This window comes from Triticum aestivum, chromosome 5B (assembly GCF_018294505.1).
Source record: "Triticum aestivum cultivar Chinese Spring chromosome 5B, IWGSC CS RefSeq v2.1, whole genome shotgun sequence".
NCBI lineage: Eukaryota > Viridiplantae > Streptophyta > Magnoliopsida > Poales > Poaceae > Triticum > Triticum aestivum.
The window spans coordinates 653,130,116-653,274,294 of record NC_057807.1 but is presented as its reverse complement, the minus strand read 5'-3'; the positions used below and the strand labels follow the sequence as shown (position 1 = coordinate 653,274,294).

At 44.9% G+C, this 144,179-nt stretch overlaps 4 protein-coding genes and 1 pseudogene across 6 annotated transcripts in view; 2 read left to right on the top strand and 3 right to left on the bottom strand.

Moving 5' to 3' along the window:
• The window catches only part of LOC123113923 (ankyrin repeat domain-containing protein 65), a 5,747-nt gene extending 3,390 nt beyond the window's left edge, over positions 1-2,357 (top strand). Inside the window, exons 7-12 of the mRNA XM_044535250.1 lie at positions 95-208; positions 495-647; positions 1,135-1,236; positions 1,520-1,690; positions 1,780-1,859; positions 1,966-2,357. Of these exons, the coding sequence (XP_044391185.1) occupies positions 95-208; positions 495-647; positions 1,135-1,236; positions 1,520-1,690; positions 1,780-1,859; positions 1,966-1,993 (648 nt within the window). The 3' untranslated portion in view covers positions 1,994-2,357. The remainder of the gene's footprint in view (positions 1-94; positions 209-494; positions 648-1,134; positions 1,237-1,519; positions 1,691-1,779; positions 1,860-1,965) is intronic.
• Positions 2,358-51,698: 49,341 nt separating this feature from the next.
• On the bottom strand, positions 51,699-54,419 carry LOC123113922 (uncharacterized). Its single transcript, XM_044535249.1, has 5 exons — positions 53,556-54,419; positions 53,098-53,266; positions 52,583-52,666; positions 52,212-52,477; positions 51,699-52,094 (listed from the first exon to the last, which is right to left on the bottom strand). The coding sequence occupies exons 1-5, from the start codon at positions 53,726-53,728 to the stop codon at positions 51,929-51,931; spliced, it is 858 nt and encodes a 285-aa protein (XP_044391184.1). The 5' UTR covers positions 53,729-54,419; the 3' UTR covers positions 51,699-51,928.
• A 70-nt stretch (positions 54,420-54,489) lies between these two features.
• LOC123113920 (YTH domain-containing protein 1-like) lies at positions 54,490-58,536 on the bottom strand. Its single transcript, XM_044535244.1, has 7 exons — positions 58,501-58,536; positions 58,253-58,332; positions 57,953-58,142; positions 57,071-57,676; positions 56,825-56,962; positions 56,344-56,448; positions 54,490-56,240 (listed from the first exon to the last, which is right to left on the bottom strand). The coding sequence occupies exons 4-7, from the start codon at positions 57,080-57,082 to the stop codon at positions 54,855-54,857; spliced, it is 1,641 nt and encodes a 546-aa protein (XP_044391179.1). The 5' UTR covers positions 57,083-57,676; positions 57,953-58,142; positions 58,253-58,332; positions 58,501-58,536; the 3' UTR covers positions 54,490-54,854.
• LOC123113921 (ankyrin repeat and SOCS box protein 14-like) lies at positions 58,353-75,893 on the bottom strand. 3 transcript variants are annotated; one of them, XM_044535246.1, is made up of 10 exons: positions 75,745-75,893; positions 75,585-75,656; positions 75,074-75,241; positions 74,846-74,980; positions 74,095-74,234; positions 73,353-73,436; positions 73,096-73,221; positions 72,524-72,676; positions 71,453-71,662; positions 71,336-71,368 (listed from the first exon to the last, which is right to left on the bottom strand). In XM_044535246.1, the coding sequence occupies exons 1-9, from the start codon at positions 75,797-75,799 to the stop codon at positions 71,453-71,455; spliced, it is 1,143 nt and encodes a 380-aa protein (XP_044391181.1). In that variant the 5' UTR covers positions 75,800-75,893; the 3' UTR covers positions 71,336-71,368. The 3 variants fall into 3 exon arrangements, with proteins under 3 accessions (XP_044391183.1, XP_044391181.1, XP_044391182.1); XM_044535248.1 differs by lacking the exons at positions 71,336-71,368; positions 71,453-71,662 and adding an exon at positions 58,353-58,575; XM_044535247.1 differs by having other exon boundaries at positions 71,342-71,662.
• A 6,632-nt stretch (positions 75,894-82,525) lies between these two features.
• Positions 82,526-127,588, top strand: LOC123117416 (isoleucine--tRNA ligase, cytoplasmic-like; annotated as a pseudogene).
• Positions 127,589-144,179: the final 16,591 nt, after the last annotated feature.

Sequence of the window (144,179 nt, the reverse complement as noted above, 5' to 3'; positions counted from 1 at the left end):
AGGATATCTATAAACTTATGTCTGATCTAGTTATCTCTGTATTAGCAACTAGACAACGGTATGATGGGCTTGCCTTCTATATTTGATCTGATAGGGTGGAGCTAATGTGAGCGGTGATAATCATTTGGCAAAGGCTGCGGAGAAGGGCTTAACTGAAGCTATTAAGTGCTTGTTGGAAGCTGGTGCAAACCCAAATGTTGTTGACAGGGTCCTTTTGTCACATATTCTCTTGTCTTGCTTGGCTATATAGTTTCAGTATATACGTCTTATACTGATGTGCAACAACCATACGAGTTATGATGTAAGTACAGCTACATCATGCTATCTGCAAAATAACAATAGAGATTGTGCTAAGTTACCTTTTTTTTTGCATAACTTGTTGCTGTTTCGCCTTTTCCCCTTGGTGTCGTGTCTTTGTTAATTTGGTCAGGTGAATAATATGGTTTGCATTAATCGTGCCTGGAACATTGCTTATTTCCCTTTTTCCTCAACAGTTTGGTAGATTGCCAATAGAGTTGGCTGTTGAGTATGGTACACGGGAAGATGTCGAGATTCTCTTTCCTTTCACCTCTCCCATTTCAACTGTGGCCAATTGGAGCGTTGATGGAATCATTAGTCATGTGCAGATGGAAATCAAGCAACTTGAGGTATGTCAGCGTAGCAATTTTCTTGCACACCCACGGCGATTTTGATTCCATGTTAATTCTCTGAGAAGTTTCCTCATCCTGCTAGTCAAATGCACATGTATTTTCTTGCATATGCATAGCTGTTAAAGCTCTGTTCTGAAAACTCTTTTTTATTTTACTTATTTTGCTCAAATGATAATTCGCAAAGTCGTTTTATTTGAATGACGCTTTATTAAATAACATTTGTTTGAATTATAGTTCATTTAATCTGATTCTGTTAAAAATAACAAGGAGACAAATTCATTTTTTAAATAGCGATCTCCTTCTAAAGTCTGAGTAGCAAGTGAAAACTGGATTTTCAGACCTTGCATTGATTAGAACATTTGTTTCTTGTATTCATTCACTTCACCTTAACATCTTGCTAGAGTACACTGATTTTTCCCTCACACGCATCTGACCTCTTAAGTTATGTATATATATCTGACTCATGTTATTGCGAGTTGCCCAGGATGATAATTTTGTGGAGAAGAGGATCTCTGACCTAAAGCAACAAGCAGCTGAAGCATTTAAGAAGCAGGATTACCTAAATGCATCAGTGTTCTACACACAGGTACGCTGCTGAAGTATTTTTTGTTTCTAGACCGGAGGCACAGCCATGAAACATGCTCCTCCATTACGATTTAGTTGATTTATTATTAAAACTGATTGGCCTTAACCATGTGTGAAAAATGACCAGTCACCTTGTAATGCTATCACATGTACTTGTTGAAAGACTAGTCACTAGTGTGTGCTTCCTGTCGCACACACTAGTGTCTAGTCTGGAATGTCTAAACTGATCAGTGCTTCTGGAATGTGGCAGCAACAACAATTTTCCTCTGTTTCGTCTGTTGCAGGCACTGAAGATGGATAACTTTGACGCAAAGTTGTTATCAAACAGGAGCCTCTGCTGGCTTCGAATGGGTGATGGAGAAAGGTCTTATGATGATGCAACTGAATGCAAAAAGCTGCAGCCAAACTGGGCAAAGGCGTACTATCGGCAAGGAGCAGCTCAAATTTTAATGGAGGTGCAGTGGGATGGTTCAAACTGACAATTTCATTGCTCCTTTCACATGTGTCGTGTCATTTGATTCCACTGTGCACTTGTGTTCTGTAGGATTATGATGATGCTTATCACTCACTCTTGCGTGCTTTGGAGTTGGATCCGGAAAGTCAAGAGATTGCGAAATTACTCTTGTAAGAGATTCATCTTTCATCTTGTTTTTTCTTGACCGATAACATTGTTAGGTGCTTCAGATTCTTAACCGGTATTTTACATGTTTTGATCAACTGATTCTTGCAGGGAGACTATTGAGGTGGAACTGGTCTGATCAACCCCGCATGCCAACTGCGGAGAGAAGTTCTTTTTTTGTGGGCATGTGTTCTTAGATTAAAACCCTGAACCTCAAATTATTGTGCCTTTCTGTACGTGGTCTCTGGATCGTAGCAGCAGCTTAGAGCAGAACATGTTACTGATACCTATTTTGAGTTCTCTGAAACTCGCATCCTGTTATAGTACGGAAGCTATTTTGAGGTCTCTGAAACTCGCATCCTGTTATAGCACGGAAGCTATTTTGAGTTCTCTGAAACTCGCATCCTGTTAGAACGGAAGTGTGGCAGTGGATGAAATGGCTAACTATGCTAGAGACAGAAAGATCAATACATTTCACATTGCCAGTTGGCATTATATATTTAGATTGCCAGTTGACATTATATAATGGCCTTATACTCCCTCCGTTCCTAAATTTTTGTCTTTCTAGAGATTTCAACAAGTGACTACATACGGATGCATATAGACATATTTTAGAGTGTAGATTCACTTATTTTGCTTTGTATGTAGTCATTTGTTGATATCTCTAGAAAGACAAATATTTAGGAACGGAGGGAGTATAATTTATATGTGCAAGGGACACACATATCCGCTCTCTACTTATTGCATGGAGCTGAAGGTTCTACAACAAATGCTAGTTGTACCTTGTGCGGGATAAATTAGAACAAAAAACATAATTGGTACTCCCTCCGTCTGAAAATACTTGTCATTGAAATGGATGTATCTAGATGTATTTTAGTTCTAGATACATTCATTTTCATCCATTTTGATGACAAGTAATTCCGGACGGAGGGAGTAGTATACTATTTCTAGGGCATCCTAAATGCTGTCATCATTCATGCCAAACTATTGCCATCTATCCGTCCATAGATTTCAAAACATTGTGTTTGGCCGTGGGCATGCTAGGCGCGTCCACGAACCACCTTGGTAGGATAGGATATGAAGGTTCGCCCTTGAGATTTGACAAGCTTTTGGTACAGATGAAGATGCCATCGTTGGATTTGAACCATGAAGATTGAAGACTGGAGGGAGGAATGTCATGCGATGGGTGGTGGCGGGAGGAGGGAGCAGGAAAGTAGGATGATTCTAGCAAATCTTTATAAGTAGGAAAGAGTAATAAAGAGGTGAGCAGAGAGGCCAGAGGAAGCCACCGCGACAAATGGGTTTGGGCGGATGGTGTGCGAGAAGAGACTAGAGAGGCGCCATGATGAAGCCACGTGCACCCCCCTCGAAGCTCCCAAATACGGCGCGGCCGAAGAAGGGCAAGACATCTGCGAAGAAGAACAAGGCGGCAGACGGCTCCGGCACCTCGAAGGCGCTGAGGAAGAAGCTTGCAGGATGTGTGACGAGCACGGCGGCTACCGAAGCGCCGGCGAGCTCACTTGTTGAGCCGGCGGCTGACGCGCACCATGTGTTCGACGATATGCCCCAAAGGCAAAACAATTCCCGAATTTTTTTTCCTTCTTTATTTTTTGAATGCATACATATAGATAGCTTATTGCATTGTTCTATATACTTTGTAGTGTGAACGATGATGCATACATGTCAACTATGGGTGTTGGCTCGAACAATTCGCATTGGTCTCAAACCAATGACATGCATTTTGAAGACCATGAGTTCGAGGTGGACGAGGATGGGGAGGGCATTGTCGACGCACCGAAAGGAAGAGGAGGCGACTACACCAACGACGAAGACGTTGTGCTATGCAAAACTTTGTTGGACGTGTCGAGGGATCCATCCATTGGAGGTGATCAAAGTAGAGATGCTTATTGGCTCCGGATGAAAGAACACTTTGATCTTCGCAACATGAGTGGAATTGACCGCTCCGCACGATCGCTTCGCTCCCGGTGGTCGACCATCAATAGGGATTGTCAACAATGGGCGGCCGCACAAAAAGCGGTTGACAAGTTGAACCCAAGTGGCACCAATGATGATGATAGGGTAAGTGTCATTTCATCATTCCTCATGTTCACATCATGCTTGTTGTTGGTGTTTCTTGTGCTAACTTGTTTTGTTTTCATGTAGTTAAATATTGCACAAAACTTGTTCAAAGGAGAGGAGAAGAGGACCAAGAAGGGGAAGATCAAGAAAGGAAGGCCATTTACATTGCCTCGTTGCTATGAAGTATTGAAGGATGATGAGAAATGAAAGAAGCGTGAGGATATTGATGATTTGGATTTGAGCAAAAAACGCAAGCGAACAATTGATTTGGAAGATGATGAGGAGGAGGATGCATCAAGTGAAGATGGCAAGAGAAGCCCCACCCCAAACTCGGTTTCATACTCGAAGCCAAAACGACCGGATGGCACGAAGAAAGACGCAAAAGAAAAGAAGAAGAGGAAAGGAGATGATGAGATCAAAAATGCTATGGAAGCAATTGTCAACGCAAGAAGAGAAGTCAACGAGATGAGGAAAATGGCAAGGAACCAAGATGCCGCGGCCGAGGAGAGGAGGTTGGCGGCCGAGGAGAGGAGGGTGTCCGCCGAGGAGAGGAAAGTGGCATTGGATGAGAGGAAGGTGGGCATGGAGGAGCGAGCTAAGTTGTTGGAATGGGAGAAGCACTTGTTCTTCTTGGACACATCTTTGTTCAATGATGCGCAAAAGGAGTATGTCAACCTTGCCCGTGGAGAAGTCTTGATCCAAAAAAGAGCCATGATTCGCACAATGGGTGGCGGTGGCCTTGGCGGCATGGGTGGCGGTGGCCTTGGTGGCATGGGTGGTGGTGGACTTGGTGCCATTGGTGGCTTTGGAGCTACCATGGAGACCATGGGAGGCATGAGTGGCTTTGGAGCACCTCCGGACGGCTTGGACGGCATGGGTGGCATGGATGTCATGAGTTTTGCGTCTCTCATTGGGGGCATGGGTGCACCTCCGGGCGCCGGTGTGCCACCTTCGCATGAAGATGCCGTTGAAGGTCTTGGCAACACCTTCCAAGCTTCACGTGATGAGGATACGGCGCGCAACAATGAAGAGGAGGAGGAAGAATCGTTTTCGGAGGAGTCAGATGAATCGGAGGAAGATGAGGATGAAGACGAAGACGAGGACGAGGCTTGATTTTTGTGCCTTTCATTTGTGTCATCATAACTCAGTTTGCATTTTGAACTTGGTTGAATTATGTTGTGGGCATGAATTTGAACTTGTGGGCATGAACTTGTGGGCACAAACTTGATTGGAATGATGTTTGTGATTCAATATATGCCATGCGTTTTGTGTTGAAGTGTGAAATTTGTGCCCAAAACGAGAACAAATGTGTGCGCCGGCTGCTCCCGCGTGCTGCATTTTAGTGATACTGCTGGAGCAAGTGCTGCGCGACGCGCCAAACCTAGCGATGGGCGCGCCGCAAACCAGATTTTAGCGCGCCGTGCGTTGGGCGCTTGTTGGAGATGCTCTTATAATATTTGTAATTTACCCTACAAAACAAGCTATGCAAACTAGCATCTGCCAAAAAACTTCGGATCGTCACAATAGGTCAAAGGGAGGATCCGTACGTTCCTTGCACATATTATGTAAATGGGAACCAGCAATGTAAAATATATATTGATCTTCTGCCAAACATTTCACTCTAGCTTAACAAATTCATCATCCACTGCCACACTCGCATATATAATATAAAGAACTCAAAATAGCAGTCCATGAATAAGGTATGAAAAGGCACCATGATTTGTACTGTAGTTCAGAGTTTTCGTCTGAGAACACACGAAAAAAGAGCTTCCCATGCATTCTGCCTGAGCCTCTCTCTGCAGTGGGCATGCAGGGCTTGATCACTTCAGTTCCGCTGCCTCCCTTTTGATTCAGTTGGTTAGAAAGAAGGTAGATCGGGATTAAAAATACCACCAAGAATCTGCGGCATCTTGCAATGCTATTAACCTAGTATAACTCAAGAAAAAAAAAACAAGATGAGAGATGAATCTTTTACAAGAATAGTTTCTTGATCTCTTCACTTTCCGGGTCCAATTCTAAAGCACGCGTGAGTGAGCGATAAGCACCGGCATACTCGTGTGCAAGGCAAGCGCAAAGTGGAATCAAATGACATGATACACGTGAAAGGAGAAATGAAATTGCCGGTTTCAACTCTCCCACCGCACCTTTGTGAACATAAGAGCTGCTCCTTCCCGATAGTGCGCCTTTGCCCACTTCGGGCGCAGCTTTTTGCATGCAGCCGCATCCTCATAAGCCCTCTTTCCATCATCCTCATAAGAGGCTCCTGTTTGATAACAACTTTGCATCGAAGAAGTTATCCGCATGCATGCCCCTAAGTATGGTTGATGTTGCACGTCGATGCCGCTGTTTTGTTCATCTAGTCTGCTAGAGCTATGCATAGCAATTACTTTTTTTGTCATGAATTTTTTACTGAAACTAATCATGAGTTTTCAGACACCGAGTTCCCTCCTCGGTGAGACACTTCAAAGGTCAACGGTCGACTCTCGGGCTGATCCAGCCAGCTAGCTAGCTCCTCATCACTTGTTTTTGTTCATGCGTTACTCGCTTGCGTATAATATTGATGGAGCCAGGTAATAATATTGATGGGTCAACACAACACATACGCGTGCAACATGCTGCAGATAGATTAGGTCATTAGGAACCATTGGTCCTGCCTATAAATAGCTATTTGATGGTATAGCTTAGGCACCGCTTGCTCTTCGTCTTCCTCTAGCCGGCCCTTGCTCCACAGTACCGGTCCCTCCAACTATACAATGGCTTCCGCCGCCGGGGCCGGTCTCCTTGCCGTCGTGCTGATCACCATGCACATGAACGCGGCGCAGGCGCAGGGGCCGACCCCGGCGGAATGCGGCGAGTGCAACAAGCGTTGTCTTGAGAGTTGCACCGGCATCGTGCCACAGGTCTGCAGCGCCGGCTGTTACTTCGAAGCGTGCCAGCAGGAGAGAGGATGCCCCGTCGGCCTGACCTCGCGGTGCAACGCCTGCGGAGTCGCGTGCACCACGGAGTGCGGTGATGCCGCTGCAGTTTGCACCACGGCCTGCGGTGATGTCGGTGCAGTTTGCACCGCCGCCTGCTTCACCCGCGACTGCGTCCTAGGCTCCCTCTGCCCTGCCCCGCTGGCGTCGCCGTCGCCGTGAAGGAAGCATGCATGTCCCGCTCGCATGGTCAACGTTCCCCTCATGGTTTTACTATACTGGAGTAGTGTTTCGCTAGCTACTTCCAGCAAGCTAGCCATCGTCAAGTTGTTTATTTATTTATTACTCCACATTAATTGCAAGTAATCCCCAAAGTCCATCGGTCGCACCCTGTGTTTTCTTGTGAGTTCTTGCACCCAAACCTAACAATTAAGCCTGACAATGTCCTCTCCCGGATCCAAATAAACTCACACATCAGGTAACAGGTACACATTCAACAATCAAGTCAATATGCATGCTAAATTGCTGATATATCACCATCGATCTAGTAGCCACGGAGAGTTCTATGGATCCAGAACCAGTAAGGTCTAAAAAACTAAACAGAACTAACATAGTTGCTGTACTGATCAACACATCCTTGTCTGGCACGATGAACCCCTTCTCCTCTGCATCAGTGGTGATGTCGCACCATATCCTGCACAAGGACCAACCCAACACCAGCATTTTACTCAAACTACATACAGAGCTGCATATAAATGTCGTATATGAGAAATCTGAAGCTTTGCGAGACATCGTTGTCATTTGTTCGGTTTACAAGTAATCTAGACAACCTAGTTTGTCTGGTTTTTTGTAAAATTTGAAAACCTAGTTGAGCTGTCAGCATACTGCATCTAGACAATTAACAGTGACAATAAAATGTATAAGAACGCAGAGAGTGAGAAAATTTCAATCCTTAGACTAATTTTACATTAGTGAACACACAAAGCAACCAACTTGTTGCTGATGCTAGTTAGTACAAGACTTGTACTTCAAATACAGTTGCTGCTACAACAAGTGCACCACAAAGCAACAGCAAGAAAAACAGAATCTGGACTGCTATGTAGTGCACCACAAACAACAGCAAGAAAATTAGGATCTGGGCAGTAGCTAGAAATCACCATGGCAGGATGGCCATGGACATGCAGAGCATGAGAGAGAGAGAGAGAGCAGAGGAGGGGAACCCGTGGCTTACCACCAGCTACGCCGGAGTGGAAGAGGAGTCGGGACCACCGGAGGGGCAGGGCGGGAGGCTTCGGAGTGGAAGAAGAATCACCGCACGGCGGCTCTGTCGTGCAGCTGCGTGCATGAGGAAACCACATCAGGGGACCAAGCCTAACAAATCCAAACAAAGTACATATTGCATCGGAGAAAAAAATGACATGTTAATCAAGGATAAAAGAATGTATAGCTGTGATAGAAAGTTAAAATATCTTGCCTTTAACGTAGGCAAGACAACAAAGGGCTACAACAATAAAAACCTAACCTAAAGGCTACAACAACAAAAAACAGAAATCACGCAATGATGGACATGAGAGGCACTAAGAAGCTTAATTTTTTCCTAGCAACAAAGTCAGTACCGCTTGTCCTGCAACAGATCTCAAGAGGCAAAAGATGTAATTGAGCGTACAAAGCCGCTAGCTTGCTACAAAAACGTAAGAAGATAAAAAGGGGCTTGTTTTTGCCTTGCAACAATATATGATTTTTATCCAGTAGCAGCAGAGGGACCAATTTAAACGACAAGATGGTGGCCAGAAGACCACCAAAAACAACAAGACCACTAAATCATTGTCTGAATGTCCTGACCATCTCAGGTTTACAGGCAGTGAGATAGGGAATACCAGGGACTCACCAGAACCAAGAAACTGCCATGGTTGCAGCCAAACCGCTTTCATCGAAGCTGAGGTAGTCACCCATGGAGGAGGTAGTATGCTGAGCCGTAAGTAACCAGACTTGGAGGTTACAATGCAGGCACCACCGTCCCCTTTTGCCCTGCACATACAAATGCTCATAGGTAACACTGGATAGGTAAGAGTAAAAAAATCCTTACTGTCGGTGTCAAAACCGGCGGATCTCGGGTAGGGGGTCCCAAACTGTGCGTCTAGGCGGATGGTAACAGGAGACAAGGGACACGATGTTTTTACCCAGGTTCGGGCCCTCTCGGTGGAGGTAAAATCCTACTCCTGCTTGATTAATATTGATGGTATGAGTATTACAAGAGTTGATCTACCGCGAGATCGGAGAGGCTAAACCCTAGAAGCTAGCCTATGGTATGATTGTTGTTCGTCCTATGGACTAAAACTCTCCGGTTTATATAGACACCGGAGAGGGCTAGGGTTACACAGAGTCGGTTACAATGGGAGGAGATCTTCATATCGTATCGCCAAGCTTGCCTTCCACGCCAAGGAAAGTCCCTATCCGAACACGGGACGAAGTCTTCAATCTTGTATCTTCATAGTCCGGGAGTCCGGCCAAAGGTCATAGTCCGGCCATCCAGACACTCCCTAATCCAGGACTCCCTCAGTAGCCCCCGAACCAGGCTTCAATGACGACGAGTCCGGTGCGCAAATTGTCTTCGGTGTTGCAAGGCGGGTTCTTCTCCAGCTCCATATACTTGTAGAACAGTGTCCGGCTTCTGATAAATGTTGCGCTCCTTGGCTTCCACGCCCAATAAAGGCCATTTTCCACATGTCGAACGAATGCGAAAAGCCAGGGTATTTTTACATTTCCCCCCCTAGCTGCGCAAATGAGCTGCCTATAAAAAGAGACGAGGATCTAGATCCGAATCATACCATCCTCCTTCCGCGAGTATTCATCGGAGCGCCTCTGACAAAGATCCATTCCATCATGGACAGTCGACGCGGCTCCTCCTCTCGCGCTCTCAGCCCTCAGCCTGGAGATTGGGAGGGATGCTCAGTCCCGCACAGCGAGCTAGTGGCGCTCCAAACCAAGGGATTTCTTCCCCCAGCCTTCATGGTTCCGGTTCGAGATGGACTCGCCACCTACAAGGGCGGAAAACATGCGGAGAGCGTCCCCAATCCCTCCAAAGGAGAGCGAATATGTTTTGTCCCTTATCTAATAAGAGGACTCGGATTTCCAATACATCCGTTTCTCCGGGGGCTCCTGGAATTCTACGGCCTCCAGCTGCACCACCTTACGCCTGCCTCCATTCTGCACATCGCGGGCTTCGTGGCCCTTTGCGAGCTGTTCTTGGGCGCCGAGGCTCATTTTGCGCTGTGGAAAAGATTATTCTGCATCGTACCCCGTTCTCATGAGGGGTCAATATATCAAGTGGACGGAGCCGAACTGTGGCGCATCGCCGGAACCGGATATCTATCCGGAACCCCGAAGAAGGCGTCCGAAGACTGGCCTTCGGAATGGTTTTATATAGAAGACGCCCCGCTACCGGATCCAGTTCGAATCGGCCTCCCGGAGTTCAGTAATGCTCCCCTAAAGAAACGCCTAAGTTGGCGTCCGCGGAAGCCTCAACGGGAGAGCGACAGGGACGTCCTGTACCTGATGGGCCGAATAAGATTATTGGCTCATTCCGGATTGACCATGATTGGGGTCATGGCCACATACATTATGCGGGGGGTGCAGCCGCTCCAATATAGGGGCCACCCCATGTGGGATTTCAACGGGGAGGATGATGCCACCCGTCATGGCCGTAAGGGGCCGGGATCGGTCGCTGATCTGGTGGAGATCTTGTCCGGCTTGTACAAAGGGGAAAAGGAGGATTTTCTCCGTGTTAGTCCATTGAACGGATTTTCCATGAACAATCCTCGAAGCTGGGTAAGCGAACAACTCTACTCATCTATCCACTTTCGAAATTTCCATGATTGAGTATTCAGTCTGGTGATATTAACGCAGGAGTTGCGCCAGACGGTGAAGGAGATCAACAGCCCCCCTCCCCGCAGCCCGAGGACCCGGAACGGTCCCTCGATCCAGATTCCCAAGAGGATCCGGACTTATGTGTGGAGTTAATTGATGGGGTGTTTCATCAATTGAGTAAGGACAACACCTTAGTGGCCATTACGACTGATTATCCCGGATTACTTCCAGCCTCAAAGGTAGCCGAGACCGAAGTCCTGGTACTTTGAAGGAGATCCATCCATGCCTTATTTTGAATGCTGTAGACCAATAGCGTTTCGTTTTGCAGGGGAAATCCTTGAGGCGGAGTGCCGGGCCCGCGGTGGGCAGCCAACAAGGGCCGCTAAAGCCCGGCGGGCAAAAAAGAAGTGCGGACCAGATCGAGACTCCGATGCAACGGTATGGCGTGCGAATTTCACGCCTTGGGTCTATGCCCTTAAGTCATTCTAACGCCCATGTTTTTCTTAGGAAGAAGAGAGCCCGCCGGACTATATCCACCGGCCAAACTTCAAGGCCGGGTCCGGAAACGGAGGCGTACACGGGACGCGCGTCGGGTGTTCCCCCGACATAGGATGCAGACGGGCTATCTGCCACCAATTCAGAGGTGGAGAGCGCCATGAACCACCGACAGCGCCGGACTGTTCTTCAGGATGCATGTTTTTCCCCGGAGGCGTTGAACGCCTTTAATACAGGAGATGCGTACCTCCGTGCCGCTCGAAATGGTCTAGCCAGGGCCACGGAGCAGTATGTAAAAGACATACGGGTGAGTAAATCTGATAGTTATATATGTCAGTAGCCCCAGAGACTTGAAATAGTTAAGATAACTGTTTTAAGGATCATGTGTTATGCAGGGTCTTACAGAGAAGAACACACAACTATCTCAGGAGTGGCGGAGTGCAAGGCCCAACTCGAGGCCGCACTGACCGCTTCAGCAATTGGAAAGGAGACCCCCTCAGGTAATGTATGTTCCCAAAATTAATTCCATTGCGAAGTGCGGCATGCGTGTAATGCTGACGATAATAATGCAGATGAAGCCGGAGTAAATCCGGACAAGCAACAACTCCTACGCCAGCTAAAGGCTGGCGAGAGCGTGCTGACCAGGGTGAGGCAAGAGAAGAACAAACTTCAAGACGCCAATACCCAGCTGGGCGAGGAACTAAAGGATGTTCGTATCCAGCTGTCTTCTTCCGTAAAGGAGAATCAGCGACTTCGACGCGGCATTTTTAGTAAGTCCTTGAACGAATTCTCGAAAAAAAATTCGGCGAGGAAGTCGATTGACAGAGCTATGTCTATAGGTCTGCTGACAGGTCATCCTGCGGAAGAAATGCCCGGTTCAACGGGGGACCTTCTTCCCGAGCTGTTGCAACTGCACGAACGAGTTCGGCGGGCAATGCAGGGCGTCGTCCAGGCTATGTGGCCATCCCTCTCCGTGCCCGAAGGCCTTGGGGAGCTTGCCAAGAAGCTTGAGGGAGTGCGGCAGTGCTTCCAGTTGTGGAAGATATCGGCCTGTCGTCAAGGTGCCAGGGAGGCTTGGGCCATGGTGAAGACTCGGTACACGAAGGCGGACCCGAACCACATGGCCGAGGTCGGCCCTATGGGTCCGGACGGAAAGGAGATCCCTGTCAGTTTAGTATATGACCAGGTAGAGCTGGCTGCAAAGTATTCTCAACAGGACTGTAAATTAGACCGCCTGTTGGATGGTATTGAAGAAGAATATACCGAGTCGGATTGACTCTGTAATTTAAAATGACATGAAAAATGCCTTCTAGCCGGATTGTAGATCATTTGTCATTGCAGACCTTTTCGCTTCGACCTCTGGACCTTATAGTCCGGAGTGTGTCCGAATACCCTCTCGATTATGTAAGAACCGGGGTATGCATGGAGACAAGGCGTAGGGGTCATAATTTCTTTAGTAGACAAGTGCCCAACTAGTTATGTTATATTACATGGTTAGTAAGAAACATCTTCCAGGGAGAATAGTTCCGTTAAGGGTTCCTTTCCCTGGGAGGCATGCCCTAAAGTGCATGTCTGAGCTGCTAAAAAGAGCAGAAAAGCGTCTAGGGGCAGATAAATAAACAAGAAAAATCATCTTTTAGTTCACCGACCGAATATTCCCTTAAGAACGCTAGCTTTCGGCTTCACCCAGTCTGAGGTACACATCCGGCTGACTCGGCAGTAACAATCGCAGAGGTGCTCCCTTTACCACCTAGCCGAACGAACGGGAACATAGGGGTAAGCACAGGAGCCAGGCAACCCAGCTTGGACAAAACTTAAGTCATATGATGCATATAATGGTGTGTAAAAGGTTCATGCGGAAGTATAACACATGTTTTGGGCACGAGGCCCGTTTATATGAACTTCTGATAAAGAAGCCCCCAGGTATGATGAGCGCGGGTGGCGCGTCATGTTGGGGAACGTTGCAGAAAATTAAAATTTTTCCTACGGTTTCACCAAGATCCATCTATGAGTTCATCTAGCAACGAGTCATGGGAGAGTGATTGCATCTACATACCACTTGTAGATCGCGTGCGGAAGCGTTCAATGGAACGGGGTTGATGGAGTCGTACTCGCCGTGATTCAGATCACCGATGACCTAGTGCCGAACGGACAGCACCTCCGCGTTCAACACACGTACGGAGCGAATGACGTCTCCTCCTTCTTGATCCAGCAAGGGGGAAGGAGAGGTTGATGAAGATCCAGCAGCACGACGGCGTGGTGGTGGATGCAGCAGAACTTCGACAGGGCTTCGCTAAGCAACTACGGGAGGAGGAGGAGGTGTTGCAGGGAGGAGGGAGGCGCCAGGGCTTATGGGTGCGGCCACCCCTCCCTCCCCTCCCTTTATATAGGCGCAAGAGAGGGGGGAGGGTGCAGCCTTGCCCCTTCCTCCAAGGAAGGGGTGCGGCCAAGAGGGGGGAGGAGTCCATCCTCCCCAAGGCACCTCGGAGGTGCCTTCCCCTCTTTGGACTCTTCCCTCTCCAAGTATTCTTGGCACATGGGCCTCTTGGGGCTGGTGCCCTTGGCCCATATAGGCCAAGGCGCACCCCCTACAGCCCATGTGCCCCCCCCGGGGCAGGTGGACCCCCCCGGTGGACCCCCCCGGTGGACCCCCGAACCCCTTTCGGCACTCCCGGTACAATACCGATAAAGTGCGAAACTTTTCCGGCGACCAAAATAAGACTTCCTATATATAAATCTTTACCTCCGGACCATTACGGAACTCCTCGTGACGTTCGGGATCTCATCCGGGACTCCGAACAACATTCGGTATGCTGCATACTCATATTCATACAACCCTAGCGTCACCGAACCTTAAGTGTGTAGACCCTACGTGTTCGGGAGACACGTAGACATGACCGAGACGGCTCTCGGGCAATAACCAACAGCGGGATCTCGATACCCATGTTGGCTTCCACATGCTCCTCGATGATCTCATCGGATGAACCACGATGTCAAGGATTCAAAGAACCCCGTATACAATTCCCTTTGTCAATCGGTACGTTACATGCCCGAGACTCGATCGTCGATATCCCAATACCTCATTCAGTCTTGTTACCGGCAAGTCACTTTACTCGTATCGTAATGCATGATCCCGTGACCAAACACTTGGTCACTTTGAGCTCATTATGATGATGCATTACCGAGTGGGCCCAGAGATACCTCTCCGTCATACGGAGTGACAAATCCCAGTCTCGATCCATGTCAACCCAACAGACACTTTCGGAGATACCTGTAGTGCACCTTTATAGTCACCCAGTTACGTTGTGACGTTTGGTACACCCAAAGCACTCTTACGGTATCCGGGAGTTACACGATCTCATGGTCTAAGGAAGAGATACTTGACATTGAAAAAGCTCTAGCAAAACGAACTACACGATCTTGTGCTATGCTTAAGATTGGGTCTTGTCCATCACATCATTCTCCTAATGATGTGATCCCGTTGTCAATGACATCTAATGTCCATAGTTAGGAAACCATGACTATCTGTTGACCAACGAGCTAGTCAACTAGAGGCTCACTAGAGACATGTTATGGTCTATGTATTCACACGTGTATTACGATTTCCGGATAATACAATTATAGCATGAATAAAAGACAATTATCATGAACAAGGAAATATAATAATAATGCTTTTATTATTGCCTCTAGGGCATATTTCCAACAGTCTCCCACTTGCACTAGAGTCAATAATCTAGTTACATTGTGATGAATCGAACACCCATAGAGTTCTGGTGTTGATCATGTTTTGCTCGCGAGAGAGGTTTAGTCAATGGATCTGCGACATTCAGATCCGTATGTACTTTGCAAATATCTATGTCTCCATCTTGAACATTTTCACGGATGGAGTTGAAACGATGCTTGATGTGCCTGGTCTTCTTGTGAAACCTGGGCTCCTTGGCAAGGGCAATAGCTCCAGTGTTGTCACAGAAGAGTTTGATCGGCCCCGACGCATTGGGTATGACTCCTAGGTCGGTGATGAACTCCTTCACCCAAATTGCTTCATGCGCTGCCTCCGAGGCTGCCATGTACTCCACTTCACATGTAGATCCCGCCACGACGCTCTGCTTGCAGCTGCACTAGCTTACTGCTCCACCATTCTGTTGGGGAACGTAGTAATTTCAAAAAAATTCCTACGCACACGCAAGATCATGGTGATGATATAGCAACGAGGGGAGAGTGTCGTCTACGTACCCTCGTAGACCGAAGCGGAAGCGTTGACGCAACGTAGAGGAAGTAGTCATACGCCCTCCGGTTCAACCGATCCAAGTACCATTACTCCGGCACCTCTGAGTTCTTGACACGCGTACAGCTCGATGACGCACCCTCGATCTCCGATCCAGCAGAGGCGCCGAGGGGGAGTTCCGTCAGCACGACGGCGTGGTGACGATCTTGATGTTGTCCTGTTGCAGGGCTTCGCCTAAGCACCGCTACAATATGACCGAGGTGTAATATCGTGGAGGGGGGCACCGCACACGGCTAAGGAACGATCAATGATCAACTTGTGTGTTCTAGGGTGCCCCCTACCCCCGTATATAAAGGAGGGAGGGAGGAGGTGGCCGGCCCTAGGGGGGGCGCGCCATGAGGAGGGGGAAACCTACTCCAAGTAGGTTTCCCTCTCTTTTCCTTATCTTATTTGGAGGGGGAAGGAAAGAGTACTAGTATTAGGAAGTAGTACTAGTAGTAGTAATAGGAAGAGGGGGAAGGAGAAAGGAAAGGGGGGGCCGGCCCCCCTCCCCAATTCGGATTGGGCTTGGGGGGGCGCGCCCCCTTCCCTTGCTCCTTCTCTCTTCCTCCTACATGGGCCCAATAAGGCCCATATACCTCCCGGGGGGTTCCGGTAACCTCCCGGGGCTCCAAACTTCTCCGGAACCTTTCCGGTGTCCAAATATATCCGTCCAATATATCAATCTTTATGTCTCGACCATTTCGAGACTCCTCGTCATGTCCGTAATCATATCCGGGACTCCGAACAACCTTCGGTACATCAAAATACATAAACTCATAATATAACTGTCATCGAAACCTTAAGCGTGCGGACCCTACGGTTCGAGAACGATGTAGACATGACTGAGACACATCTCTGGTCAATAACCAATAGCGGGACCTGGATGCCCATATTGGTTCCTACATATTCTACGAAGATCTTTATCGGTCAAACCGCATAACAACATACGTTGTTCCCTTTGTCATCGGTATGTTACTTGTCCGAGATTCGATCGTCGGTATCCAATACCTAGTTCAATCTCGTTATCGACAAGTCTCTTTACTCGTTCTGTAATACTTCATCTTATAACTAACTCATTAGTTACATGCTTGCAAGGCTTAGGTGATGAGCATTGCCGAGAGGGCCCAGAGATACCTCTCCGACAATCGGAGTGACAAAACCTAATCTCGAATTATGCTAACTCAACATGTACCTTCGGAGACACCTGTAGTACTCCTTTATAATCACCCAGTTACGTTGTGACGTTTGGTAGTACCCAAAGTGTTCCTCCGGTAAACGGGAGTTACACAATTCTCATAGTTACAGGAACATGTATAAGTCATGAAGGAAGCAATAGCAGAATACTAAACGATCAAGTGCTAAGCTAACGGGATGGGTCATGTCAATCACCTCATTCTCCTAATGATGTGATCCCATTAATCAAATGACAACACATGTCAATGGTTAGGAAACATAACCATCTTTGATTAATGAGCTAGTCAAGTAGAGGCATACTAGTGACTATATGTTTGTCTATGTATTCACACATGTATCATGTTTCCGGTTAATACAATTCTAGCATGAATAATAAACATTTATCATGATATGAGGAAATAAATAATAACTTTATTATTGCCTCTAGGGCATATTTCCTTCAGTCTCCCACTTGCACTAGAGTCAATAATCTAGATTACATAGTAATGATTCTAACACCCATGGAGTCTTGGTGCTGATCATGTTTTGCTCGTGAGAGAGGCTTAGTCAACGGGTCTGCAACATTCAGATCCGTATGTATCTTGCAAATCTCTATGTCTCCCACTTGGACTTGGTCCCGAATGGAATTGAAGCGTCTCTTGATGTGCTTGGTCCTCTTGTGAAATCTGGATTCCTTTGCCAAGGCAATTGCACCAGTATTGTCACAGAAGATCTTCATTGGTCCCGATGCACTAGGTATGACACCTAGATCGGAAATGAACTCCTTCATCCAGACTCCTTCATTTGCTGCTTCAGAAGCAGCTATGTACTCCGCTTCACATGTAGATCCGCCACGACGCTTTGTTTAGAACTGCACCAACTTACAGCTCCACCGTTTAATAAAAACACGTATCCGGTCTGCGATTTAGAATCGTCCGGATCAGTGTCAAAGCTTGCATCGACGTAACCATTTACGACTAGCTCTTTGTCACCTCCATATACGAGAAACATATCCTTAGTCCTTTTCAGGTATTTCAGGATGTTCTTGACCGCTGTCCAGTGATCCACTCCTGGATTACTTTGGTACCTACCTGCCAAGCTTATTGCTAAGCATACGTCAGGTCTGGTACACAGCATTGCATACATGATAGAGCCTATGGCTGAAGCATAGGGAACATCTTTCATTTTCTCTCTATCTTCTGCTGTGGTCGGGCATTGAGTTTGACTCAACTTCACACCTTGTAGCACAGGCAAGAATCCTTTCTTTGCCTGATCCATTTTGAACTTTTTCAAAATTTTGTCAAGGTATGTACTTTGTGAAAGTCCTATTAAGCGTCTTGATCTATCTCTATAGATCTTGATGCCCAATATGTAAGCAGCTTCACCGAGGTCTTTCATAGAAAAACTTTTATTCAAGTATCCCTTTATGCTATCCAGAAATTCTATATCATTTCCAATTAATAATATGTCATCAACATATAAAACTAGAAATGCTACAGAGCTCCCACTCACTTTCTTGTAAATACAGGCTTCTCCAAAAGTCTGTATAAAACCATATGCTTTGATCACACTATCAAAACGTTTATTCCAACTCCGAGATGCTTGCACCAGTCCATAAATGGAACGTTGGAGCTTGCACACTTTGTCAGCACCTTTTGGATCAACAAAACCTTCAGGTTGCATCATATACAACTCTTCTTCTAGAAATCCATTCAAGAATGCAGTCTTGACATCCATTTGCCAAATTTCATAATCATGAAATGCAGCAATAGCCAACATGATTCGGACAGACTTAAGCATCGCTACGGGTGAGAAAGTCTCATCGTAGTCAACCCCTTGAACTTGTCGAAAACCTTTTGCAACAAGTCGAGCTTTGTAGACAGTAACATTACCATCAGCGTCAGTCTTCTTCTTAAAGATCCATTTATTCTCAATGGCTTGCCGATCATCGGGCAAGTCAACCAAAGTCCATACTTTGTTTTCATACATGGATCCTATCTCAGATTTCATGGCCTCTAGCCATTTTGCGGAATCTGGGCTCATCATCGCTTCCTCATAGTTCGTAGGTTCATCATGGTCTAGTAACATGACTTCCAGAATAGGATTTCCGTACCACTCTGGTGCGGATCTTACTCTGGTAGACCTACGAGGTTCAGTAGAAACTTGATCTGAAGTTTCATGATCAATATCATTAGCTTCCTCACTAATTGGTGTAGTTGTCACAGGAACCGGTTCTTGTGATGAACTACTTTCCAATAAGGGAGTAGATACAGTTATCTCATCAAGTTCTACTTTCCTCCCACTCACTTCTTTCGAGAGAAACTCCTTCTCTAGAAAGGATCCGATTTTAGCAACGAAAATCTTGCCTTCAGATCTGTGATAGAAGGTGTACCCAATTGTCTCCTTTGGGTATCCTATGAAGACACATTTCTCCGATTTGGGTTCGAGCTTATCTGGTTGAAGTTTCTTCACATAAGCATCGCAGCCCCAAACTTTGAGAAACGACAACTTTGGTTTCTTGCCAAACCACAGTTCATAAGGCGTCGTCTCAACGGATTTTGATGGTGCCCTATTTAACGTGAATGCGGCCGTCTCTAAAGCATAACCCCAAAACGATAGCGGTAAATCGGTAAGAGACATCATAGATCGCACCATATCAAGTAAAGTACGATTACGACGTTCGGACACACCATTTCGCTGTGGTGTTCCAGGTGGCGTGAGTTGCGAAACTATTCCACATTGTTTCAAATGTAAACCAAACTCGTAACTCAAATATTCTCCTCCACGATCAGATCGTAGAAACTTTATTTTCTTGTTACGATGATTTTCTACTTCACTCTGAAATTCTTTGAACTTTTCAAATGTTTCAGACTTGTGCTTCATCAAGTAGATATACCCATATCTGCTCAAATCATCTGTGAAGGTGAGGAAATAACGATATCCGCCACGAGCCTCAACATTCATCGGACCACATACATCTGTATGTATGATTTCCAACAAATCTGTTGCTCTCTCCATAGATCCGGAGAACGGTGTTTTGGTCATCTTGCCCATGAGGCACGGTTCGCAAGTACCAAGTGATTCATAATCAAGTGATTCCAGAAGTCCATCAGTATGGAGTTTCTTCATGCGTTTTACACCGATATGACCTAAACGGCAGTGCCACAAATATGTTGCACTATCATTATCAACTCTGCATCTTTTGGCTTCAACATTATGAATATGTGTATCACTACTATCGAGATTTAATAAAAATAGACCACTCTTCAAGGGTGCATGACCATAAAAGATATTACTCATATAAATAGAACAACCATTATTCTCTGATTTAAATGAATAACCGTCTCGCATCAAACAAGATCCAGATATAATGTTCATGCTCAACGCAGGCACCAAATAACAATTATTCAGGTCTAAAACTAATCCCGATGGTAGATGTAGAGGTAGCGTGCCGACCGCGATCACATCGACTTTGGAACCATTTCCCACGCGCATCGTCACCTCGTCCTTAGCTAATCTTCGCTTAATCCGTAGTCCCTGTTTCGAGTTGCAAATGTTAGCAACAGAACCAGTATCAAATACCCAGGTGCTACTGCGAGCATTAGTAAGGTACACATCAATAACATGTATATCACATATACCTTTGTTCACTTTGCCATCCTTCTTATCCGCCAAATACTTGGGGCAGTTCCGCTTCCAGTGTCCAGTCTGCTTGCAGTAGAAGCACTCAGTTTCAGGCTTAGGTCCAGACTTGGGTTTCTTCACTTGAGCAGCAACTTGTTTGCCGTTCCTTTTGAAGTTCCCCTTCTTCTTCCCTTTGCCCCTTTTCTTGAAACCAGTGGTCTTGTTGACCATCAACACTTGATGCTCCTTTTTGATTTCTACCTCCGCGGCTTTCAGCATCGCGAAGAGCTCGGGAATAGTCTTGTTCATCCCTTGCATATTATAGTTCATCACAAAGCTCTTGTAGCTTGGTGGCAGTGATTGGAGAATTCTGTCAATGACGCTATCATCCGGAAGATTAACTCCCAGTTGAATCAAGTGATTATTATACCCAGACATTTTGAGTATATGCTCACTGACAGAACTGTTCTCCTCCATCTTGCAGCTGTAGAACTTATTGGAGACTTCATATCTCTCAATCCGGGCATTTGCTTGAAATATTAACTTCAACTCCTGGAACATCTCATATGCCCCATGACGTTCAAAACGTCGTTGAAGACCCGGTTCTAAGCCGTAAAGCATGGCACACTGAACTATAGAGTAGTCATCAGCTTTGCTCTGCCAGACGTTCTTAACGTCGTCAGTTGCATCAGCAGCAGGCCTGGCACCCAGCGGTGCTTCCAGGACGTAACTCTTCTGTGCAGCAATGAGGATAATCCTCAGGTTACGGACCCAGTCCGTGTAATTGCTACCATCATCTTTCAACTTTGCTTTCTCAAGGAACGCATTAAAATTCAACGGAACAACAGCACGAGCCATCTATCTACAAACAAACATAGACAAGCAAAATACTATCAGGTACTAAGTTCATGATAAATTTAAGTTCAATTAATCATATTACTAAAGAACTCCCACTTAGACAGACATCTCTCTAGTCATCTAAGTGATTACGTGATCCAAATCAACTAAACCATGTCCGATCATCACGTGAGATGGAGTAGTTTCAATGGTGAACATCTCTATGTTGATCATATCTACTATATGATTCACGCTCGACCTTTCGGTCCCCGTGTTCCGAGGCCATATCTGTATATGCTAGGCTCGTCAAGTATAACCTGAGTATTCCGCGTGTGCAACTGTTTTGCACCCGTTGTATTTGAACGTAGAGCCTATCACACCCGATCATCACGTGGTGTCTCAGCACGAAGAACTTTCGCAACGGTGCATACTCAGGGAGAACACTTCTTGATAATTAGTGAGAGATCATCTTAAAATGCTACCGTCAATCAAAGCAAGATAAGATGCATAAAGGATAAACATCACATGCAATCAATATAAGTGATATGATATGGCCATCATCATCTTGTGCTTGTGATCTCCATCTTCGAAGCACCGTCGTGATCACCATCGTCACCGGCGCGACACCTTGATCTCCATCGTAGCATCGTTGTCGTTACGCCATCTATTGCTTCTACGACTATCGCTACCGCTTAGTGATAAAGTAAAGCAATTACAGGGCGTTTGCATTTCATACAATAAAGCGACAACCATATGGCTCCTGCCAGTTGCCGATAACTTCGGTTACAAAACATGATCATCTCATACAATAAAATATAGCATCATGTCTTGGCCATATCACATCACAACATGCCCTGCAAAAACAAGTTAGACGTCCTCTACTTTGTTGTTGCAAATTTTACGTGGCTGCTACGGGCTTAAGCAAGAACCAATCTCACCTACGCATCAAAACCACAACGATAGTTTGTCAAATAGACTCCGTTTTAACCTTCACAAGGACCGGGCGTAGCCACACTCGGTTCAACTAAAGTGAGAGAGACAGACACCCGCCAGCCACCTTTAAGCACGAGTGCTCGTAACGGTGAAACCAGTCTCGCGTAAGCGTACGCGTAATGTCGGTCCGGGCCGCTTCATCTCACAATACCGCTGAACCAAAGTATGACATGCTGGTAGGCAGTATGACTTATATCGTCCACAACTCACTTGTGTTCTACTCGTGCATATAACATCAACGCATAAAACCTAGGCTCGGATGCCACTGTTGGGGAACGTAGTAATTTCAAAAAATTTCCTACGCACACGCAAGATCATGGTGATGATATAGCAACGAGGGGAGAGTGTTGTCTACGTACCCTCGTAGACCGAAGCGGAAGCGTTGACGCAACGTAGAGGAAGTAGTCGTACGTCCTCCGGTTCAACCGATCCAAGTACCGTTACTCCGGCACCTCCGAGTTCTTGACACGCGTACAGCTCGATGACGCACCCTCGATCTCCGATCCAGCAGAGGCGCCGAGGGGGAGTTCCGTCAGCACGACGGCGTGGTGACGATCTTGATGTTCTCCTGTTGCAGGGCTTCGCCTAAGCACCGCTACAATATGACCGAGGTGTAATATCGTGGAGGGGGGCACCGCACACGGCTAAGGAACGATCAATGATCAACTTGTGTGTTCTAGGGTGCCCCCCTACCCCCGTATATAAAGGAGGGAGGGAGGAGGTGGCCGGCCCTAGGGGGGGCGCGCCATGAGGAGGGGGAAACCTACTCCAAGTAGGTTTCCCTCTCTTTTCCTTATCTTATTTGGAGGGGGAAGGAAAGAGTACTAGTATTAGGAAGTAGTACTAGTAGTAGTAATAGGAAGAGGGGGAAGGAGAAAGGAAAGGGGGGGCCGGCCCCCCTCCCCAATTCGGATTGGGCTTGGGGGGGCGCGCCCCCTTCCCTTGCTCCTTCTCTCTTCCTCCTACATGGGCCCAATAAGGCCCATATACCTCCCGGGGGGTTCCGGTAACCTCCCGGGGCTCCAAACTTCTCCGGAACCTTTCCGGTGTCCAAATATATCCGTCCAATATATCAATCTTTATGTCTCGACCATTTCGAGACTCCTCGTCATGTCCGTAATCATATCCGGGACTCCGAACAACCTTCGGTACATCAAAATACATAAACTCATAATATAACTGTCATCGAAACCTTAAGCGTGCGGACCCTACGGTTCGAGAACGATGTAGACATGACTGAGACACATCTCTGGTCAATAACCAATAGCGGGACCTGGATGCCCATATTGGTTCCTACATATTCTACGAAGATCTTTATCGGTCAAACCGCATAACAACATACGTTGTTCCCTTTGTCATCGGTATGTTACTTGTCCGAGATTCGATCGTCGGTATCCAATACCTAGTTCAATCTCGTTATCGACAAGTCTCTTTACTCGTTCTGTAATACTTCATCTTATAACTAACTCATTAGTTACATGCTTGCAAGGCTTAGGTGATGAGCATTGCCGAGAGGGCCCAGAGATACCTCTCCGACAATCGGAGTGACAAAACCTAATCTCGAATTATGCTAACTCAACATGTACCTTCGGAGACACCTGTAGTACTCCTTTATAATCACCCAGTTACGTTGTGACGTTTGGTAGTACCCAAAGTGTTCCTCCGGTAAACGGGAGTTACACAATTCTCATAGTTACAGGAACATGTATAAGTCATGAAGGAAGCAATAGCAGAATACTAAACGATCAAGTGCTAAGCTAACGGGATGGGTCATGTCAATCACCTCATTCTCCTAATGATGTGATCCCATTAATCAAATGACAACACATGTCAATGGTTAGGAAACATAACCATCTTTGATTTAATGAGCTAGTCAAGTAGAGGCATACTAGTGACTATATGTTTGTCTATGTATTCACACATGTATCATGTTTCCGGTTAATACAATTCTAGCATGAATAATAAACATTTATCATGATATGAGGAAATAAATAATAACTTTATTATTGCCTCTAGGGCATATTTCCTTCACATTCAACATATACACGTATCCGGTTTGTGACTTAGAGTCATCCAGATCTGTGTCGAAGCTAGCATCGATGTAACCCTTTACGACGAGCTCTTCGTCACCTCCATAAACGAGAAACATGTCCTTCGTCCTTTTCAGGTACTTTAGGATATTCTTGACCGCTGTCCAGTGTTCCTTGCCGGGATTACTTTGGTACCTTCCTACCAAACTTACAACAAGGTTTACATCAGGTCTGGTACATAGCATGACATACATAATAGATTCTATGGCTGAGGCATACGGGATGACGCTCATCTCTTCTTTATCTTTTGCCGTGGTCAGGCATTGAGCCGAGCTCAATCTCACACCTTGCAATACAGGCAAGAACCCCTTCTTGGACTGATCCATTTTGAACTTCTTCAAAATCTTATCAAGGAATGTGCTTTGTGAAAGACCTATGAGGCGTCTCGATCTATCTCTATAGATCTTGATGCCTAATATATAAGCAGCTTCTCCAAGGTCCTTCATTGAAAAACACTTATTCAAGTAGGCCTTAATGATGTCCAAGAATTCTATATCATTTCCCATCAAAAGTATGTCATCTACATATAATATGAGAAATGCTACAGAGCTCCCACTCACTTTCTTGTAAACGCAGGCTTCTTCCATAAGTCTGCATAAACCCAAACGCTTTGATCATTTCATCAAAGCGAATGTTCCAACTCCGAGATGCTTGCACCAGCCCATAAATGGATCGCTGGAGCTTGCATACTTTGTTAGCATTCTCAGGATCGACAAAACCCTCCGGCTGCATCATATACAGTTCTTCCTTAAGATGCCCGTTAAGGAATGCCGTTTTGACGTCCATCTGCCATATCTCATAATCATAGTATGCGGCAATTGCTAACATGATTCGGACGGACTTAAGCTTCACTACGGGAGAGAAAGTCTCATCGTAGTCAATCCCTTGAACTTGCCGATAACCCTTAGCGACAAGTCGAGCTTTATAGATGGTGACATTACCATCTGCGTCCGTCTTCTTCTTAAAGATCCATTTGTTTTCTATCGCTCGCCGATCATCGGGCAAGTCAGTCAAAGTCCATACTTTGTTTTCATACATGGATTCTATCTCGGATTTCATGGCTTCTAGCCATTTGTTGGAATCTGGGCCCGCCATCGCTTCTTCATAGTTCGAAGGTTCACCATTGTCTAACAACATGATTTCCAGGACAGGGTTGCCATACCACTCTGGTGCAGAACGTGTCCTTGTGGACCTACGGAGTTCAGTAGCAACTTGATCCGAAGTACCTTGATCATCATCATTATTTTCCTCTTCAGTTGGTGTAGGCATCACAGGAACATTTTCCTGAGCTGCACTACTTTCCCGTTCAAGAGGTAGTACTTCATCGAGTTCTACTTTCCTCCCACTTACTTCTTTCGAGAGAAACTCTTTTTCCAGAAAGGATCCGTTCTTGGCAACAAAGATCTTGCCCTCGGATCTTAAGTAGAAGGTATACCCAATGGTTTCTTTGGGGTATCCTATGAAGACGCATTTTTCCGACTTGGGTTCGAGCTTTTCAGGTTGAAGTTTCTTGACATAAGCATCGCATCCCCAAACTTTTAGAAACGACAGCTTAGGTTTCTTCCCAAACCATAATTCATACGGTGTCGTCTCAACGGATTTAGATGGTGCCCTATTTAAAGTGAATGTAGCTGTCTCTAGAGCGTATCCCCAAAATGATAGCGGTAAATCGGTAAGAGACATCACAGATCGCTCCATATCCAATAGAGTGCGATTACAACGTTCGGACACACCGTTACGCTGAGGTGTTCCAGGCGGCGTGAGTTGTGAAACGATTCCACATTTTCTTAAGTGTGTACCAAATTCGTGACTTAAATATTCTCCTCCACGATCCGATCGTAAGAATTTTATCTTTCGGTCACGTTGATTCTCTACCTCATTCTGAAATTCCTTGAACTTTTCAAAGGTCTCAGACTTGTGTTTCATCAAGTAGACATACCCATATCTACTCAAGTCATCTGTGAGAGTGAGAACATAATGATATCCTCCGAGCCTCAACACTCATTGGACCGCACACATCGGTATGTATGATTTCCAACAAGTTGGTTGCTCGCTCCATTGTTCCGGAGAACGGAGTCTTGGTCATTTTGCCCATGAGGCATGGTTCGCATGTGTCAAATGATTCATAATCGAGAGACTCTAAAAGTCCATCAGCATGGAGCTTCTTCATGCGCTTGACACCAATGTGACCAAGGCGGCAGTGCCACAAGTATGTGGGACTATCGTTATCAACTTTACATCTTTTGGTATTCACGCTATGAATATGTGTAACACTACGTTCGAGATTCATTAAGAATAAACCATTGACCATCGGGGCATGACCATAAAACATATCTCTCATATAAATAGAACAACCATTATTCTCGGATTTAAATGAGTAGCCATCTCGTATTAAACGAGATCCAGATACAATGTTCATGCTCAAACTTGGCACCAAATAACAATTATTAAGGTTCAAAACTAATCCTGTAGGTAAATGTAGAGGTAGCGTGCCGACGGCGATCACATCGACCCCGGAACCATTCCCGACGCGCATCGTCACCTCGTCCTTCGCCAGTCTCTGCTTATTCCGCAGCTCCTGCTTTAGTGTTGCCGACCTTCTTATCCGCTAAGTATTTGGGGCAGTTCCGCTTCCAGTGACCCTTCCCCTTGCAATAAAAGCACTCAGTCTCAGGATTGGGTCCATTCTTTGACTTCTTCCCGGTAACTGGCTTACCAGGCGCGGCAACCTCCTTGCCGTCCTTCTTGAAGTTCTTCTTACCCTTGCCCTTCTTGAACTTAGTGGTCTTATTGACCATCAACACTTGATGTTCTTTCTTGATTTCAACCTCTGCTGACTTCAGCATAGAAAATACTTCAGGAATGGTCTTTACCATCCCCTGCATATTGTAGTTCATTACAAAGCTCTTGTAGCTTGGTGGGAGCGACTGAAGGATTCTGTCAATGACCGCCTCATCAGGGAGGTTAATATTCAGCTGGGTCATACTGTTGTGCAACCCAGACATCTTGAGTATGTGCTCACTAAAAGAACTATTTTCCTCCATCTTACAACTATAGAACTTGTCGGAGATGTCATATCTCTCGACCCGGGCGTGAGCTTGGAAAACTAGTTTCAGCTCCTCGAACATCTCATATGCTCCATGATGCTCAAAACGCTTTTGGAGCCCCGGTTCTAAGCTGTAAAGCATGCCGCACTGAATGAGGGAGTAATCATCAGCACGTGTCTGCCAAACATTCAAATCATCGTGCAGTGCTGGGAGAGCAGGTGGGTGCTTCAAGGACATATGCTTTCTTGGCAGCTATGAGGATGATCCTAAGGTTCCGGACCCAGTCTGTATAGTTGCTGCCATCATCTTTCAGCTTGGTTTTCTCCAGGAACGCGTTGAAGTTCATGTTGACATGAGCGTTGGCCATTTGATCTACAAGACATATTTTGCAAAGATTTTAGACTAAGTTCATGATAATTAAGTTCATCTAATCAAATTATTTAATGAACTCCCACTCAGATTTGACATCCCCTTAGTCATCTAAGTGTTACACGATCCGAGTCGACTAGGCCGTGTCCGATCATCACGTGAGACGGACTAGTCATCGTCGGTGAACATTCTCATGTTGATCGTATCTTCCATACGACTCGTGTTCGACCTTTCGGTCTCCGTGTTCTGAGGCCATGTCTGTACATGCTAGGCTCGTCAAGTTAACCCTAAGTGTTTTGCATGTGTAAAACTGTCTTACACCCGTTGTATGTGACTGTAAGGATCTATCTGTTGGAAATATGCCCTAGAGGCAATAATAAATTGATTATTATTATATTTCTTTGTTCATGATAATTGTCTTTTATTCATGCTATAACTGTATTATCCGGAAATCGTAATACACGTGTGAATACATAGACCACAATATGTCCCTAGTGAGCCTCTAGTTGACTAGCTCGTTGTGATCAACAGATAGTCATGGTTTCCTGGCTATGGACATTGGATGTCGTTGATAACGGGATCACATCATTAGGAGAATGATGTGATGGACAAGACCCAATCCTAAGACTAGCACAAAAGATCGTGTAGTTCATTTGCTAGAGATTTGCCAATGTCAAGTATCTCTTCCTTCGACCATGAGAGCGTGTAACTCCTGGATACCGTAGGAGTGCTTTGGGTGTATCAAACGTCACAACGTAACTGGGTGACTATAAAGGTGCACTACAGGTATCTCCGAAAGTATCTATTGTTTTATGCGGATCGAGACTGGGATTTGTCACTCCATGTAAACGGAGAGGTATCTCTGGGCCCACTCGGTAGGACATCATCATATGCGCAATGTGACCAAGGAGTTGATCACGGGATGATGTGTTACGGAACGAGTAAAGTGACTTGCCGGTAACGAGATTGAACAAGGTATTGGATACCGACGATCGAATCTCGGGCAAGTAACATACCGATAGACAAAGGGAATTGAATACGGGATTGATTAAGTCCTTGACATCGTGGTTCATCCGATGAGATCATCGTGGAACATGTGGGATCCATCATGGGTATCCAGATCCCGCTGTTGGTTATTGACCGGAGAACGTCTCGGTCATGTCTACATGTCTCCCGAACCCGTAGGGTCTACACACTTAAGGTTCGATGACGCTAGGGTTATAAAGGAAGTTTGTATGTGGTTACCGAATGTTGCTCGGAGTCTTGGATGAGATCCCGGACGTCACGAGGAGTTCCGGAATGGTCCGGAGGTAAAGATTTATATATGGGAAGTCCTATTTTGGCCACCAGAAAATGTTCGGGATTTTTCGGTATTGTATCGGGAAGGTTCTAGAAGGTTCCGGAGTGGGGCCCACCTGCATGGGGGGACCCACATGGACGTGGGTAGTGGGGGCAAGGCCCCACACCCCTGGTCAAGGCGCACCAAGATCCCCCCTTAGAAGGAATAAGATCATATCCCGAAGGGATAAGATCAAGATCCCTAAAAAGGGGGGATAACAATCGGTGGGGAAGGAAATAATGAGATTTCTTTCCTCCCACCTTGGCCAACGCCCCAATGGACTTGGAGGGCAAGAAACCAGCCCCTCCACCCCTATATATAGTGGGGAGGCGCATGGGAGCTATACACGAAGTTCTGGCGCAGCCCTTCCCCTCTCCCAAGTCCTCCTCCTCTCCCGCGGTGCTTGGCGAAGCCCTGCGGGATTGCCACGCTCCTCCACCACCACCACGCCGTTGTGCTGCTGCTGGATGGAGTCTTCCTCAACCTCTCCCTCTCTCCTTGCTGGATCAAGGCGTGGGAGACGTCACCGGGCTGTACGTGTGTTGAACGCGGAGGTGCCGTGCGTTCGGCACTTGATCATCGGTGATTTGAATCACGACGAGAACGACTCCTTCAACCCCGTTCACTTGAACGCTTCCGCTTAGCGATCTACAAGGGTATGTAGATGCACTCTCCTTCTACTCGTAGCTGGTCTCTCCATAGATAGATCTTGGTGACACGTAGGAAAATTTTGAATTTCTGCTACGTTCCCCAACAGTGGCATCATGAGCTAGGTCTATTGCGTAGATTCTTTGCACGAGTAGAACACAAAGTAGTTGTGGTCGTTGATGTTGTTCAATATGCTTACCGTTACTAGTCCAATCTTGTTTCGACGGTATTGTGGGATGAAGCGGCCCGGACCGACCTTACACGTACTCTTACGTGAGATAGGTTCCACCGATTGACATGCACTTGGTGCATAAGGTGGCTAGCGGGTGCCAGTCTCTCCCACTTTAGTCGGAACGGATTCGATGAAAAGGGTCCTTATGAAGGGTAAATAGAAATTGGCATATCACGTCGTGGTTTTGCGTAGGTAAGAAACGTTCTTGCTAGAAACCCATAGCAGCCACATAAAACATGCAAACAACAATTAGAGGACGTCTAACTTGTTTTTGCAGGGTATGCTATGTGATGTGATATGGCCAAAAGGATGTGATGAATGATATATGTGATGTATGATATTGATCATGTTCTTGTAATAGGATTCACGACTTGCATGTCGATGAGTATGACAACCGGCAGGAGCCATAGGAGTTGTCTTTATTTATTGTATGACCTGCGTGTCATTGAAGAACGCCATGTAAACTACTTTACTTTATTGCTAAACGCGTTAGTCATAGAAGTAGAAGTAGTCGTTGGCGTGACAACTTCATGAAGACACGATGATGGAGATCATGATGATGGAGATCATGGTGTCATGCCGGTGACAAGATGATCATGGAGCCCCGAAGATGAAGATCAAAGGAGCTATATGATATTGGCCATATCATGTCACTACTCTATTTGATTGCATGTGATGTTTATCATGTTTATGCATCTTGTTTGCTTAGAACGACGGTAGTAAATAAGATGATCCCTTACAACAATTTCAAGAAGTGTTCTCCCCTAACTGTGCACCGTTGCTACAGTTCGTCGCTTCTAAGCACCACGTGATGATCGGGTGTGATGGATTCTTACGTTCACATACAACGGGTGTAAGACAGTTTTACACAGCGAAAACACTTAGGGTTAACTTGACGAGCCTAGCATGTACAGACATGGCCTCGGAACACGAAGACCGAAAGGTCGAGCATGAGTCGTATAGTAGATACGATCAACATGAAGATGTTCACCGATGATGACTAGTCCGTCTCACGTGATGATCGGACACGGCCTAGTTGACTCGGATCATGTAATCACTTAGATGACCAGAGGGATGTCTATCTGAGTGGGAGTTCATAAGATGAACTTAATTATCCTGAACATAGTCAAAAGACCTTTTGCAAATTATGTCGTAGCTCGCGCTTTAGTTCTACTGTTTTAGATATGTTCCTAGAGAAAATATAGTTGAAAGTTGATAGTAGCGATTATGCGAACAGTAGAAAGCTTATGTCCTTAATGCACTGCTCAGTGTGCTGAACCCCAAACGTCGTTTGTGGATGTTTCGAACATCGAACATACACGTTTTGATAACTACGTGATAGTTCAGTTAAATGGTTTAAGTAGAGGCACCAAAGACGTTTTCGAAACATCGCGGAACATATGAGATGTTTCGAGGGCTGAAATTGGGATTTCATGCTCGTGCGCACGTCAAGAGGTATAAGACCTCCGACGATTCTCTTAGCCTGCAAACTAAGGGAGAAAATCTCAATCGTTGAGCTTGTGCTCAGATTGTCTGAGTGCAACAATCACTTGAATTGAGTGGGAGTTGATCTTCCAAATGAGATAGTGATGTTTCTCCAAAGTCATTGCCACCGAGCTGCTAGAGCTTCGTGATGAACTATAACATATCAGGGATAAATAAGATGATCCTTGAGGTATTCACGATGTTTGACACCGCGAAAGTAGAAGGAGCATCAATTGTTGATGGTTGGTGAAACCACTAGTTTCAAGAAGGGCAAGGGCAAGAAGGGATACTTCATGAAACGGCAAATCAGCTGCTGCTCCAGTGAAGAAACCCAAGGTTGAACCCAAACCCGAGACTAAGTGCTTCTGTAATAAGGGGAAAAGTCACTAGAGCAGAATTACCCTAGATACTTGGTAGATGAGAAGGCTGGCAAGGTCGATAGAAGTATATTGGATATACATTATGTTAATGTGTACTTTACTAGTACTCCTAGTAGCACCAGGGTATAAGATACCGGTTCAGTTGCTAAGTGTTAGTAACTCGAAAAAAGCTACGGCATAAACGGAGACTAGCTAAAGGTGAGCTGACGATATGTGTTGGAAGTGTTTCCAATGTTGATATGATCAAGCATCGCACGCTCCCTCTACCATCGAGATTTGGTGTTTGCGTTGAGCATAGACATGATTGGATTATGTCTATCGCAATACGGTTATTCATTTAAAGAGAATAATGATTACTCTATTTATTTGAATAATACCTTCAATGGTCTTGCACCTAAAATGAATGGTTCATTGAAATCTCGATCGTAGTGATACACATGTTCATGCCAAAAGATAGTAATGATAGTACCACCTATTTGTGGCACTGCCACGTAAGTCATATCGGTATAAAATGCATGAAGAAGCTCCATGTTGATGGATCTTTGGACTCACTCATTTTTGAAAAGTTTGAGACATGCGAACCATGTCTATTGGTATATATGCATGACGAAACTCCATGCAAATGGACCGTTTGAACTCACTTGATTTTGAATCACTTGAGATATGCAAATCATACCACATGGGCAAGATGACTGAAAAGCCTCGGTTTCAGTAAGATGGAACAAGATAGCAACTTGTTGGAAGTAACACATTTTGATGTGTGTAGTCCAATGAGTGCTGAGGCATGCAGTGAATATCATTATGTTCTTACTTCACAGATGATTCGAGTAGATGTTGAATATATTTACTTGATGAAACACAAGTCTGAATTATTGAATGGTTCAAGTAATTTCAGAGTAAAGTTGAAGATCATCGTGACAAGAGGATAAAATGTCTATGATAAGATCATAGAGATGAGTATCTGAGTTACGAGTTTTGGCACACAATTAAGACATTGTGGAAATTGTTTCGCAATTAATACCGCCTGGAACACCATAGTGTGATGGTGTGTCCGAACATCATAACTGCACCCTATTGGATATGATGCATACCATGATGCCTCTTATCGAATTACCACTATCGTTCATGGGTTAGGCATTAGAGACAACCACATTCACTTTAAATAGGGCACCACATAATTCCGTTGAGATGACACCGTATGAATTATGGTTTAGAGAAACCTAAGTTGTCGTTTCTTAAAAGTTTGGGGCTACGACGCTTATGTGAAAAAGTTTCAGGCTGATAAGCTAGAACCCAAAGCGGATAAATGCATCTTCATAGGACACCCAAAACAGTTGGGTATACCTCCTGTCTCAGATCCAAAAGCAATAAAGGATTGTTTCTTGAATCAGGTCCTTTCTCGAGGAAAGGTTTCTCTCGAAAGAATTGAGTGGGAGGATGGTGGAGACTTGATGAGGTTATTGAACCATCACTTCAACCAGTGTGTAGCAGGGCACAGGAAGTTGTTCTCGTGGCACCTACACCAATTGAAGTGGAAGCTTATGATAGTGATCATGAAACTTCAGATCAAGTCACTCCCAAACCTCGTAGGATGACAAGGATGCGTACTACTTGAGAGTGGTACGTAATCCTGTCTTGGAAGTCATGTTGCTAGACAACAATGAGCCTACGAGCTATGGAGAAGCGATGGTGGGCCCGGATTCCGATAAATGGCTTGAGGCCATAAAATCCGAGAGAGGATCCATGTATGAAAACAAAGTGAAGACTTTGGCAGAACGGCTCGATGGTCGTAAGGCAAATGAGTATGGATGGATTTCAAAAGGAAGACGGACAATGATGGTAAATGTCACCATTAAGAATGCTCGACTTATCGTTAAGATGTTTTTCGACAAGTTCAAGGAGTTGACTATGATGAGATTTTCTCACTCGTAGCGATGCTAAGAGTCTGTTGGAATTATATTAGCGATTACTGCATTATTTATGAAATCTTGCAGATAGGATGTCAAAACATTGTTTCCTCGACGATTTTCTTGAGGAAAGGTTGTATGTGATACAACCGGAAGGTTTTGTCAATCCCGAAAGATGCTAATAAGTATGCAAAGCTCCAGCAATCCTTCTAAGGACTGGAGTGAGCATCTCGGAGTTGGAATGTATGCTTTGATGATGATCAAAGATTTTGGGTTTGTACAAAGTTTATGAGAAACTTGTATTTCCAAAGAAGTGAGTGGGAGCACTATAGAATTTCTGATAAGTATATGTTGTTGACATATTGTTATGGATCAGAAATGACGTAGAATTTCTAGAAAGCATACATGGTTATTTGGAAAGTGTTTTTCAATAGAAAACCTGGATTAAGCTACTTGAACATTGAGCATCATGATCTATAAGGATAGATCAAAATGCTTAATAATACTTTCAAATGAGCACATACCTTGACATGATCTTGAAGGTGTTCAAGATGGATCAGTCAAAGAAGAAGTTCTTGCCTGAGTTGTAAGGTACGAAGTTAAGACTTAAAGCTCGACCATGGCAGAATAGAGAGAAAGGACGAAGGTCGTCTCCTATGCTTAAGACATAGGCTCTACAGTATGCTATGCTGTGTACCGCACCTAAAGTGTGCCTTGCCATGAGTTAGTCAAGGGGTACAAGAGTGATCCAAGAATGGATCATAGACAATGGTCAAAGTTATCCTTAGTAACTAGTGGACTAAGGAATTTTCTCGATTATGGAGGTGGTAAAAGAGTTCGTCGTAAAGGTTACGTCGATGCAAGCTTAACACCTATCCGGATAGCTCTAAGTAGAGATACCGGATACGTACAATGGGGCAACAATTTGGAATAGCTCCAAGTGGAACAGTTATTTGGAATGGCTCCAAATAGAACGTGGTAGCTACATCTAGGAGATGACATAGAGATTTTTAAAGCACACACGGATCTGAAAGGTTGAGACCCGTTAACTAAAACCTCTCTCACAAGCAACATGATCAAACCCAAAACTCTTTGGATGTTGGTCACATGGTGATGTGACCTGTCAGTGTTAATCACATGGTGATGTGAACTAGATTATTGACTCTAGTGCAAGTGGGAGACTGTTGGAAATATGCCCTAGAGGCAATAATAAATTGATTATTATTATATTTCTTTGTTCATGATAATTGTCTTTTATTCATGCTATAACTGTATTATCCGGAAATCGTAATACACGTGTGAATACATAGACCACAATATGTCCCTAGTGAGCCTCTAGTTGACTAGCTCGTTGTGATCAACAGATAGTCATGGTTTCCTGGCTATGGACATTGGATGTCGTTGATAACGGGATCACATCATTAGGAGAATGATGTGATGGACAAGACCCAATCCTAAGACTAGCACAAAAGATCGTGTAGTTCATTTGCTAGAGCTTTGCCAATGTCAAGTATCTCTTCCTTCGACCATGAGAGCGTGTAACTCCTGGATACCGTAGGAGTGCTTTGGGTGTATCAAACGTCACAACGTAACTGGGTGACTATAAAGGTGCACTACAGGTATCTCCGAAAGTATCTATTGTTTTATGCGGATTGAGACTGGGATTTGTCACTCCATGTAAACGGAGAGGTATCTCTGGGCCCACTCGGTAGGACATCATCATATGCGCAATGTGACCAAGGAGTTGATCACGGGATGATGTGTTATCGAACGAGTAAAGTGACTTGCCGGTAACGAGATTGAACAAGGTATTGGATACCGACGATCGAATCTCGGGCAAGTAACATACCGATAGACAAAGGGAATTGAATACGGGATTGATTAAGTCCTTGACATCGTGGTTCATCCGATGAGATCATCGTGGAACATGTGGGATCCATCATGGGTATCCAGATCCCGCTGTTGGTTATTGACCGGAGAACGTCTCGGTCATGTCTACATGTCTCCCGAACCCGTAGGGTCTACACACTTAAGGTTCGATGACGCTAGGGTTATAAAGGAAGTTTATATGTGGTTACCGAATGTTGCTCGGAGTCCCGAATGAGATCCCGGACGTCACGAGGAGTTCCGGAATGGTCCGGAGGTAAAGATTTATATATGGGAAGTCCTATTTTGGCCACCGGAAAATGTTCGGGATTTTTCGGTATTGTACCGGGAAGGTTCTAGAAGGTTCCGGAGTGGGGCCCACCTGCATGGGGGGACCCACATGGACGTGGTTAGTGGGGGCAAGGCCCCACACCCCTGGTCAAGGCGCACCAAGATCCCCCCTTAGAAGGAATAAGATCATATCCCGAAGGGATAAGATCAAGATCCCTAAAAAGGGGGGATAACAATCGGTGGGGAAGGAAATAATGAGATTTCTTTCCTCCCACCTTGGCCAACGCCCAATGGACTTGGAGGGCAAGAAACCAGCCCCTCCACCCCTATATATAGTGGGGAGGCGCATGGGAGCTATACACGAAGTTCTGGCGCAGCCCTTCCCCTCTCCCAAGTCCTCCTCCTCTCCCGCGGTGCTTGGCGAAGCCCTGCGGGATTGCCACGCTCCTCCACCACCACCACGCCGTTGTGCTGCTGCTGGATGGAGTCTTCCTCAACCTCTCCCTCTCTCCTTGCTGGATCAAGGCGTGGGAGACGTCACCGGGCTGTACGTGTGTTGAACGCGGAGGTGCCGTGCGTTCGGCACTTGATCATCGGTGATTTGAATCACGACGAGAACGACTCCTTCAACCCCGTTCACTTGAACGCTTCCGCTTAGCGATCTACAAGGGTATGTAGATGCACTCTCCTTCTACTCGTAGCTGGTCTCTCCATAGATAGATCTTGGTGACACGTAGGAAAATTTTGAATTTCTGCTACGTTCCCCAACACTATCACACCCGATCATCACGTGGTGCTTCGAAACGACGAACTTTAGCAACGGTGCACAGTTAGGGGAGAACACTTCTTGAAATTGTTGTAAGGGATCATCTTATTTACTACCGTCGTTCTAAGTAAACAAGATGCATAAAACATAATAAACATCACATGCAATTACATAAAGTAGTGACATGATATGGCCAATATCATATAGCTCCTTTGATCTTCATCTTCGGGGCTCCATGATCATCTTGTCACCGGCATGACACCATGATCTCCATCATCATGATCTCCATCATCGTGTCTTCATGAAGTTGTCACGCCAACGACTACTTCTACTTATATGACTAACACGTTTAGCAATAAAGTAAAGTAGTTTACATGGCGTTCTTCAATGACACGCAGGTCATACAAAAAATAAAGACAACTCCTATGGCTCCTGCCGATTGTCATACTCATCTACATGCAAGTCGTGATTCCTATTACAAGAACATGATCTCATACATCACAATATATCATTCATCATTCATCACAACTTCTGGCCATATCACATCACATGACAATTGCTGCAAAAACAAGTTAGACGTCCTCTAATTGTTGTTGCATCTTTTACGTGGCTGCAATTGGGTTCTAGCAAGAACGTTTTCTTACCTACGAATAACCACAACGTGATTTTGTCAACTTCTATTTACCCTTCATAAGGACCCTTTTCATCGAATCCGCTCCAACTAAAGTGGGAGAGACAGACACCCGCCAGCCACCATATGCAGGTAGTGCATGTCAGTCGGTGGAACCGGTCTCACGTAAGCGTACGTGTAAGGTTGGTCCGGGCCGCTTCATCCCACAATACCGCTGAAGCAAGATAAGACTAGTAGCGGCAACCAAGTTGACAAGATCTACGCCCACAACAAAATTGTGTTCTACTCGTGCAATAGAGAACTACGCATAGACCTAGCTCATGATGCCACTGTTGGGGAACGTTGCAGAAAATTAAAATTTTTCCTACGGTTTCACCAAGATCCATCTATGAGTTCATCTAGCAGCGAGTCATGGGAGAGTGATTGCATCTACATACCACTTGTAGATCGCGTGCGGAAGCGTTCAATGGAACGGGGTTGATGGAGTCGTACTCGCCGTGATTCAGATCACCGATGACCTAGTGCCGAACGGACAGCACCTCCGCGTTCAACACACGTACGGAGCGGATGACGTCTCCTCCTTCTTGATCCAGCAAGGGGGAAGGAGAGGTTGATGAAGATCCAGAAGCACGACGGCGTGGTGGTGGATGCAGCAGAACTTCGGCAGGGCTTCGCTAAGCAACTACGGGAGGAGGAGGAGGTGTTGCAGGGAGGAGGGAGGCGCCAGGGCTTATGGGTGCGGCCACCCCTCCCTCCCCTCCCTTTATATAGGCGCAAGAGAGGGGGGAGGGTGCAGCCTTGCCCCTTCCTCCAAGGAAGGGGTGCGGCCAAGAGGGGGGGAGGAGTCCATCCTCCCCAAGGCACCTCGGAGGTGCCTTCCCCTCTTTGGACTCTTCCCTCTCCAAGTCTTCTTGGCGCATGGGCCTCTTGGGGCTGGTGCCCTTGGCCCATATAGGCCAAGGCGCACCCCCTACAGCCCATGTGGCCCCCCAGGGTAGGTGGACCCCCCCGGTGGACCCCCGGACCCCTTTCGGCACTCCCGGTACAATACCGATAAAGTGCGAAACTTTTCCGACGACCAAAATAAGACTTCCTATATATAAATCTTTACCTCCGGACCATTCCGGAACTCCTCGTGACGTCCGGGATCTCATCCGAGACTCCGAACAACATTCGGTATGCTGAATACTCATATTCATACAACCCTAGCGTCACCGAACCTTAAGTGTGTAGACCCTACGGGTTCGGGAGACACGTAGACATGACCGAGACGGCTCTCGGGCAATAACCAACAGCGGGATCTGGATACCCATGTTGGCTCCCACATGCTCCTCGATGATCTCATCGGATGAACCACGATGTCGAGGATTCAAACAACCCCGTATATAATTCCCTTTGTCAATCGGTATGTTACATGCCCAAGACTCGATCGTCGGTATCCCAATACCTCGTTCAGCCTTGTTACCGGCAAGTCACTTTACTCATACCGTAATGCATGATCCCCTGACCAAACACTTGGTCACTTTGAGCCATTATGATGATGCATTACCGAGTGGGCCCAGAGATACCTCTCCGTCATACGGAGTGACAAATCCTAGTCTCGATCCGTGTCAACCCAACAGACACTTATGGAGATACCTGTAGTGCACCTTTATAGTCACCCAGTTACGTTGTGACGTTTGGTACACCCAAAGCACTCTTACGGTATCCGGGAGTTACACGATCTCATGGTCTAAGGAAGAGATACTTGACATTGAAAAAGCTCTAGCAAAACGAACTACACGATCTTGTGCTATGCTTAAGATTGGGTCTTGTCCATCACATCATTCTCCTAATGATGTGATCCCGTTGTCAATGACATCTAATGTCCATAGTTAGGAAACCATGACTATCTGTTGACCAACGAGATAGTCAACTAGAGGCTCACTAGGGACATTTTATGGTCTATGTATTCACACGTGTATTACGATTTCCGGATAATACAATTATAGCATGAATAAAAGACAATTATCATGAACAAGGAAATATAATAATAATGCTTTTATTATTGCCTCTAGGGCATATTTCCAACACGTCAAGTATGTGCGGACGATGCGCAAGCAAGCCCCTAAGGGCTTGGAAGAAGAAAAAAGGAAAATGGAGGAAGAAGGAGAGAAATGCCAGACAGCTTAATGTGAAAAAATAAAAAAGGGGGACATAGGAAGGAGACGAACGCGGAGTCCGGCGCTAGGCGTAGAATCTCCGTAGACGTGCTGCGTTCCATGGGTTCGGCTCGAGTCGGTTGTCCGATGTGTTTCGCAGACGGTACGCTCCGCCAGTTAGTATTTGGTCGATTATGAAGGGACCCTCCCATTTGGGCTTTAGTTTGTCCATTTTCTTGTCCGGCAAGCGTAGAACTAGTTTGCCAACGTTGTAAGTTTTGGCTTGTACTTCTCTGCTTTGATATCTTCGAGCCTGTTGTTGATAGAATGTGAAACGAGCTTTTGCCACGTCGCGCTCCTCCTCCAATGTGTCCAAGCTGCCCTGCCAATCGAGCTCGGCTTCTCTTTCTTTGTACATGCGCACTCGAGGTGAGTCATGTATTATGTCGCAGGGCAGAACTGCCTCTGCACCGTATACCATAAAGAATGGTGTGAATCCGGTAGTGCGATTCGGCGTAGTCCGCAGCCCCCAGAGTACGGAGTCAAGCTCCTCTACCCAGTGCGTGTTTGATTCCTTGAGGGATCGCACTAGTCTGGGTTTGATGCCGCTCATAATAAGATCGTTGGCTCGTTCGACTTGACCGTTAGTTTGTGGGTGATAGACTGAAGCGTAGTCGAGCTTGATGCCCATGTTTTTGCACCAGAGTTTAACTTCGTCGGCCGTAAAGTTTGTGCCGTTGTCAGTTATGATGCTGTGGGGGATGCCGTAACGGTGTACAACCCCGGATATGAAGTCTATCACCGGTCCGGATTCGGCCGTCTTTACAGGCTTGGCCTCTATCCATTTGGTGAATTTGTCTACCATAACCGGTAGGTATCTTTTCTTGTGGGTTCCTCCTTTAAGGGGTCCAACCATGTCAAGCCCCCAGACCACAAAAGGCCAGGCAATGGGGATGGTTTGTAGGGCGATAGGTGGCATGTGGCTTTGATTAGCGAATAATTGGCAACCGACGCATCACTGCACTAAGTCCTGAGTGTCTGTCCGGGCCGTCGGCCAATAAAATCCGGTACGGAAGGCCTTGCTTACAAGGGCTCGGGCTGCGGCGTGGTGCCCACCTAGTCCGGCATGAATTTCAGCCAGAAGATTTCGCCCTTCTTCTTCGGAGATACATCTTTGAAGGACTCCGGTTGTGCTTTTCTTATAAAGCTCTCCCTCGTGGACTTTGTAGGCTTTAGACCGCCGCACTATGCAACGGGCTTCGTTTTGGTCCTCGGGAAGTTCCTGCCTAGTTAGGTAGGCTAGGAATAGTTCTGTCCACGGGGCAATGACTGCCATTATTGTGTGGGCTGACGGTGTTGTTTCGGTGGTGGAGCCACCAACTGTGTCAGAGTGTTCGGTGAGAGGCAGCGCGGTTGTGTCCGGGCTGTTGTTTCCGGACTCTCCCTCCCATGATACTGACGGCTTGAACAGCCTCTCAAGGAAGATATGAGGAGGGACGGCATCGCGCTTGGCGCCGATGCGTGCCAACACGTCTGCTGCCTGGTTGTTCTCCCGGGATATGTGATGAAATTCGAGCCCCTCAAACCGGGCTGACATTTTTAGGACGACATTGCGATAAGCTGCCATTTTTGGATCCTTGGCGTCAAAGTCTCCATTTATTTGGGATACCGCGAGGTTTGAATCCCCGCGGACCTCTAGGCGCTGAATGCCCATGGAGACTGCCATCCGGAGACCATGCAGGAGGGCCTCGTATTTGGCTACGTTGTTGGAATCCGTGTACATTATCTGAAGTACGTATTGTACTGTATCTCTGGTTGGGGACGTCAGAACGACGCCAGCCCCCAAGCCAGCCAACATTTTGGAGCCGTCGAAGTGCATGATCCAATTGGAGTATGCGCCGTACTCTTTAGGGAGCTCGGCTTCGGTCCATTCGGCGATGAAGTCGGCCAAAACCTGCGACTTAATAGCTCGCCTTGGCTTGTAAGTTATGTCGAACGGTAGGAGCTTGATGGCCCATTTGGCAATCCGGCCTGTTGCGTCGTGGTTGTTTATAATATCATTAAGGGGTACTCCGGATGCCACTGTTATTGAACACTCTTGAAAATAGTGTCGCAGCTTCCAGGATGCCATGAACACCGCGTATGCTATCTTCTGATAATGCGGGTACCGTGACTTGCATGGAGTTAGGACAGTGGAAACGTAGTAAACTGGTTTTTGGAGACGGAACTTGTGTCCATCCGTTTCTCGTTCGACGACGAGCACCGCGCTTACAACTTGATGGGTTGTCGCGATGTATAATAGCATTGGTTCGCCCATGTTTGGCGTGGCCAGGACCGGATTTGTTGCCAGTATGGCTTTGATTTCTTCGAGTCCGGCCGTGGCGGCATCCGTCCACTCGAAGTGTTCGGTGCGCCGCAGGAGGCGATACAGGGGTAATGCCTTTTCTCCTAAGCGGGAGACAAAGCGGCTTAGAGCCACCACGCATCCGGTCAATTTTTGTATTTGCTTGAGGTCTTTTGGGATATCCAATTGCGACAGAGCTCGGATTTTGGCCGGGTTTGCTTCAATTCCTCTATCGGATACAATGAAGCCCAAGAGCTTTCCGGCTGGCACGCCGAAAACGCATTTTTCTGGGTTAAGCTTAATGTCGTATGCACGGAGATAGTCGAACATGAGCCTCAAGTCATCTACTAAAGTTTCAACATGTTTGGATTTGATGACCACATCATCTACATATGCTTCAACTGTTTTGCCGATCTGGTTGGTCAGACATGTCTGAATCATGCACTGATATGTTGCGCCGACATTTTTGAGCCCGAAGGGCATCGTGTTGAAGCAGAATGGGCCGTACGGGGTGATGAATGCCGTTGCGGCTTGGTCTGACTCTGCCATCTTGATTTGGTGGTAGCCAGAGTATGCGTCGAGGAAACACCATGAATCGTGTCCTATAGTGGCGTCGATGATTTGATCAATTCGGGGGAGGGGGAAGGGATCCTTCGGGCAGGCTTTATTTAGGTCTTTGAAATCGACACATAGGCGCCATGATTTGTCTTTCTTTGGTACCATTACCAGGTTTGCTAGCCAATCCGGATGTTTTATATCTCTGATGAATCCGGCTTCCAGTAGTTTTGCTAGCTCCTCTCCCATGGCTTGTCTCTTGGGTTCGGAGAAACGCCGCAGAGTCTGCTTAACGGGTTTAAACCCCTTTAGGATGTTCAGGCTGTGCTCAGTCAGCCTGCGTGGGATGTCTGTCATGTCTGAAGGGTGCCAGGCGAAAATGTCCCAATTTTCTCGCAGGAATTCTCTGAGTGCGGCATCTACATCGGGTTTTAGTTGTGCCCCAATGGATGCCGTTTTTGTGGGGTCCGTTGAATGGACTTGGAATTTTACTATTTCGTCCGCTGGTTTGAAGGAGGTGGACTTGGATCTCTTATCTAGTATCACATCGTCCCTGTCCACCATGGAGCGCAACGCGGTTAGTTCCTCGGCCGCTAGGGCTTCGGATAATGCCTCCAGGGCCAGTGCGATTGTCTTGTTTTCGGCGCGGAGCGCTGTGTCCGGGTCACTTGCAAGAGTGATGATTCCGTTGGGTCTGGGTATTTTGAGCTTCATGTACCCATAATGGGGTATGGCTTGGAAAATTGTGAATGCTTCTCGCCCTAGCAGAGCGTGGTATCCGCTGCTGAATGGGGCCGCTTGAAATGTGACCTCCTCGGATCTATAATTATCCGGCGTACCGAACACCACATCCAGTGTGATTTTTCCTGAACAGCACGCTTCCCGGCTTGGTATTATTCCTCTGAAGGTTGTGTTGCTTCGCTCAATGCGACTCCAGTCTATTTCCATTTTTCGCAGAGTTTCCTCATAGATGAGGTTAAGTCCGCTACCGCCGTCCATAAGTACCTTTGTAAGTCGGAAGCCGTCCACTATCGGACTGAGGACCAATGCGGCTGGTGCTCGGGCTGTCCGGAATTTAGGTTCGTCACTGGCATTAAAAGTAATAGCTGTGTCAGTCCATGGGTTTATTATTGCTACTTGATAGACTTCGGCAAGGTTGCGGAGGGTTCGTTTCCTCGCGTTGTTTGATGCGAAGGTCTCGAAGACTGTCGACACCGTACTGGCGTTTCTGGGGTGGTGTTCTTCGGATTCTGGAGTTAGAAGCTCCTCGCCACTTCTGGCCACCTACCGGAGTATCCAACATGCTCTAAGGCTGTGAGTTGGTGTGACTTCCCCTGAACTATGAATTTTATAGGGTCCATTGAGCCATCCCTCCAGTACGGTCCCATACCCTATAGAGGGTTTTTGTTTTTTAATGTTTTGCTCAGGTGCCTGGCGATAATGCGCCCTTTTGTTTCGGACTCATGTTGAATTCAGGGCCGGATTGTCCCAGAATTTGTTTTCGGTTTTCCGAACACTTTCTGTCGCACAGTACTTTCGTACTATGGATGTAAAGTCGGTGAAGCGTGTAATTTCGCGGCGACTTATGGCGTTGAGGATTCCGATGTCCGTGCAGTTGTTACAGGAGAATGAAACTGCTTCTTCCTCACGGCAGTCCCTTATCCTGTTCATAACCAGGAGGAATCTGGCCCAATAGTGGTGTACTGTTTTCCTGGGCGCTTGCCATATTTGGGACAAATCCCTTATAGTTGGGTGGGCGGGTGGATTTAAATCCGGTACCCTGCCCGATAAAAGATTCAGGGCCCAAGAGGTTTCCGAATTCGGAGGCTTGCCTTCTTGGACGTTATTCAATGAATCAGGCCTGCTGCTTGACTTTAAGTTCAGGACTTGGGCAACATCCTCCCCTCCGCGGGTATCCGGCTTGGAGGGGTCGGGATCTGGACACATCTGGTCCTTAGAGCGGGCGAAGATGCGCCGCATTGTTCTTCCACCACTTCAACATGGTGGGTGACCTAGGGAGAGTCGATCTCTCTTTGGTCGGGTTTAAGCCTGATCCGGCCGTAATCTGTAGCGACTCCCAAGGCGGCAATGCGATCCAGGAGCTCGTTCAAGGAAGAGAGCTTCATCGGATCTAACTGCTCGGCGAGTTCCGAGCTGATGTGAAGATTGCTTTCGATGGCCTGAGAGGTCATCGTCGGCGCGGCGGCCGAACAGGCGGTCATCAAGAACCTGCCTAGCCGAAGAGTTTGACCGACAGCCAAAGCTCCTTTAGCGACCACGCCGTCTTTAAAGACGGGGTGCGGCATCCTTCCTGACGGTGACGGCACAGAGGAATTCTCAATGAAAGCACCAATATCGGTGTCAAAACCGGCGGATCTCGGGTAGGGGGTCCCGAACTGTGCGTCTAGGCGGATGGTAACAGGAGACAAGGGACACGATGTTTTTACCCAGGTTCGGGCCCTCTCGGTGGAGGTAAAACCCTACTCCTGCTTGATTAATGTTGATGGTATGGGTATTACAAGAGTTGATCTACCGCGAGATCGGAGAGGCTAAACCCTAGAAGCTAGCCTATGGTATGATTGTTGTTCGTCCTATGGACTAAAACTCTCCGGTTTATATAGACACCGGAGAGGGTTAGGGTTACACAGAGTCGGTTACAATGTGAGGAGATCTTCATATCGTATCGCCAAGCTTGCCTTCCACGCCAAGGAAAGTCCCCATCCGGACACGGGACAAAGTCTTCAATCTTGTATCTTCATAGTCCGGGAGTCCGACCAAAGGTCATAGTCCGGTCATCTGGACACCCCCTAATCCAGGACTCCCTCACTTACACTAAAAGCACATAACATAAATAAGATTTATTCTGAGAAAATGACAGCACTTGTTCTATCAAAATGCTACGAAAGAATAGCCTATAGTACTAAACGGCCATAGTCCGCCATGGCTAAATGGCCAGCACAATAATACAAGAAAAGTTGACAGCTTTTTTATTGTTTCGACACTTGGTCATTACTCATTAATTAAAAGAGGCAAGCTTATTCATATATCATTGAGGTACATAAATTGTGTCACTGTGCTAGTAAATAAATTGTGGAAAAAGAAGCCTAGGAGGAATCAAATAAATTGTGTCACTGTGCTAGTAGATAAAATGAAGGCCAAATTATCAGTTGAGGGCAAAATCCAACCAATAAATTGGTTACGATACTTAGAAACAGAGAAGCAAATGCTAGAAATGTTAATTTGCTTCAGCAGCACAGACCAAAACAAACAAACACTTGAAATCGATCGATCGAGAGAGCATGATAGCGAAGGAGAGGAACCTCCACCTATGTGTGCCGTCAGAGTGAGGGCTGGAGCAGCTAGGAAGAGCCAAACTTGCATGTGTCTCGGTGCTGGGGTACGACCAACAACAACCAACCATGTTGTGCGCCGGTGGCTAGGGTTGACGGGTGGTGATCGACCGTCAGGCTAGCATGCACCTACTCGGGGAACGAAACCAGCCAAGCCAACCAAGAGCGCATCCGAGAAGGGAAGGGAAGAAGAGCAAGTGGAAGATAGGCGAGAGAGTAGCTATGTACCTTGAGGAGGAGGAGAAGGTGATGCTGCTGCTGCACTAGGGTAGTGTCGGAGGAAGCTCCATGGTGTCACACGTCATGCTTCTTGTTGCCATTAGGGAAGGAGACGGAGTTTAACAGCTAGAGACGATTCTTGCTGCTTTCCAGCTCAAGACAATGTTGTCCAGAATTGCTTGTTGCATTAAAATATGTATTTATTAGACCTAACCAATGATAAACATTGCCTAGCATGTGCAAACAAAAGCACCAACATGGACAAAAAGGGATGTATCTAAAACTAAAATACATCTAGATATATCCCCTTTTATTTATTTTGATGACAAGTATTTTCGAACGGAGGGAGTATTGTACGTATGTGACACGCAGCAGCACGCGCTCAGTAGTAGTCGGTAGTATGCTTGGTGGTTGGATGGATCCGTTCTGAAATTAAGTGCGTTTGGTTTCGGTTGGCGGGGAAAACCATGGTTTGGACAGCGCCGCGGATCGATAAAGGACCACCCGCATTGGATGGCTTTCACGGTTCGGTCCGGACGTATGCGGACGGTTTGAGGGTCGGCGTGAAAGATGCCCTAATAATAATAATGGAAGATCGAGATGCATTTTATTATTGTTGGTTAGTAAATAAGGTAGCTAGGCAGCATTGTTTTTGGTTATTTCAACAAGCGTGTAGGTAGGTAGTCATGCTTGTACGCATGTGCGATTGAATGAAGGAGCAGCCAAAAAAAATCCTTTTTTTCTTTTCAACAGGTCGAAGTCGATGTACTAGTACGTACTGTATGAGTTTGGAAGGCGGGCACCCATGCATGCATGCAATGTATAGGACGTTGAGGGATTTGATTTTCCAAGAGACGCGTCTAGGCAGCAACTGATTGCTGGGTAAGGATCCATGACAACCTGCCAGATTTGGAAGGTTCTGGTCCACCCCAGCAAAAAAGGAAACGCCTGGTCCCCCCCACGCGCGATCCCACCCGCGATGGGAGGACGAGACTGGTGGCCACCATCTCTCCTCCAACCTGCCCCTCCCATCGCAATCACGTGGTTCCCCTCCCTCTCTGCCCCATCCTTTTCCCCCGAGGAACCATTCTCTCCACCTTCTTCCCCAAATCTCCCCTTCTTCTACCCCAAGGAAACCTCCTGATTACACATCGCCATGGATCTGAAACACTAGAGCTTTGAAAAAGATCAACTGAAAAAGAGGTGCGTTTTACCCTTCTCCCTGTTATTTCTTCATGGTGGATCTCCCACAACCTCCACCCCCAACCCCCTGCCACTCCCCTACCCCTACCGTATGTCCAAGATGATTCTTCTCTGTGCTCTGTTGTTCTTCTGTACAGAAGGAGAAAGATGATAAAAAAGTAAGCAACGAGATCTATGACGAGTAGGCAAATGTATTGCAAAGCACGAGCAAACAAGTTCAACATAATTAGGGCAAACACAAATCTGGCGCACATTGTATGCAACAAACGCAGAAAGTACAAAAACTAGGATAGTTGTCTAATTCTTGAAGGCAAAGTAGACGTCATAGATGTATTTCTTAGGATTTTTTGAGCAAGAGTATGCATCAATGGTAGGCAATTGTTGTTTAAAATGTAAGCAACTAGGAAAAAAATATTCGGACTATCGTTTCTGTTTCAAGCAAAAAAACAACATGGGGGCAGCATGTCAGGTTGGTGGGCAAATGTTGTTAAAAATGCAAGCAACTAGGTTCATGTTCTTGCTAGCATCTTTGTTTAAAAGCAATTGTTTGTCAGGTGAGCAGGCAACTGTTGCCAACAATGCAAGCAACTAAAGAAAAATGTGTCAGTATGAGCAAGATCGGGACTGTCCAGGCATGCCACCTGTTGCCACATTACTCATGGCAAGTATGCATGTGCTTAGAGAAAAGTAATGTGCATGGTGAGCAAAGTGTTAGTTGTTTGTGCCCTTGTGCTTGTGCTTGTGCTGCCCAACTATGATGGAAAAATGCTATGTTCAAAGATTGTGATAACAGTACCTTGAGCTTGTTGTTGGTGCCACCTTCTGCTGCTCCAGCTCACGACCCCCCTATTAGCCTGCAAGTGTGTAAGAAGTGGAAAAAAATGAGACAAAAACTGTGGGACGGTTGCTCATGACATTGAAACACATGGGGTGAAGAACCCCAATTAAAAAAGCAGAACTGGTCATAATTTGAGGAAAAGAAAAACACAAAACAAGTCATTAAGTAGTTATGCTACTAGAAATATATCAACACTTTCCAATACATTTGCAAACTACAGATTCGCTGGGATTGTCATCTTATATTCTTCTGATAATACTCCCACTCAACATTCATCTGCACCTCTTTCCCCCCTGACCCTGATTTCTCCACCTAAAAAAAAGAAAAACGTTTATTTGTCATCTCTGATTCTGTTCTATTGATTGGTGCATGCAAAAAATATGAAATAAGACATTGTTGCCTAGACATTCCAATGCACTCAGTTGGTGCCTAGGCACTTGATTTTGTTGCCTGAAGTTGATGTATTATTCCTACTTATTTCGTCAGTAGTTGATTCCATCTTCTAAATTGTGTGTTTGTTATTTGCCAATTATGCAGGAGATGATTGACCTTAACGAATTGCCGGATGACCTTAGTTGGGACTTGCCAGCCAATGTTGGAGTGGACAACATTGAGCCCATGTACTGCACACAACCTTCTACGCAAAAGGCACCCCCACTGAACAATGTCCATGAGTTCATGTCTGACTCTCCAAACCCTCCAACCACGCAGAATGTTGCTGACCCTGCCATGCAAGCAATGCACACAGAAGAGCACACACTTGATGACACAAATACTTTGGGTGCAACAGGTGGGACTGCTGGGCATGAGGGTGCAGGGGGAGACGCTGACAACAATAATGAAGTGTGGTCCCAGCCAAAGGAACCTTCATTAGGTACAAGGTTTAACACTTTGCAAGGTGCAAGAGAACACTATAATGCTTATGCTCAGCATGTGGGTTTTTCAATCAAGATGAACACTTCCAGACGGTCTACTGTTACTGGCGAAATAGACAAGTACCAGTTTGTTTGCAACAAGTTTCGCAAACCCAAAAACGATGACCACGGTACTGTGACCGCACCTAGCGTTGAAATGCTGGAAGACAATGATGATGCTGATGGTGGGAATGATGATGATGGAGAAGACAATGTAATTGTGTTTGCTGATGATGCTGCTGACAAAAAGAAGAAGAGGAAGAAACGGAAAAGAGAAAAGATAATACAGACTGGGTGCAAAGCAAAGATGATAGTCAAATTGATTGATGGCCGTTGGGAGGTCACTTATTTTATTGCTGAGCATAACCATCCATTGATTAAGAAACCTTCATTGACTAAATATTTGCGATCGCACCAGGGCATACCACCAGAAGAGAAGTTGTTCCTAAAAAACCTTCATAATTGCAACTTAACTACAGGTGAGTGGGTGCCACTAGAAAAAAGTTGCTTGGATTCAGTGTTTTACTGCTTTGCATATGGTAGGCGATAGCAATATGGAATATTAGTGCAACGAAAACTGGTTACACAAGTTTCTGATTATTAAGTCAGACTATTTGTGGATGGTAGACAAATTATTGGTTGGTTCTTGATGCTCTGTCTTTTTCAAGATTTCTAGCGAACTGTTGTAAGAAAATGCAAGCAACTAGATTTGGTTGAAAAAGTAGATATATTTCTTACTGATGTTTCTGTTTTTCTGTTTTGAGCATGAGTATGAGCATGAGTAGGTAACTGTTGTCACAAATGCAAGCAACTAAAAAAATCCAGTGTTTTATATCATGCCATGTTGGCTGTTAAAAAAACAAAATTGAACTAAAGATGCCTGAAAAAAGACTAGTGGTCTCCATTTCAGCGAGTCTTGTGCCCCTAGGGTTTTTATTTGCATATCATTTTCCTATTGGGAAGGTTTTAAATCGCCCAACCTTGTTTTTCTTTTTTGAGCAGGCCGAATGATGCACATCATGTCGGATTACTATGGCACAGAGTTGATTGTTCCTTATACTGACAAGCACATCACGAACCTGAAGTCAAGCTTGAACAGGGATGCAACTAAAGAAGGCGATATGATTGAGACAGTTGCCTATTTCAAAGATATACAGAAGACAGATCCAGAATTCTTCTACAAGGTCAAGTATGATGCAGAAGACAAGGTTGAGAATATATTCTGGGTTGATGGACCAGCACGAAAAGCCTACAAAGAAGCCTATCATGATTACATATTCTTTGACACGACATACATGACTAACATGTATAACATGTCGTTTGCTCCATTCATTGGGATAAATCGTCATGGGCAGACATTCATGTTGGGGTGTGGCTTTGTTAGGCAGGAGTTAGAGACAAGTTTTGATTGGTTATTTGGTACATTTCTTGAAGCAATGGATGGTCTAGCACCAGACAACATAATCACTGACCAAGATTGGGCGATGGCACAATCCATTGAAAACATTTTCCCTACTTCTGTGCATCGTCGATGTTGGTGGCACATAATGAAGAAAGCTCAGGAAAAACTTGGTGGCTTAGTTGGAAGGAACCCAGGATTGTCAAAAGATTTCAATGATATAGTTGACTTTAGCTTCACTCCAGGAGAATTTGAGACAAAATGGACAAGCTTCAAGGATAAGTGGCCTTTTATTGCTGGAACCCACTTTGATAAGTTGTATGAGTACCGGGCAACATGGGTGCCTTGTTACTTCAAACACCGGTTTTTCCCCTTCTTGCAGTCTACCCAGAGAAGCGAAGGTTTTAATGCAGTTCTTAAGCGTTATGTGAACCCGCACAACTCTGTGTTGAACTTTGTTAAGCAGTATGAGAAAATACAGACACATGTGCTTGTCCATGAGGGCGGAAATGACTATAGGACAGACCACTTGGAGGTTGAGTTGTGGTCTGATTTCCCAATCGAGAAACAAGCCTATCAAGCCTACACTAGGGACATTTACCTCAAGTTCCGAACCGAGTTTGCACTAATTGGGAAATACAATGTTCGTCCGCATGGTGCTAGTTTGTTTGAGCTTTACCCAAACAGAGAAGGATGGGTTGGTAATTATGGTTCTATAAGCTATTATGTGACAGCAGAAGTCGAATCTGGTGACTACAAATGTGACTGTTGCAAGATGACCAAAGATGGAATGTTGTGTTGCCATATTTTGAAAAAATTTACACACATTGGTGTCGATGCAATTCCTGCCCAATACATACTAAGAAGGTGGACACAGCAAGCAATACCAGGTGCTGCACCTTCTATTGAGGCAGAGCCGGATGAGATGCCACCGCAATCGAAGAAGCTAGTTCTCAAGCAAACTTGTCAATGGATTTTGCTAGTCTAGCTTGAGTTGCTTCTGGGTCAGATGCTGGTGCGGCAATTTTGAGGAAGCACATGAGGGCGGCACGTACAGAGCTTAATCATTTCAACAAGACCAAGAAAAAAAAACAAAAAGTGACTGCTCTGCCCATGGCTGGTCCTGCACCACCTCAGAGTCGTAGTACGGCGCACCCTGGTCACATACCACCAACTACCACTGGTCCTATGGCAGCCAATTCAGCTGCTATAACAACACCAGGCTCAGGGTGGTCTACGCCAATTGCAGGGGTTCTTAAGGATCCACCTAAATCAACAACTAAAGGCCGTGCGAAAAGTAAACGGTTGCAGTCAGCACTGGAGTTGCATCCGAAGAGGAAGAACAAATGCTCCTTCTGCGATTCATCTGAACACAATGCAGCAAATTGCCCTGGTCGTTTGGTTTGAAGAAGGAAAAAATAGATGACAGCAACTAGATTCCTGTCTTGGAGTTTGGGGCAAACTCTTCCTAAATCAAGAACTAGAATTCATGTCTTCTTCTGCGATTACCATAGATCATAACCCCCACCACACCCAACCACCCCCCACCCCATGTTAGGCAACCATATATGGGTGTTAGACAATTTAAGCTTGGATGTCAGGCAACTCTTGTGCCGTATGAGATGTAATATTTAATTTTTGTGACCTTTGTACTAATTCCTGTCTTGGTGTTTGGGTCTTTGATTCCTTCTTTTTTCAAGACAATAAGTTGGACAATAACTTGACAGTGTAATTTTTTTAAAAAGGTACTACAAGCTATCTTATTAATGCTAAAGAAATATATGGTGCTGTGTGACAAACCTGTACCAAGTCAAAGCTTCAAAATAGCCTGCCATGGTGCTTTCTTGGCAACTGTGTTAATTAAAGAACTCGTGATGTTCTTCCTGATGTTGGGGATGTCTTTCGGACCGAAGTTTGGCAAGTTCCTTGCTTTCCACACACTCGCTATTGTCGAAGTGAAAATGCCGCAATCATAACTTGCAAAAACATAAAAAAAACATGGGTGTGAACTTCTGGACATTTTATGAAAAAGCATATATAGAAGCACGAAGAAGACATGTTTCTGTGATGGAGAATCAATGAAAGGAACTCACTCATTATCTTGTTTTGGAACATCAATTTCCTTCAAGCGAAAATCATCCAAGCTTACGCGTGATTCATGGTAGTGTTGGTCCCACAATGAACGCACTGTTACAGCAATCAATCTAGCGTTGTCGTCAAGAGTTTTGCTCTGTGCCAGGCTCCTCCATGAATCGAACACCTCGAACCTGCGGTCCCTAATATTGACATTGAAAAGCCAGTAGTGGTTCGCTGATACAAGATTTGCTCTGTCTAAGTTCTCTAGAATAGGGAACATGATCTGCATGACGAGTGTGTGATCAAAGAAAAAAGAGCAATTCAGGAAACATTTTGCTATATATATGCCAAATGTAAACAAGACAACAACATTGTACTTGGTACTGACCATATCCTTCCGATCCAAGTGATTTGATTTGTTGAATCTGGCATTTATCTCTTGAGTGTTCCAAATCATTTGCTGCAGCCTTATCTGCCATAATTATGAAGAATAAGAATAAAACAAAAATGCAAATGCACATCGTAAGAGGGAAACTTTTTTGTTAAGGTTCTAGCAAAATGGAGCTACCAGTCAGTTTTTGTTGAGCTTGTTGGTGTTGTGGGCAACTTGTTAGAAAAAGTCTAGCAAAAAATGAGAGGGAGTCGTGTTTTTCAATTTGAGGGGTTTTTGGATATCCTAAGAAAATTGGCTGGTGTATGTAAAGATAATAAGAAAGGGGATATAGCAATTCTTACAAAAGAAAAGGGTTGTATCAATTTTTGTTACCTTCTAGAAATTCTTACAAAATGCAAAAAAAAGAAAGGGTTATAGCAATTTATAATGAAAAAGGGTTGGTTTAAATGGAAAAATGCTGCTCAAACTGCTTAAGAGCAAAAAGTAAAGAAGAGAAAAAGGCTATGTACCAAAAATCTGACGGGCATGATTATCTTCTTGGAATTTGCAGGCAAGTCCCGCATTATAGCGTCGATAATTAGTTCGAACACGTGCGACTTGACATGACCGGTCTTTTTCATTGAGCCAGCGAGTTCTCTGAGTGAAACATGGTAACCGCCGTAATCAACAATAGTAGGGCTGCATGAAAAAAAGCAACTCATATAAGTCATATAGAGTATGGGTAATTAGGTGTAAGTAAAGAACAAGAACTACATTAGAATTGTGATTTCACTATCCCTTTTAGCTGCCTTTGTTTCATTCATATATGGTGTGCATAAAAGTTGCCTGCAGTCATCACATCGCTTGCCTGCAGTTTACACATCACTTGCCTAGGGATTTGGTTGGTGTTTGCCTGCAACATATATTTGTTTTGTTTGCCTTCCCGTAAAATAAAAAGGGATAGTGAGTGTAAGACAGGCAGTGATACCTCATGTCTTCAGGTCCAGACTCCTCCTCACTCAATCTTGCGTGTAGAAGGACTGCAGCATACAACCTGTTTACTGCTGGGGTGCAGTTAGAAAGCCTATTCTCGTTGTAATCCACAAAAGGTGACCTCTTGCATGCTGGTGGCTTGATGATGCGTCTCTCAAATTTGTTCATGATTTCTCCTGAGCTGCTACTGGAACCAACTTATCCATCCTTCCCACATGTTTTCTCTGGCGTTTGGAAGTTGGTAGGTGATAAGTTCTCCGTGCTATACTGTGTCCTTCTGCCTTGAGCCCTTTTCTCTGCTTCTTCACACGCTAAGTCAATTTCTTCTAAGTCCCAAAGCAAATCATCATCAGGGATTTCGATGACCATGGATGTTTTTTCCTTTGCTTCCAGGTACATGTGAACAATGCTTCTGCTTGCACTATTGATTTGTTGTGACAGTTGAACTTCCAACACACCTTCATCAGGGATTTCGATGACCGCGGGTGTTTTCCCCTTTGCTTCAGGACACATGTCAAGATTGCCACTGCTTGCCCCGATGATTTGCTTTGACAGTTCAACTCCCAACACGCCTTCATCGATGCTTGTTCCCGGAATATCAACAGACTGCAACTCATAACCATTTTGTTGGCAACAGTCATCAAACATCCCTGCAGGCCTTGCCAAATCTTCAACCATGCTTGGTCCAAAAATTTCATCAAGCCCTATATTGAAAGGAGGTGCAGGGCAATATTCATCCCCCATGGCTATGGTACTGCCCAGCTGACCTTGATCCAACTTGCTGCTTGTAACAATGCACTTTGCAAGGATATCATCGATTTTTGCTGCTTCACTCAATTCTAGCCTAGGCATTTCTGGTGGCTGGTTTTCCTTGTTTGCTGTTGTTCTTGTAATACTCTTTTCCTTCTTCTTGATGGCCACAACCATTGATATCCCCAAGTGTTTCCCTCTTTCATACCATTGCTGGGTGATGCTTAGTGCTTGGTGACTTCTTCAAAATAGTAATTTGGGCAGATGCAGGTTGTTTCAATGTAGCCTTTGGTTGAATGTGCCCCTCACTGGCCTCATTATTGCCCTTACTTGCCAAAACTGGAAGGAGTGTTTCATTTGCAGTTTGCTCCACTTTATGTGTGTGAAATTTCCTTAAGTGTTCCTTTCCTCCATCATAAGGTTTGTTTTGAACCCCGTTTGTTGTAACAAGTGGGCCAGCTGACTTCCCTGGCAGACTTGCCTGTATATGGCAATGAGTTGCACTACTCTTGTTCTACGTTGCCCAGTCTGCACTGTTACTTGCCTACAACTGCTTTACATATGATTCCTTTGCATCAACGGACAATTTCCTTGCATCTGGTGCTGAGTTTCTTGAATGGGCAACTGGGTCCTCCCTTGGCATGCTTGGTTTGCTTGAATGATCAAACCCAGGGGTTGTCTTGCTGTTGGTCATGGTTGCTTGTATTTCAAAGGTGGGTGCCTGATTCTCTACTGTAGTTGCCTTCTGAGTTATACCCACCTGCCTGGTTCCTGGCATTTGGATGCTTTGACCTCTTGCTTCATTCCTGCTCATGTACTCAGCTCCCAGCTGATCCAAAACATCACATGTTACAACGGTTGGTTGATCTATGAAGGTCACCTTCCTTTGTTTCTTCGGTGGCTTTGGTGGACGGCCTTTTGCTGCTGCTACGGCGACTTGATGCATAGGTCCGGCTGCTGTGGCCATGTGACTTAAATCACAAACTTGTTGCATCAGTTCGATTCGTGTCTTCCGGGGGCAGATATCTTCCAGTCTGAATTCAAATGTTTTCTTAAATTCCAGACTGTCAATCAGCTCTTTAAAAATCCGTTTCATTTCCCAACGAACAGATAAACCATCTGACACATAGGCGACTTCCAGCATCGGGAAGTCGGGAGGGGTGCCCTCCTTTCTGACATCTAGCTTCACAAGATCCAACAACGAAAATTGTTCTGGGCTTTCAATCTCTTGACTGTTTTGTTTCCTCTTAATCCAATACTGCATAGATGCACCCTCTTTGCTTTCGGAGTCGTTTTCAGCTGGCTCATGACTCCCATCCTTGGCCCGATCTTCATTAGTGCCACCACTATGACCTCTGCCAGTAGTCTGGTCACCAGACCCCCCATTTCCGCCACCACCATCGCTGCCATCGTCGCCCTCCTTGTCCTCCTCATGTTTGTTCACGTCATCCTCCTCATCTTCTTCTTCTTCCCCATCTTCATCCTCCTTCTCATCTTCCGTCTCAATGTCTCCAACATCTACCTCTACTTCCTCCCGTCGTGTTTCTTCTTCCTCATCCTCCTGGTCCTGGGCATTGTCGCCGCCACTGTTGGTCTCTCCATGCATGTTCCCATCACCATCATCATCATTGCTGTCGGAGTCACCTTCAGCACCGTCTAATTCTTCACTCTCGTCTTCTTGGCCATCGTCTGTGTCACTCCCTGACTGGTAAGATTCTTCATCACTGGGAAGTGTGTGGGGGTCATTTCCACCGGCGTCACGCCTTTCCCTTGAACGTGAACTACTTGGACGAGCAACATTGTCAGCTGCTGGCGCACTAGTTGTGCCGCCATTGTCGTCAAGTTTCCCAATTCCCTGTACAAGCTTGCCCATTGAGTGTGATATTTCAGAACATATTTCATGCACCATCCCGACAAGCTTCTTTTGTTTCTGCGCACACCAGAAGAGAGAGAGAGAGAAGACATTGGGGTCACGTATATTAGAACAAGTACAAAAAAGGCAAGCAAAAAGAGGAATGTATAAGCCAACTCACGTTTGAGTCATATGAGTTGGGGAGCCTTGCTGCCACGAACTTTGTGACGTGATCAAGACTGCCAAATAAGCTTTCATCGGCAAAGCGAGCGAACTCGGTCTTGAGCTATAATTTGAAGTGTGAGAAAAATGCAAACAAAAATAGAAGTCCAGAAAAAAGGGAAAGAACCCTGGTGAGTATGCAACTTTCTCTATTCGAGCTATTTGTGAGTTGCCAAGCATTAAATGTATGGTTGCCTGAAATTATAAGTCTGTATTGCCTATGATTGGTTTAACAAAATAACAACACATGTTTTGCCTGGGGATAACACAGATCTGGTGAGTTGCTTAGGAAAAAAATGTGGTTGCCTAGTTAATGATAGTGTGTTGCCTGATAATTGCTTAGCAAGTTGCCTGACTTCTATATGACCTCCTTACAAAACTGAAAGAAAATTAAAGTGACTGAATGATCATGTGCTTCACAAACATAAGAGGAAACTTACCTGCAACTTGCCAAACTCCCCCCGGCCCTTTTTTTCCTTCTTAATGACCTTGGAAATAAGATCAGAATCCCAAACCGACACTCTTGGAACCGTGCTTGCGATCGGTTCGTCCACATCCAATGAGTCCAGATATAACAGCTACATGAGGCAAAATCAAACACAAAACGGAAAGAATGAGTAGATGAACAACAAGAGCAGGAAGATGAAAAACTATGGAAAAAAGGACAAAGAGCAAGATAGACTTACAACTAAATGCATGACGCAGCAGCAAACTGCATTTTTATCACCTGCTCCCACGAATGCCAATTTTAATTGATCTACTACAAACTAGCATACATTCGTCTCCGTTATTGCATCCACATGCATCACAACAGGAAAACACCGTGGGGATATGTTTAAACTTATGGTAGAAGCAAGGAAACAGGAGAATGCAACTGCCAACCAAGCACGCGGGAAATTGTTATCTGCTGCCCCAGCCATATCCTTGATCATTTTGCACCAAGATGTTAGTGTTGGTGAGCCTTTCGTACTGATCTTCAAGATTTTGTACATTTTGGATGTGTAATCTGCTCTATTCTCGTAGCAAACCTTCCTTCCCCTGTTTGGCAGACCCCATATCCTGTGAACACTTGCTGCATCTACTGGAATCTTGCCCCTCTCTGGGATAACAAGTTGGGAAATTTCGGGGTCGTAATGCTTCATAACCCACTGACTTAAGTCTCCTGGCATGCTACATGTTGCAATCTGCAACAGACCTCCAAACTCAATTCGAATTACCTCGTCCTTCTGAAATTGCACTAAGTCTTTGTTTAGTTTGAACAACCTTGCTGGTGATGCCCTGTTCCTGCGACCCTACAAGTGTGTAAAAATGAGCTAAGTTAAACTTTGTGTGACAGAAATTAGCAAGTATCAATATTGTTTCCATGATGATGCAATGTTTCTCCTATACATAATACCATCATTTTTTCTTACAACTTCAACATGCTCAAAACTGCTAGTGGCCTTGCTTACGCACGATTTAACAGCCAAAAAACATACCTAGAATTGGTAAAAAATGACACATTCATCTCGCAACTTCTAAAAAGAACGCACAAAATCCATACTGCTTTGACTGTGATGAATGAATACCTCATTTCCGGATGTTTTTCGGCGTTTTGGCTGTGATTCACCCTCCTCTATGACCTCCTTGCCTTCTGAGTCATCATCTTGTGCACTGGCATTGCTGTCTATGTCTGACGGGCGCTTCCCACGACAAATTATTCCTTTGGTGCGCATACGCGCCAATTATATTTGGGTTTTGTTGCTGTAGTGAGTGTGCCTGCATTGGGGGGAAAATTTGATCGTCTGTTTCGCATTGCAAAAAGGTCACGAAACTCGAACATGGCAAACATGACAGACACTCCACCGTGCCACGCTCAGAAGTCTTACCTCTGCTCCTCGTACACCCTCTTGGTTTGCTTGTAAACCCTGACCATCACTTTCCTTCATTGCCTCGGACATTTTGGACACTGCAAAACACATAATACAGTATTTTCTGGTTGCTGATAAAAAAAGGACTTCACTACTTGTAACACTGTAGGTTGCTTATAAAAACATGAAAAAATACATTTCCTAGAGCTCGCTGATGAACCATTAAAGCAACACAAACTTGGTTTAGACAACAAAAACAAACTTACGCAGGTGCTGATTAGGCAACTTTGGTTCGAGCTAACGGACAACTTCTATGCTGTTTCGAACGCTGCCACAACAATCTGTAAAATTCAGCAAACTACACCATCATTAATAAGACATCTTATGTATTAAAAGAAAAGTTTGGGCATCTTAAAACTTGTAATCCTCTTATACAATTGGCAATTTTGCAATTTTGAAAAAAATGTGATGGAAATATACAACACAGTAAATAGATGTCCATAACAGATACATGTAGAAAACAACAAACAAAAACACTTGTCAAAGCACAGCTATGAATTATTATCATGAGTATAACAGGGAGACACGGTCCAGGTAGCACCATGTGTGGTGCCAAACACAAGGCTAAACAAAAAGCAAGTATTTCGTGAAGTGGTCAGTTGTAGTCTGATACTTTAGCATATGTGTTGCAAATGGCGACCGCTTATCGAAGCTATTCAATGAAAACTAAACTACACAAACACCTTTTAAAGTTTCGACAACTCATAAAGCCACAATCAGGCAACTCATGCACAAAAGTCGAAGCAATTCGGTTAACAGCCCCAGTAAAGGTAGTTCAGACAGCTCTAACAAAGTTTTGGCAACTTAATCAACGCTGAACAGGCAACTTGTATACAATGTCACATCAACTTAGTGAACGCCCCAACGCCTGGTAGTTCAAACAGCTCTAAATTTGCCAACTCATAAAGCCAAAATCAGGCAACTCATGCACAAAATCGAAGCAACTCCGTAAGCTGTTCGAGGCAACTCTTCAGAGAGTTCTATTTCGCCACCTCAAAATAGCCTCAATCAGGCAACTCTAGTGCAAAAATCGAAGCAACTCCATAAGCTGTTCGAGGCAACTCTTCAGAGAGTTCTATTTCGCCACCTCAAAATAGCCTCAATCAGGCAACTCTAGCGCAAAAATCTAAGCAACTACTGAAAAAAACCTAAACGAAGTTCACCAAACATCTGCCAGAAGCAAATGCCCATCTCAGACCAAACAGATCTGCACGAGGACTGACAGCACGCCACCAAATCCCTCACGGCATGACCCCGAGATTCCCCACCACGAAGGCACCACGATTCATCCCTAACTGAAGCAAAAACCACTACAACCTATGGGCGCGTGATTAAATCCACCTCCATGTTCGCATGAATCACCGCTAAATCCAAACCCTCTGCAACGGAGCACACGAAGAAAACCAGAGAGAACGGCGGCGATGGGTGCATACCTTAGGAATCCAGAATCATCCAGAACGCTAGGACACCGGACACGCAGCGCCGTCTGCGACCTTCAGCACGCACCCTTTTTGACCCTGTGCGCGACGAGATTGGACCCGTTCCGCCGTATTCTCCGAGGGCCGCGCGCACCTATGCACACTCGCGGGGCTTTGTCGCTCAATCACTGCCGCCGCGCACGCCCTCCGCTCTCCGGCAGCCGTCGGCGGCGTCGGGCAGTTTGGGGGCCGCGGTTGAACAGCGGCTTGGGGGATTGGCGTCGAGGGGGGAGGGAGAGAAGGGGAGAGAATGGGGCGGATTGGGAGGATTGGGTGGTGGCAGTTTCGAACAGTGAGGCAACGGACGGGGCGCGTGGGTAGTGGTGGGCCTCCAGGTGAATACGTGTCAACAGGGGGAGGACGAACCGATCGTCCCGACCAGGAATACCTGGGTTCGATCGCGCCGATCGGACGGTGCTAAAAGGTGAGTGCTGAAACGTGACAACCAGCACTCAGTTGCTTTTTAGCATTTAGGGAGATTTTTTGGGGGGGAGGCTTCCAAGATTGAGATGCATTAATATAACAATAATTAACGCAGCCACCGATGTGGGCTGGCCGACTCCTCGTCGTCGTCGGAGGAATTGAATCATCCTCGTGTCGTGTCCACCCAGCAGCCCACTCACGCATGTTACAGCCGTTGTAAGCAGCTTCCCGGCGTCCATTGTGCCACTCACCCTTCTCCTGCTACTCATCATTCGACTAGCATGGGTGAGGACCACAATGCCTCGTTATCAACAAGATCCGTGAGACGGCCACCAGAGGCACGGCGGTGGACATGAGCGAGCTCCTGTCCGGCTACACCAACGACATCGTGTGCCGTGCGGTCCTCGGAGAATCCCACCGCAAGGCAGGCCGGAACAGGCTTTTCGGCGAGCTCACGGAGATCAACGTCTCCCTTCTCGGCGGGTTCAGCCTCGAGAACTACATCCCCCCAAACATGGTAATGGCCGATGTGCTCTTGAGGCTGGTTTCCGTCAAGGCTCGACGACTCAACAAGAGGTGGGACGACTTGTTCAACGAGATCATTGAGGAACACCCGCACCCCAGCAAACCATCATCCGGCGAGCAGCAAGCAGCAGATTTCATAGATCTTCTGCTCTCTCTCAAGGAAGAGTACGGTCTCACTACGGATAACATCAAGGCCATCTTGGTGGTAATAATTACATTCACTTGTACTTTTCCCGTTGCAAATAATTGTCCGTGTCTTCCTATACTGTTGTCATACTACTACAGTATAATATTTCGAGCTGGAGGGAGTATATAAGTAGTATATTAAGAGTTCATTCACAATTATATATATATATATATATAGTACTTATGTGGTGATATGATCAACAGACACACACGCTAAGTTGGATCGTTTGATCTTAACAGGACATGTTTGAGGTAGGCATAGAAACATCTTATCTGACATTGGAGTACGGCCACTGGTAGAAAAAGAGGCTTCCGTCCAGCCCCATTAGTCGCGAAACTGTAGGAACCGCGACTAATGAAGTCTTTAGTCGCGGTTCGGCAGACGAACCGCGACCAAAGGCTTGGGCCAGGGCGCTCGGTGGCCAGCTGGTGCACGTGAGGGGCTTTAGCCGCGGTTGGCCAGGCCAACCGCGACTAAAGGTGCCCAAAGGCCTTTAGTCGCGGTTGGCCTGGCCAACCGCGACTAAAGCTCCTCCCCTATATATACCAGTTCAGCGCACTCACTTAGCCATTTGGTGCCACTTCTCTTCACAAGGGGGTGTAGGTTTGCTTTTGGTTCCTCTTATGCACACAAGGTGTTTGATGAAATGCCCAACAGCGTGAAACAAACATGATATGAAGTGTTGGAGCCACACTTGAGGTTCCTCCTCGATCGCGGTTAGCAACTTGAACCTTTCATGCATGTGTGTCATTGATAAAATATGCATGTGTGTTGTTCATTGTTTAATTTCTATTGTTTATAGCTAGTTACTTTAACAAATGCATGATGGTTAATTATATATTTTATATTATAATAATGCAGATGAATCGGCAATGGATGTACGGTAACCGACTCTCCCGCGAGTTCACTACGGGTTTGAAAGATTTCCTCGTAGTGGCTAATGCGAACAAGCAGAAGGGTTTTGTTATCTGTCCATGTGTTGACTGTAAGAATCAGAAGGGTTACTCTTCCTCAAGAGAAGTTCACCTGCACCTGCTTCGGCACGGTTTCATGCCAAGCTATAATTGTTGGACCAAGCATGGAGAAAGAGGGGTTATAATGGAAGAAGATGAAGAAGGGGATGATTTCATCGATGAAAGCTATCTTGCTCATTTCGGTGATACTTTCATGGAGGATGCTAAAGGTGAAGGGGAAGGTGAAGGGGCAGGTGAAGGGGAAGGTGAAGGGGAAGGTGAAGGTGAAGGTGAAGAAGAGGCACGTGATGAGACCGTTGATGATCTTGGTCGGACCATTGCTGATGCACGGAGATGCTGCGAAACTGAAAAGGAGAGGGAGAATTTGGATCGCATGTTAGAGGATCACAGAAAGTCGTTGTACCCTGGATGCGATGATGGTCTGAAAAAGCTGGGTTGCACACTGGATTTGCTGAAATGGAAGGCACAGGCAGGTGTAGCTGGCTCGGCATTTGAAAACTTGCTGAAAATGTTGAAGAATATGTTTCCAAAGAATAACGAGTTGCCCGCCAGTACGTACGAAGCAAAGAAGGTTGTCTGCCCTCTAGGTTTAGAGGTTCTGAAGATACATGCATGCATCAACGACTGCATCCTCTACCGCGGTGAATACGAGAATTTGAATGAATGCCCGGTATGCACTGCATTGCGTTATAAGATCAGAGGCGATGACCCTGGTGACGATGTTGAGGGCGGGAAACCCAGGAAGAGGGTTCCCGCCAAGGTGATGTGGTATGCTCCTATAATACCACGGTTGAAACGTCTGTTCAGGAACAAAGAGCATGCCAAGTTGTTGCGATGGCACAAAGAGGACCGTAAGTCGGACGGGGAGTTGAGACACACCGCAGATGGAACGCAATGGAGAAAGATCGACAGAGAGTTCAAAGATTTTGCAGCTGACGCAAGGAACATAAGATTTGGTCTAAGTACAGATGGCATGAATCCTTTTGGCGAGCAGAGCTCCAGCCATAGCACCTGGCCCGTGACTCTATGCATCTACAACCTTCCTCCTTGGTTGTGCATGAAGCAGAAGTTCATGATGATGCCAGTGCTCATCCAAGGTCCGAAGCAACCCGGCAACGACATCGATGTGTACCTAAGGCCATTAGTTGATGAACTTTTACAGCTGTGGGGCAGACCTGGTGTCCGTGTGTGGGATGAGCACAAAAAAGAGGAATTTAACCTACGAGCGTTGCTTTTCGTAACCATCAATGATTGGCCTGCTCTTAGTAACCTTTCGGGACTGTCAAATAAGGGATACAATGCATGCACGCACTGCTTACATGAGACTGAAAGTGTACATTTGCCAAATTGTAAGAAGAACGTGTACCTTGGGCATCGTTGGTTTCTTCCGAAAATTCATCCAGTAAGAAAGAAAGGCAAGCATTACAACGGCAAGGCAGATCACCGGCCGAAGCCTGCGGAACGCACTGGTGCTGAGGTATTTGATATGGTCAAGGATTTGAAAGTCATCTTTGGAAAGGGTCCTGGCGGACAATCAGTTCCGAAGGGAGCTGACGGGCACGCAGCCATGTGGAAGAAGAAATCTATATTCTGGGAGCTAGAATATTGGAAAGTCCTAGAAGTCCGCTCTGCAATCGACGTGATGCACGTTACGAAGAATATTTGCGTGAACCTCCTAAGCTTCTTGGGCGTGTATGGGAAGACAAATGATACAAAGGAAGCACGGCAGGACCAGCAACGTTTGAAAGACCCTGATGACCGGCATCCGGAATGGTTTCAAGGTCGTGCCGGCTACGCTCTGACCAAAGAAGAGAAGGTCATCTTTTTTGAATACCTGAGCAGTATGAAGGTCCCGTCTGGATTCTCGTCCAATATAAAGGGAATAATAAACATGGCGGAGAAAAAGTTCCAAAACCTGAAGTCTCACGACTGCCACGTGATTATGACGCAATTGCTTCCGATTGCTTTGAGGGGGCTCCTGCCGGAAAATGTTCGAGTAGCCATTGTGAAGCTATGTGCATTCCTCAATGCAATCTCTCAGAAGGTAATCAATCCAGAAGATCTACCACGGTTACAGAACGATGTGATCCAATGTCTTGTCAGTTTCGAGTTGGTGTTCCCGCCATCCTTCTTCAATATTATGACGCACCTCTTGGTTCACCTAGTCGAAGAGATTTTCATTCTCGGTCCTGTATTTCTACACAATATGTTCCCCTTCAAGAGGTTCATGGGAGTATTAAAGAAATATGTTCGTAACCGTGCTAGGCCAGAAGGAAGCATCGCCAAGGGCTATGGAAATGAGGAGGTAATTGAGTTTTGTGTTGACTTTGTTCCTGACCTTAAGCCGATTGGTCTTCCTCGATCGCGGCACGAGGGGAGACTAAGTGGAAAAGGCACGATCGGAAGGAAATCAACGACATGTATGGACGGCCATTCTCTGACTGAAGCACACCACACTGTACTGACCAATTCCAGCTTGGTGGCTCCGTACTTTGAGAAACACAAGAATATTTTACGCTCGGACAACCCGGGGAAGCCTGAGTCCTGGATTAGGAAGGCCCACATGGAGACTTTCGGCAGTTGGTTGAGAAAACATTTAATGAATGACAATGATGTTGTAGATCAGCTGTACATGTTGGCCAAGACACCATCTTCGACTATAACGACTTTCCAAGGGTACGAGATAAATGGGAATACATTTTACACGATCGCCCAAGATAAAAAGAGCACCAACCAAAACAGTGGTGTCCGCTTTGATGCAGCAACCGAGAATGGGCAAAAGGTCACATATTATGGTTACATAGAGGAGATATGGGAACTTGACTATGGACCCTCCTTTAAGGTCCCTTTGTTCCGGTGCAAATGGTTCAAGCTAACAGGAGGTGGGGTAAAGGTGGACCAGCAATACGGAATGACAATGGTGGATTTCAACAATCTTGGTTACCTTGACGAACCATTCGTCCTAGCGAAAGATGTCGCTCAGGTTTTCTATGTGAAGGACATGAATAGCAAACCGAGGAAACGGAAAGATAAGAAAACGATCAGTACATCATGCGATGATCCAAAGCGCCACATTGTTCTTTCAGGGAAAAGAAACATCGTGGGAGTGGAGGACAAGACAGACATGTCAGAAGATTATAATATGTTTGCTGAAATTTCGCCCTTCAAAGTGAACACCGACCCAAGCATTAAGTTAAATGATGAGGATGCTCCATGGATACGGCACAATCGTAAGCAAGCAGGGACACAAGGGAAGAAATGATGTGTAATAATTTATTGTACCGAACTTTGTTGAATGGATCATGTGAATTATATTACCCGTGATGTGTTTGGTGTCCATTTTCGAATGATTCGAGATACCACTGATAATTTATTGTACCAAACTTAGTTTTATTTTTCTTAATTTTTTGATATATTATTTGTATTTTTAGAATTTTGAATTGAATTAGTTTTATTTTTCTGAATTTTTTGATATAATATTTGTGTTTTTAACATATTGAATTGAATTAGTTTTATTTTTCTGAATTTTTTGATATATTATTTGTGTTTTTAACATATTGAATTGAATTAGTTTTATTTTTCCGAATTTTTTGATATATTATTTGTATTTTTAACATTTTGAATTGAATTAGTTTTATTTTTCTGAATTTTTTGATATAATATTTGTGTTTTTAACATATTGAATTGAATTAGTTTTATTTTTCTGAATTTTTTGATATATTATTTGTGTTTTTAACATATTGAATTGAATTAGTTTTATTTTTCTGAATTTTTTGATATATTATTTGTATTTTTAACATTTTGAATTGAATTAGTTTTATTTTTCTGAATTTTTTGATATATTATTTGTGTTTTTAACATTTTGAATTGAACTAGTTTTACTTTTTTGAATTTTTTGATATATTATTTGTGTTTTTAACATATTGAATTGAATTAGTTTTATTTTTCTGAATTTTTTGATATATTATTTGTGTTTTTAACATTTTGAATTGAATTAGTTTTATTTTTCTGAATTTTTTGATATATTATTTGTGTTTTTAACATATTGAATTGAATTAGTTTTATTTTTCTGAATTTTTCGATATATTATTTGTATTCTTAACATTTTGAAAAAGAAAAAGTATTTTAAGAATACCTTTAGTCGCGGTTGGCCTGCCCAACCGCGACTAAAGGTCGTTGCGCGCGGGAACAAAAACCCGCCGAAAAAGCCCTTTAGTCGCGGGTCGCCTCACCAACCGCGACTAAAGGTTACCCTTTAGTCGCGGGTCGCCTCTCCAACCGCGACTAAAGGTACCCTTTAGTCGCGGGTCGCCTCCCCAACCGCGACTAAAGGTTACCCTTTAGTCGCGGGTCTCCTCTCCAACCGCGACTAAAGGTACCCTTTAGTCGCGGGTCGCCTCCCCAACCGCGACTATAGGGGGGGCTATAAATACGAGGGCCCCGAACCCCTTCTCGTCTTCTCCGAATCAACACCGCCGCCGTCGCCCTCGCCCTCGACGCCGCCCGCCGTCGCCCTCGCCCTCGACGCCGCCCGCCGTCGCCCGCCGCCCCCTCTCGCCCACGTACGGCGCCCGCCGGCCTCCCTCGCCCACCGCGCCGCCTCTCGCCCGCCCTCAACACCGCCGGCCGGCCTCGCTGCCCTCAACGCCGCCGGCCGGCCTCGCCGCCCTCAACGCCGCCCCCAATCCACCTCGGGCCGCCGGCCTCGCCGCCCTCAACGCTGCTCTACAGAGAGCGATGATCGAGAGAGAGAGAGAGAGAGAGAGAGAGAGAGAGAGAGAAAGAGAGAATTTTTTTTGTTCTTTTTAATTTTAACTAGTTAATTAGTTTAACAAAAACGGTAAAATAACTTAAAACTTGATAATTAACAAAAAAAACCGTAAAATTTGATAATTAACAAAAAAACGTATATACGGGGAGGGGGCGGCGAGGGGGGCGGCGATGCGCGCGGTTATAAATGTGTGTTGTCCTCGCCTCCCTCTCCGTGACGCCGTCGTCTGCCGCCCCGTCTCGCGCTCTACCGCGACACCCTCTCCCACCCCTTCCTCGCCCCCTCCTTTTGCCACCGCCCTTTCGCCACCGCCACCGCCACCGCCCCCCTTCTTCACTTAATTAATTTGTTTTTACTACATGTTTTCAGGACTGACATAATGGCGGACGATAGAGCTGACCCGATTATGGACAACTATGATCCGGACGGTGAAGCACATATGTTCGGCATCATAAACGGCGATATTCTATATGTGCCGACCGGACAAGAAGAAGATGATATCTCTTCTTATCTGAACCTTGACGGTGAAGATGAAGGGCGCCGTCAGCAAGATGATGCCGAACAAACGTCGATAAACGACGATCTTCAAATGGAAGTAGCAACCACCTCCGGCGCTGAGGTATATATATATATACATTGAGCCTCTGGTGATACAAACTAACTGATTTGAATAAATATGTGTGGACTAACGCGCGCGACTCTCTTTCTTATTTTAGCCCTCGGCCGGATCGTCGAAACAATCGAGTACGTCGTCAAAGTGTGGCGCAACCAAGACGATGAAACAAGGAGAAACATGCACCATCGAGGTTGTCGACAGTGCAACCGGCAGGCCGCTGGAGCCCCGCAAGAACGCCACCAAGTTTGTCAACCAATGCGGAGCCATTGTTAGAGACAACGTCTCGATCACCGTCCAGGAGTGGAATAAGCCAAAGAAGGCACGAATTGCTGGTTTCACTTTTGTCGATAAGAGAACAAAAAAAGATTGCTTCAAAAAGCTTATGGAACATTTCGTTCTACCTCCGGAATACAAAAAATTCGATGAGGAGGGTAACAAGATTGAGGAAAACAAGGAGAGGAGGAGGCTAGTCAAACAGTTCGCTCTTCATAAGATGGCCGACGCATTCCGGAAATTCAAGCAAAATCTAGCCCATGACTTTGTCAAGCAGAACAAGACTCCGGATTTCAAAGGAAAATATGAGAAACTGAAACATGATTGGCCAGAATTTGTGAAGCAAAAGAAATCGGAGCAGTTCATTCAAATATCGAAAAAAATAAGGAAAATGCGGCTAAGAAGGAGTACAATCATATTATGGGGCCAGGAGGGTATCGCCTTTGGGAGCCTAGGTGGGAGAAGATGGAGAACGAGCTGAGGGCGCGAGGAATCCGTCCAGGTACGGAGGGATGGGACCCAAGGGCCAAAAGCAGGTGGTACGGGCATGGGGGAACGCTGAACCCGGAGACAGGGGACTGTGTTTACCGGGGCAAAATAATTAAACCCACCCAAGCCCTTATTGACGCAATGAGGGATGCTCAAGAGGGGAAGATCAAGTTCAACAGAGAGAACGACGCGCTGACAAAAGCCCTCGGGAATCCTGAACACGGAGGACGTGTACGAGGCATGGGGCACATTCCGTGGAAAATAGGGTTCCCCCAGAACGATGACCCGTACGGTTACAGAAGCCGGAAGAGAAAGATGGATCGGGAAGCAGATGTTGTGGCGCGGTTGGCATCGGAAATGGATGTGATGAAGAAAACCGTGAGTGTACTAGTAGCCGAACGAGATGCAGCTCGGGCGCAGCATGAAGATCATCCAGCGGATCTCAGAAGCCAGCAGCGGAGAAGCAGTGTGGCTTCCACGGAGGCCCCACCGGCTGGTGCAGATGCACCAACGATCGAAATTACTGCACCGGAGCCTCTGGTGGTCGAAATTACTGCACCGGAGCCTCTGGTGGTCGAAATTACTGCACCGGAGCCTCCTCGCTACCCCGTGGACGATATAAAGGAGATGAAAGAATGTCATCTGTATTATCCTATCGGGAACATGTCCGTGAAGGTAGCCATCGGCAGTGCTTTACCATGTTTACCTAGAGCACTCCACCACAACACCCCCATTCAAGATGGCTATGCTCGTGTCACGGTGGAGGACATAGTCCAAGGGTTTGAGGACCTGGAGATTGACATTGCTACACCTGAAGGGGAGAAAAGACTTGGAGATGTCAAGCGCCATTTCATTCTATGGCAAAAGAAGTTTATCAAGTTTCCAGGCGAGGCGCCAAGGACAACAAGTCCACCCCCCTACGGTGGTGGCGGTTCACCTACACCTCCGTCACGTCAGCCGACGCCCCCCAGTCCACAACGTCCGGCGGGTGATCAGACGCCGCCCCCCCAGTCCTCGTCCGGCGGGTGATCAGACGCCGCCCCCCAATCCACCTCCGGCAAAGAAGCAGAAGCAGTCCTGGATTATTAACCCGGACCCTTATGTACCTAAGACCACAAAGGTACCAGAGCCATCATTGAAGCCTCTCCCCACAAGGCCTTGGGAACATAGTGCCGAGGAAACTGCCGCGGCCGCGGCTGCTGATCATGAGAAATGGAAGGCGGACTGCAAGAAGAAAAGAGAGCCCGAGCCCAAGCCAGTATTTTCTGATGAGCAAAAGAAGTGGGCTAAGTCATTTTTGAGCACACCGTCCCAAGCCGCGAAGAATCTGCCTGACGACTATGCACGTGAACTTCGTAGGCAGGCACTCATGTTGAAGGAGAAGAAAGAGCGGGCGGAGAACCAGGAGAACAAAGCCTTGGAGGAGGCCGAGAAAACGGAATTAGAAAGTAAAAAAAGCGGGAAACGAGTTGCCCAGCTCGGGGAACAAAGTAAACAATCGATTGCCCCGCTTATAGTGAAAGCCGCTGGTCCGGATGACCCCGATATCATAGCAGCTGCGGCAGCACATGGATTGACTGTAACGAGTGCCAGAGAACAAGCGGCCAACTTAGGTATTACTCTTCGTGAAATGTTAGGCCTTGATGAGGCGCCAGTGAAGGAGGTAGTAATTACATATGTGAAGAATGGGCCTCTCGTCGAGCCTGCGCCGGAACAGGATCTACCTCCACAAATGAAAGGTCTGCTGAAATGGTACAAGGGTTACATAAAAAATAAAAACGCCAAAGAATATATTTATGCGGAAGTTAGATATGAGCATCACTTCAAACATTACTATGTACAAATTCATCTGAGTGAATTGTTCCAGCTTTTCAATCTGCGCGAGCTCGACAAATCTATCATCAGTTGCTATGTTCTGTAAGTGATTTATTTCTACCCCATCTCGTTCATATTGCCTGCACTATATATATGTCCTAACTATATTGTTGTGTCCGCTATTATACATGCAGAATGAAGATTAAGGAATGCAGAGTAAGGAACATCCATGATGTTGGGTTCATTGACCCACACATCGTTAATGGATATGTGTTGGAGCATCACCCCGCCGACATGGAGGCAGACCTGTGGCAGTTTCTTACAAAGCAGGAACTCAAAAGTGATATTCTATTTCCTTACCATTTTGGGTGAGTGTTTCTGTCTTGAGCACATTCTCTTTTGTTTACTCCATGCATGGTATGTGGCCGGCTAATCGATGAGTTATGCATGACGTACTGTGCATGTATCGTGTCCGCAGGTTCCACTGGATTCTGCTAGTAATTAAAGTTGACACCTCAGAATGTCTCGTCCACGACTCTCTGAATAAGGATCCAAAGCTTTGGGTCGACATGAGAAGAATGCTGCAGAAGTAATTATTTTCATTCATTTGCGCTCTATATCGATCGGCCTATTTCGTTCATTTCCTAATATCAAGTAACTAATAACTCTCTTGTTCATTTAATTTTCTTTGCCTCGTAGGGTTTGGAGACGGTTCGTAGATACAAAGGTCGGTGAATTCAAAAAAGAGCTAGAATTCAAAAGGGCAAAGGCTAAGAATGGTGAGGATATTCAGCCAGCGGGGACCAATCTATGTGCATACTATGTCTGTGAGATGATCCGGAGATACACCTCTGAGCGGGTTCCGAGTGATACCAATGCTCAGAGGAATAACCTCCGGATGATGCTTAGTCCAGAAGCTCGCTTCCGACCACTTCAAGAGGAACTAGCTGGATGGTTCAGGAGGGAAGTCCTCCATCCTAAAGGAGAACACCATTACGAGGACGTAGAACTTTATATGCATTAAATTATGTATGGAAACTTGTTCAAAATTGTATATGGTCATCCGATGATATTGAATATATATTGTATATTCCTCTTGAATTCTTTTTGGTTCTAATTTCAAATTTGTTTGAAATTGTACATTCATATGCATGTATGTAGTACCGTAGAATATGTGAAACTCCTTCAAAATTAAAATAAAGCACAAAAGAAATAAAACAATACAAATTAAACAGAAAACATGTTTAAGGGGGGGGGCTAAAACCCTAAACCTGCGGCGGCCTTTAGTCGCGGTTGGCCAGAAGAACCGCGACTAAAGGTCCTCCGCCCCGACGGCCACCTGGCGCCCACGTGGACGGGCCTTTAGTCGCGGTTCTTAAGCAACCGCGACTAAAGGGTGGGGCCTTTAGTCGCGCCCGTTCGGTCGCGGTTGCGCAACCGCGACTAATGGCAGTTGCGAACCGCGACCAAAGGCCCTTTTTCCACCAGTGGGCATGGCTGAGCTCATGAACAACAGACACATTCTGAAAAAATTACAGGAGGAGGTAAGATCCCAAGGAAAAAAGTTAGACATGATAACAGAGGAGGACCTTAGCAGCATGGCCTACCTAAGGGCAACCATCAAGGAGACGCTGCGCATGCACCCACCAGCGCCCTTCCTCCTCCCGCACTTCTCCATCGCTGACTACTGCAAGATCGACGGATATTGATACCCTCCAACACACCCGTCCTTGTGAATGCCTGGGCCCTAGGGAGGGATCCATCGTCTTGGGAGAGACCAGAAGATTTCTGGCCTGAGAGGTTTCTGCAGGATCAAGCTGGCGATGTGGACACCCAGATGAGGGGCAAAGATCTTAGGTTCCTGCCATTTGGGTTCGGGCGAAGGATTTGTCCAGGGATGAATTTCGGGTTCGCCACCATGGAGGTTATGTTAGCAAATCTCATGTACCATTTTGATTGAGATGTTCCGAATAAGATGGCTACCAGCGCAGGGGTTGATATGGCTGAGTCGTTTGGGTTAACGCTTCGCCGAAAGGAGAAGCTTCAACTTGTTGCTCAGATTCCCTAAACCTACTATGTATAAGTTTATTTCGACATGAGCACGAGAATAAAGGCAAGGAATAAAATGACTAATGTAGTACTGTTTATCAGTCATTATTACTTCCTCTGTTACTAAATATAAGTCTTTTTAGAGATTCCAATAAGAGACTACATACGGAGCAAAATGAGTGAATCTACACCGTTAGCCATAGTAGTAGAAGTAATAGTTAGTGAGACAACTTCATGAAGACACGATGATGGAGATCATGATGATGGAAATCATGATGTCATGCCGGTGAGGATGATGATCATGGCGGCCCGAAGATGGAGATCAAAAGAAGCAAAATCCAGTTCTCAGTTGCTAGGCCAACAGGAATAAAGACATCTACTAAAAATGAATTGGCTACATGTTATTTTTAACATCCTTCAGATAAAATGATTTTCAGGAACAGAGCTTAGGTGGCAAAGCAGGAGCAAGGAAACACATGCACATTTGACGAGTCTGGAATAGGAGGCTAACTATGGTAGTTCCTGATCTACGAGTGTTAGTTAAACATGGACTTAACGGCAACACATTCAAGAGAGTTAAAGTGCACCAAAATTGCCCCGGGTGTGCAAGAAAATTTGCAGTGGTATACCTCTAGTTGCTTGATTTCCATCTTCACATGACTAATGATTCCATCAACGCTCCAATTTTCCACAGTTGAAATGGGTGAGGTGAACGGAAAGAGAATCTCAACATCTTCCCGTGTACCATACTCAACAGCCAACTCTATTGGCAGTCTACCAAACTGTTGAGGAACAACGAAAGCTTTAGAAAGGCAATACTGAACATGAAGAAATAAGAAATATTCTAGACATGATATGCAAACCATATGTCCATATTGATTCACTACCATCATATAATAGGTCGACGTGGTGCTAGTGTGGCACATCTATGTATATCTGACTAAATTAAAGACATGGCACGAAGGGGACAAGGCAAAACAATAGCAAGCGTATGCAAAAAAAATCAAAAAAGGTAACTTAGCACAGCCTTTTATTTTAATTTTACAGATAGCATCTCATCTAGTTTTTTTAGAAAAGGAGCATCATCTAGTTGTACTGACATCATAACTCATACGGTTGTAGCATATCTGTATAGGACAAGTCTACTGAAATTACAAAGCCAAGAAAGACACAAGAATGTGACAAAAAAGAGCATTCTTACTGTGTTAGGAACATTTGGGTTTGCGCTAGCTTCCAACAAGCACTTGATAGCTTCAGTTAAGCCCTTCTCTGCAGCCTTCACCAAAAGATTATCCCGAGGACTATCACTACTGACATTAGCTCCACCCTATCAGATCCAAGTATAGAGGACAAGCCAATCATATGGTTTTCAAGTAGGTAATACAAAGATAGCTAAATCAAACATCAGTCTATAGAAATCCAGCATTCCTGCTGTATTATAAGCAGAGGATACTATACCTGAATCAATAGCTTCACACAGGCTACGGAAGATTTTTGTAATGCCATGCTTAAAGGTCCAAACTGACATCTAGTGTCGTTGGGCTGGAAAAAAAAGAACTTCACTTTGGTGCCAAAATATGACAGTTCCAACAAAAAGATGGGATTTGTTTGGGGAAAAAGCGCTGAGAGGATACTTCTTTCGTAAGAATATACTCCGTCCGTCCCATAATATAAGATTTTATTACAACCGATATACTCACATATTTGTTGTAATAAAATCTTATATTATGGGACGGATGGAGTAGAATATAGCTATATAGTCTTATGTCCGCTTGCTACCATTAATTTTTTAGACTAGTCCCACCATGCCTACTCTAGCTCACACATTAACAGCTACAGCAGGGCCTGTTTGGTTGGTTTATGAAGGTTGATGATATTTGCCACAACATTTTGCAAAACATGTCTAAGATTAGATGATAAAATGAGTGGCATACTTTGCCAAGCCTAAGTGAATCCTACCACACCTTTTTTAGTCAGTGACACATGGAACCCAACTTGTAGAAAAGGAATCTTGGCACAAGTGTGGCTGTGAACTGAACGGGTAACCAGCTTGCCTAACTTTTGGCATGGCATAGTTAGTCACCAACCAAAAAAAAGCCATCAGCTACAGGTGGGAACAATTGGAGAAAGTAGCAAAAACCCAGCAAAAGGGGGAATTGGAGTTAAAAGACAGCATATCAACAAATAATTTGAATAGTACATCTGCATTGTGCTCCAAAAGGGTCTTGACAATACTAGGATATCCTCTAATGGCAGCATCCGCGAGTGCTGTCCCAAGATCTGATAATGCATCGACGTCAGCTCCCCTCACAAGAAGAAACTTAACTATTTCAGAGTACCCTGAAGAAAAGAAGAAAAGGGTCATAATACTATTACCAATAAATGACATGAACAAAACATTTTTGCTCGGCAAAGTTCAAATTACTAGTGGGGGAAGGATTTTTGTTGTTTCACATTTCTCTAAATAGGCATACAGAAAGAATGACCATAATCAGTCAACATAAGAAGGAGGTAAAGTAGACGAACATTTCTCAGGAAACTAGTTCCAATGGATAGACTAACAAGATTGGTAGCAATACGATGACACGTGGAATCTTTACATATCTGAGAGCGGGGAATTAGGAATCAGCCAATAACTAGAAGTTGTCTCTCATTGAAGCGCTTTAGAGTCCCTAGAAGCTGCACTTCTTATTTCTCCAACCTAGAGCACTCTTATTTCAATACATATGAAGAAACTCATAAGATTGATCACTATTCAGACCCCAATGAACATGAGAAGCAAATAAGATCAGGCTACTTTTAATGTATGGGAACAGGAAAAAAAATTCTATTAGGCTAGCTTAGTCTAGCTCCTGGTAAAGTAAATCCATTTTTATCACCATGGTAGGTCCAGCACAAAACAAGCGATGCTAAAGTAAGTACTAAAATTCAAGTGAAGTTCCTTTTCATACCATGAACTGCAGCTACATGAAGAAGGGTGATGTTTCCCTCTGCACGTTGCTGATGCAGATCAGCGCCATGATCAATGAGGTACTTGACGGCAGGAAGGTTGCCATTGGTGACGGCATGCGCCACGGGTGTAAACTCTATCATTAAGACGCTCACAGCTCACCTGAAGTTGATGATAAAGTCATAAAACAAAATGTGCTTATATCAGGATCAAAAATGCCTGAACGTATGCTGAGCGGGCAAGTCGACATCCATCTTGACCTCCTCCACGAGATACTGGAAGACAGAGAAGCTGCCGCAGCCGGCGGCGGCATGGAGGGCGTTCATGCCCATGTAGGTGGTGCTGGCCACCGTCACCGGGATCCCACGCCCCTGCACGTCCATCTCCTTTGCAATCTCTGCAGTTCAGACCAAAAAAGGGGGCACTTTTAGTCAGGAATCATGGCAAGGACGTAGCATCTATGTACTGTAATCTGAATCAGAAAGAAATCGCCCCTGATTCTTAGGAAGGGGGGCAAGAATCTGGTCTGAAACCCCCGATTTGCCCCCAAACCAGAGCACTGAAACCTAAATCACGACCGAAATTGGCATCCCGGAGCCGCAATCCGCGGCCAGATCAAGAACGGAGCACACACGGCAGCTAAACCCTAGGCCCCTGGCCAGATCTAGCGAGCTCAGTGACGCGGGACGTCATGGAGGGAGAGGGAGGGGCGTGGGGATTTGGTGAAAGGCGGCACTTACTCTTGATCTTGCCGATGTCGCCGTTGTGGGCGGCTTCGATGAACCTGGCCTCCGGCGACCAACGGTCGCGCTCTGCACAAAAAGCGAGTGAAATGATGAGACGACCAGAGGGGGAGCCGTACAACCGGCGGCGGTCGGACAGGTTAGGGTGCGAGGTCACCTTTGCCGAGGAGGAACTCGTACAGGCGAGGCAGCGGTATATGTCCGGTTCCCATCCTCCCCCCCTCGCCCTCCTCCTCTTCGCCGGTGGCGGCGGCGGCGGTGCGTGGCAAGGAGCAAGGAGTCGAAGGAAGCTTCTGGAGCCGGGGAGAGGAGGTGGGGAATAAAAAGGGCGGGAAAAGGGAGGGGAGTGGGGCAAAATAATCCTGTACGACCGGGTCGTACGTGCGACCCGGCCGCATGGGGAGGCTGATAGGTGGGCCACCCTCCGACATGCTCTCTCACAAGCGGGTCGTACAAGATTCGCCTCTAGGAGTGGGTGCACTTGCACTATACCCCGCCATGGGCAGCCCGGCCCGTACGGCCCGACCTTTTCCCATGGGCCGGGCCTGGGCCTATATATTTAGCCCGATGGTTGGGCCGGGCCAGGCTCAGGATCGACATATTCATAGTTTAAGGAAGAGGCCCGGCATGAGGCCTCACGGGCTTTTCGCATGATGGGTCAGGCTTGGGCCTGATTTTTACGACCGACAATTGGGCCGGGCTGGGCTTGGGCCTAGGTTTTCCGCGTCAGGCTTTGGTAGGCCCGGCTCGAAGCCCGGCTCAGCCCGACAAATGGCCAGGTATAGCTCGCACAATGGGATGCCCACCCATGGTGTGATCTGAGTGACACTGATGACAGAAGCCAGGACCACAACCTCCCTTTTCTTTGCTTTTGGATTCAGGTTTTGAATTTTAAATTTGAACTTGCTTTGAGAAACATGAAAAGATGCAGATGGTCATATACACACATATACACTCATCTTTGTGAACACATGTTTGCACACCCTACTTTTGTGAGTACCTCCGAAAGACTGAATCAGTAGATCTTGAGATTGTCGAAAACACCTAAGGCATCTCGCTATCAACGAAAACATCGCCTCCCGTTGAAAAAAAATACTCGGCCTTTAATGAGTCACGGCCACATCACCTGTGGTCGTCGGTTGAGGTCGACCCGTATGCGCATGCCCTTGCGCGATTGCACGACATAACCCCCGGCCCTCGCCTCTAAACGAATCATGATACAAACTGTTGTATGATACCACTTGCTAAATAGTTGTTGGATCTTTCGAGCACGTCACATGAAGCACATAATGATGAGACGTCTCGAAGTTCGGACGAAGCCCACGAGCATGTTTGGATGTTTGTACCAACCATGAAAATGCCCACTAGATGCAGTTAGGGGTTTCAACACCCTCCCCCACCCAACCTGCCCCAAACCCCGTCTAGAATCGCACCCTTCTTAAGCACCCTCCTTACTCTAGCTCTAGGGGGGCCTTGAACCAGTCATTCCTTCCAGGTTAGCCTTACCCACCTGTCGGATTCGCTGTTTTCTGGGCTAAAACGAAGAATCAGTGCTCCGCGTTACAGATTAGCCTCATGATACGATGTTGTTGTTCCAACCCGATGAACACAGCATTGCATCTATCAAGTTGCTCCTTTTAGCATTTGAAATGTTATCGGGGCTCAAGATTAATTTCCTCAAGAGTGAAGTTTTTATCATGGGAATGGAGCAACATGACCAAGTGAGGATAGGTAACCTCCTTAATTGTAAACTAGGGAGTTTTCCAATTAAGTACCTTGGGCTGCCGATCCCGCATAAAAAGCTTGCCATCTCGGAATGGGAGCCATTGTATGGTAAAGTTGCCAATAGGGTTAGTCCGTGGCGAGGGCGTTTCATGTCTTCTGCGGATAGATTGATTCTTACCAACTCTAGTTTGTCCTCCCTCCCTCTGTTTACGATGGGTATGTTCTTGTTGGAAGATGGGGTGCATGGGAAGTTTGATACCCCGCGCTCCAAATTCTTTTAGGAGGGAGCTGGGCTTAAAAAGAAATACCATATGTTGAAATGGGCGACGGTGTGCCGCCCTAAGAAATATGGTGGGTTAGGGATTACTAATTCCAAACTTATGAATGTGGCCTTGCTTACCATATGGTGGTGGAAAATAGCTACTAACGAAGCGGGTCTATGGGTGGACCTGCTTCGGGCAAAATACTTCCCGGACGGGAATGTGTTTAATGCCAAGGCCTCGGGCTTGCCGTTTTGGAATGGGATCTAGGCGGTTAGGCCGTCTTTCTCGCTAGGAGCGAGATTTGAGGTGAATAGCGGTAGGTCTACTAGGTTCTGGTTGGATAGGTGGTTGGGCGACAAGCCGCTATGGTAGGAGTTCCCGTTGTTGTACCAACTAGCCGCGGACCCGCTTATTATGGTGGGAGAGGCTTTGCGCTCGACGCCGCCAGCAATTCACTTTCTGCGACAGCTGAACGCGGCAGAACTAGCAAGTTGGGACTTGCTTCAGGCGCAAGTGGGCCAACCTGCCATGAATCTGGCTGATGATGTAGTTTCCTGGGACCTGTCGACGGCTCGTAAATTCTCGGTGAAGTTCATGTACAATAGGCTGACGGAGGGTCCCACGTTAGATATTGCTAGGAGCCTTTGGAAGGCTAGGGTGCCGCTAAAGATAAAGATTTTTCTTTGGCAAATGTTCCGCAATAGGCTTCCGACAACTGACAACGTAGCTAAACGCAACGGGCCCTCGGATGGGACTTGCGTGGTATGTGAATCGCTGGAGGATGCGAACCATGCTCTGTTCCAATGCGCACTGGCTCGCTTTGCCTGGAGCGCGGTGCGTCAGGTTTTCCAACAGAATTGGAACCCAAGAACCGGAAACGAGTTGTTAGCAGTGTTACAGGCGCAGAGTGGTGCCAAAGCCAGGGTTCTGTGGATTTGCGTGGGTGCGTTGCTTTGGTCCCTATGGACAATGCGTAACAAAATGACTATGGAGCATAAATTCCCGACTAATCCGACTGATGTTGTTTTCAAATGCCATCTTTTTCTACAGAGTTGGGCACCGCTGGGGAAACAATGTGATGCTGACCTTATGAGGAGCACAATGGAGCAGATCGCAACAAGTATCCCAAGACTTCGTCAAGCGAATTGAAGCGCCTTCTGTTCTTTCCTTCATTTTGGGGTCTAGCTTTTGAGTTAGATTTGGTTGGGACCTACCTTGCGAACTATTTGATGTGTTGTGCGTGGCCGATGTGGCCTATTGAGACTGTTATGTGATTTGTGTGATGTGCAAACTTGGATGCTGTCTTCCTGGCTTTATTAATTTAAAGTCAGACGCGTCTAGCCAGGAGGTGGCTGCATATAGACCACTTCTCGCATCTCACCATTCAAGAAGGCATTCTTGACATCTAATTGAGAGATGGACCACTTCCGAACAGCAGCAACAACCAAAAGAGTGCGAACAGTGGTCATGTGAGAAATAGGGTCAAAAGTCTCATCATAGTCACGACAATACTCCTGCTGGAAGCCACACGCAACAAGACGAACTTTGTAGCGCATGAGAGAACCATCTGAATGTGTCTTAACCTTGTAGACCCATTTGCAAGTGATGGGTCTAGTGCCTGTAGGCAGGGGTACAAGGTCCCAAGTGCCTGTGTGCTCAAGAGCATGAATTTCCTCTGCCATAGCATGCTGCCATTCAGAATGAGCAGCAGCCTCACGATACGTAGACGACTCAACAAGAGTGGTAGCAGCAGCAACATAGTACGCATGAGGTTGGAGAGTGTGGCGATCACGCAGATTATACCGAGGAGCAGGAGGGGTAGGTGGTTCTGAAGGAATGGGACCCAACAGGGAAGGAGTGGAAGTGGAAGTGGGCGCATCCGAGGGAGAAGGGTGCCGAGCACGACGGGAGTAGACAAAAGGAAGCGGAGAGAGAGGGGAAGTGGAAGGTGGCCCATCAGAGGGAGAAGGGTGTTGAGCACGACGGGAGTAGGTAAAAGGAAAAGGAGAGAGAGTGGATGGCTCAACCCGAGTAGGAGAGTCAGGAATAGAAACCTCATCCTGTGTAAGCTGAAGCTCATGAGTAGACACATGTGAAAGGCTAGAAGTGGACCTACCAGGTGACGATAAAGGTGAAGAATCAGGTAGAGTCAAAAAAGAGAGAGGCTCGACTAACGACTCGGTTGTGGCAGTAGAAGAATGACGAGGGTAGAAGGAGCGAGACTCATCAAAAGTGACATCTTTGGAGATTCTCAGTCTTCGAGCAATAGGGTCCCAACAACGGTAACCTTTGTGCTCCAAACTGTAGCCAAGGAAAACACATTCAACAGATTGAGCAGTCAATTTGGTGCGTTCATGAGGGTGGAGAAGAACAAAATAGGCACAACCAAACAGGCGTAGACCACTATAATCAGCTGGACCATCACCTAGATGATCAACTGGTATCCCTCCCTGAAGAGCAACAGAAGGCTGAATATTAATGAGATAAATAGCGGTAGAGACAGCCTCAGCCCAAAAGTGCGGGGGAACAGCAGAAGATAAAAGAAGAGCCCGAGCAGTGTCAAGGACGTGACGATGTTTGCGTTCAGCCACCCCATTTTGAGCATGTGCACCAGGACAGGAATACTGAGGAAGGGTACCCTGTTTAGCAAGGAAACCACGAAGCGCACAGATAGGTACTCGCCAGCCGAATCAGCAAGAAAAACTCGAACAGAGGAATCATACTGAGTGCGAACCATGGTAGCAAACGACTTGTAAATTTGAAGCACTTGACTACGAGATGACATAAAGTAGATCCAAGTGTGGCGAGAAAAATCATCAATGAAAATTATATAATATTTGTGACCCCCTTTCGAAACAATGGGGGCAGGACCCCATACATCAGAGTGAACAAGTTCAAAAGGTCGTTGAGAAATAGAATTACTAGAGGGATATGGAAGTTGTATCTGCTTGCCAAGCTTACAACCCATACAAGTTAGTGAACTATTACCAGATACAGACCCTAGAACACCACTCCTAACCAAAGAAGACAAGCGGGAGCCACAAATGTGACCCGATCGATGATGCCACTGAGCGAAGGATGTGGTGGAGGTGGCAGCTGAAGCAAAAGGGGTGGTGATATCCGACTGGCTAGAGGACGCAGCGAAAGGAAGGCGCAGCCAATCGAGCTCCCAAAGGCGCTGAGAGTCATGGCGCCGAGGACCGATCCCAACCAGAGTCCCCGTACGACGATCCTGAACACAACAAGAGTCAGAATCCAGAATAACACGACAACCCAAGTCAGTAAGTTGACCAGCAGATAGAAGTTGCATAGTCAGTTTAGGAACATGAGAAACGGCAGGGACATGAAAAGAAGACATGGAAAGAGTCCCTCTTGCGGCAACTGAAAGAGAAGTGCCATCTGTAGTCTGAACTGTAAGAGGAGAAGGCACGGAATTGACAGCACAAAGATGATCTCTGTGTGGTGTCATGTGGAAGGAGGCCCCAGAATCAAGAATCCAGGGCAAAGATGTACCTGACGAAGAGTGCGGTAGTGGACCAGACGTCTGACCAGCAGAACCAGCAGAACCTGAGGATGGTGCAGAAGCAGTAAGGCGGCGCAGCAAGGTGAGCATCTCCTGGTGAACCTTCTCAAGGGAGCCCTCACGAGAATTAGAGGAGCCTCCCGAGTCCTTTTGAGGACGGCCACCACGGCGACCCTGTTTCCTCCTCTTGGTGCACTCCGTGATCATGTGACCATCCTGCTTGCAGTAGTTGCAGAAAGCACTAGTGGAGGTTGCTGCCACCTGTGTAGAAGAGGGCACACCAGGCAGCGGTGGTGGAACGCGGGCAGCCAGGACTGCTGAAGAGGATGGCAATAAGCCCGTGCTCTGTAGGCGCACCTCCTCAGATCGCACCTCAGCAAGGGCCTCCAGAGTAGAGAGCCGAGGATGGCGTGCCAATAGCTGAGCACGACTCTGCTCGAACTCCGGCCGGAGGCGAGTGAGGAAGTCGTAGAGGCGACGAACCTCCAGCTTAGCTTGTTGCTGCACACAACACTGACATCTGCGACAAACATCAGCTCCCAGAGAGTCCAATTGGCGGCACACCGCCGACATCTCCTTGTAGAAATCATCCACAGTAGCATCTCCCTGTTGTAGTTGTTGCTCTTGACGAACAACAGAGAGATACATGGCATCCCCTGTAGACTCATAGCGATGGCGAAGGTGCTCCCACATCTGATATGCAGTGGTAAGGGCCACCACATCCATGGTGAGATCAACATCCATGCTGTTCACCAAGATAGAAGAGGCTCGAGCATCATCATTTGTCTATTGCTTGTATAAGTGGAGTTGATTCTGATACTCTTCAGTGGCCTCTTTAAAAGCATCTAGCATCTCATGTTGCTTGGTTTCATCGGCATCAACAGGGAAGGCCAACTCAGCTGGAGGAGTGGGCAGCAGGGGACAAGGAAGAGCACCAGAGAGGTGCTCCCAGACCAGCTGGCCCCTCATGTGCAGCTTCATGTGCTGCACCCAGTCCCTATAGTTCTGTCCGTTGAAGATAACAAGACATCGTGGGACTTGGACAACACTGGTGGTGGTGGAGGGCGCCATTGCAGCAGAGCAGCAACAACAGCTCGTTGAAGACCAGCAGCAGCAGGAGGCACAACTTGATGGCAGCAGCAGACCAGGAGGAGAAGAGCAGCAGCAGCAGCTCGTTGAAGAAGAGCAGCAGCAGCAACAGAGAAGAGGAGCAGCAGTAGCAGCTCGTTGAAGAGCAGCAATAGCACGTTGAGGCGGCGGCGCCGGCCGGGAAGGACGTCGACAGAGCGGCCTGGAACAACGGTGGCCTGGACCAGCAGGCGGCAGCAGCTACCAGGAAGAAGAGGGGAGAGGCTTGATGAAGAGAGGAGCGGCGGCCGGCGGCGGTTGCGGCAGCGGCGGCGACGACCAAAGGCGGCGGTGGCGACTGGGGAACTAAACCTAGCTCTGATACCATGTTATGAAGTGAGCCTATATTCCATCGGGCCAACAGGCCAGCACATATACATGAAGGGAAATAAGCAAAGAAACCCCTATACAATATGATAACTACACACACAGCACAACCTTGTTCTAACATCCTGAAAGAGTTTTCCTATAGGTTCATTAAGGTTGAAAAGATAAGGGATCAGTTGCTGGAGTGCAACAAGGAGACCTACCGGGTTCCAGATTATGTCAAGGTTTGTATCCCTGATATAATGCTTTCAGGAAAAAAACTTTTAAGGGGAGATAACTCATATGGAGATGCCACTTCTAGCCACCCGATTCTTTTTCAAGGTCCGTGATATCATGATCGGGCAGCTATGAGGGGCATCTTCACGAGGGTACCGCCCCATTGAATTGTTTTTGGCCCTTCCAATTACCTAATAACAACTTAATAAATCTAATGAATGGACTGGTAACTAGAACAACCATAAGACTTTTGTTATATCAGCTTGGCTTGGCTTTGCCATGAAGGACATATTATTTTGTTATCTCCATTCTGGTTCCCATCTCCTGTTTCCTAATCGACTTTAATGAAACTTCTTGGATAGTCTAAAGGGAAGACACCAATATGCAGATGAAGGATGACGTTGTAACGTATATTTTACCTATTCCTTTGTTGACAATCAATTCATGCAGGAAAAGAGATTCCATAACTGGCTAGAAGGTGCCAGGGACTGGGCTGTTAGTAGAAGTAGATTCTGGGGTACTCCACTTCCAATATGGATCAGCCAAGATGGTGAAGAAATTGTAGTTATGGATTCCATTGAAAAACTTGAAAAATTATCTGGTGTCAAGGTTAATATCCTCTGTGCAATATATATTCCATTATTTTAATGATGTGCGAGTTTGATGCATGCATATTTTTGTGATTCTGTGGTATTTTTGTTGAAAAACAGTAGAAATCTTTATATGTTTGTGTTACTAACTGTTGCTTGGGTATTCATTTGTTTTCTGTCTTTTTGGTACACAATGCATATCCATATTAGTGGAAGCTTATTATCGTTAGACATCCTGGTACCAAACCCCCAAACTTGGGGTTATATCTTTTAATTTTTCAAAATTTCTATGATCAGGTTAGCGATCTTCACCGACATTATGTTGATGATATTACGATTCCGTCTAGAAGAGGACCAGAGTATGGGGTGCTCAAACGGGTTGAAGATGTAAGTTGCTTTTAGACCCACCATTAGGGATTACATTTCTTGTATCTTATGTAAATTCATGTGGATGTCCCAAGCACATTTTTCAATAACTTCGACTGCATACCTTTCCATCGTGTTTTAATCTATAGCTTCTAATAGAAAATTTTGTTGTGCTCCTTGCTTATGTATAATCAAGAGGTGTAGGAGAACAGAGGATTAGGAATAAGTATCGATGGTGTTCTGTAGGGAATATGTCTGAGGTCATCTATGGAACGTAGATTAATCACTGTGTTGTCTGTAATATGAGTGTAATCCTGCAATTTCAGTCTTAGCAATATATCTGGATTGTGTTTTGAAACAAAATCAATCTATATCAACCAAATCTTTGAGTTACCTTTTAAGGATTGGTGAAGTAATCTCCTTTAAATGTCTGTGAATGACCCTTATGCAGCCCATTTGGTATTATTGTTGCCTAAATTATCATGGCAATATATCACCTTCCTTTTGCTCAAGTGATTGTTACTTGCTAGTAGTACAATTTCCTTTGAGGATTTAATATCGGTAGAAAGTAGGGTGCTACAGATGGCTAAATGCCCTACCAAATTGCCTCATGTTGTAAGCCCTACTTCTGACTGTATAGTTCCGGTCTTATCCGTGTTAAGATTATGTTTGTGAACATCTGACTTGTGAACCGTCATGGAGGTGAATATTTGTAGTGTTCTCTTCATCTTACAATCTGTTCTCACTCAGCAATTATTGTGGTGTCTTCAGGTTTTCGACTGCTGGTTTGAGAGCGGCTCCATGCCATATGCCTACATTCATTATCCATTTGAGAACCGTGAACTATTCGAGAATAATTTTCCTGGAGACTTCGTGGCAGAGGGCTTGGACCAAACACGTGGATGGTTCGTTATACTTTCTTCAGCATCTTACAGAATTTTTAACAGTGATATTGTTTCTCATTTCTTAAATATGCTCGTACATTCTCATCATCATATTTTAGGTTGTATTGAGCAAAAAATGTACGTAGTTCTGGCTACTTATGATGGTAGCTCCTCATTTAAATTGCCAATGTCATGGTCTTAAAAAACAGTTTGTAGAGCCTTCCTTACCACTTCACCCTTCTTTGTTGCTTCATGTGTCCCCTTTCGCAACGCTATAGGCAGTTCAACTGTGACAAATAAGCTTGCATCACTGCCTTGTTACATCCCTGCACTTGTGGCTACCGTTGTGAGTACACGCCGATCCTGAACAGGAACCTGGAGAGTACAATCTGAATAGTACCTACTATTGGCTGGACCTGAGGTTCACATCATCATCGGTGAGAGTACCAACCGGAATTATACCCAATGTTGGCTGGACCTGAACCTGCACATCATCATCAGTGAGGGTACCAACCTGAATCACCCGCTATTGGCTAGACCTGAGCCTACACATCATCATCAGTGTTCGTGCCCATAGGACCACCCTGAGTATGAGACACAACCTTCTCCCCCTCTTCACCATTTTCCATAGTGTAGGTGGTCAAGCTCTGCAAACAACAGACTTAGATCTATGACTCAGACTCCCTGAAGGTGACATCCATACTGACCTGTGTTTCTCAGAAGAACACCAACATTTATACCCCTGCTGACTAGAAGAATAGCCTAGAAAAATTACACTTCATTGCCCATGGATCTAGCTTCCCAAAAGATGGTCGGTGATCTTGAACAAAATAGGTACTGCCTAACAACTTTGGGGGAACAACTAACTTAGTTTCTCCAAACAACAACTCGCACGGAGATTTCATGCCTAGTATCCTTGAAGGTGTCCGTTTGATCAGGTATGTGGCTGCTTCACTCCACAAGAACTTGGGCACATTCATTGTATACATCAATGACCAAGCAACCTCAAAAATATGTCGGTTCTTCCTTTCTGCCACTCCATCTCGAGGGAGGGTGTCTAGACTTGAAGTTTGGTGAAGAATACCTTGGTCAGACAAGAAGGCTCCAAAGGTGTTGTTCGCATACTCAATGCCATTGCCAGTCCTGATCACCTGCACCTGCACTTGAAACTAATACTTCACAAAGGCATGGAAATTTTGAAAACAGCTAAACAACTCATCCATGTGACGCATCAAATAAATCCATGTCATACGAGAATAGCAGTCGATAAAGGTAACTAAACACTTCATTTCATTCACTGACACCATTGGACAAGTCCATACATCTGAATGAATAAGCATAAAAGGAGATATGCTCATAAGACCATTACTCACATATGAGGCTCTTGTGTGTTTAGCATATTCGCAAGTATTCACATATTAACTTGCCCTTGCCTATTGCACACATAACATCCAGAAATATTCTACATGCATGCACTATCCTACAATGATGGCTCATCGCTTGCTTCCCCTTGTCCTCCATGGTCGCAACACACACCAAGTTCAGCTACACCCTCTTGTCCACATACCAGAGTCCCCTAGGCCTGGTGCCATCCCCAACCGTCTGCCTCATCTGTCACTCCTGAATCAAGCAGCCAAACTTGTCAAGAGTCACACGACAGTCTATTTGATCAATTAGAGCACTCAAAGAGACCAAATTGACAGGAAAAGCTAACACATGTAAAACCGAGGATAGAGAGATGGTTGAATTGCAACCCCTACGATAGACTGTTTTGTACCATCAGCAGATTGTATAGAGCCCACTAGTAGAAAAGGGGGCAATGGTCCAGGCTGGGTAAGCCCATTAGTCCCGGTTCAATCCAGAACCGGGACCAATGGGGGCATTGGACCCGGTTCGTGAGCCCCGGGGGCCGGCCGGGCCACGTGGGCCATTGGTCCCGGTTCGACTGGACCTATTGGTCCCGGTTGGTGGGACGAACCGGGACCAATGGGCCTCGCTCTTGGCCCACCACCATTGGTCCCGGTTGGTGGCGTGAACCGGGACCAAAGGCTGCCCTTTAGTCCCGGTTCATGGCACGAACCGGGACCAATTAGTTGCCTATATATACCCCTCGCCCGCGAGCAGAGCACTCCCAGTGCTCTATTTTTCGTGGCCGGCGAGGGGAGAGCTTTGTGGTGCTCTAGCTCACCTCCTATGCACACGAGGTGTTCGATGGAATGCCCGAGCCACACTACTTAAGCTTTCTCCTCTCCAAGCTCGACCTCCAAGCTCCATTTTTCTCAATATTTGTCTAGGTTTAGCGGTCCGCCACGTCCCGTCCCCGTCTTCACCGCCGTCGATCGCCCGCGCCGATCCCGTCGCCGGCACCACCGTGGTGAGCCTCTTGTTCTTATCTTCTTTTTGAAAGGAAAAAAAATATTCTTACTTGTATGTTTATATAGATACTTGTATAATTTTCTTACTTTTATTATTGCATCTTATATAGTGCGATGGTTTTGGTATCCGCCCCCGTCGGCCCTCGTCCTGTCTATGATTCGGATGTGGTATATATTATCTTTTCATAACTATTGGTTCATTTATTGTTTATGACAATTATGCCGACCAACGTGACAGATTTTATTTATCTAGGAGGTTGTTGAACCGGAAATTCCAACCGACCCTATTGTCGAGAGGTTAAATTTAGTTGAAGAAGAAAACAATTTGTTGAAGGAAAAAATTAGAAAAATTGAGGAGGAGGAGATGATATTGGAGTTGCATGTTGCGGATGCCGTCGATGATCACAAGATCAAGATGGATGCAATGCGCTTGAAGATTAGAAAGATTAAAAAATATGCCATTCATACCGAGGCTTGGTATCATTATGCCGTTGGATCAGTTGTTACATTGGTTGCGATTATGATCGCATTTGTTTTCGCATTGAAATGTTTCATATAGTTTCAATGTATGGTTTAATTAATTTAGATGCTCTGCAGAGCTTTATGTTGTTAGATGAGAACTATGTATGTACTTTGGTTTTAATGTGATGATGAACTTCTATTAATTTGGTCACTTAATTATCTATTCATGATGTTCTGTAATGATTTTTGACACACTTAATTATATATAATGCACGCAGATGAATCGGCAATAGATGTACAGTTCAAGACACACCTCCGAGTACATTAAGGGCGTGCATGATTTTCTCGAAGTGGCTGAGGCAAACAAGCAAAATGATTTTATGTGTTGTCCATGCCTTATATGTGGGAATACGAAGTCTTACTCTGACCAGAAAAATCCTCCACACCCACCTGCTTTACAAGGGTTTCATGCCACACTATAATGTTTGGACGAGGCACGGAGAAATAGGGGTTATGATGGAAGACGGCGAAGAAGAGTACGATGACAACTATGTGCCCCCTGAATACGGTGATGCTACTGAACATCAAGAGGAACCAGACGATGTGCACGATGATGCTGCAACGGGCGAAGCTGCTAAAGATCAAGAGGAACCAGACGATGTGCCCGATGATGATGATCTTCGCCGGGTCATTGTACCCTAATTGCGAAGATGGCAACACAAAGCTCGGTACCGTACTGGAATTGCTGCAGTGGAAGGCAGAGAATGCTGTGCCTGACAAAGGATTTGAGAAGCTACTGAAAATATTGAAGAAGAAGCTTCCAAAGGATAACGAATTGCTTGACAGTACATACGCAACAAAGAAGGTCGTATGCCCTCTAGGATTGGAGGTGCAGAAGATACATGCATGCCCTAATGATTGCATCCTCTTCCGCGGTGCGTACAAGGATCTGAACGCATGCCCGATATGCGGTGCATTACGGTATAAGATCAAACGAGATGACCCTGGTGATGTTGACGGCGAGCCCCCCAGGAAGAGGGTTCCTGCGAAGGTGATGTGGTATGCTCCTATAATACCACGGTTGAAACGTCTGTTCAGAAACGGAGAGCATGCCAAGTTGATGCGATGGCACAGTGAGGACCGTAAGAAAGACGGGAAGTTGAGAGCACCCGCCGACGGATCACAGTGGAGAAAAATCGAGAAAAAGTACTGGGATGAGTTTGCAAGTGAGCCAAGGAACGTATGGTTTGCTTTAAGCGCGTATGGCATTAATCCTTTCAGGGAGCAGAGCAGCAATCATAGCACCTGGCCCGTGACTCTATGTATGTATAATCTTCCTCCTTGGATGTGCATGAAGCGGAAGTTCATTATGATGCCAGTTCTCATCCAAGGCCCTAAGCAACCCGGCAACGACATTGATGTGTACCTAAGGCCATTAGTTGAAATACTTTTACAGCTGTGGAATGGAAACGGTGTACGTACGTGGGATGAGCACAAACAGAAGGAATTTAACCTAAAGGCGTTGATGTTCGTGACCATCAACGATTGGCCCGCTCTTAGTAACCTTTCAGGTCAGACAAACAAGGGATACCACGCATGCACGCACTGTTTACTTGACACCGATAGTATATACCTGGCAAGCTGCAGGAAGAATGTGTACCTGGGCCATCGTCGATTTCTTCCGACCAACCATCAATGTCGAAAGAAAGGCAAGCATTTCAAAGGCGAGGCAGATCACCGGAAGAAGCCCGCCATGCGTACCGGTGATCACGTACTTGCTATGGTCAATGATTTACACGTAATCTTTGGAAAGGGTCCCGGCGGACTAGCTGTTCCGAGTGACGCTGGGGGACACGCACCCATGTGGAAAAAGAAATCTATATTTTGGGACCTACCCTACTGGAAAGACCTAGAGGTCCGCTCTTCGATCGACGTGATGCACGTGACGAAGAACCTTTGCGTGAACCTGCTAGGCTTCTTGGGCGTGTATGGGAAGACAAAAGATACAGCTGAGGCATGGGAGGACCTACAACGTTTGCACGAAAAAGACGGCATGCCTCCAAAGCAGTATGAAGGTCCTGCCAGCTATGCTCTTACCAAAGAAGAGAAGGAAATCTTCTTTGAATGCCTGCTTAGTATGAAGGTCCCGACTGGCTTCTCGTCGAATATAAAAGGAATAATAAATATGACAGAGAAAAAGTTTCAGAACCTAAAGTCTCATGACTGCCACGTGATTATGACGCAACTGCTTCTGGTTGCATTGAGGGGGCTTCTACCGGAAAACGTCCGATTAGCCATTGTGAAGCTATGTGCATTCCTCAATGCAATCTCTTAGAAGGTGATCGATCCAGAAATCATACCAAGGCTAAGGAGTGATGTGGTGCAATGTCTTGTCAGTTTCGAGTTGGTGTTTCCACCATCCTTCTTCAATATCATGACGCACGTCCTAGTTCATCTAGTTGACGAGATTGTCATTCTGGGCCTCGTATTTTTACATAATATGTACCCCTTTGAGAGGTTCATGGGAGTCCTAAAGAAATATGTCTGTAATCACGCTAGGCCAGAAGGAAGCATCTCCATGGGCCATCAAACAGAGGATGTCATCGAGTTTTGTGTTGACTTCATTCCTGGCCTTAAGAAGATAGGTCTCCCTAAATCGCGGTACGAGGGGAGACTAACTGGAAAAGGCACGCTTGGAAGGGACTCAATAATATGCAGGGACGGATATTCTTGGTCTCAAGCACACTACACAGTTCTACATCACTCTACTTGGTGACCCTGTATGTTGATGAACACAATAATAGTCTGCGCTCCAAACACCCGGAGCAGTGCGACGACTGGATTACATGTGAACACATCAGGACTTTCAGCAGTTGGTTGGAAGCACGTATCAGAGGTGACAACACTGTTTGTGATGAGCTGTACTTGTTGTCCAGGGGACCATATCTTTGACTGTATTGATTTGTAAAGGATATGAGATAAACGGGAATACATTTTACACGATTGACCAAGATCAAAAGAGCACCAACCAAAACAACGGTGTCCGCTTTGATACAACAACCGAGAGGGGAAAGGACACATATTATGGTTACATAGTGGACATATGGGAACTTGACTACGGACATGATTTTAAGGTCCCTTTGTTTAAGTGCAAATGGGTAATTCTGTCAGGAGGCGGGGTACAGGTAAACACACAGTACGGAATGACAACAGTGGATCTGAAAAATCTTGGGTACACTGGCAAACCGTTCGTCCTAGCCAATGATGTGGCACAGGTTATCTATGTGAAGGACATGTCTACCAGACTGAGAAAGAGAAAAGATAAGGAAGCGAATACATCATACGATGAGCCAAAGCACCACATAGTTCTTTCAGGAAAAAGGGACATCGTGGGAGTGGAGGACAAGACAGACATGTCTAAAGATTATGAAAAGTTTCATAAAAGTCAAGGCTGACCCCAGCATCCTGATAAACGATGAAGATTATCCATGGTTACGGCGCAATAAGCAAATGACAAAAGCGAAGAAAAAGTGAAGACTTTCTCCCGCAACTATTATGATGATACCATGCCAACTTTGTAACTCACGAGTATGATACCATTGTCCGTTTTGTACATGCACATTCTATGTGGGTCAATTTATGATACCATGCCAACTTTCAACTTTTTCAGAGTTCATTTGAAATGCTTTAATGTCTTATAGTTCGGCCCTCGTAATAATTAAAAATAGCAACAGTAAGTATTTTGTTGTAAGTAGAAACAAAATTATAAAATAAAGCAAAAAACAAAAGAAAATAAATAATGCAGAAAACAAAACAAAAATACAAAAATAAGTATTTTGTTGTAAGTAGAAACAAAATAAAATAAATAAAGCAAGAAAGAAAACAAAAAACAAAAAAAGTGTTTTCAAATTTGAAATCTAATGGCACTAACAGAAAGTTGATAATTTTCCTAAAACTAAAAGCAAAAAGAATTGAAAAATAAAGCAAAAAACAAAAGAAAATAACTAATCCAGAAAACAAAACAAAAAAACTCGAAAAAATAAAAATAGCAACAATAAGTAAAGAAAACAAAAAAAAAACAAAAAAATGCCTCCTACTGGGCCCCCACGGCCTGAATACGACATGAAACCCTACTATGGGCCAGGATTCAGGCCCGCAATAGGCCCAGAAGGCCCATCAGACAAAGCAATAGCAAGTAGGCCTGAAAGCCTGCGGTGGAGAGGAGCTCGAGAGGGGGAGGCATTGGTCCCGGTTGGTGGCACCAACCGGTACCAAAGGCGCCGGTTCCCGCCCTTTGGGCTGCCGAAAAAGAGGCCTTTGGTCCCGGTTGGTGGCACCAACCGGGACTAAAGGGTGCATTAGTCCCGGTTGGTGCCACCAACCGGGACTAAAGGGTTTGCTATATAAGCAACACTTAGCAGTTTCCGGCCAAATTGTCCACTTCTCCCCCGACGCCCCCTGCTCCTCCTCGTCGCCGTCGCCGCCCGACGCCCCTGCTCCACCTTGCCGTCGCCGCCACCACCGCCGCCGTCAGGCTGCTCGCCTGAGCCGTCGCCGCCGCCCCCTGTGAGCACAGCCTGCTCCCGCGCCCCTCTCGTCCCGCGCCCCTGCGCGCCGCCCTTGTCCCTGCGCGGCCGCCGCGCCGCCGCCCCTGCCCTGCGCGGCCGGCGCGTGCCGTGCCTGCCCTGTGCGGCCGCCGCGCGCCGCCCCGCCGCCCCTGCAATTTCCATAGCATTTTTTTGCATTTTTTTGTGCATATGTGTTTGTATGTGTATATATATATATGTGTGTACATGTTCATAGTATTTTTTTTCATAAGTGTATTTCTTTTGTTCATTGCATTTTTTCATATATATAATGTATATATGTATGTGGTAGCTATATATATGATGAATGGATGTGGCTATATATGTATGTATGAATATAATGTTCATAGCATTTTTTTGTTTATATATGTTTTTTCATATATGTATTAATTTTTTATTTAGGTTGTTAGTAGATATTGATTTTAGGTTAGTGCATTTTAGGTTAGTGTAGAGGAGAAAGTATAATAAGGAAAAGGAAGAAAAGAGGAAGAAGGAAGAAGGAAGAAGAAGAAGAAAAAGAATGAGAGGAAAAAGGAAAATAAGAAGAGGAAGAAGAGGAGAGGAAGAAGAGGAGAAATAAATAAGAAGAGGAAAAAAGAAGAAAAAGAAGAGGAGAAGAAGAAAGGAATATAATTTTTTCTTCTTCTCCTCTATTCCATTCTTCTCCTCTTTTTTTCTTCTTCTTCTTCTTCCTTCTTCCTTCTTCCTCTTTTCTTCCTTTTCCTTAATTATTTTCCTTTCTCGTCGTTGTCGCGTTTCAAATGATCTGTTGTGTGTTCCATTTGATGAGTTCTTCGCGTTCTTCAATCAAAAGGCCATCGATAAATTAATGGTCTTTTGCTACTGCCTGTAAGTACTATTTCTGTCATTAAGTCTCTATATATAGCTCGGCTTTTTCATTGCATGTATTTATAATTAATTATCCTCAATATATTATGCAGATTGAAGATCGTCGAGTGCAAAAAACAAGAAATTTATAATATTGGATTCATTAACACAAATATCATAGATGTATTTCTGGTTGAAAAGAACGTCAAAGAGGCCGAGGACAACTTGCTACGATGGTTGATCAAAAATCAAAATAAAGATACCATACTCTTTCCTTAAAACGGCAAGTGAGTGTTACTGTCGTGTGCATATTCGGTTTCCCTTATTACTCGAGCGAGGTTATAGTAATGTAATTGATGAGTTATGCATGCGTGCGCAGGTACCACTATATTGTTCTGGAGATTAAGTTTGAGCGGGGACTAGTAACCGTCTTAGACTCGAGACGGAAAAATCCCGAAACCTATGCGGACACGACTGAAATGCTTAGCAAGTAAGTTCAATCAATTATTATCGCACCATATCGGCAACTTTTTGTTCATTTCCTAATATCTCAAGTAATAATAATTATTTTCTTTGTCTTGCAGGGTTTGAAAACAGTTCACCACAGTAGCTCCGGGACTGCCGAAGGAGCTGCGATATACATACCCGAAAGTAAGTACTACTGGGCTAGCTAGTTGCGCGCATCTCCCGTTGATTCTATAGCTATACTTTCATCAATGCCATTTATAATGCTTCATTATCAGTTTGATTGACCTTTATTTCTCGTAAAATGCTTGTGGCAGGAGGAAGGGAATGATTTCTGTGGATACTACGTGTGCAAGTTCATCCACACCACGACTTTGAAAAACAAGCGGGGCTACTCTAAAAGACAATATGAAGTGCGTAAGCAATAATATTCACAATTTCATTTTATTACACCATCATTTCTGTTGAGTTTTATTCATATATATGTATTAATTAACCCCCTTCTTCAAATTAGACGTGGCAAATGCGGAATGAACTCCTAGAACCAGATCGCATGAAAGCAATTCAAGAGGAATTGGCGGGATTCTTTCTTGACCACGTCATCAGTAAAGCCGGAGAATACCATGTGGAAATTGATTTCAAATGCTAGGGGTTTGTAATTAAGAGATCTTATACATATTGTACATGTATGTAGCCAGTAGCGTCGGATACATGATACGAAAACTTGTTGTTCGACCAATCTCTCGGAGAAGGAGAGGTCGATCGATCACTTCTCTCGGTATGCATGACGAACTTCTGTACTCAATGGTTCTCTCGATCACTTATGTATATATAGTACGTAGCGTCGACCAAGCACGGACATAAGAGAGGGCACTTCTCTCTATTAATTAGCTAGGTAACACAATATATGAAACACCTAAATTAACCCCCCAAAACCCCCAACCCCCCCTCCTTTCAAAAAAAAACCCTAGCCACTGGAATGCTGATGTGTGGATGCCTTTTGGTCCCGGTTGGAGCCACCAATCGGGACCAAAGGCCCCCTGACTGGGCTCGGCGCACAGGGCCACGTGGAGGAACATTGGTCCCGGTTCGTGTTTGAACCGGGACTAATGGGTGGAGGTATTAGTAATGACCCATTAGTCCCGGTTCATGAACCGAGACTAAAGGCCCTTACGAACCGGGACTATTAGGTGTTTTTCTACTAGTGGCCCTTGTGAGACTCAAACACACAAGATCTATCCGCAACATGCTTAGAAGCTCTAGAGTCTAGAACCCATTTTGGAGCATTCTCATTAGTAGCAAGAGATGCCTTTTTAGGATTACCTTCATTAGTGGAGATCCAATGATAAAAGTCTCCATAGGCAGCATCATCTACTTGTCCGCTCTTTGACGTCCCACTGCCCCCTTCAACTGCCATGTGTTCCGTCGAACCCCCTACTAAGTTCCCTGCGTGTCTACCTCTACCTCTAGGAGTCCTGCCACTTCCTCCGCTGTTATATCCCCTGCCTCTACCATGATTTGGACAGTTCCACTTCAGGTGATCTTTCTCCCCACAAGTAAAACAGTCCCTGGTCTCTCTCCACTCCCTGTGTTCAGTATCGGCAAAAGTCAAAGTCGGCACAGCCTTTACGTCTGCCTTCTCAAGAGATAGCCACACCTCCTCTTGAGTTATGGCTGCAATAGCCTCATCAATAGCAAGCAGGAAAGTTTGTTGCAGCAAGGATGCCTTCCTGGCATCAAAACAACCTTTGAGCCCCTCCAAAAGTTTCAGCACACACCTGCGTGCGATTCACTTTTGACCTAACTCGATGCAAGCTGCATCATAGAGTTCTAGAGGATCACAGTAATCCTGGTCTGCCCATAGTGCCTGCAGCTCTGTCATATATGCCATCACTGACATGTCACCTTGGCACAGCTGACTAATCTTCCAATCAATCTGAGCAATGCGCATGACATTGCCCTTACTGGAGTATTGGGTGGACAGAGTCTTCCATATCTCAGCAGATGTGGATAGGCCCTCGACAGGGCGTCCAATGGAGGGCACCACCGAGTTCAACAACCACCCAATAAGCAAAGAGTTGATGACCTTCCACCTCTTTCCATCTGCACTAGTTTTGTCTCTTGGTTCTTCAACAATACCCAACAAGTACCCATCAAGCTCCTTCTGCTCCACAGCCCGCATTGCCCTCCGAGACCAACTCAGATAGTTGGTAACCCCCTCTAGTTTGCCAGCATTGCTCTCTGAGACCAACTCAGATACCTGGTAACCCCCTCTAGCTTGATGATAGTGGGCGACAACTCGATCTTCTGAACCACTTCCTATCGAGGAACGATGGCCCTCGAGCCCTCCATCGTGGAGGTGAGGAATAGGGTGATTTCTCGAGAGCCTCGGTGAGGAATTTCGAATCAGCCATCTTGGCTGCTGCTTGGACGTCAGCAACACGTGGTCATTGATGCAACCCCTGACCAGCTGCACCCAGCAGCAAAGTTCCCATCTCCTGGCAAGCAGCTGCACGCAGCAGCTACACTTCCAACACGCTTGGCAACTGTCGCCCTTCATGCAGCAGCAGCAGCAGCACAGAACCAACCTCAGGACTCAGGAGGATTAGCAGCAGAAGACACTGCCACCTTCTTCCATGCAATCAGCAGCAGCAACGAACAGCTTCAGGAAGCAGCAGCCTCAGCAGTAGCAGCAGCAAAGAGCCAAAGACACATAGCAGTGCAGATCACCACCAGCACTTTTGTCTTGCTCCAGATCGAGGGTGAGCAGCCGCACCCCGCCTTCTTCATGTGACGCAGCAGCAAGCAGAAGCCGCACCTTGGCTTCTCCCTCTGCCACGCAGCCACACAAGCAGCGGCCACACTTCGCCTTCTTCCTCTGCCGCGCAGCCGACGAACCGCACCTCCTGCGCAGCTTCGCCGTGCCTCGTGTCGCGCGCGCACAGCCCGCACGGCGCCACCTCGCCTTCGCTGCTGATTCCCCCCGGACTCTGCCGCCTTCCCGTCAGGACCTGTCGTCACCGGCGTATGATACCATTTAGGAACAAGGAGCTTATGTTGTGGCTTGCACTCTGCCTCAGACAACGACCAGCCCTCCCCCTCTTCTAGGTCTTCTACATGGGCTGGGCCTTATGGGCCAAGGGAGATGGGCCAGGCCCATACCAGTTCAACAGTATAGAATGTGTTTGAGTATACGGCACTGAAAATGTCCAATCTGACTACTCTACTTCATGCCTATTCATTAATTGGTCTAAAAAAAAAGCCCATTCATTAATGTTGATACGGAACTCACTTGTATGATTCCACTTCATCCTACAGGTTCTATACTTTGATGGTGTTATCAACAACATTGTTTGGGAAGCCTGCTTTTAAGAATCTTATTTGCAATGGTCTTGTCTTGGCCGAGGATGGTAAGAAAATGAGCAAGAGTAAAAAGAATTACCCTGCTCCAACAAAAGTCATTGATGAATACGGAGCGGTATGTGGTGTTTCTTCGAAAGTCGGGCTTTTACTCATTTTTACATTATATGGTTGATGCTTTAGTCTACACACTGTAATATTGTTTGGTCTGCATTTATATGCATTTCGACTTAGTAAGGCTTGTGAATTATGTTCGCCTTATTATTCCGAGTTAGAATTCATAATTAAGTTGTTGTTTCTCTTCTTTGTAGGATGCGTTGAGGCTGTATTTGGTAAATTCGCCAGTTGTACGCGCAGAGTCTCTACGATTCAAAAGGAGTGGTCTTTTTGGTGTTGTAAGTGTGTTTCTTCAACCCTTCAGGCTCCGTTATACCATGTGGTTATGCTTGTTAAACGGTATTATGGTCAAATTTGATTATGGTCACTTCCTAGTGTCTAGGGTTTGGGTGTGTCCTGTTCAGTCCTCTTGTACTGTATATAGATTTACATTGTCAGTTAGTATAATTAACAATGGTAATGGTCTGCGTGTAATTCACATCAATTATGCTTCAGTTATGCTCTTTTCTTGATAAAAGTGTATTCACCCAATTTCACATGTTTTAAATTGACCAGGTGAAAGATGTTTTCCTCCCATGGTATAATGCATATAGATTTCTTGTCCAAAATGCGAAGAGATTTGAGGTTGAGGGCCTCGGAGCATTTTCTCCGATTGATCAAACTTCACTTCTGAAATCATCCAATGTGTTAGATCATTGGATAAAGTCCGCAACTGAAAGTCTGGTCAGCTTTGTTCGGTAGGAGATGGATGCCTATCGGCTTTACACGGTTGACTGCTCAACCGATTATCTTTTCAATATTAGTTTCATGGACATATATGCATTATATGTGATAGTCACTTAGGTAATTTGTTCGCTTGCCTACCTTTGCAGGTTGTGCCATATTTGGTAAAATACATTGACAATCTTACTAATATATACGTGCGTTTCAACCGCAAACGGCTAAAAGGACGCACTGGAGAAGAAGACTGTAAAGTTTCACTTTCAACTCTCTATCATGTAAGTATATATAAATATATCCAGTGAAGCACAGTTTCAAACTTAGTCTAGGAGATAGTAATGTTGCAAATTGTCTATGGATTGATGATTTTATGTTATCTTCTAGTGATATATGAAATATTCCTGTATCACAAAATCTTAAGGTGTCATTTGCATCTCTTCCCACCTTGTATGACCGTATCATGACTTTCTGTTTTAGCATTTTTACATACACCTTTCCATTACTAGGTTAGTTTAGGTGATGATTTTATTCCTAGTGTCCTCTTCTTAATTTTGATAAGGAAATTAGCTATACCTTCTTGGTGGTTCTCTCTACAATTCTCTAAGGCATGTTAACCTGCATTTTAGGCACTTGTAACAACTTGTGTGGCGATGGCTCCATTTACGCCTTTCTTTTCTGAGGTTCTTTATCAAAATCTGCGAAAGGTTTCAAGTAATTCAGAGCAGAGCATTCATTTTTGTAGTTTCCCATCCACAACTGGGGAGGTAACTTTTTATATCAAAAATAGTATTTACTATTTTTTGTTCCATTGAAATTGCATGTAACTCCATGTTATACGTTGTTTCCACACATGATCAGAGAGATGGGCGTGTTGAGCAGAGTGTAAGCAGGATGATGACCATCATTGATCTTGCTCGCAATATTCGAGAACGGCGCAGCAAAGCTCTCAAAACACCACTTAAGTATGTCCGTACCCTGCTTGTATGATCTTATTTTCTGTAATATTATTTTTATGTAGGGACATTTAGTTAAAGTTGTTGACATCGCATTATATGATTTGTATTTCTCTAAATATAAATGCAGTAGAAAGGCAAGTGATAACTTCAAGGAGACTTTTGTTTTTGTTTTTCGTCTTTACAGCCATTAAGTTGAATGAACCTTTTTGGTTGTAGTTGTGCTGTAACATATTTGCTTGGTTTTTATTTTGCTTTTGCATTCCCTATGTTTATCCTGCTTGAAGAATAGTATAAATATATTTGATGTAACTCTTTTTTTCTCATCAGACCTATAAAAACGGATGTGTTCATTAGTATCATTGCTGTCATTAAACTATGCAATATGGGTTAATTAAGTTGAATTTCAGGGAGATGGTGGTCGTTCATCCTGACAATGAATTTCTGGAAGACATTGGTGGAAAGCTAAAAGAGGTTTGTTTAAAAGGCCAAACTTATTATGTGCCCGTAAATCTTGCCATTCTGAAATTATTCAACTACCTTCTATAATTATTTGTAAATATTCTCTTCCTTTATGTCAATAATTCATTGTTACTGTCGATCTGTCTACTTGAGATCATTATTTGATATTTATCAAGAATTTGCATATTGATATGTGTAGTGCTTGTATTGTTGGGGAACGTAGCAGAAATTCAAAATTTTCCTACGTGTCACCAAGATCTATCTATGGAGAGACCAGCAACGAGTAGAAAGAGAGTGCATCTACATACCCTTGTAGATCGCTAAGCGGAAGCGTTCAAGTGAACGGGGTTGATGGAGTCGTACTCGTCGTGATTCAAATCACCGATGATCCTAGTGCCGAACGGACGGCACCTCCGCGTTCAACACACGTACAGCCCGGTGACGTCTCCCACGCCTTGATCCAGCAAGGAGAGAGGGAGAGGTTGAGGAAGACTCCATTCAACAGCAGCACAACGGCGTGGTGGTGGTGGAGGAGCGTGGCAATCCAGCAGGGCTTCGCCAAGCACCATGGGAGAGGAGGAGTAGGAGAGAGGTAGGGCTGTGCCAGAACTTCGTGTATAGCTCCCATGCGCCTCCCCACTATATATAGGGGTGGAGGGGCTGGTTTCTTGCCCTCCAAGTCCATTGGGGCGTTGGCCAAGGTGGGAGGAAAGAAATCTCATTATTTCCTTCCCCACCGATTGTTATCCCCCTTTTTAGGGATCTTGATCTTATCCCTTCGGGATATGATCTTATTCCTTCTAAGGGGGATCTTGGTGCGCCTTGACCAGGGGTGTGGGGCCTTGCCCCCACTACCCACGTCCATGTGGGTCCCCCATGCAGGTGGGCCCCACTCCGGAACCTTCTAGAACCTTCCCGGTACAATACCGAAAAATCCCGAACATTTTCCGGTGGCCAAAATAGGACTTCCCATATATAAATCTTTACCTCCGGACCATTCCGGAACTCCTCGTGACGTCCGGGATCTCATCCGGGACTCCGAACAACATTCGGTAACCACATACAAACTTCCTTTATAACCCTAGCGTCATCGAACCTTAAGTGTGTAGACCCTACGGGTTCGGGAGACATGTAGACATGACCGAGACGTTCTCCGGTCAATAACCAACAGCGGGATCTGGATACCCATGATGGCTCCCACATGTTCCACGATGATCTCATCGGATGAACCACGATGTCAAGGACTTAATCAATCCCGTATTCAATTCCCTTTGTCTATCGGTATGTTACTTGCCCGAGATTCGATCGTCGGTATCCAATACCTTGTTCAATCTCGTTACCGGCAAGTCACTTTACTCGTTCCGTAACACATCATCCCGTGATCAACTCCTTGGTCACATTGCGCATATGATGATGTCCTACCGAGTGGGCCCAGAGATACCTCTCCGTTTACACGGAGTGACAAATCCCAGTCTCGATCCGCATAAAACAATAGATACTTTCGGAGATACCTGTAGTGCACCTTTATAGTCACCCAGTTACGTTGTGACGTTTGATACACCCAAAGCACTCCTACGGTATCCAGGAGTTACACGCTCTCATGGTCGAAGGAAGAGATACTTGACATTGGCAAAGCTCTAGCAAATGAACTACACGATCTTTTGTGCTAGTCTTAGGATTGGGTCTTGTCCATCACATCATTCTCCTAATGATGTGATCCCGTTATCAACGACATCCAATGTCCATAGCCAGGAAACCATGACTATCTGTTGATCACAACGAGCTAGTCAACTAGAGGCTCACTAGGGACATATTGTGGTCTATGTATTCACACGTGTATTACGATTTCCGGATAATACAGTTATAGCATGAATAAAAGACAATTATCATGAACAAGGAAATATAATAATAATACTTTTATTATTGCCTCTAGGGCATATTTCCAACAGTCTCCCACTTGCACTAGAGTCAATAATCTAGTTCACATCGCCATGTGATTAACACTCACAGGTCACATCGCCATGTGACTAATACCCAAGAGTTTACTAGAGTCAGTAGTCTAGTTCACATCACTATGTGATTAACACTCAATGAGTTTTATGTTTGATCATGTTGCTTGTGAGAGAGGTTTTAGTCAACGGGTCTGAACCTTTCAGATCCGTGTGTGCTTTACAAATCTCTATGTCATCTCCTAGATGCAGCTACCACGCTCTATTTGGAGCTATTCCAAACAACTGTTCTACTTGGAGCTATTCTAAATTATTGCTCCATTATATGTATCCGGTCTCTCTACTCAGAGCTATCCGGATAGGTGTCAAGCTTGCATCGTCGTAACCTTTACGACGAACTCTTTTACCACCTCCATAATCGAGAAAATTCCTTAGTCCACTAGTTACTAAGGATAACTTTGACCGCTGTCCTGTGAGCCATTCTTGGATCACTCTTGTACCCCTTGACTGACTCATGGCAAGGCACACTTCAGGTGCGGTACACAGCATAGCATACTGAAGAGCCTACGTCTTAAGCATAGGGGACGACCTTCGTCCTTTCTCTCTATTCTGCCGTGGTCGAGCTTTAAGTCTTAACTTCGTACCTTACAACTCAGGCAAGAACTCCTTCTTTGACTGGTCCATCTTGAACACCTTCAAGATCATGTCAAGGTATGTGCTCATTTGAAAGTATTATTAAGCATTTTGATCTATCCTTATAGATCTTGATGCTCAATGTTCAAGTAGCTTAATCCAGGCTTTCCATTGAAAAACACTTTCAAAATAACCCTATATGCTTTCCAGAAATTCTACGTCATTTCTGATCAACAATATGTCAACAACATATACTCATCAGAAATTCTATAGTGCTCCCACTCACTTCTTTGGAAATACAAGTTTCTCATAAACTTTGTACAAACCCAAAATTTTGATCATCATCAAAGCATACATTCCAACTCCGAGATGCTCACTCCAGTCCTTAGAAGGATTGCTGGAGCTTTGCATACTTATTAGCATCTTTCGGGATTGACAAAACCTTCCGGTTGTATCACATACAACCTTTCCTCATTAAAATCGTCGAGGAAACAATGTTTTGACATCCTATCTGCAAGATTTCATAAATAATGCAGTAATCGCTAATATAATTCCAACAGACTCTTAGCATCGCTACGAGTGAGAAAATCTCATCGTAGTCAACTCCTTGAACTTGTCGGAAAACATCTTAACGACAAGTCGAGCTTTCTTAATGGTGACATTTACCATCATTGTCCGTCTTCCTTTTGAAATCCATCTGTACTCATTAGCCTTACGACCATCGAGCCGTTCTGCCAAAGTCTACACTTTGTTTTCATACATGGATCCTCTCTCGGATTTTATGGCCTCAAGCCATTTATCGGAATCCGGGCCCACCATCGCTTCTCCATAGCTCGTAGGTTCATTGTTGTCTAGCAACATGACCTTCAAGACAGGATTACGTACCACTCTGAAGTAGTACGCATCCTTGTCATCCTACGAGGTTTGGGAGTGACTTGATCCGAAGTTTCATGATCAATATCATAAGCTTCCACTTCAATTGGTGTAGGTGCCACAGGAACAACTCCCTGTGCCCTGTCACACACTAGTTGAAGAGACGGTTCAATAACCTCATCAAGTCTCCACCATCCTCCCACTCAATTCTTTCGAGAGAAACTTTTCCTCGAGAAAGGACCCGATTCTAGAAACAATCCATATTGCTTTCGGATCTGAATTAGGAGGTATACCCAACTGTTTTGGGTTTCCTATGAAGATGCATTTTATCCGCTTTGGGTTCGAGCTTATCAACCTGAAACTTTTTCATATAAGCGTCGCAGCCCCAAACTTTTAAGAAACGACAACTTAGGTTTCTCTAAACCATAATTCATACGGTGTCATCTCATCGGAATTACGTGGTGCCCTATTTAAAGTGAATGTGGTTGTCTCTAATGCCTAACCCATGAACGATAGTGGTAATTCGATAAGAGACATCATGGTACGCACCATATCCAATAGGGTGCAACTATGATGTTCGGACACACCATCACATTATGGTGTTCCAGGCGGTATTAATTGCGAAACAATTTCCACAATGTCTTAATTGTGTGCCAAAACTCGTAACTCAGATATTCATCTCTATGATCATATCATAGACATTTTATCCTCTTGTCACAATGATCTGCTACTTCACTCTGAAATTACTTGAACCATTCAATAATTCAGACTTGTGTTTCATCAAGTAAATATACTCAACATTTACTCGAATCATCTGTGAAGTAAGAACATAATGATATTCACTGCATGCCTCAGCACTCATTCGACTGCACACATCAAAATGTGTTACTTCCAACAAGTTGCTATCTTGTTCCATCTTACTGAAAATGAGGCTTTTCAGTCATCTTGCCCATGTGGTATGATTTGCATATCTCAAGTGATTCAAAATCAAGTGAGTCCGAACGATCCATTTGCATGGAGTTTCTTCATGCATATACACCAATAGACATGGTTCGCATGTCTCAAACTTTTCAAAAACGAGTGAGTCCAAAGATCCATCAACATGGAGCTTCTTCATGCGTTTTATACCATTATGACTTACATGGCAGTGCCACAAGTAAGTGGTACTATCATTACTATCTTATATCTTTTGGCATGAAAATGTGTATCACTACGACCGAGATTCAATAAACCATTCCTTTAGGTGCAAGACCATTGAAGGTATTATTCAAAAATAGAGTAACCATTATTCTCCTTAAATGAATAACCGTATTGCGATAGACATAATCCAATCATGTCTATGCTCAACGCAAACACCAATCTCGGTGGTAGAGGGAGCGTGCGATGCTTGATCATATCAACCTTGGAAACACTTCCAACATATATCGTCAGCTCACCTTTAGCTAGTCTCCGTTTATTCCGTAGCTTTTATTTCGAGTTACTAACACTTAGCAACCGAACCGGTATCCAATACCCTGGTGCTACTAGGAGTACTAGTAAAGTACACATTAACATAATGTATATCCAATATACTTCTATCGACCTTGCCAGCCTTCTCATCTACCAAGTATCTAGGGTAATGCTGCTCCAGTGGTTGTTCCCCTTATTACAGAAGCACTTAGTCTCGGGTTTGGGTTCAACCTTGGGTTTCTTCACTAGAGCAGCAGCTGAATTGCCGTTTCATGAAGTATCCCTTTGTTCCCTTGCCCTTCTTGAAACTAGTGGTTTCACCAACCATCAACAATTGATGCTCCTTCTTGATTTCTACTTTCGCGGTGTCAAACATCATGAATATTTCAAGGATCATCATATCTATCCCTGATATGTTATAGTTAATCACGAAGCTCTAGCAGCTTGGTGGCAATGACTTTGGGGAAACATCACTATCTCATCTGGAGGATCAACTCCCACTCGATTCAAGTGATTGTTGTGCTCAGACAATCTGAGCACAAGCTCAACGATTGAGCTTTTCTCCCTTAGTTTGCAGGCTAAGAAAATCGTCGGAGGTCTTATACCTCTTGACGTGGGCACGAGCCTGAAATCCCAATTTCAGCCCTCGAAACATCTCATATGTTCCGCGATGTTTCGAAAACGTCTTTGGTGCCTCTACTTAAACCATTTAACTGAACTATCACGTAGTTATCAAAACGTGTATGTTCGATGTTCGAAACATCCACAAACGACGTTTGGGGTTCAGCACACTGAGCAGTGCATTAAGGACATAAGCTTTCTACTGTTCGCATAATCGCTACTATCAACTTTCAACTATATTTTCTCTAGGAACATATCTAAAACAGTAGAACTAAAGCGCGAGCTACGACATAATTTGCAAAAGGTCTTTTGACTATGTTCAGGATAATTAAGTTCATCTTATGAACTCCCACTCAGATAGACATCCCTCTGGTCATCTAAGTGATTACATGATCCGAGTCAACTAGGCCGTGTCCGATCATCACGTGAGACGGACTAGTCATCATCGGTGAACATCTTCATGTTGATCGTATCTACTATACGACTCATGCTCGACCTTTCGGTCTCCGTGTTCCGAGGCCATGTCTGTACATGCTAGGCTCTTCAAGTTAACCCTAAGTGTTTTCGCTGTGTAAAACTGTCTTACACCCGTTGTATGTGAACGTAAGAATCCATCACACCCGATCATCACGTGGTGCTTAGAAGCGACGAACTGTAGCAACGGTGCACAGTTAGGGGAGAACACTTCTTGAAATTGTTGCAAGGGATCATCTTATTTACTACCGTCGTCCTAAGCAAACAAGATGCATAAACATGATAAACATCACATGCAATCAAATAGTGACATGATATGGCCAATATCATTTTGCTCCTTTTGATCTTCATCTTCGGGGCTCCATGATCATCATCGTCACCGGCACGACACCATGATCTCCATCATCATGATCTCCATCATCGTGTCTTCATGAAGTTGTCACGCCAACGACTACTTCTACTTCTATGACTAACGCGTTTAGCAATAAAGTAAAGTAGTTTACATGGCGTTCTTCAATGACACACAGGTCATACAATAAATAAAGACAACTCCTATGGCTCCTGCCGGTTGTCATACTCATCGACATGCAAGTCGTGAATCCTATTACAAGAACATGATCAATCTCATACATCACATATCATTCATCACATTCTTCTTGGCCATATCACATCACATAGCATACCCTGCAAAAACAAGTTAGACGTCCTCTAATTGTTGTTGCATGTTTTACGTGGCTGCTATGGGTTTCTAGCAAGAACGTTTCTTACCTACGCAAGACCACAACGTGATATGCCAATTGCTATTTACCCTTCATAAGGACCCTTTTCATCGAATCCGTTCCGACTAAAGTGGGAGAGACTGGCACCCGCTAGCCACCTTATGCACCAAGTGCATGTCAATCGGTGGAACCTGTCTCACGTAAGAGTACGTGTAAGGTCGGTCCGGGCCGCTTCATCCCACAATACCGTCGAAACAAGATTGGAGTAGTAACGGTAAGCATATTGAACAACATCAACGCCCACAACTACTTTCTGTTCTACTCGTGCAAAGAATCTACGCAATAGACCTAGCTCATGATGCCACTGTTGGGGAACGTAGCAGAAATTCAAAATTTTCCTACGTGTCACCAAGATCTATCTATGGAGAGACCAGCAACGAGTAGAAAGAGAGTGCATCTACATACCCTTGTAGATCGCTAAGCGGAAGCGTTCAAGTGAACGGGGTTGATGGAGTCGTACTCGTCGTGATTCAAATCACCGATGATCCTAGTGCCGAACGGACGGCACCTCCGCGTTCAACACACGTACAGCCCGGTGACGTCTCCCACGCCTTGATCCAGCATGGAGAGAGGGAGAGGTTGAGGAAGACTCCATCCAACAGCAGCATAACGGCGTGGTGGTGGTGGAGGAGCGTGGCAATCCAGCAGGGCTTCGCCAAGCACCATGGGAGAGGAGGAGTAGGAAGAGAGGTAGGGCTGTGCCAGAACTTCGTGTATAGCTCCCATGCGCCTCCCCACTATATATAGGGGTGGAGGGGCTGGTTTCTTGCCCTCCAAGTCCATTGGGGCGTTGGCCAAGGTGGGAGGAAAGAAATCTCATTATTTCCTTCCCCACCGATTGTTATCCCCCCTTTTTAGGGATCTTGATCTTATCCCTTCGGGATATGATCTTATTTCTTCTAAGGGGGGATCTTGGTGCGCCTTGACCAGGGCTGTGGGGCCTTGCCCCCACTACCCACGTCCATGTGGGTCCCCCCATGCAGGTGGGCCCCACTCCGGAACCTTCTAGAACCTTCTCGGTACAATACCGAAAAATCCCGAACATTTTCCGGTGGCCAAAATAGGACTTCCCATATATAAATCTTTACCTCCGGACCATTCCGTAACTTCTCGTGACGTCCGGGATCTCATCCGGGACTCCGAACAACATTCGGTAACCACATACAAACTTCCTTTATAACCCTAGCATCATCGAACCTTAAGTGTGTAGACCCTACGGGTTCGGGAGACATGTAGACATGACCGAGACGTTCTCCGGTCAATAACCAACAGCGGGATCTGGATACCCATGATGGCTCCCACATGTTCCACGATGATCTCATCGGATGAACCACGATGTCAAGGACTTAATCAATCCCGTATTCAATTCCCTTTGTCTATCGGTATGTTATTTGCCCGAGATTCGATCGTCGGTATCCAATACCTTGTTCAATCTCGTTACCGGCAAGTCACTTTACTCGTTCCGTAACACATCATCCCGTGATCAACTCCTTGGTCACATTGCGCATATGATGATGTCCTACCGAGTGGGCCCAGAGATACCTCTCCGTTTACACGGAGTGACAAATCCCAGTCTCGATCCGCATAAAACAATAGATACTTTCGGAGATACCTGTAGTGCACCTTTATAGTCACCCAGTTACGTTGTGACGTTTGATACACCCAAAGCACTCCTACGGTATCCAGGAGTTACACGCTCTCATGGTCGAAGGAAGAGATACTTGACATTGGCAAAGCTCTAGCAAATGAACTACACGATCTTTTGTGCTAGTCTTAGGATTGGGTCTTGTCCATCACATCATTCTCCTAATAATGTGATCCCGTTATCAATGACATCCAATGTCCATAGCCAGGAAACCATGACTATCTGTTGATCACAACGAGCTAGTCAACTAGAGGCTCACTAGGGACATATTGTGGTCTATGTATTCACACGTGTATTACGATTTCCGAATAATACAGTTATAGCATGAATAAAAGACAATTATCATGAACAAGGAAATATAATAATAATACTTTTATTATTGCCTCTAGGGCATATTTCCAACATGTATATAGTCGTATCTATTGAGCAAGTAGATTAATTAGTTGTGCTTTAGTACTTCCTAATTAGTTTTGTTATATCAGAAGTGTTGATATTTTATCTATTTTTCAATGTAATAGTATGTCATGGAGGAGATGAATGTTAAGACTGTCACAACATGTGATGATCCCATGAAGTATTCTGTTTCGCGGGCAGAACCCAATTTTAGGTATGTGTTCCTAAATGCGCAAGAATCGTTGCAAATTTTTACCCATGGCTTAACCCTTCGTAATTTTTCAGCGTACTGGGCAAAAGACTGGGAAAAGACATGGGCAAACACTAGTGCAGAACCGGGCAATAGCACCGGTTCATAAGGCCCTTTAGTGCCGGTTCCATAACTGGCACTAAAGTGTGGGCACTAAAGGCCCCCCCCTTTAGTACCGGTTCAGCACGAACCGGTGCTAAAGGGAAACCACGTGGCACGAGCCAGCTCCAGGGGCCTGGAGCCCTTTAGTACCGGTTGGTAAGACCAACCGGTACTATAAGGTTTGTTTTAGTTTTATGATTTCTTTTTCATTAATTTTGTGTTTCCATTTTAATTCTTTTTCGTTTGCTGGTATTTTACGATACTACACATTGTACACGTTATGCATATATATATATATATAAATATAATTTCTAGTAGAACCAATCATGCATATATATATCATCAATGTCTCACAAACCATCATATTAATTAATTCACACATACACACATGTATAGCTATATACAATTTCTCCTACATATGTATGTTGCCTTCGGAGCCAGTGGCATTAGCCTAATTGGTGCCTTCGGAGCACGATAACAATTGGAAGTGGTTTTCATGGGGGCGGTAGCGGGTAATAGTATTCTCCCTTCGGATTTATGACCTGGTCGAGCAAAAATCCTGCTATTTCCTCTTGAAGTGCTTCTACGCACTCCGTTTCTAGGAGCTTCGCCCGCACCTCTCTGAACTGTTAAGAAGGAGATCAATATGCATGTGTATTAGTTGTGTGACTAGATATCGATAATGGTGTAAAAATTGTGAATAGTGTTTTGACAAGCGTACCCATTCCTGTCTTTGAGATCTGCTCCTTTCGGACGCCATCATGCGTATGTTCTCGCAAACACAGAATGCACACAGATCAGTCCCCTGCGCCTGCTTCAGGGCCTTTACGAGAATGGAATTTGATCAGATAATAATTAATCAAGCATGATAATTAAAGAGATGGCAGCTAGCTAGCTAGCTAGTACTACTTAATTACTTACCTTGGGTCTTCCCCATTTAAGCTTTTCTTTCCATTCGCCTTCCGTGACGCTGATGAACCTTGCCCAAGCCCTGCCCGCCGACAAAGAAAATGAATAAAGGGGTTATTAAATAGGTCATATCATGAAATGACGAACTAAATAGGCCGAGATATATAGTTAATAATGATTGAAATTACCTGTTGACTATCCCAAACAAGATGTTATAGTCAGTTTTTTCTTTGAGTAGTGAGTCCAGTATTTCAACTGTTCCGGCGTCAACTTTAATGATACACAAGACCCAGTGAAATCTGCATGCACACACGTTTGCATGTCTTAATTAAGCGGGCATATGTAAGCAAAAACATGTAGCTAGCTAGTAGGCAAAAATAGAGAATTTGTAGTACAAGACAGTGTGACTCACTGGAAGTTGTAAGGAAGTAGTATATCTTCATTGTATTTGAGGCGCTTCAAGAACTCTAGCATGTTGTCCTCTACGGCCTTTTGATGACGTGCATCTATTTTCCATGTGTATTCATTAACGGTGTTTGGGTCAATGAACCCAATGCCATAGCGTCCACCTTTTCTCATTTCATACATCTTCATCCTGCATATAATACCACAGAAAAGAATATAGTGAGGATAATTACAGGTAATGATTGATCAAAAGGATCACTACAGCTAGCTTGAGACTTAAATTACAGAAAGAAATCACTTACAGACAATAGCAACTGACGATAGATTTGTCGAGTGCGTCTTGATTGTATAACTGAAACAATTCAGAATACTCCTCCTTGACATTCACCATGAGGGACAATCGATCGGAAATCTTGGTAATGTTCATGTACCATTGATGCAATTCATACATTCTCGTTGGGAGGTTCTTGACCTTGTCTGGCTCGACCAAAGGTTGGCCCCGGACATATTTCCGTTTTATTTCATCCTCTCTAAGCACAGGCATGGGCTCGATCTCGAGGAGTTGTCCAACAGTGATTTTGAGAACTTCAGCCTGCATTATATGGTCCTCCGTTATTACCACATTGCCCACCTCAGGAACGTAAACTGTTTGCCCACAATAATATTGGGCGCGCGTACTGTCACGTGTTGTTGGCACAACAAGCAAGGGGATCGATTGCGCCGCCTGTTCTCCCAGCTGGGGAATGGTTTTCCCACATTTTTTGACAGCTGCTTCTTGTTTGCTCGATCCTGAGCTCGCCTCCTTACGTAGACGTGCTCGATTTAACTTCCTGATGTGGCGCTCATAGTCTGTGTCAACAGGCTTGGGAGCTGGTGGTTGAGCCATACGAATGAAGTGGTCAATCGTTTCCTCAGGCACTTTCTCCCATGGCGGCGTTGGCGGTTTCGGTGCAAAATGGGCTTCCACCTCGGACTTCGATATGGCTGCGATTTCCTCCTCGGACCTGTCATAAGCCCTCTGTGGAAGAGGCGTGAGGCTTGGACCATATTTATATCGCTTGCCTCCGCTTGTACTTCCTATACTACCTCGACTCGTACCGCTACGCACCATAGGTGCGGGGTGTCTCTTCTGCGATTGCTGAGGCGGCGGAGACGGCTGACGGGGCTGAGTTGGACGAGGAGGCGTGGCCGCCTGAAGCTGTGCCGGACTTGGAGGAGGAGTGGCCTAAGGTTGTGCCGGGCTTGGAGGAGGAGTGGATGTCTGACGCTGTGGCGGACTTGGAGGAGGAGGAGTGGCCTGACACTTTGCCGGACTCGGAGGAGGAGTGGCCTGACACTTTGCCAGACTTGGTGGACTTGCAGGAGCGGGAGACTGCTGACTCGGTGGCGGACTTCGACGAGGAGTCGGCTGACGCGGTGTCGGTGGCCTTCGAAAGATGATGCAATCCTTTTTTCATAGGATGATACGATGGTTGGCGTCTCCGAGAAAGCGCTCGTCGTCACCTCCAGGAATGTCAAGCTCTAGCTCCGAATATGGGTCCACCACCTCATCAACCAAGACACGAGCATAGCCCGCTGGAATCGGGTTGCAATGGAAGGTTGCCTCGGGGGGATTTGTAAAAGCAACAGCGTTCGCCACCTTCATGAATATGTTCTTCATTTTGACGTGTAGCTCGCAGCTAGTGTTCTCCGTGATGTCATCCACGGGGTATCTACCCAGCATTGCGTCGTCCGGGGCGGAACCCACGCTGCTTCTCGGCATGGATGGGGCGGTGCTATCCAATGTTGGATCATCCGCTAGCTGCTGCAGCTGCTGAGACCCCCTTTGATGGGTAAGTGAGTCGATCTGCTCCTGCTGCCGCTGGAATTTGACTACCAATTCCGCTTGACTTGCTTCTAGGCCTTGAAGGCGTTCATAGTCCCGCTTCCTCTGCTCCTCCTCCATCTTCCTCTTCTTCTCCTCCGCAATCTTCTTTCTCGCACGGGTTCTGTAGTCATTGTTCCAGTCTGAAAACCCCTCATACCACGGAATAGCGCCCTTGCCTCGTGTTCTTCCCGGGTGTTCAGGATTTCCTGGGGCACGCGTAAGCTCGTCGTTCTCTCTGTTGGGCTGGAACACCCCCGATCGTGCCTCTTCTATTGCAACAAGTATCGCATCGTCGGCTCCCTTTAGACTTGCCTTCGTCGAAACATTGCCTGTCTTCGGGTCCAACTCCCCCCCATGCGCATAGAACCAAGTCCTGCACCTGGGGGGCCAGCTCTTAGTAACCGGAGTGACACCTGCATCCTCCATCTCTTTCTCAGACTTATCCCACTTAGGCATTGCCACCGCATAGCCACCTGGCCCCAGCTTATGGAACTTATCCTTTTTTCGGCATTCTTCTTGTTTATTCTCGACCGTTCCTTAGCTAATTCCGAATCCTTGAATTTCACGAAATCATCCCAATGAGCACGTTGGCTCTCTAGTGTTCCCTCGAATACTGGAGTCTTCCTTCCTCCCTTGACGTACTTGTCCCATTCATGATTCTTGTGGTTCTTGAATGCAACCGCCATCTTCCTAAGAGCAGCGTCCTTGACTTTCTGCACATCTGCTTCTGTGAAATGATCTGGTAGGGTGAAATGTTCCATGAGAGTATCCCAAAGCAGATCTTTTTGATTCTTGTCGACAAAAGTAACATCTGGACGTGGAGTAGCGTCCTCTTTGCCTTTTTGTCTTTTGTCTTTTGCTGGCTCTCTTCATTCTTGAAGGGAGATCGGGAGTTGGTCCTTCACAAGAACTCCGCACTGACGAACGAACTTTCCGCAATCTTCTTAGGCGCTAATGGTTCGCCATTAGGTCTGACTGCCTCGATATTGTACTTACGCCCTCCTTCAACTTTTTGTTCGGGCCTCGTTTCGTCCTTTTGCCTGAAGATTTGCTCGATCCGGATGGCTGAAAGAACAAAGATCGATTCGTTAATATATCTTCAAGTCATTTAAAACATGTGATGATCACCATATACCTGCTTATATAAATATATATACCTCGCCGGTCTTTGTTGTTTCAGGATCAACATGTTCTTCGTCATCGTCATAATCGTAGTTCATGACTTCATCAATTCGATCGTCGCGATCGAATATCATATCACCCTCTCCGGTGTTGTTTAGAAATTCGGAGCCGTCATAATCTTCTTCATTCTGATCATCATCTGGCCCGCGTATCATATCGAACATGGTCTGTTCTCCCTCTCTGTCGGTATTGTCTGCCATAGCTTTTATTTAACTAATTCAAAAGAAATATAAAACAATTTAGTATTCAAATTACATCGTCTCGAATAATAGATATAATCTCGAATATTTCGTCTAGAATAATAGATATAATCTCGAATACATCGTCTCGAATAATATATAATATTGAATAGTACATCACTGGCTAGCTAATTAAAGATCGAATACTACAGAAGAATCTAGGACACTCGCGGTTCCTGCGGCACGGGTGGTGGACACCCAAAGAGAAGGAACCCTCACAGGATCATAGCTGAAGTGAGATCCCCGAAGATACTGCCAGGTATTGGAGAACCTGCCGCCCTCTAACGCAACCATGTATCGATGGACGTGCTCGTCCTCCTCCCTGACACGGCGACGTACCACCTCCGACGGGGCCGGGTCCCTCCGCACCGAAACTGGCCCACGCGAACGCCACCAAACGAGATCAGGGTCGACGACGGGACCCGGGGCCGGGTTCCTCATCAAGCGGCGCACCCCTCCAGGCAGCACCTCCCAGTGTCAGCCCGGCGGAGCCCAGTTCCGAACATGGGTCGGCTGGACATCGTCGCGGACGGGTCGACGGCGAGGATGCGGGCCGGGCATCGTCGAGAACAAATACTAGCTATATGCCCGCAAAAAGTAATATTTTTTTAATGATTGGATTTTGATAACTAAAATTTCTAACATTTCTACTATTTCAAAAATCTATATACTATTTCATACTAATTAAGCATCTAACACTAAAAACAGAAAACACAACTTCTATACATCCATTAAAAAACTGAAAAACAACATTATATAAAAAATTTCCATACTAATTAAACACTAATTATATACTAATAATAATAATCTAAATTATATACTAATTAAACATAAAAAATTTCCATACTAATTAAACACTAATTTTCATATAAAAAATTTTGATAACTAAAACAATAATAATCTAAATAATCTAAACTAATTAAACATACAAAATACGTATATACTAATATATACATGCATTAATTCATACATATGTGTGTGTGTGTGTGTGTTCCATATAAATTTTTTTGATAACTAAAACAACAATAATCTAAATAATCTAAATTATATACTAATTCATGCTTGTGTGTGTGTGTGTGTGTGTGTTTTGATAACTAAAACAATAATAATCTAAATAATCTAAATTATATACTAATTCATGCGCTTGTGTGTGTGTGTGTGCTCGGGGCCGGGAGGGGCGGCGCCCATGGTGGCTGCCGGGGGCGAGGGAGAGAGGTTAGAGGGGGAGAGCTCACAGCGGGGCGACGGCAACGGCGAGGCGACGGGGATGGGGGCGGCGACGGGGACGGGGGGCGACGACGGAGATGAGGGCGGCGACGGGGACGGGGGCGGCGACGGGGACGGGGGCGGGCCCGGGGCGGCGACGGAGACGACGGCGGTGACGGGGACGGGGGCGGCGACGGAGACGAGGGCGGCAACGGGGACGGGGGCGGCGACGGCGACGGAGATGACGGAAACAGAGGATGAATGAAAATTTCATAAGTCGAGTATATATAGAAGGCACCTTTAGTACCGGTTGGAGCCACCAACCGGTACTAAAGGCCTGTTTTGGCCAGGCCAAGCGGCGGGAAGCGACCCCCTTTAGTACCGGGTGGTGGCACAAACCGGTACTAAAGGACCCCCCTTTAGTATCGGTTTGTGCCACGACCCGGTACTAAAGGGGTCGCGCTGCTACCCCAAAGTTTAGTCCCACCTCGCCGGGCGAAGGGCAGCCGCACTGGTTTATAAACCCAGCCACGACTACCACTTCAAACTCCTCTATATAGCTAGCAGGCTTGTGGGCCTAAACTCTGCGTGCTGCCCTGTGAGTCTGCTGGGCCTTTAAGGCCTGTAATCACACACCTGTAGCCTATCAGGCCCATAGGGCAGTGCCCCAATTTTTTTATAGTTTTTTCTTTTCTGCTTTATTTTCTTCTATTTATTTTTGCGTAGTTTTTTGTATAGTTTTTTCTTTTCTGTTATATTTATTTTCTTCTATTTATTTGTGAGTAGTTTTTCATCTAGTTTGCCAAAATTCAACATTTTCAGAGTTCATTTTGTAGTGATTTTCAATTTCACGGTCATTTTGTAAACGATTGAAAAATAGCAAATATTTTTTTTTCTTTTCTGCTTTATTTTTTCTTCTATTTATTTCTGAGTAGTTTTTTATTTTCTGCTATATTTATTTTCTTCTATTTATTTTTGAGTAGTTTTTTATATAGCTTTTTTTCTTTTCAGCTATAGTTTTTCTTTCTTTTTTGCTATTTTTTCTGTTAGTGCCCGTAGTTTTCAAATTGGAATAGTTTAAATTTTGAATTATTTGAAATTAGTGTGAATTTGTTTGCAAATAAAATTTCTTCGCGTTTCAAGTGCCAAAACACATAACTATCCTAACTATTACAGAGATTCCGCTCTCGGTGTGAAACACAGAGGAAAGTGATGATGGCTAGTGAAGCCGATCACATCCCAGATCTTTGGGTGTGAAACTTTTTCTTCGCGTGTGTCCCTTTGCGCCGTAACCATGGAAAATCTTCATCATTTAATGGGATGCTCGGGTCAATATTCACTGTGAATGGAGCAATTTCATCAAACTTTTCATAATCTTCTGACTTGTCTGTCTTGTCATCCACTCCCACGATGTTTCTCTTCCCAGAAAGAACTATGTGCCGCTTTGGCTCATCGTACGATGCATTCGCTTCCTTATCTTTTCTTTTTCTTGGCTTGGTAGACATGTCCTTCACATAGAAAACCTGTGCCACATCATTGGCTAGGACGAATGTTCGTCTGCATACGCAAGATTGTTGAGATCCACTGTTGTCATTCCGTACTGCGGGTCTTCCATTACCCCGCCTCGTGTCATATTGACCCATTTGCACCGAAATAAAGGGACCTTTAAACCACGTCGATAGTCAAGTTCCCATATGTCCTGTATATAACCATAATATGTTTCCTTTCCCGTCTTGGTTTCTGCATCAAAGTGGACACCACTGTTTTGGTTGGTGCTCTTCTTATCTTGGGCGATCATGTAAAACGTATTACCATTTATCTCGTACCCTTTGAAAATCATTATATTCGAAGATGGTAACTGGGATAGCAAGTACATGTCATCTTCAATAGAGGTGTCATGCATGGTACGTGTCTGCAACCAGCTGGCGAAACTCCTGGTTTGTTCACGTGTAATCCAGTCATCAGACCGCTCCGGGTGTTTGGAGCGTAGCAAATTCTTGTGTTCATCCATATACGGAGCCACCAAGGCGGAATTCTGTAGAACTGTGTAGTGTGCTTCAGTGAGAGAATGTCCGTCCATACATATTATTTATTCCCCTCCTAGCGTGCCTTTTCCATCCAGTCTGCCCTTATGCCGCGATTCAGGAACACCAATCGGCTTAAGGTCAGGAATAAAGTCAATACAAAACTCAATGACCTCCTCATTTTGATGGCCCTTGGAGATGCTTCCTTCTGGCCTAGCACGGTTATGAACATATTTCTTTAAGACTCCCATGAACCTCTCAAAGGGGAACATATTGTGTAGAAATACAGGACCCAAAACGTTAATCTCTTCGCATAGGTGAACTAGGACGTGCGTCATGATGTTGAAGAAGGATGGTGGAAACACCAACTCGAAACTGACAAGACATTGCACCAAATCATTCTATAACATTGGTATGATTTCTGGATCGATTACCTTGTGAGAGATTGCATTGAGAAATGCACATAGCTTCACAATGGCTAATCGAACATTTTCCGGTAGAAGCCCCCTCAATGCAACCGGAAGCAGTTGCGTCATAATCACGTGGCAGTCATGAGACTTTAGGTTCTGGAACTTTTTCTCTGCCATGTTTATTATTCCCTTTATATTCGATGAGAAGCCAGACGGTACCTTAATACTGAGCAGGCATTCAAAGAAGATTTCCTTCTCTTCTTTGGTAAGAGCGTAGCTTGCATGACCCTGATGTATGCCGTCTTCTCCATGCATACGTTGCTAGTCCTCCCGTGCCTCAGGTGTATCTTTTGTCTTCCCATACACGCCCAAGAAGCCAAGCAGGGTCACGCAAAGATTCTTCGTCACGTGCATCACGTCGATTGCGGAGCGGACCTCTAGGTCTTTCCAATATGGCAGGTCCCAAAATATAGATTTCTTCTTCCACATGGGTGCGCGTCCGTCAGCGTCCTTTGGAACAGGTTGTCTGCCAGGACCCTTTCAAAATATCACCTTCAAATCCTTGACCATATCATGTACATCAGCACCAGTACGGTGGCGAGACTTCGTCCGGTGATCCGCCTCACCTTTGAAATGCTTGCCTTTCTTTCTTACGGGATGCCTTCTCGGAAGAAATCGACGATGTCCCAGGTACACATTCTTCTTACAACTATTCAAATATATACTGTCGGTATCATCCAAACAGTGCGTGCATCCGTGGTATCCCTTGTTTGTCTATCCTGAAAGGTTACTGAGAGCAGGCCAATCATTGATGGTCACGAACAGCAATGCCTTTAGGTCAAATTCTTCCTGTTTGTGCTCATCCCATGCACGTACACCTGTTCCATTCCATAGTTGTAAGAGTTCTTCAACTAATGGCCTTAGGTACACATCAATGTCGTTGCCGGGTTGTTTAGGGCCTTGGATGAGCACTGGCATCATAATGAACTTTCGCTTCATGCACAACCAAGGAGGAAGGTTATACAAACATAGAGTCACAGGCCAGGTGCTATGGTTGTTGCTCTGCTCCCCAAAAGGATTAATGCCATCTGCGCTTAGACCAAACCATACGCTCCTTGCGTCATCTGCAAACTCCTTCCCGTACTTTCTTTCGATTTTTCTCCACTGCAACCCGTCAGCGGGTACTCTCAACTTTCCGTCTTTCTTACGGTCTTCTCTGTGCCATCGCATCGCCTTGGCATGCTCTTTGTTTTGGAACAAACGTTTCAACCATGGTATTATAGGAGAATACCACATCACCTTGGCAGGAATCTTCTTCCTGGGGCGCTCGCTCTCGACATCACCATGCTCATCGCGGCTGATCTTATAGCGCAATGCACCACATACCGGGCAAGCGTTCAAATCCTCGTACTCACCGCGGTAGAGGATGCAATCATTAGGGCATGCATGTATCTTTTGCACCTCTAACCCTAGAGGGCAGACAACCTTCTTTGCTTCGTACGTACTCTCGGGCAATTCGTTGTCCTTTGGAAGCATATCCTTTATCATTACCAGCAACTTTCCAAATCCCTTGTCAGATACACCATTCTCTGCCTTCCATTGCAGCAATTCCAGTGTGGTGCCCAGCTTTTTCTTGTCACCTACGCAATTCGGGTACAACAATTTTTTGTGATCCTCTAACATGCGCTGCAACTTCTTCTTCTCCAAATCACTTGTGCAGTTTCTCTTTGCATCGGCAATGGCCCGACCTAGATCATCAATGGGCTCATCTGATGCCTCTTCTTCAGCTTCTTCCCGCATTGCCGGCTCAGCTTCTTCCCGCATTACCGGCTCAGCTTCTTCAACCATTGTTGTATCATCGTATTCAGGGAACCCATGGCCAGGATAGCTGTCGTCGTCCTCTTCTTCTTCATTGTCTTCCATCATAACCCCTCTTTCTCCGTGCTTGGTCCAAACATTATAGTGGGGCATGAAATCGGACTCAAACAGGTGGACGTGAATGGTTCTTGACGTAGAGTAATTGCGATCATTCTTACAGCCAGCACATGGACAAGGCATAAATCCATCCGCCCGCTTGTTTGCCTCAGCCGCAAGCAGAAAAGTATGCACGCCCTCAACGAACTGGGGAGAGCATCGGTCATCGTACATCCATTGCCGGCTCATCTTCATTACACAACATCGAATAGACCAAATTAATACAAGTTCATACATAAAGTTCATACAACACTTAAATGCAACAAACAAATAACTCTCTAGCTAAAGCATTTAAATGCAACAACAAATGCGATCAAGATTGCAACTAAGGTAACAATTGATCCAACAGCATAATGATACCAAGCCTCACTATCAATGGCATATTTTCTAATCTTTCTAATCTTCAAGCGCATTTTTTCCATCTTGATCTTGTGATCATCGACGACATCGGCAACATGCAACTCCAATTCCATCTTCTCCCCCTCAATTCTTTTCAATTTTTCTTTCAAGTACTCGTTTTCTCTTTCAACTAAATTTAACCTCTCGACAATAGGGTCGGTTGGAATTTCTGGTTCACATACCTCCTAGATAAAAATATCTATGTCAACTTGATGGGCATAATTATTTGTCATAAACACGAAATGCAACAAATAGTTTTAAAAGAGAATATACCACATCCGAATCATAACAAGGACGAGGGCCGACGGGGACGGATATCAAAACCATGGCACTATGTATAACAAATAACGTACGGGTAAGATAATTATTATACGAGTAACTATATATCCAAATCACACAAACATATTTTTTTTATATAAAATTTCATGAACAAGAGGCTCACCACAAGGTGGTGCCGGCGACGGGACGGTGCGGGCGATCGACGGTGGTTACGACGGAGATTTAGAAGGCACTAAGTAAACCACACCTACATATGCAAACTAAGTGTTATTTTGACCTCAAATTGCATATAAATCAAATACTACCACATATAATTCCTCCCAAATTACTAAAACCCACAATTAATCACTATATAAACCAATGCAAGAGCTAATCTAGCAATGAGAGATGAAAGGACAAAGTTGCTAACCTTGGTGATCATTTGAATGGATGAGGGCCTGCAAATCTTGACAAATTTGGGGCAAATTTTGTGATGAACTCGAGAGGAAGAAGGGAAGAACAAAAGAGAGGGAGAGGGGAAAGGGGGAAGAACAGAGTGCTGGTGGACGAAGGATTTATATAGGACGACCTTTAGTACCGGTTCGTGCCACGAACCGGTACTAAAGGTGTTGGAAGGGCCTCACTCTGACAACATCCTGCCACCACTCTCATTAGTACCGGTTCGTGGCACGAACCGGTGCTAAAGGTTTGCCACCAACCGGTACTAAAGAGCTCCTCCCGGCTAGCCGTTGGAACCGGGACTAATGTGTCTCACATTTGACCCTTTTTCTACTAGTGAAAGTATCAAGTGAAGTTAAGAAAATGACTCAGGACCAAATCTTGGCATTTGAACGAAGTGGAAAGGTTTCATTCCTTGGTCATTGCTTGACGGTAGACGATATTAAGGTAATAGTCCATGATTCTAGTGGTTGTTGATTTTAGGATTTGGTGATTTTTATCATAAAGTTTTAGTTTGTGTCAAGAAGGGAAATTATGTTGCTTTATTTTGTATATCCATTAGATTAAAAAATAAAGTCCCCTAATACTTCTTCAAATGACAAGATATATTTGGCATATTTTCTACTGGTATTCTTCCTGAATATCACAAGCTCATGTCTCATGATCTTTCATGAATTTACATATAAGATTTGCACCAGTTGGCACAGAACCTACAGATTTTACTGTGTTTTGATTTCTTCGGAATATACCTGATAAAATTTGTATATTTAGGTGGTCCAACAATTCAAGCGTCCAGCAAATATGTCAGAGAAGGAAATGGATGCTGCAGGAGATGGTATGGCACTAATTATATTAAATCATGGTAGCAGTTGCGCTTCTTTCAGACGATAACATTGGTATGCTGTTTTTTGGTTGTAGGTGATGTTTTGGTCATATTGGATCTTACAGCTGATCAATCGTTGTTTGAAGCTGGAGTGGCTCGCGAGGTAGTGAACTAATTCTTTCTTTATGTAGAACTGGTGCTCTCTGTTTTCATATAGATTGTTTGACGAAAAAAGGTTTCCCCCCGCCTTTTATATTATAAAGCAACGACCACAGCAACAACCACACGGTTCAGGTAGCAGGATCCAATACACGCACACCACAGGGATAGGTTGTTTCAGTATTTCCTGTAATGAAATTTACATACGATAGATGTTCGCTGTCTGCCGCCGCATGGGTTCATTTCTTGATGCCTGAATTCACTAATTTTGCTTGACCCATGTCATGATGGTTTAGTAATAGATCAAAGGATTACCTGAAACTCCAATAATGTGATAATGGAGATCTAAAAGATAACACTGTCGCAGGAACCATGATGAGCTGTTTTGATGAACACACAATGTGGTCTCATAATTTTACTTTATCTATCCAGGTCGTAAACAAAATTCAGAAGTTACGTAAGGTTGGTCAGCTGGAACATACGGACCTGGTTGATGTGTATTACAAATCTGAAGATGATAACAACACACTTCAAGAAATATTGCAGTCACAGGTAAGCTAGTTTAGTTTAAATAAAGGTTTATTGTTTCAGAGATCAGAATATTGCTTCATGAAATCTACTGTTATTATCTGCAGGATCAGTACATTAGGGATGTGCTTGGTAGTTCACCAATCCCAAAGGCAATGGCGCAATCAGATGTGGTGAGTTTAGATCTTATACAGTTTCAGCTTTCTGACTTCAACCTTAGTCAGCTAGCAATCCATGAAACTTTGCTTCATTCTGAGAGATTTCTGTACTATGGCACATTCCAGTATGGTAGTTAGCCTGCTTTAAGCTGATGTTCTCACATCTTCATAAAGCCCACAGTATGAAAAGAAAAACAGTTTTTTTTTTGCTTACTTTGTTAGCATAAGAAGCTGTTTTTTTTTTAGAAACAGTTTTCATGCAGCTTGTGTGCTGTGTAAGTTTTGAAGTTTATGTTGCAACTTCCTTGTAATGCAATAAATTTGACTTCATGAATAATTTGAATGTAATGTGGTTTTGGGTAACTTGAGTTAGTCAGAGAACTTCCAGTTGTGATGTTATGATGTTGTTTGCAGGTTTTCATCTGTGAGGATTTCCACGTTGTACACGGCATGTCGTTTGTCATCTACATTGCAAGGTGCATCCCCGTGGTCACATCTGATCTCCTTCCCCATGCCGCAGGTAAACTGTTACGCTTCTGCTCTAGAGTGTTAAATTATGATGTAAATTCTAGTATCATGTTGGATTAGACGTAGTACAATTGGTTGGGCCTTTGCGTTGACGTCGACGCGTACGAGTACAACTCGTTTACTTGTCCTCCAAGGACTCTCATGTATTGCCCTCTTATATACCCCATGTAGTCGCACCTCAGACGACCTGTCGTCTCGTGCTTGTAATACTCCTTCATCATAGTGATTGCGCCTTCGTGTGTCCGTGATTTTCTCCCGCAAGGGTTTTCACGTAAAAATCCGTGTCTCTCTGTCTCGTTTATTTCTCGTTATTATCTAACAGGTGGTATACAGAGCCAAGTTGCAAGATATGAGATTTGAGACGAGAGAATTAGGGTTGCGGTTTGTTCCGCCGCCGACGTCCCGAATCGCCGAGACCGACTGGATTTCCGTTGCACACGACTCGTCGTTCCGAAGACAGACAACTTTCCGCTGCGCGCGGCACCGCAGAAATCCGCGTCGAACAGTGCAAGGATCCAGGTCCCAAGGTATTTGGCAGCAAGCGATCTACCAGCCGTTGCTTCGTCGCGTGGAGATAGAGGCCAAATCAAGTTCATCTACAAGTACTAGTTGAGTACTGTCCACGTGAAGAGATACATTAGCACGAGTTTCGAGATCTAATTGAAAAGTGCTACCGCTGTTGCTACTTCACGTGACGTGAGGTTGTGCTAGTTCAGCTTTTGTTCTGTGTTCGTCCGTCCGTTGCTACGTCCAGCCAAATACTACCAGGTGCTACTGTTCCTAGTTCTTTGCTCCGCGTAATTTAAATTCTGTCAAGAATTTTTCTTTCGACTTGTACTACTTTGTGCACAGATTTATCTACTCATGACATCCATGAAGTATGATTTTCCGCTGCTGGATCATGACACAAGGTTTATCCTATGGCAAGTCAAGATGCGGGCATTGTTGGCACAGGCCGACTATGATGCAGCACTGGATAGTTTTGGAAAGAACAAAATTTAGGATTGGACTGATGAGGAGAAAAGAATTGATTGTAAGGCTTTGTCACAAATTCAACTCCATTTGCATAATAATATTTTGCAGGAAGTTTTGAGCGAGAAAACTGCCGCCGCTCTATGGTTAAAGCTGAAAGGGATTTGCATGACTAAAGATCTCACCGGCAAGATGCATCTGAAGCAAAAATTATTCCTGCACAGATTACCCGAGGGAGGTAATGTTTTGAATCATATTTCAGAATTTAAAGAGATCATATCTGATCTAGTTGCAATGGAGGTTAAGTATGAAGAAGAAGATACTGCTTTAATGTTACCTTGTTCACTGCCAAGTTCTTATACCAATTTTAGAGACATCATATTATACAGTCGTGATACTCTCACGCTTAATGAAGTTTATGAAGCTTTGAACTCCAAGGAGAAGATGAAATTAATGGTGCCTCATGATGGTTCGAGTTCATCCCAAGCCGAGGGATTATCTGTTCGTGGCAGGACAAAGGAGAAGAACTCCAATAATGGAAACAGAGGCAAAAGTAAAAACGGCTACAGGGGCCGGTCGCAATCCAGAGACAAGAAGTATTACAGGTATTGCAAGAGAGACATGCATGACATCTCTGAGTGTTTCAAGTTGCAGAACAAGGAAAAGAGGAAAGGTAACAAACAAGGTGAAAATTCTGCTAACGTTGCTCGTGATGATAGTTCTGATGATGCTCTTGTCGTTATTGCTGGATGTGCCGAGACCAATGATGAGTGGGTACTTGACACCGCATGCACTTTTCATATGTGTCCACATAGAGATTGGTTTAATACTTTTGATTCCACTACTTTTGCTGGTTCCATTTTGGGTTTTGATAATTCACCATGCAAGATTGAAGGCATAGGTTCTATTCGAATCAAGATGTTTGATGGCATAATCAGAACTTTGACAGATGTTCGGTATATTCCGAAGATGAAGAGAAATCTTATCTCTATGAGTGCCCTTGATGCAAAGGGGTACAAATATTCAGGTGGAGATAGTGTTTTGAAGGTCACCAAAGGTTTCCTTGTTGTGATGAAAGGTGACTTAAGTTCGACCAATGGTCTTTATTACCTTCGAGGTTCTACCGTTTCAGGTAACGCTACTCCAGTTGTTTCAAAGAATTCTGATTGTGATGCTGCTAACCTTTGGCATATGCGTCTTGGACATATCAGTGAACTTGGTTTAGCAGAGTTAAATAAGAGAGGTCTTCTTGATGGATATTAACCTGGTAAATTGAAATTTTGTGAGCATTGTATCTTCGGCAAGCACAAGAAGGTGAAGTTCAATACTTCGACCCATACAACTGAAGGTATTCTTGATTATGTGCATTCTGATTTATGGGGACCATCTCGCAAGAAGTCATTAGGTGGTGCAAGTTACATGCTGACTATTATTGATGATTATTCGCAAAAAGTTTGGCCTTATTTCTTGAAGCATAAATATGAAGCATTCTCAGCATTTAAGGAGTGGAAGATTATGATTGAGAGACAAACTGAAAGGAAGGTAAGAATACTTTGCACTGATAATGGTATGGAATTCTGTTCTAAGCAATTTAAGAATTATTGCAAGTCTGAAGGCATTGTCAGACATTACACCGTTCCTTATACTCCTCAACAAAATGGTGTTGCTGAGCGTATGAACAGGACCATTATTTCCAGAGCCCGTTGCATGTTGTCCAATGCAGGTTTGCATAGGCGTTTTTGTGCTGAGGCTGCTTCCACTGCTTGTTATCTCATTAATCGTTCACCATCTATTGCTCTTAATAAGAAAACTCCAATTGAGGTATGGTCTGGTTCACCTGCTGATTATTCACAGTTGAGAGTTTTTGGTTGCACTGCTTATGCTCATGTTGATAATGGAAAGTTGGAGCCTAGGGCTGTTAAGTGCATCTTTCTTGGTTATAAGTCTGGTGTTAAAGGTTTTAAATTGTGGAATCCTGAAACCCAGAAGGTTGTTATTAGCAGAAATGTTATCTTTAATGAATCTGCTATGTTACATGATGTTTCATCTACTAATGTTCCCGTTGAGAGTGAACAGCAGCCTATTGTTCAGGAGCCTACTGTTCAGGTGGAGCATGTTATTGATTCAGGTGATACATCTGGTAATGAAAATGTTGATGCACATGATGAACCCGTCGTTGATGATGAATATGTCACTCCCACTCCAAATTAGCCTATTGTTCCACCCAGTTGGAATCTTGCACGTGACAGAGTTAGACGGGGTATTAATAAACCTGACAGGTTAATTGAAGAGTGCAATATTGTTTCTTTTGCTTTATCTGTTGCAGAGGAAATTGAAGGTAATTCTGAGCCTTCTTCATATTCCGAGGCTATTATTTCTGGTGATAGTAATAAGTGGATGACCGCTATGCATGATGAGATGGAATCACTTGAAAAGAATGACACTTGGGATTTAGTAAAATTACCTAGAGAGAAGAAACATATTCGTTGCAAGTGGGTTTTCAAGAGGAAAGAAGGTGTTTCTCCTAATGATGAGACAAGATATAAAGCAAGGTTAGTTGCTAAAGGTTATAGCCAGATTCCAGGTATTGACTATAATGAAGTCTTTTCTCCTGTTGTGAAGCATAGCTTTATTCGCACTTTACTTAGTATTGTTGCCATGCATGATCTTGAGCTTGAACAATTGGATGTTAAAACTGCATTCTTACATGGAGAATTAGAAGAGGATATTTATATGGAACAACCTGAAGATTTTGCTATTCCTGGAAAAGAAAAGCTTGTCTGCAAGTTAAACAAATCTCTTTATGGATTGAAGCAATCCCCTAGACAGTGGTACAAGAGATTTGACACCTTTATGCTCTCTCAAGGTTTCAAAAGGTCTAATTATGATAGTTGTGTTTATTTGAAAACTGTCAATGGTTCAACTATTTATTTGCTCCTTTATGTTGATGATATGCTTATTGCTGCAAAGAGTATGTCAGATATTGATGAACTAAAGAAGCAATTGAGTAATGAATTTGAGATGAAGGATTTGGGTGCAGCAAAGAAAATACTTGGCATGGAAATATCCAGAGATAGACCGTCTGGAAAAGTATATCTAAGTCAGAAGGGATATATTGATAAAGTTCTTCGTCGTTTTAATATGCATAATGCCAAGCCGGTGAGTACACCATTAGCTGCACACTTCAAATTGTCATCAGCTTTATGTCCTAAGTCAGATGCCGATATTGAGTACATGTCTAGAGTTCCCTATTCAAGTGCAGTTGGTTCACTTATGTATGCCATGGTTTGTTCTCGTCCTGACCTATCATATGCATTGAGTGTTGTCAGTAGATACATGGCTAATCCTGGAAAACAGCATTGGAAAGCAGTTTAGTGGATTTTCAGATACCTGCGTGGTACTTCTAATGCTTATTTACAGTTTGAGAAAACTAGAGATGGACTTGTTGGTTTTGTTGATTCTGATTTTGCTGATGATTTGGATAAGAGAAGATCGCTCACAGGTTATGTTTTCACCATTGGTGGTTGTGCTGTGAGTTGGAGAGCAACTTTGCAGTCTATTGTGGCATGTTCCACTACTGATGCCGAGTATATGGCTATTTCTGAGGCTTGCAAAGAAGCTATCTGGTTGAGAGGTTTATACACTGAGCTTTGTGAAGATTCATCTTGCCCTACCGTATTTTCTGATAGTCAAAGTGCCATATATCTTACAAAGAATCCAATGTATCATGAGAGGACAAAGCACATTGATGTCAGATATCACTATATTCGAGATGTTGTTGCTGAAGGTGATTTGAAGGTATGCAAGATAAGTACTCATGATAATCCTATTGATATGATGACAAAGCCAGTTCCGACCAATAAGTTTGAGCTTTGCTCAGGCTTAGTTGGTATTTCTCATTAGTCCTATGGACTTTGACGCACAAGGTGTTTATGCTGATTTGGATGGAGTTATTCACTTTCTTCGACTACTGGAGGGAATTTGGATAAAGGTGGAGATTGTTAAATTATGATCTAAATTCTAGTATCATGTTGGACTAGACGTAGTACAACCGGTTGGGCCTTTGCGTTGACGTCGACGCGTACGAGTACAACTCGTTTACTTGTCCTCCAAGGACTCTCATGTATTGCCCTCTTATATATCCCATGTAGTCGTACCTCAGACGGCCTGTCGTCTCGTGCTTGTAATACTCCTCCATCATAGTGATTGCGTCTTCGTGCGTCCGTGGTTTTCTCCCGCAAGGGTTTCCACGTAAAAATCCGTGTCTCTCTGTCTCGTTTATTTGTCGTTATTATCTAACATAGAGCGCAAGTGCAAATCTTTCATGCATGTACTCACTCTTTTCGTTGTTCACACCATACCATTCTTTGGGAGGCAAGTGATTTTATGTGTGTGCTTTGACGGAACAGGCAACAGTGACCACGTCGATGCATTAAGAGCTTATTTGCTGTCGAGGTCTCTGGCCAGACTGAAGAGCGAATTCCAGGCTGGAAATGGCAAGGTAGGGCTGTCTAACAATGTTCTAACAGCGTTCTGGAAGTTTATTATTTGGCTCTTATATGTTTGCCTTTGTTTCAGATTACCGTGAACTGCATTGAAGGCTATCCACCAATCGACCTGCAGCTAGGAAAACATGTACTTCTGAGCTGCAAATAGAGTAGCTGGCGGCAGGCTAGTTTGGAAAATTATTATGCAGCAGTCTTGGTCATCCTTTCTTCATGGAATATTGGAAGCAACGCAACGGCAAAATGTGCGAGCATATTCATGTTTCCTTTCAAGGTTGGAGGTCTGGTTTGAATGATGTCCAACTTCTTCGACATAGATTTACCGAGCAGGGTTTTAACATATAAATAGATGGAGCAGCAGCTTGTTGTAACCTCTTGTACAGGTTGTTTTTCGGTTTGTCTCCGTGTGTAGTTCTTAGTTTTCCTCTTGGTAGTTTGTGTAGTCACCTTTTGTAAACACCGCCTTTGGTAGTTTTATTTCAAGGAAGAAAAGAAAAGTAGAATCTGAATCTTTTGGAACTCTGCTCTTTTAGTTGTTATTATCATCTGTTCTTTTTACAGTAACAAGAACAGATGATGATAATGATGGCTGAATTTCAAACAGGAGGAAATATGCTCGATTAGCTTGCTTCAAATCAATAACTGCACCCTATTATTTGTCTGATAATATGGTTGTTTTTCAAGCAATCAGTGCTACAGATTCCTATATGCCGTTGAATAGCTACTCAGGGCAACCATCTCTTTGATCAGAGAAGTTTGTCATGCCATTAGTGCAGATTCCTTCACATATCTAGAGATTGAATAAAGAGGCTGATGGATTGGAAAGGAAGCGATGATTGGAAATAGGAAAGCCATGCTTCCTGCTCTGTTCGGTGTAATCAGGCTTATGTCATAACAATCATACGTGTAATACCCCCGAGGGGGTTTGCTGTCTCAAATGAAGATTAATTTGTACTGAATGTTGGGTCGAGCTCGTGAGCGTAACACAACATTAAGAGGGATTTACACATTGTACTGTTCAAGATTCTTTTTTTTATATTAATTCTCACATGATAAGAGAGCGAAAATGTTTGGCTATTAGACATAACTAGTAAATTGTACGCGCTTTGCACGCCATTTAATATATATAACATGAAAAAAAATACTTTCATATATTTATTTTCTTTGCTACAATCCAGCTCTATCCCAACTTGGTTCTTAGTTCTTACCCCTCTAGAATTTGGTATTTTCTCTTGTTTATTTGTTATTATTCGATAATCAGATAAGCTTTTTCTTTAAACCAGGCATAACCCCTTTCCATTACTTCTCATAACGGAAATACATATAGTTCAGTAACACCACACTTCCGACACAAACTGACTTAAGGAAACTAGAAAGGGGAAAGCGAGTTCAAAGCATCACTGGGAAACCCACCGCGAGTACTCGTCATCGAGCAGCCCACTGTGGGACGAAAATCCAGTGACACCATAGATCAAGCTAAAACCTAGAGACTTTCAGACAGTTTGACACTCAAAAGGAAACCAACAGCAGCTCACAATCCACAAGGCTCACAAGCGAGCAGGTAAACACTCGCGCAGGAGCAGAGAACTAGCAGGATATAATCAGACCCAATAGGGAGGAAGGCTCCCCATCCACCGCAGTGTCGAAAAGAGCATCAATCCATCGCTTGCTTAGCTGGAGCCGCACAGATTCTCATCATCGTCGAAGCATTCGTCCTGAGCATCTTGGCTCCACGTTCCATGGCTTCCCGATCAGCACTAGCCATCAAATTACCCAATATGTCAAAAAACCACAAGCAGAATATACCACGTTAAATGGAGTCTTAAGATGTTTCTGTTCAAAGGTAGCCTGGTTGCGACAATTCCAGATCGCCCAGCACACGGCTGCCAAGCCAAAGGTATAGAACCTGGCTCCATCTGGTAGGAAAACATAGCACCAGGAGAAGTATTGCCAAATGTTGTTCGGGCATAGAGCCGTGCCCAACACACACCCGACCGTCCTCCAAACCACCAGAGCAACGGGACAAGTGAAAAACAGATGTTGCGATGTCTCAACGTCTCTGCAGAACGAGCATCTAGGATTGCCAGATAAGCTCACCATCTGAACGCGATGCTGCTCACTAGTCCGCCGTGTCCATGGATAGAGTCAACGCAGTCACCAGAATCAACACCAGTGCAGTAGCAGTAGCAGTCAAAGCATGACGCTCATTGTTGTCTCCTGACTCAACAGATGATCTCGCTCCGCTTGCTTAGAGAGGCAAATGTTCACACTCAACGCTGTTGGTGACCACACTCTGATGACTGCATGGCCACACACGACACAGTTCTCGCTCGCACACTCAGACAAATGTTACTTTCAGACTTGGCAAAACTGGGCATCGGATCATGAGGTAAAGGTGATGAGCCGGCGACGTCAGCTCTCTGAAACAGGTAATTCTTGGTAAAACATACTCCAAATGAACTGCAAAAAACGTCTTACATTAGTATACATAGGTAGTATTTTGTTTTGAGGTTTTGGTAAAACTTACTTATTCCAATTCCTCCACCATTCCTTTCAGCCTTGGCTGCAAATCAAACAAAACCACTGGTTTGACATGCACACAACTGCTGCATTTTTGTAGAATAGTACTTGTGTTCAATTTTAATTCGGAGAAGTAACATGGATTTTTAAGCATAATTTTGAGGTACTAATAGTTCAGTGCACAGTTACCTTTTTTCTTGCTAAAAATCTGGTACATTTGCATGCCTAACATGACCATGGTAATAAAGACCAACCACTGTTTTGAGGCGCTCAAAGTATCCTGGAACTTGGACCAAGGATTACAACCCCAAGATGTGGTGAGTTGAACCATTCATTAATTACCTTATAATACAAAAGCACATAGTATCAGAGCAACTCTAGTCATGAAATAAAGTGACAAGAAGAATCACCATAATACAAACATTCTGGATACTCTAATCTGGCACTTGTTTGTTTTCCGTTTGAAATTTATCACCTCTTACGGTAATCTCATGCCATTACGTAACATCACCATCTAGCAGCAGGAGCCATCTGCATGCTATTACAGATTCTGTCATGCATTTTGTAAGGGCATGTACAATGGAGGCAGCACCTAGGTGCTGCCCCATGCCTCCACGAGTGCACGAACGGGTGAGGAGGGTGGTTTCATCTAGCAGTTGCCCAACATGTGGTACAAAGCTGTCATCATTGGTGAGCATCTTTTTCATCTCTCTCCTTAGCTTTTTCACAGTTTAGTTTCCGATGCAAGGAAGAGCAGCAGCGGGATGTCACACCGGCTTGCTTTCTCCTATCTTTTCCTTCCATTCTGAGCAAGGAGGCTGGTTCTTCTGCAAGAGACGGCTTTGGCCTGCAAGCAACATGGTGGACCATCCGAACCTACGTGTATAGCTGGAGCACCACTCCACGGTGGAGCATTGGCCATGCCCTAACAACAACAACAAGGCTGCCATCACTCAAGCAAAAAGATCAATCTAACTTTTAGGAAAGGTAAAATAAAAGGGCGTAAGAAATTGTACAACAATCTGCTCTGTTACTCTAAGGGCATGGCCATTGCTCCACTCTGGACAGATGCTCCAGCTATCCACGTCGGATTCTACAGTCCAGCTCATATGAACCTGATGCTTGCATACCAAAGCGGTCTCCTGCAGAAGAACCCGTCTCTTGGTTGACAAAAGAGAGAGGAGGGAAAAGCAAGAGAAAGTGGCCAGGATGACCTTGCTCGTGCCCCTTGCTTGAGTAGATAATAGAGGATGGGTCCCACTAAAAGGGTGGCTAGCATTGAGTAATCAATGTCACAACGGTGGTCTCGTCTTCTCTCGCTGAGATGGAGTGCACTGGGGCAACACCTGGTGCTGCTACCATTGCTCGTGCCCTAAGCCCTTGGCATTCACAATAAAGTAAACCCATCTACAATATATGCCAAAGTAGCATTCGAAATCAGACATATAGACAAATTTTACCTTCACACTTCGGCTTGTCAAAATTGGCATCTCAGATCATGAGGTAAGGTGATGTGCCCGCGAAGTCAGGTCTCCGAATATATATTATTGACACTCAAAGATTGCAATTACTTATTCCATATTCTCAAGCAACATTCTTTTCAGTCTGTGCAGGGCCGACCCTGGGGAGGGGCGGGGGGCGGCCGCCCTGGGCCGCCAAAATCCAAGGGCCCCTCACAAGGTCTGTACGTAGGCTATGGCCCAGCATATCCCAATATAGCCTACAACATATTTCAATGGACAGAAAAAAATTCTATGGGCTGGAACGCATGCAAAACGTAGGCAGGCACGTAAATACACATAGTTAGCGCAGTGAACCATAACTACTCCCATGTCGGCAAGCCGAAATCACGCTCGAGCTGTAAGTACCAGAACTAAGCGTCATTTATGAGTTGGTACGCTGCATTCCAGACCTTGTTAGCTTCGGCTGTGCGCTCTCCATGGAAAACTACTCGCACCTATGAAGCCAACCAAGAGGATTGACAGAACCATCATACAGAGGGAAGTCAAGCTTGTGGAAGCGAGGCACGCCTGAACCAGAACCTGAGCCGAGGTGATTGTTAGGTAGGGGCGGAAGGGAGGTGATGGGCGGGGTGGATCCATAGATGGGTTGTGTAGGGGGCGCAACCATAGCGACATATGAAATCGATTCGCGGATGGAGACAACACTGAATCGAGCCAATCACCAAGCACACCAAGTACTCTTTATTGAGAGGGTCAGCCCTTTATGTTTGTCCAGGTTGTTGGGGAACGTAGTATTTCAAAAAAATTTCTACGATCACGCAAGATCTATCTAGGAGATGCATATCAACGAGAGGAAAGAGTGTGTCCACATACCCTCGTAGACCGAAAGCGGAACCGTTTAGTAACACGATTGATGTAGTCAAATGTCTTCGTGATCCAACCGATCCAAGTACCGAACGTACGGCACCTCCACGTTCAGCACACGTTCAGCTCGATGACGCCCCTCGTGCTCTTGATCCAGTTGAGGATGAGGGTGAGTTCCGTCAGCACGACGGCGCGGCGACGGTGATGATGATGTTACTGGCGCAGGGCTTCGTCTAAGCACTACGACAATATGATCGAGGTGTGTAACTGTGAAGGGGGGCACCGCACACGGCTAAGGCAAAACTTGGTGTGTTCTAGGGTGCCCCTAGCCCCCGTATATAAAGAAGGGAGGGGGAGGCCGGCCGGCCTATGCTAGGCGTGCCGGGAGAGGGGAGTCCTACGAGGACCCCAAGTCCTAGTAGGATTCCACCTAAAGGAGAAGGGGAAGGAAGGGAGAGGGGGGCCGCACCCCCAACCCCTTGTCCAATTCGGACTGGGCTTGGGGGGGGGGGGCACGCCACCTCCTGGAAGCTGCCTCCTCTTCCCACTAAGGCCCACTAAGGCCCATCAACTCCCCGAGGGGTTCCGGTAACCTCCCGGTACTCCGGAAAATACCCGAACTTCTCCGGAACCATTCCGATGTCCGAATATAGCCTTCCAATATATCAATCTTTATGTGTTGACCATTTTGTGACTCCTCGTCACGTCTGTGATCTCATCCGGGACTCCGAAAAAACTTCGGTCATCAAAACACATAACTTATAATACAAATCATCATCGAACGTTAAGCGTGCGGACCTACGGGTTCGAGAACTATGTAGACATGACCGAGACACATCTCCAATCAATAACCAATAGCGGTACCTGGATGCTCATATTGGCTCCTACATATTCTACGAAGATCTTTATCGGTCAAACCGCATAACAACATACGTTGTTCCCTTTGTCATCGGTATGTTACTTGCCCAAGATTCGATCGTCGGTATCATCATACCTAGTTCAATCTTGTTACCGGCAAGTCCCTTTACTCGTGCCGTAATGCTTCATCCCTCAACTAACTCATTAGTCACATTGCTTGCAAGGCTTATAGTGATGAGCATTACCGAGAGGGCCCAAAGATACCTCTCCGATACACAGAGTGACAAATCCTAATCTCGATCTATGCCAACCCAACAAACACCTTCGGAGACACCTGTAGAGCATCTTTATAATCACCCAATTACGTTGTGAAGTTTGATAGCACACAAGGTGTTCCTCCGGTGTTCGGGAGTTTCATAATCTCATAGTTTGAGGAACATGTATAAGTCATGAAGAAAGCAGTAGCAATGAAACTGTAAGGATCATAATGCTAAGCTAACGGATGGGTCTTTTCCATCACATCATTCTCCTAATGATGTGATCCCGTTTATCAAATGACAACACACGTCTATGGTCAGGAAACATAACCATCTTTGATTAACGAGCTAGTCAAGTAGAGGCATACTAGGGACACTTTGTTTTGTCTATGTATTCACACATGTACTAAGTTTCCGATTAATATAATTCTGGCATGAATAATAAAATTTCATGATATAAGGAAATATAAATAACAACTTTATTATTGCCTCTAGGGCATATTTCCTTCAGTCTCCCACTTGCACTAGAGTTAGTAATCTAGTTCACATCGCCATGTGATTTAACACCAATAGTTCACATCTGTATGTGATTAACACCCATAGTTCACATCGCCAAGTGACCAACAACCAAAGGGTTTACTAGAGTCAATAATCTAGTTCACATCGCTATGTGATTAACACCCAAAGAGTACTAAGGTGTGATCATGTTTTGCTTGTGAGAGAAGTTTAGTCAACGGGTCTGCTAAATTCAGAGCCGTATGTATTTTGCAAACTTTCTATGTCTACAATGCTTTGCATGGAGCTACTCTAGCTAATTGCTCCCATTTTCAATATGTATCCAGATTGAGACTCAGAGTCATCTGGATTGGTGTAAAGCTTACATCGACGTAACTCTTTACGACGAACTCTTTATCACTTCCATAACCGAGAAATACTTCCCTAGTCCTCTTAGGTAACTAAGGATAACTTTGACCGCTATACAGTGATCCACTCCTGGATCACTATCGTACCCCCTTGCCAAAATCATAGCAAGGTTCACAACTGGTCTGGTACATAGCATGTCATACTTTATAGAACCTATGACTGAGGCACAGGGAATGACTTTCATTCTCTTTCTATCTTCTGCCATGGTCGAGCTTTGAGCCTTACTCAACTTTACACCTTGTAATACAGGCAAGAACTCCTTCTTTGACTGATCCATTTTGAACTCTTTCAAAAATCTTGTCAAGGTATGTACTCATTGAAAAATCTTATCAAGCATCTTGATCTATCTCTATAGATCTTGATGCCCAATATGTAAGCAGCTTTACCGAGGTCTTTGTTTGAAAATCTCCTTTCAAACTCTTCTTTATGCTTTCCAGAAAATTCTACATCATTTCCGATCAACAATATGTCATTCATATATACTTATCAGAAAGGCTGTAGTGATCCCACTCACTTTCTTGTAGATACAGGCTTCACCGTAAGTTTGTATAAAACTATATGATTTGATCAACTCATCAAAGCGCATATTCCAACTTTGAGATGCTTGCACCAGTCCATGGATGGATCCCTGGAGCTTGCATACCTTGTTAGTTCCTTTAGGATCGACAAAACCTTCTGGTTGCATCATATACAACTCTTTTTTAAGAAATATTGATTTAAGGAATGCAGTTTTAACATCCATTTGCCAGATTTCATAAAATATCGCAACTTCTAACATGATTCGGACGGATTTAAGCATCGCTACAATTGAGAAAATCTCATTGTAGTCAACACCTTGAACTTGTCGAAAACCTTTTGTGACAAGTTGAGCTTTGTAGATAGTAACACTACTATCAGCGTCCGTCTTCCTCTTGAAGATCTGATGTGAACTGGGGACCCGATCTTTCGATGAGAGACGATAACTACGATTTTTGTGGGACTTGACCCTCACGATCCGGCTATCAACCATACAGGGAGGACCGTACACGACTGATATCCACGGCAATCGCCGAACCAACTCCACGGTGTTATCGACCGAACCAACGGGGCGATCAACCTATCCATGAAGGATTTTTCCTGCAAGCAAATCGAAGAACATGCAAGAAAATAATAGCCAAGCAATCTCAAAATTGCGAATATGCTAGATGGGATTAATCTCACAAGATGGGGTTCCGATAGGATGTCTTGACGGTCGCACTAGCCGCTACGAGTGAAGACAAATAAAAGTAGCAATATAGCTAAACTTCTCTAAACAAAACCCGAGTCTAAACCCTAATCGATAGACTGCTATTTATTAACAGGACGTGTTCGATCCCGATCCAGAGGCGGCGGCGAATCCAGCGGACGGACTCGGGACGCTCCATCCAGCCCAACACCTGGGAAAACTCACGCGTGCAGCAGCAAATACCGGCCCACGTCGGGCCCACCTATTGGATAATGTTTCTTGATTGCATGGCATCCTGTATGTTCACGTCTTGACCGAATATTGCATGGTGTGTACGTGGCTATCTCTCTTCCTTCTTTTCTCTTGTACTTCAAAACTTGTGCACGTGTCATGCAAGATGGATGGCTCGTTGATTCCATGCAACGATAATTATGCCCAAGTCATCCTCCCTTTCTTGAAAACAAAGTCGTCCTCGGCTTTCATCTATCTGAAATGCATCATAGAGCAAAGCAAAAATAGATGCAATGTATATAGGCCACTCCAAAGGTGTTAGCACATGAGGGTGGGAGAAATTTGTAATAAGACCATTATAAATATCATGATAAAGTTTTTCGTGTCGGAGCATAACAATATGAATATCATGATAAAGTTTATCCCACATAGAGTCTATATATGAATTGTGGGGATGCAAATGAATTTTCCTAGCACGCTGTAATTCCCGATCGTAAGTTGGAACACTCAGCGGGGAAATTTCAGAACTGATAGCAAGCATACTATGCATAGTATGATCCGTTGATTTAGCTTTCCCATCATTAATTATTTCATGAGGGGTCATAGGAAGCAAGATAATGGTTTTTCCTTCAAACACGAGAGTATACAAATTGGTTCTACCATGATGAGTAACACTATTATCAAATTGCCAAGGTCGACCTAACAATAAAGAACATGCTGGCATAGGTACGACATCACAGTCAACTTGACCATGATAGGAACCAAGTGTAAAAGATACTCTCACACGACGTGTTACCTTCAACTTACCACAGTCATTGAACCATTGGATGTTATATGGATGGGGGTGTCTCGTAGTGGCGAGGCAAAGTTTCTCGACCATCTCTATACTCGTCAAATTATTGCAGCTTCCACCATCAGTGATCACACGAACGGAATGGCCTTTGACAATTTGAAAAAGATTATGACGTTGAGGCATCTCAGCACGCCCCACCTGGGCACTAAGTACTTGCATGGTTATAAGGCTTGGGAATTTATCTGCCATTATAGCATTAACATGTATCTCCTCCATGTCATCGTCCTTAATGTCACCTGCATTATTAGTAGCAAGCATAGCACATGTATCTTCATCCAAATCACTAGCAGAAGAGTACTCACCATCTTCCCGCACAATGAATGTACGTTTATTCGGGCAATCCTTCATCAAGTTCCCGCCACCTTTGCATATATGACACTTCATGTCTCTTGTGCGTCCAGACGAAGTGGTGGGTGCTTGAGAAATTGCTCTCGATGTTGCAGAGGATTTTGGAGCTGATTTCAAACTTGTTGGGAGTGCACCACTGTTCGAGATATGTGGTGTTGCCTTGGTAGTGGGTGGGATAGGTGGAGAGTGTGTCCATGATGAGTGACGACCTGCAGAAAAGTTACCTCGTCCCTTGTTGTGTCATCCCTGTACTTCCCTTTTAGCTTTACAAGCAAAATGAAACAAACGAGTAATAGAATTGTACTCCTTATAGTCCAATATATCCTGAATATCACGATTCAAACCACCTAAAAATCTAGCCATCATAGCATCGTCAGTTTCAACCAATCCACATCGCACTAAGCCAATTTGCAATTCTTGATAATAATCCTCTACAGAACTACTACCTTGTTTTAAACGTTGCAATTCATTGAGTTTATCACGAGCATAATATGAAGGAACATAACATTGTCGCATAGCTCATTTTAAGGCATCCCAAGTAGTAGGTATATTATTTGCATTAATACGACAATATTCACACCACCACATAGAAGCAAATTTTGTAAATTCACTAGTGGCTGCCCTAACTCTTTGGTTCTCAGGAATATCATGACATGCAAATTTTTGTTCAACTAAAAGTTCCCAATCAAGATAAACGTCTGGATTATATTTACCATTGAAAGGCAGACATAGTAAATTTAATTTTAGCACTAGAGTGGTCGTAATCTCGAACATCATACCTGTGTGGACCTCGTGCCATACCTTGACGGTTGAAACGCAGTTGTCGATGAGCACGGTCATTGTGGTTGTTGACCATTTGGTCGTCTTCGGTGTCACCAGAATAATCCTCGTAGTTGTCCCCATGTCGCTCATGGACGCGAGGAGGAATTTGTGGGTGCTGGTTTATGGTGGTAGCATCGGTGGCAGTAGCGGGGTGCTGTGGATGACCCATGGGCACACGTCGAGCTCGCGAAGTAACGGTAACACCCGTGGAATTATGAGGAACAATGTTATTGTTGACGTGGGGTGTAGTCCGCAGCTCGTCCAAACGTAACAAGATGTCCTGTAGTTGTGTGTTGGCAACACCTTGTGCATCCTCAATGGCCTTGAGCCTCTCTTGTGCCACAATCTGAGCACCCTCAAGTTGGGCGAGCCGCTTGCTGGTGACTTTCACATCCACCGTGAGGCCCTCACGTGTGGGTTGATCCTATGCCATTGTTAGCGAAAGAGAAAAAACACAGTGTATAATCCCTATAAACTAGTAGGACGTGGTGAAGAAAAATCGCTTACACTCAAGCTTAGTATCAAATTCTTACTTGTTCTTACCAATGCAACATCTGGTGATCGGCGCATTGGTGTTGGCTTCAAACGACCGATGAAGATTGGATGGAGTGATTTTTGTGGGACTTGACCCTCACAATCCGGCTACCAACCGTACAGGGAGGACCGTAACGACTCATATCCATGGCAACCGCTGAACCAACTCCACGGTGTTATCGACCGAACCAACGACGCGATCGACCTATCCACGAAGGATTTTTCCTGCAAGCAAATCAAAGAACATGCAAGAAAGTAATAGCCAAGCAATCTCAAAATTGCGAATATGCTAGATGGGATTAATCTCACAAGAATGGGTTCTGATAGGATGTCTTGACGGTCGCGCTAGCCGCTACGAGCTAAGACAAATAAAAGTAGCAATATAGCTAAACTTCTCTAAACAAAACCCGAGTCTAAACCCTAATCGGTAGACTGCTATTTATTAACAGAACGTGTTCGATCCCGATCCAGAGGCGGCGGCGAATCCAGCGGACGGACTCGGGACGCTCCATCCAGCCCAACACCTGGGAAAACTCACGCGTGCAGCAGCAAATACTGGCCATCATCGGGCCCACCTATTGGCTAATGTTTCTTGATTGCATGGCATCCTGTACGTTCACGTCTTGACCGAATATTGCATGGTGTGTACGTGGCTATCTCTCTTCCTTCTTTTCTCTTGTACTTCAAAACTTGTGCACGTGTCATGCAAGATGGATGGCTCGTTGATTCCATGCAACGATAATTATGCCCACATCAAGATCCATTTATTTTCTATGGCTTGCCAATCATCGAGCAAGTCCACCAAAGTCCACATTTTATCCTCATACATGGATCCCATCTCAGATTTTATGGCCTCAAGCCATTTCGCGGAATCTGGGCTCATCATCACTTCCTCATAGTTCGTAGTTTCACCATGGTCTAGTAACATGACTTCCAGAATAGGATTACCGAACCACTCTGGTGCGGAGCGTACTCTGGTTGACCTATGAGGTTCAGTAGTAACTTGATCTGAAGTTTCATGATCATCATCATTAGCTTCTTCACTAATTAGTGCAGGAATCACCGGAACTGATTTCTGTGATGAACTAATTTCTAATTCGGGAGAAGGTACAATTACCTCATCAAGTTCTACTTTCCTCCCACTCACCTCTTTCGAGAGAAACTCCTTCTCTAGAAAGGATTCATTCTTAGCAACGAATATCTTGCCTTCGGATCTGTGATAGAAGGTGTACCCAACAGTTTCTTTTGGGTATCCTATGAAGACACATTTCTCCGATTTGGGCTTGAGCTTATCAAGTTGAAGCCTTTTCACATAAGCATCGCGGCCCCAAACTTTAAGAAACGACAGCTTAGGTTTGTTGCCAAACCACAGTTCATACGGTGTTGTCTCCATGGATTTTGACGGTGCCCTATTTAAAGTGAATGTAGTCGTCTCTAAAGCATAAGCCCAAAATGATAGCGGTAAATCAGTAAGAGACATCATAGATCGCACCATATCCAATAAAGTACGGTTACGACATTCGGACACACCATTACGCTGTGGTGTTCCAGGTGGCGTGAGTTGTGAAACTATTCCATATTGTTTCAAATGAAGACCAAACTCGTAACTCAACTATTCTCCTCCACGATCAGATTGCAGAAACTTTATTTTCTTGTTATGATGATTTTCCACTTCACTATGAAATTCTTTGAAATTTTCAAACATTTTAGACTTATGCTTCATTAAGTAGATATACCCATATCTTCTCAAATCATCTATGAAGGTAAGAAAATAACGATACTCGCCACGAGCCTCAACACTCATTGGACCGCATACATCGGTATGTATTATTTCCAATATGTCAGTAGCTCGTTCCATTGTTCCGGAGAACAGAGTTTTAGTCATCTTGCCCATGAGGCATGGTTCGTAAGCACCAAGTGATTCATAATCAAGTGATTCCAAAAGCCCATCAGCATGGAGTTTCTTCATGTGATTTACACCAATATGACCCAAACGACAGTGCCACAAATAAGTTGCACTATTATTATCAACTCTGCATCTTTTGTCTTCAATATTATGAACATGTGTATCACCACAATCGAGATTCAACAAAAATAGACCACTCAGCAAGTGTGCATGACCATAAAAGATATTACTCATGTAAATAGAACAAGAGAAAATTGCTTATTTACCATTGACAAGCTCGGTCATTGCTCATTTTCCATCGAACAAACTAATGTTGCCCTTGTACCGCTTACAAGCTTGTTTCGTTGCTAATTTGCCATCAACCGTTTACTTGGTGTTAGCCACTTCTGTTAAAGTAAGCAAAATGATGATTTTACCCTCAATGGCAAATGAGCAACCTTACCTATTGTTCCTTTTAACCATGCTAAACCACTTCTGTTCAAATTATCATAATATATTGAGATTACATATTTCCGTAAAAAAATTGGCAACACCTTGCTTGTAATTATAGATCAAAAAATTTATGAGAACAATATATTATTTTCATCATAACACATAACAAGGATAAAAGGTAGCACCTTGCTGGAGCTAGCTTGCATGAGAATAACAAATATCAAGATAACATATTTCTCTATAAAAAAATTGGCAGCACCTTGCTTGTAATTTCAGGATCAAACAGTTATAAGCATGACAATAATATTTGTGCATCATAACACATAATGAGGATAGTAAACAGGAGAAATAGACATGGTACTCATAGTCCAGTACAAGAAACTGAAGTGCACGAAAGAGACCAATGTCCAGTACAAGAAATTGAAATGCACAAAAGAGACCAATGTCCAGTGCAAGAAAACAAGTCCACAAATGTCATAGAAAGAAACAAGTTCACACTTTCAGTTTTTTCTTGCTACGAGTGGCCATCGCAGGGCTGTTTGGTTGCCTTTTCTTGCTTCTAGTGGCCATTGCAGGGCTGTCCGCTGCAGCCGGGACCACCTTTGCCTTCGACTTGCCCTTGCGCCGCTTTGGGGTTGACGCAATTTCCATTGAGGTGCTCTCAATTTGGTTCGAACCGGTTTTGGACCTAAATTAACAATTCATGTATAAGTAGATGATATGATTGCAAAAGAGAAGCACCATATAATCTTGAAAACTAAGGTGTCATTTACCTCACAGATTTAGATGATGTAGTCTTAGATGATGTTGACTTCACCACATCTACTTCACTTGGGTTGGTAGTTGAACATGGAAGGGGCAGCGTTGGTTGGGTACCTTCGATTGCTTGAATATTAGCATCACCACTCCTTGCTGCAACTTTGGATTATTTTCCCTACATGACCAAAAGAACATTAGCATTTTTTATATGCATGATAATTGTTAACAAAATTACACTCTTACCTTCTTTCTTTTGCCACATCAGCATACCCTTCTTTTGCATCTGGATCAGCATTTTTGCAACCTTGCCATCTATGACCATAGTCTTTGCAAATTGGGCACTGATGTTGTCCTTTTCTTCTCTTGCTCTTGCTATGCTCAGCACCACTCTTGTGCCTCTCTACTTTTGGCCTCCCAGGAGCCCTTCAACTCCTGTACATAAAGGAGGGAGGGGGAGGCCGGCCGGCCTATGCTAGGCGCGCCGGGAGAGGGGAGTCCTACTAGGACTCCAAGTCCTAGTAGGATTGCACCTAAAGGAGAAGGGGGGAGGAAGGGAGAGGGGGGCCGCGCCCCCAACCCCTTGTCCAATTCGGACTGGGCTTGGGGGGGAACGCCACCTCCTGGCCACTGCCTCCTCTTCCCACTAAGGCCCACTAAGGCCCATCAACTCCCCGAGGGGTTCCGGTAATCTCCCGATACTCCGGAAAATACCCGAACTTCTCCGGAACCATTCCGATGTCCGAATATAGCCTTCCAATATATCAATCTTTATGTGTTGACCATTTCGAGACTCCTCGTCACGTCCATGATCTCATCCGGGACTCTGAACAAACTTCAGTCATCAAAACACACAACTCATAATATAAATTGTCATCGAACGTTAAGCGTGCGGACCCTACGGGTTCGAGAACTATGTAGACATGACCGAGATACATCTCTGATCAATAACCAATAGCGGTACCTGGATGCTCATATTGGCTCCTACATATTCTACGAAGATCTTTATCGGTCAAACCGCATAACAACATACATTGTTCCCTTTGTCATCGGTATGTTACTTGCCCAAGATTCGATCATCGGTATCATCATACCTAGTTCAATCTCATTACCGGAAAGTCTCTTTACTCATTCCGTAATGCTTCATACCGCAAATAACTCATTAGTCACATTGCTTGCAAGGCTTATAGTGATGAGCATTACTGAGAGGGCCCAGAGATATCTCTCCGATACACGGAGTGACAAATCCTAATCTCAATCTATGCCAACCCAACAAACACCTTCGGAGACACATGTAGAGCATCTTTATAATCACCCAGTTATGTTGTAACGTTTGATAGCACACAAGGTGTTCCTCCGGTATTCGGGAGTTGTATAATCTCATAGTTTGAGTGTCGTGGAATTGTCACGTCAGATGTCCTAGTGAAAGGACTTAGTCATGGAGCCATCGCAACTAGGAAGCTTAAAGGGGTTAATCGCGACAAAGGACACGGGGTTTATATTGGTTCGGCCCCTTACGGTGAAGGTAAAAGCCTATGATCCAGTTTTGAGTGGGATTGCTTATGTCTCGATTACTAGGGAGCGGAATCGCTTGACCTAGCTCTCGATCTGATGTTACTTCCCCTGAACCGCCACCGGGTCATCCCTTTATATACAGAGGTCGACGCCCAGCGGCTCACAGAGTCCCGGCCTGCTCATAAACAGTATCCGACTCGGTCTCTAACTATTCTTGCCTTACAATACAAGCCATGTACATATGGCAGTTTATCTGTATGGGCCTTAAGTCGCCTCTGGGCTTTGGGCCCTTAACTGAACCGCCATCTTCAAGCTTGGTCTTGGGCTTCAAGAGTACTCATAGGTATAACCCGGACCCTCCTGGGCGGGTCATACCTAATAGTTATATCCCCAACATTAGGCCCCAGATTGATTTGAACTGGTTCATGTCAATCTTCGACACTTAGGAAAAATCTTCTGCTCTTCGCTTATGAAATTGTTGTAACCCGCCATGACGTCATCCTTTGGATTCATGATGACCCGCCATGACGTCATCTGCCATTAATGCACGTTTTGTCCAGCATATCTCAATGGATCCTTATCTTAATGACCATCCCGAGAATCGAGGCATCCTTGTAGCTGGATAACCATGTTTTCGGCCTCCTCATTTTTCACGCCCACTCATTAGTCTTTCCTTATAAATAGACACATCCAGGTCTTTCGTCATGCTCCCCTTTCCTCATCTTCTTCCTCTTGCAACCCTATTGCCCTCGAGCTCCGCCACCGTTGCAGCGCACCTCGTCTTCCTTGACCCCGGCTGCTGCATCAACCCGAGTCAGTCCAGAGAACGACGATGAACCTCTGTAGTAGACCTGCACTTGTACGTCTTCTCCTTCCCGCACCTCAGACCTGCATTAGGTTTTGCTAGTTCCTCTGTGTTCTTCGTGGTTCATCCCGGTTTCTTCGTAGTTCTTCCATCGCGGCCTCATTTGATCCAAAAGTAGTATGGAACTCATGCGGTAGTTGTTTCACGTCCATTTTTGCTACTAGCAGATCCCTTTTTCTTGTAAAAAGGCCTCATTAAAACTCACACACTCATCTGTACCACGTTTTTAGGTCTAGAATATTTTCTTTTCTGAACAGCCGTTTGATCCAAAATAATAGCTGCAACCTGTGAAACTTGTTTATGCAACACTTAGGCAAAAAACTATATTTGTTAGATCCACCTAGCCATGGCGACTCTTATTACCGGCTTAAAAAAGGCAATGCTCAATTAATAATCTTGAACACCCATGGCGGTTTAGATAACTTAACTGCTTATAGCGCTCATGGCGGCTTAAATAATCTGACATAATTAGCCTTATACCATTAGGCCCCTTTATAAGCCGCCATCTTGAATATGCACTGTAATGTTTTTCTCCGGCTTTAATTTGAACCGGAAATTTTTACTCTTTCTTAGGCTTTCATCACAATGGCACTCAAGCCACCCACTTCATGCAACTGGGTCAAATCCATCGTCACAGATAGTATGCTTGATGACTTTGTGAAGACCGGCTATCTGTCGAAGAAGGAAGTTATGTCCTATCGTGCTCCTGACTCGGCG

Coding starts and splice junctions, on each gene's coding strand:
- LOC123113921 (XM_044535246.1), bottom strand. CDS start 75,799: ATGGGAACCGGACATATACCGCTGCCTCGCCTGTACGAGTTCCTCCTC. Junction 73,222..73,352: donor GTGTGAAGCTATTGATTCAG/GTATAGTATCCT, acceptor TGGATCTGATAG/GGTGGAGCTAATGTCAGTAG. Junction 72,677..73,095: donor ACCCAAATGTTCCTAACACA/GTAAGAATGCTC, acceptor GTTCCTCAACAG/TTTGGTAGACTGCCAATAGA.
- LOC123113922 (XM_044535249.1), bottom strand. CDS start 53,728: ATGAACAAATTTGAGAGACGCATCATCAAGCCACCAGCATGCAAGAGG. Junction 53,267..53,555: donor TCTGGACCTGAAGACATGAG/GTATCACTGCCT, acceptor TTTTTCATGCAG/CCCTACTATTGTTGATTACG. Junction 52,095..52,211: donor GTTCCAAAACAAGATAATGA/GTGAGTTCCTTT, acceptor TGTTTTTGCAAG/TTATGATTGCGGCATTTTCA.
- LOC123113920 (XM_044535244.1), bottom strand. Junction 56,449..56,824: donor GGGAGTTTGGCAAGTTGCAG/GTAAGTTTCCTC, acceptor TTCAAATTATAG/CTCAAGACCGAGTTCGCTCG. Junction 56,241..56,343: donor CCAACTCATATGACTCAAAC/GTGAGTTGGCTT, acceptor TGGTGTGCGCAG/AAACAAAAGAAGCTTGTCGG.